Consider the following 144,179-nt stretch of genomic DNA (forward strand, 5'->3'; position numbering starts at 1 on the left):
CTCCCTAATGCAAGAATTAAAGGTGTGTGCCAACACTGCCTGGCCTCTATGTCTAACTCTGTGACTAGCTCTGTCCTCTGATCTTCAGGCAAGCTTTATTTCCTAGATTACAAATAATATATCACCACAAGTTAGATTTTTGATATGTTTATTTTTTCAAAGAATATATATTTGGAAGTGAATCCCTATGTAATTGGCATTTTTATAGAAAAGAAGTAATTGTAACATAGATAAAAATGACTTTCCCAGTCATAGTCTCCACTGTCATGACAAAACATAATGAAGAAAAAAAAACTGATTTTGGAGAAAGGGTTTATTTTGCTTACATATCTGTAGTCACCATCTTTTGAGGAACGACAAGGGCAATCTCAAGATGGAAATCTGGAAGCGGGAGTCAAAGCAGTATCTATGGAGAAACACTACTTTAAAGACTTCTTCCCATGCTTCCTCATGCTGCTCTCTGATATCATTCAGGATCACTTACCCAGGGGTGGCACTGTCCATGGGGAATTGAGCCCTCTCGCCCCCCACATCAATCATTAGTCAGGAAAATGCACCACACACTTGTCTACACACTAATCTTGTAGAGACTTCTGGAGCAGTCCTTAAAATCTGATTGATTGGTGTAAATATAAGAGAAAAGTGTCCCAAAGGGCTCCATCACTGAAATTATCAGGAGGTTAGCTACAGTGAACACATTTTCCTAGAGTCAACATCCTGTGAATAGGCATGGTAACAGTGAGCTGATGTATCAAATACTTATCATTAGGACCTTTGTATATAACAGATTAAGTTTGTGTTCTTAAGTGAAAGGCAATAGTAAAATTTAGCCTAAAAATGTAGGTAAAGGAAGGGACATTAAACTTTAGAATATTTTACAGCACTAAAGTAATATACACGAGATTGCATAATATAATATGAGTGTGTCAAACAAATATGTAACACCTTACATACTCTGGAACTTGAAGCTACCCTCAGTCAAGTACCTTTAGTGTGTATCAGGATAAGTAAATGGTGCTTTTCTAGCTGGCTGTTACACCCGATTAACAAAGGGAGAGAGAGCATTGTACTCAAGTCATGTGTTTGAAATTTTTTTGCAACATGAAACATGAGAAGGACCAGTGAAATGCTAACTTCTTACTTAGCATTTTGCACACGATTTCAAAGAGATATCTCCAAGGGAGATTATTAAAATTTTATCTTTCATGATTATGTGGAAATGATAATTCACCTACCAAGCAGAACATTATACACACAGTTAGTTTAAAATTGAAATGTCACTGCAGATGTTAGCATTTGAGTTTTCATTCACTTATTTCCTTAAAAAAAGATAACAATTTCCAAATTATCACATTACAGTGTTGTAAAGAAAGAACACAAAAGAAAAGAACATCGCCTGAAGTAAAGAAGATGATGTTCAGGAGCCCCTGGAAAGAAAGGATCCTCTAAAACTAAATAAACTGAGGCAATAGACTAATGACATATGGGGAAATAGCCAAGTCCTATTTTGGATATACTCAAACATCTTTCTGGAAGTCCAGTTTAAGAACAGAATGTGCTATTTCAAATGCAAAATTAAATACAGTTCCTACAGAAAGGTTCTTGCCAGTGAAGATCTCTAGGCATAGGTAAGATAGTCTAGCTTCACAATACAGATGTAAACATATGCCCGGAGCTTACCACTGATTCCTAGATTGTCATCCAAGGAACTTGAGTTATTTTTCTGCATTAGTGGGAAAAAATAAGAAAAGAAACAATACAAACAACCACCAAAAATACATGGAGGAGAACAAGAAAGGAACAGAGGAAAAAGAAAAGAAACCCAAGTAAATAGCATGTTTGTTAGCAGCAATCAATCAGGAAAACCATATAACCATGAAAATGTGAATTTGATTCAGAGGAGAAAAGAAAAACACAAAACAAAACATAAACCCAGAAAGTATTAAGAAGTACCGAAATGTAAAACTGGTGTTCACATTAACAGTTATGTAAATCATCTGACTGTAGTCTAGTAGATAGTGGGAAAAGTTCACTCAAAAACTGGACTCTACTGCTCTTTTCAACGGACTGTCAAAGGAAACACAATTTCTGAAAGATGTCTGCTGCAGGTGATTGTTTTTTCTAGTACATGATGATAGGAAATTGTTAAAACTGGGGTGGACCTGGGCCCTCTCAAGAGGTGTTAGATTTGGGATTTTGTTTATTATTAAAGTAAAACTTGAGCTAAAGGTAAAGGGCAAAGATGACTTTATTGGAGACTACTGAATTAAAAGAGAGACATCGAACAAAAGACTCCGAGGTTTGAAAGTGCTGAGGCGCCGGGCGATAGCGGCTCACGCCTTTAATCCCAGCACTTGGGAGGCAGAGGCAGGTGGATCTTTGTGAGTTCGAGGCCAGCCTGGTCTACAGAGCGAGCTCCAGGAAAGGCGCAAAGCTACACAGAGAAACCCTGTCTCGAAAAACCGAAAAACAAAGGAAAGTGCTGAGGCGATCCATCCAAAGAGGATGGAGAAGGCTGACCCACAGGTTGTACAATGCTCAGGGAGGTTTTCCTGTGATTATATAACCTACTAAGGTAATCTGTGTCCTTCAAAGTCCAATGTTGGCTTTCTCACTCTTGGATGCAGAGATAGGAACAACTTCTAATGTTTCCACTTCAGAGTGATGATTCCCAGGATCTTGATAAAGACAACATTCCCTGTGTGGCAAAACTCAGAAACGGCTGGGGGGAAATTTGTATACTTCTATATGAGGTCAGCAGAACTTTTAAAACTATTTTCTCTCAATTAGTTAATAAATAAAACATTCAATGACATCAGCATGTGTTGATGACATATCAAATGTTTGCTACAGTTGCCACATCTGCCTCTAATGTAACATATATGAGAAGCGTTGTGTATTTATGTTTTATAACTATATGAATATATATAATGACTATATATTTCATAATAAAATTTTACATTATTTGTAATGCTCAGTTAGATGACTATCTTGTGATCATCATACTCTTTTTCTCATTTTCTATTTTCTACCATTTGGAGGGATTTAGTAAGTATGATGGATGTTAAGAATCTCTTTGTATAAATGGATATGTATTCACACATGAACATTGCTTTTCTCTTACTGTAATAAAATACCACAACCAAGGGAACTTATAGAAGGAAGCATTTATTTGGGCTTATGATTCCAGAGGGATAACAGTCCCCAGTGGGAAGCATGGTAGCAAGCAGCAGGCATGGTGGCTGTAACAGGAAACTGAGAGCTTAGGTCTTCAAACACAAGCACAAAGCAGAAAGGGTGAACTAGAGGTATGATGAGGTTATATAATCTCAAAGCCTATCCACAGTGACACACCTCCTCCAGCAAAGTTGTACCCCTTAAACCTCCCAAACAACACCATCAACTGATGATTAAGTGTTCAAATAGCTGAGCCTGTGTGTGTGTGTGTGGGGGGGGCATTCTCATTCAAACCACTATATTATGTCACTTGAGAAAGTTGTCTCCCCACTCTTATAAGAATATACACCCCCAAACACATCCCTCCTAGTATTGCTCTCTCCATCCTTGAATGAGAGAAGTGACCCCGTATTGTACACAGAACTCAAAATTACCTTCCTTAAAGAGAATGCTAGGCAAGACAATACAGATGTCCCTTGGTGCCTACTAATTGTAATCTGTAGACCTTTAAGGAGATTAAGAATGGCCCTAGTAGTGAGGTCTGTGAGGGGCACTACATTATTAAAAAAAATTAATGAACTTTTCATTTCATTCAAGTAGAGGTCAAGGGAATGCTCATGAGAATGGATCTTAAAGGTGTAGGATTGTGGTAGAAGGAACATAAAACTGGATCAGGCTGAGATTATTGATATAGACCCTCTTTGTGGTGATTATGGGATTAATATGGAAGTTTTCATAGTTAAAAAAGAGTACCAAGGGTTTATATGATTGGTAGGCAGATGTGGTTCTCAAATGATATTCTACTTAGAGGGATCTGGATATGCCTGCTGTATCTTAGCCTATTGTTGATGATAAGACTCTAGGATTTGGAATGTTGGAGTAGATAATCTGTGTAAAATCTATTCCTTCCCTGGAATAAGGCCAAGAATACATGCCTTTCACTACAGGAAAAGGTGAGTGGCTGACATGGAAAATGTCAAAGGTAAGACAAGACTAGGTATTGGAATGGGCAGCACAGACAAAGCAATGAGTGTAAAGGTCTGACCCATAGGAACCTTTGGTACTGGCTAATGAAACATGATGCTTCTAGGAACAAAACTGATAGAAGTCTGTTAAGTGTTTGTTTCATCTATGGAAGTGGAAAAACTCTAGAACAAATACAAGAAAGGATAAATTGGGTTGTCGCAATAAGGTGTCTCTGCCTGTCAATTTCTAGACTTGAACCAGTTAGAAAAACTAGAACTCCTTGAATGAAGGGAAGGTCAGGATCCCCTGAATTAGGATTGTGTTAGCATATTGAAGAGTTTTATTGTTAATCTTTCTCCTGCCCTTTTATAGAAGGACCTATGGCATTTTACTAGAGTAACTATGCATTGAGGAAAAATAAACAATCAGTTTTGCATAGCCTATTGGATAATTGTTTTTAATTGACATAGATTCTAGGAAACTCATAAAGGTAAGCTGCTTGATAAGAGTGGAAGAAATAAAAAAAAAGATAGTAGAGAAATATAGTTATAAATATTGGCCAATATTCAGTTGCAGAAATAATAGTAATTGATATGAATTTCTGTCTTATGCAAAGAATATGTTTGCATGTATACACTGATATTTGCAATCTCTTCCCTCTATTTTTTTTAATCATGTATTGTAACATCAATTGAGATAATATCATTGGTTAAGTGTTGTAAATCTTTGTTATCATATTTAAGTTGAAAGACACAAAAGACTAAGCATTCTTCAAGGGACTTTGCTAACTATTCTAAAATAGATAATACATTTATAGTTGTACATGGGACAGTTATAGAATGTTAGGTGTAATTATGACCTGATTATTGCTTTCATTTGGAAATTAAGCATTACTTAAGGAAATGTGGCTGTACGTCATGCTGACAAGGGATGGATTTGTAATGCCTAATTTTGGTGTTTTCTTGATGGTATCTGGAGTCAACTGATTGGCAAGCTTCAGGACATTCCTATGAGTGATTTTCTAAATCAGGGAATTTGAAACTGGAAGACCCATCCTAAATGTGTGATGCACCTTATCGTAGTAGCTCATATGAAAGGACATGGAAGAAGGAAATTTTGCATTTTACCTGAGTGGCCTAATTCTTGCAGGTAAGTTCATCTATCCTGTTGATGTGACATCCCTTCCCTAGTATTAGAACCTACTTCTTTGGGATTTCAAAGTAGACTCAAGGCCAGAAGCTCTGTAGGATTTCTCCAGGCTTCCTCAGCTGAGTAGGAATGCTGAGCCTTCCAGCCTTGTATATTGAACAACATCTATATTCTAGGCCTCTCTAGTGTGAGGCAGCCATTATTGAACTGCTAATATAGAACCTCTAAGTCACTCAAACAGATTCCTTTCTAATATATGTATTCATTTTATCTCTTCCTTTAAAGAATGCTAATACATATTTGTATGCATTTTTAGATCTGATGTTGGACTTCTCTTTATTCTTTGGCAGTGTAGAAGGATTGTAAATAATGCTTTACATTCAGTACATTTAGGTAAATCCTCTTTCATCCTACATACTCTCCTTTGCAAACAAGTTTATAAAGAGAACTGGTGCCATTGAGCACAGTATAGACAACCAGGCTATGAAATTTCACTAACTATTGATTTTGTTGTCTTCTTCAGCAATATGTAGATTGTCCTACTTATTAGGCATTAGGATAATTGTGTCACTTAATAATTATCCAAGAAATTATCAGATTGACAAGAATTTAATTACTTCACTTTTAAATTATCCCATCTTTATAATCTTCAGCATACTATTTTTCAAAAATTAGAATATATAACAATGATAGTTTTTAAAGAAATGAGACTTATTGCTTCAGTCTGTATAAATCAAAATTTGAACTCTAACCCACTAAAAATTACACTTTGCAATATATAAATAACTGATCAAAATAATGTTTTAACTGCCTGGATTAGCTACACTTATTCTTTTATAATTTAAGACTTACTAATTATTTGTCATATTTTGAGACATGAACCAAAACATTCACCTAAATAACATGACAGCTATATGACTTGTTTTAATGCCATAGTAACAATTCTTCATGTATTAACCCTAGAGAGGACTGATGTGATGTGGAATTTAGATTCACATACATTTATTTCATGAACAATTTTTAAAAAATTATTTGTTTCACTTGTGAATCTATTAAAAGTACAACATCCAAGAATTCCTATACACTGATTTCTGCTGTCCACCCCACACCACAGCGTGGAGGCAAAGGATTCTCCTTTAGGAGTCCTGTGTTTTCTTTGGCCGTGGAATTCTTGGATGGGACCTGCTTCATATGAAAAGTCATATTCAGGAAATGATGCCGGAAGCATGGTTTCTTATGCATGATAGCAAGTTGGTTTGATTTTCAACAGTACATGAAATTCCAGAGTTTGTGCTAGTCATATCTTACTTCATTGTAACCTTTCCCAGATACCATGACTCTTATTTTTATATTCTCCCTTGGCTCTCTCTATATGAGTAGCCAATTTTTCACTAGATTTGTAAATAAATTATAGAAAACACTAATATAAACTATAACACCAGTGTTTCAAATTCTGATTCCATTTTTTAAGATACTTTTATATATGTGGTTTATACAATACAGGAGTGAATAAAAACAGAGTGTGTACCTTTTAGGTAAAAACAGTAATGTTATTCAGGAAAGTAAGATCAAAGCAGCATGTTGTATTAATATAGACCTAATTAATTCTCAAAGTTTATATTCTGAAAATTAATAAAACAACTTCTAGTGACTCGGCTCTGAAACATTAGGTAAAATACTGAGTGAAAGATGTGAGGAATCAATATTCTCCTCTGGCATTCTCCTTTGGTTGTATAATAGCATTCTTGGTATACGCGAAGAGAGCTACTGGTATTTTTGCTTTCATCTACAGGAAAATGGACATTCCAGAAAGGGTGAATCTATTAATTAGAGACCCATACAACTCTCTTTCTTGCTAGTGTAATCGTTAAATTGATTTCTCCAGTCCATCATGTAATTGCTCCAGCGATGCAATCCTGCTTTCCACTCTTGTTCTGTTTCATCAATATTTCCTGTAAAACATGGAATACATTGCATTAATCTAAAGTTTAATCTCTGTTTATATTACTTGAAAAATTATTCTAATTATAGATGACATTTTCTGCAAGTGCGCAGCATAGCAAGGCTTTATTTTTCATTATGTATTATCAACTTCTATAACTGCTGGAAAAGCTTTTAATAAACTTTTATAGAGTATATTAAATAATACAACTAAAATGTGTATAAAGTGAAAATATAAAATGTATTGTGTCAATTTATATTGTATGTTCTTTCATTATTTTCTCAGAAGACATGCAGATATTACTTCTATTCATGAACACTTTAAGCACTACAAAAACTTCATAATACAAAACTTACCCACACACAGACACTAGGGTATTATCTTCAGATGAAGTAATTATATATGTAAATATTTACTGATATATAAAGAGAATTTTGTAATTATCATTCCATAGAGATTTTTACACTCATTAAAATACATTTTCATTCCATATGATGTTTACACTGTTGTCTATGAGAAGGCAGTTTAATATTTCCTTTGTAAAACGGAAAGATAACTAAGAAGATATGGACCTTTAAGTAGTTTGTGAGTCATATGTAGTTTCATCTGATGATTATACCATTAATCATTTTTCCACATGTATATATTTATTTGTGTGAAAGAAAAAAGTAACTTTAAAAAACAGAGTGTCTAAGAGGATACATTACAAACATTTAGAAAAATGAAGAAGAAAATATAAGATTGGTACTAAATTTATAGTAAAATATTGATAAGTATTAAATATTGAGGTAACATTTTCATCAGTGTATAAGGATATATCTATGGATATCTTCCATTTGTTGTTAGAATTTTAACTTACAGAGAGAATTATAAATAAGAATTAAATTTCTTCATTTTCTTGTTACAGTGACAATACTTTATGATTTACACATTGTGATATGAAGGAGCATCATATTATATTATGGAATGTTTACCTTTTATGAAGAGGTATAAGTCTATTTAAGAGCCATCCCTAGAATTATGTGTAAAGAGTATTTGTATGTATACCCTCTACTGATGCTCTACAGTGTTCACTAAATAGAAATATTTTTAGAAAAATAAACTTGCTTCATTTGTGACATGAAGCACGGTATAACAAAGAGTGTTCATCCATTGTCTTCAGTTTGTCTCTTTCAATAATATATGCCAAATAAAGAAACACTGAAAAGTGAAAAACCTACACAAATATGCAACATAAATTAAATAAAAATGTTATAAATATGAATAACGACCAGAGAAGTAATCAGGGACAAGCACTATGCTGAAGTTCATTAAGAATAAGATAAAAACATCAATATCCATAAAATTAACAGTTCTCATGATTTTTCCCAGAAAAGATCATATTGAAATATATGAAATAAAATTATTTTATAATTATCAATCATATTAAGAGGAAAGATCGACTGCAGAATTTTAGGCATCTGTATACTATTTCTTGAATTAAAAAATACCAGTCAGAGGCAAACTTAACATTAAATATTTTCATACTAGAGAAAAGCATATTTGGAATACTTTTAAAAAACAGAAATGAAATATATTAATGTCCAAATAAAATGAAAATAGCAAAGCTAGCATGTTCTTGATAGGAACAGGCAAACAAAAGCAGCACTGCCTGGGGAATGAAATGACTGTGGGGATGTGTGTCATAATGCAAAGCAGGAGAGCCTTGCATGCAGCGAAAGCTAATACATCCAGGAATCAACAACCAAGACCTGTCAGACCTCCACTTGAAATTACTAAGCAGCTGTGCTTAAGATAGAATTTAAATTCCTTAGCATGGTGCACAGGACACTTCGTCCCGGGTCCTTGGTTATTTGGCTCCCCTCTCTAGAATGCCTTCCTATTAAGATTCAGTGCAGGTGTCTTCTCTTAATAGCTTTCCACGATCCTGGATCGTGTCTCTGCCAATTCACTGTGAGTGAGCATGCATCATTCTTATGAGGGCTTCACGGATAGCTCAGTCCCTTCCTAGGGCTAGGGAACAGAGCATATATTCTATAAACAGTTATCATATTAATGGATGAAAATGAAAAGAAGGGAAATCATATTTCTATGCAGTAGCTGGTTATACTACCCAAAATAGTGCAAGAATTTATTAAATGCAAACCATATAGGGATAGCAATCTACTTAAATCTACCAGTTATTCAGAAATTATTTATCTCTTTCCAACACTTAATATTTTGTGGATAATTGATAACTTTTTTGTTTTGAATGTAAGTATTTTATATACTTTGTATTAACCAGTATCATAAAATCCTATTTCTTTTTGAAAATTATTTTTAGTTTTTAAAGTTATTATATAGTTACACAGTTTCATTATTCCTTTTGCTTCCTCCAAACACTCCCAAATGCCCCTCTGTGCTAGTTTTTAAATTCATGGCCCCTTTTGTTCATTAGTATTATATACATGTATTTGTATCCTGCTAGCTGCCACCCAGCTACCCACCAAATAAAGCATCCTATGTTGTTTTTAGCAAGAATGGTAATTGATATTCTGAAAGAGTGTTACATCGGTCTTATTCATACCAATATACAATTTTACAACATATATCTTCAAATGGATAGAAAAAAATTTAAACTAAACAAAACAGAAAAATTTTAAAATTTTTATAAAAAGCCAATGATTTATGAATAAAATTGAATCTAATGAAGTTAAAACTTCTTATGCAATGACAAATAACCAATAATTCTGTCTTTATTTTCCAGACAATAACTGCTTAATACTACCATGCCAATGCGCAGAACACTTGAATATTTGTAATAGAATTTCCATAAGTCAATTCAACTTAAATGATAGTTTTGACCTGAGTATTTCCTAAAAGCAGAAAAGTTCTTCATAAATAAGTTAGCAATTTCCATCTGATTTTTTTTTTTTTTTTTTTTTTTTTTTTTTTTTGGTTTTTCGAGACAGGGTTTCTCTGTGTAGCTTTGCGCCTTTCCTGGAACTCACTTGGTAGCCCAGGCTGGCCTCGAACTTACAGAGATCCGCCTGGCTCTGCCTCCCGAGTGCTGGGATTAAAGGCGTGCGCCACCAACGCCCGGCTTTCCATCTGATTTTTTAAAAGTATATTAATGGAACATAAATATAATTTGACTTTACAGATATGAATAAGCTTAATTGTTTATGCATCTTGATATATAACCTATTAATTTGCTACCTAGTACTAAGACACTTAGATTAAATGTATTTATTTTAATTTTTTCTAATTATGGGCATTGTTTGTTGGTCTTTGTTGGGGTTTGTGCATGTGAGTGGAGTGCAAGTAGTGAATAGAAGCCAGCTTCCAGTCTCCTGGAGCTGGAGTTCCAGGCAATTGTGAATTGCCCAACATGAGTGCTGGAAACTGCACAGGGTCCTCTGCAAGAACAGCACACTCTCTTAACTGCAGGGCCCTCTCCAGTCCTTAAACTTAATTTTCATATAATTTGTTTCTATGAGTGATTTGGCTACTTTGAAATTGCTTCAAATGACACAAACTATTTTTCTAGATATAAAACAGGAATGGCTTGCTTTATTTGTGTGTGTTTGGGGCCTGTGGATGGGTTGAAGAATAAAAACAATTTTGCTTGTTTATTTGATATTTCATTGCAGTGAGGAGGGAAAAAACCCATGTGGACTGTCATGGGAGGCTGTACAGAAATTAACTTTTTCAGTTCACTTTTTGTTATCATTGTTTCTTTCCACATTTGTGTCTTATCTGAAAATAAGAGGTTCTCTTTTCTATTAAGCTGATCACTATTCTTTGATTTAGGAAGAAAAAAAGTGAGCCCATTTCAAGAAAAACTGAAATTCTTTTGTATAGACAGAGGAAAGGGGGGATATTTTAGGTCCCCTGGGGTACAGTACAACAGTACACTTAATACAATTGAAACTTATATCTGGTATTCCTGAGGATAAAAATCAAAGCTTAGTTCACCATAACTTTTGTGAGGATCTTGTTCCTAGCTCATAAGTGACAGCCTCATTATTGTGTCCTTATACAACCAGGAATTGGGAAGCTATCTCAGGTTTTTATTTTATTTTATTATTTTATTCTCAGTTTATTTTATATTATTTAATAAGAACACTCACTAATCCCACAGATGAAGGCCCCACTCTCTCAATCTCATCTCAAAGTTGTAGATGTGTTAGGTATGTTTTCTAGGTTAAATAGATATACAGAATATGACATTTATAAAATGTTTTGTTAATTTCAAGTTTTTCATGACAGTGAGACACATCTGCTCCTTGCAGCATCAGTTTACTTCAGAGAAGATAATTGGCACTGAAGAAACTCCTTATGGAGTTTGCTTTTATTGTGGCAAGGTTAGACACTGGGCAATGGCACTTTTCTTGCCTTTGACTATTGACAACGTACTGTGCAGACTGGACAGGCAGACACATAGGACAAAGACTATTGAACTTTGCCCAAACAAGGCAGGACAGTCTTTCAATTTCCCTGCTTCACAGAAGAGTCTGTCAAATATTCTGCAGGACGCAGAGAAAAGCAACTGATGAATTTTGCAAATACAAGGCAGGACAGTCCTTCAAATTTCCTGCTTCAATGAGAAGTCTGCTTGATACTCTAGGCCTGTGGGCTAAAGATGAATGCCCCAAGGTTGCAGAAGGAACTTTGGGTGACTGTCCAGACAGTCAGATATCTCTGTCATTTCTAGAGTTTTGGCAGTTGTTTGCAATGCACTTTTTGTTTACTCAAATAATATTATCCTTCTGGAGTCTTTGATGGAATTGAAGACAAGGTAGTTGTAGTTGCAGTTTTCCTTGCTTATAATAGAGAGTAAATTAAGTATAAAACCTTAGATTCATTAAGATAGGATAGACAATGGAGTATTTTCTTTTAATTTGCCAGACATAAATAAACTAGACTTCATCACATTGTGACTGTAATTTTTACTTCATAATTATTCTTATCATGTAGAGTCTTATTATGTTAAAGTTAAAACCTTTCATTTTTTGTTTAGACAAAAAGGGGAAGATATTGGAGAATATTGTTCTAAGGTGTGTTACTTTTTTTAATGTTGCATTTCTTTAATTCAGTGAAGCTGTGTTACTGTGCCTGTCTAAAACACCTGATGGTCTAATAAAGAGCTGAATGGCCAATAGTGAGGCAGGAGAGAGAAATAGGCAGGGCTTGTAGGCAGAGAGGATAAATAGAAGGAGAAATCTGGGAGGAAAGAAGATGTCCTCAGAGAAGGAGGAAGACTCTAGGGGCCAGCCACCCAGCTACACAGCAAGCCACACAGTAAGAGTAAGATTTACAGAAGTAAGAGAATGAGAAAAGCCCAGAGGCAAAAGATAGACAAGATAATTTTAAGTTAAGAAAAGCTGGCAAGAAACAAGCCAAAATAAGGCTGGGCATTCATAAGTAATAATAAGCCTCTGTGCGTCATTTATTTGGGAGCTGAGTGGCAGATCCCCCAAAGATTAAAAAAGAAACAACATAATGTATTTTTTCTATTAATTTTCATGTTATAGTTTTAATGAAAGAATATTTCTATTACTTTTGAGGATGAGTGGATTACTTCTGTCTCCTTTTAAAAATTAAGTATGAGGTATTATATTATAATATTCTCAGAGAAAATATGAATGTGAAAATATTTGGCACAAACACTGAACATTTTATTTCTTGCAGATTCATGCCATAATGGCCAGGCATGGACTGAAGTGTAATCTAGAAGTGAAGTGCTGGAATTTATGTGTTTAAACAAGTCTTAGGAATCATTGAATTTGAGAACATTTATTGCTGTAATGTAAACGATGGCTGAAGTGGTGCTTAGAAAGCTTATTGCTTTTCTAAGTGAAGTGGAGTTTCTTGTTTCAAGAAAGCATTTCTTGTTTCAAGAAAGGCAGCCAGTAGCAATTCTTTGATATTTTCTTTTGTTTATAGATCTACTTTTGAAAAAAAACTTCATCCCAAGTCTTATAATATAATATCTGAAACATTAAAGACAAAAACATTCACATTTTAATACCTGAAAATGTAAGGTATAGCTTGGATATATATTCTTACATTTGTAATCTTCCTTACATTACCTATTTATGAATCTCAAAGACTATAACCTAAAACTTGTTTAAATAAGACAATATTAAATCAATACATTATCCCCAGAATGATAAAATTTATTTGTCTTAAACTTTAAAATATGTATGTAGATATATTATTAATTTCTCTCTCTGTCTCTCTCTCTCTGTCTCTGTTTCTCTCTTTCTCGTGTGTGTGTGTGTGTGTGTGTGTGTGTGTGTGTGTGTGTGTGTGTGTGTTTGTGTGTGAACTGGAATGGGTACATAGCTATGGCTGATAATTTAGGTATGAGTAGAAGTAGGTCACAAATTGATGTGGGAGTGTTTTCCTTAATCCCTCAATCACTTCCATCATATGTATATATATACACATGTAACTCAGAATCTCTCATTGAAGTACGAGCTTGTCATTTTAGATAGGCTGGGTGGTTAGAAAATCCCCCATCCTTCATCTATTTGTCTTTGTCCCCATTGCCCAGTGTAGCATTGGAAGCTACCACATTCAGCTTTTCAGACCCCTGAGCTTTGCCTTCCCTTGTTTCATAGTCTGTTTTATTTCAAGTTAATTATATATATATATATTTCTTTTATTGAGGGGTGATGGGGGTTTAGTTAGTACTGAGAATCCAAACTCAGGTCTCCATGCTCATGCAGTGAGTACTTTACCCAATGAGTCATCCCCTGAGCCTCCTAAAAAATATATTCAATTTGAAGACATCTGGATGGATATTCAGAATACACCAGAAATTTGATATTTAAATATAAAATTATATCTCAAGATGCACTAAATCTAACCCAAAGCAAATTAGGATGTTCTACAAACTTTTGCTTAAGTTATAGAGATGCCTGCTACTTTCAGACACAGCCTCAGTTGAGCCAAACTGAAGTTTTGTGACAGGAAAGTTTTTCATGTAGAGATTTTTGCATCCTACTTTCAAAATTGCTGGTATTTCAACCATGGCACATCAATAAGTAAATTATCATAGATTCCTTGTGCTTGAACAATACCTCTGTTGCTTTGTAAGAAGCACACCATTTACATTCACCTCCTCACTCTCTCATCATTTTTTCTTCAAAGTAGACCCCAACCCTCTTGTTTAAGCTGATCTCTTGTAGAGCTTAGAATATGTGGTTTGTGGTATGATCAATGGGATCTGTTTGGGTTTTTTGGCAAATTAAGTGAGTTAGCTCATTGTTACTCACACCCAGAGGACACAAGGACAGCACTGTTGCTCTGCCAAGGGACACAGAGACTCATCTCTAGATATATATTATGTCACAGAACATTTAGTCAGACTCAGAGCACAGATATATCATTAACCTCTTTCAAACGGATGAAAGACACAATTACAAGTTTGGTAATCAATGTCTGATGATCAAAGAGCATATTAACATCCTAACAACATCTTTGAGATGCTTAATTCTTTTTAAACTAACCCAAATTCTCTGAAAAAGAAATCAGCATTATTCATTTTTTTATATCTAACACAGATTTGACAATCAGGTTTGTAAAAATGGCCTGCCATGTGATGGCTAGTTAAAATCACTGTTTTTATTAATAAAAAGTATCCTCTATTGTAATGTAAATAAAACATTTAAATTATGAACAAATACTACATGATTATTAAAGTAACATTAACCTATGATTCCATACATTTTCAAGTTTTATCATAAATATAAATTACTTTTCATCCAAGTCTACAATTTCTTTCTCTCTCTCTATTTAGAAAACTATCACTTAAATCACATTTTACATTTGAGCTAAAATCAAGTAAAGACTATCTCAGGATTCAATAATCCATTTTTCCCTAATTTTTCACAACCCACAATCTATTAAGTAAGCAAATGTAAAAAGCACATACCTGTCATTTCCAAGACTTTAGGAAAAAATAGTTTCCAAAACTGGCATTCAGGAGCACGGAGCTTAGAGTTTATTCTTGGCTTCTCTGTGTTCAAGGTTAGATATTTTTGTTCAGTACTTGTGAAGACAGGCCACATTGTGCTATTGCTGTGGGTTCCATTGGGATCTCTAGATATTTAAAAAGACATTATGGTTTTTATGAAATTATTGTTGGATAGAAATATTTTTCTCTGAAATTGATAATCAATTTCAAACAATAACTAAAAAAATCTGTGGCCATATTTTGATGATGGCAAGAATAACTGACCTTGCCTTTAAGATTTCAAGAATGAATGAATATCATTTTAGTTTCTTCAACCACAATATTAATGAAATCTATAGGAACTGAAATTCAGTGCATGCATTTATGTGTAACATAAAAATATTTTAATTTTTGCAAAATGTTTCTTTTTTACAACATAATATTTTTATTGATTAGTTAGGAACTTCATACAATGCACCCAGATCAAACTCACTGCCCATTCCTCTCAGGTCCACTCCCCCACACTTATGGACCCCTCAAAATAAAAAAAAATACACCAAATCCAATTTGTGTTGGCAAAATAATTCTTGATTCTCACTTAAACACACTCAAAAAAGACAACGTTACTTTTATCCCATTATCTTTACCTATCTCAGACTTAAGCTTTTATAGTCATATTAACAGCACTGTCTCAATCTGTATTACCTCAAAGATATTCTGCTAATTCTTAACAATACTCCTTGAATTTGGTACTATGCATGTCCTTATTACGCAATGATCTTACTCTCCCAGGAAAGTGGCATGCATCATTTTAAAAGCCTCTTATTTCTCCTTTGTTTCACTCTTTAAAAATTCTCTATAAGAGCCAACAAGATGTGTCAGCATGTAAAGACACCTTCCCCCAAATCTGATTACCTCAGTATGATCCCTGGGACCAACATAGTTCCAGCAGAGAATTGATTCCTGAAAGCTCTTCTTTGACTTACACATTAATTAGGCATGGAACACACACACATATACATGTACACATGCACACATGCATTCATGAACACATGCTCACACAAAAACACTATGTAAATAAATAAGTAAATTTGTAATAAACACTTCAATAATTCCAACTTGAGTCCAGATCAAAGTTAAAGAACATGGTATAAGCATATTTCTTTTTTTTTTTTTTTTTTGGTTTTTCGAGACAGGGTTTCTCTGTGTAGCTTTGCTCCTTTCCTGGAACTCACTTGGTAGCCCAGGCTGGCCTCGAACTCACAGAGATCCGCCTGGCTCTGCCTCCCGAGTGCTGGGATTAAAGGCGTGCGCCACCACCGCCCGGCTAAGCATATTTCTTAATATTTTTAATTATTCTATTAGTATTATATTAATAATAATTAATAAATATTCTATTAATATTCAGTAGGAGTTAGAACTATTCTCTTTAGAACCCATCTGTATTTCTTTAAAAATATTAGTGAGTAAGAACAACTATGGAATAAAGAGCCAGTGTTGAAAGCTATTCTAAAACTAATAATGAGAAGAATAATCACACTTGAAAGGAAATCACCCAAAGCATGAGATTTTGGGTAAATTAAGGAGAGGAAAGAATGAGGGGAAAATAACCTAAGCCAGAAAGATTATGTAGGAAAGCCAGAGAGGGTATAGAGTTAGTATAGAAGTGAACATTGAATCTGTTACTTAGTCCAAAAAAAAAAAAAGAAAAGAAGAAGAAGATAAACAGTGTCTTCAAAGATAAGAGCCAAGAAGCTAGTTTAGAGTTAGAGTTAGGACATTAATGTTGTTATGTTTATATATGGCAACCTTAGAAAACAGGGAGTTTCCACTTATAGAAATTAATTGTTCTTCAAGGGATGTGGGGACTCTTTTTGATGTGGTAATTAGAATACTATGTAAGCCTAGGTAGTACATGTATTTCTATAATAAAGAAAGGACTGAAGTGATAGAAATAAGAAATCCATTTAATAAGAAGTTTTTTTTCCTTATATAAAATTACAGAAGAAAATTTCTAGTTGAACTTTCTACAAACAGTACAAAAGACTTCAGCATTCATTTAGGATCTATAGATGGTCATTCCATAGAAATTTGCAAGCAAAGTTAGGCAATACAAAACTTTGAGATTGAGAGGAAACACTGAAATGAAGAAAGTTTGGAAGAAAAGCTGGTGTTCATCCAAAGCAGTTATCTAGAGGCACATTGTGCCAAGAGCTTGTGTTAAATAAGCACCATGAATGCACATTTCATCCCAGGCACAGGCATACTCAAGCATGAATTTAGGAGCTTTAGCAAGAAATAACTTCCCGATGGACTAGTTGATTTTATGTTGAAATTGGATGATTTAGAAAGGATTATTAATAACCAGAGTTATTTAAGCTAAACCAATATCATTCTAGAATTGAAACCTCCAGCTTGAGGGTATCATTTGAAGGAGGTCAAGAGGAAAATGTGGCCTGATCACAGATGGCGCACAGCTTGGGAGAATCATGGAGTCCTTTACCTTTTTCTGAAAGCTATAGAAACCAACAGGTCCAGCTGCTGGAGGCTGGCTGTTAAATGAGAAGAACCACTGGTGCGATTCTGAATGGCAATTTTGTGTTACTAAACTGTTCACTTTCCCTCTAAGTCCTCTCTAATTAACTTATGGCAATGTGTTAACTGCACATCCATTCCTGGTTTATGCAATTGGTGGCTGAGACAGAACTGACTTTTTCTTGTGTTTGGAAGCAGGACACTTATGGCACCATCAGTGTTCATTAGCAAAAGCTTGTCCTTTGAAATGACTTATGATGTCCCATGTTATAACTTGGAGGTAATAAATTTCCTCTGCTCATGTATGCAGAAATGGTTTTCAAAAACATGATTGAAGCAGCTATTCAAGCAATAGAACTTTTTATGCTGTAATTTGAAGAAATCTCCTAAGAATTGAAACTTGAAAAGAGATATAATTCTCTTCCTGTCTGTATCAATTAAAAACTTGTGAAATGCAGTGTATTTCCCAGACATACGATTCTGAAACAGGATGTAATTCGGATCTCACTTATGAAATGCTTTTCAACATCTTGAGTCTGCTACTTCTATAAAACATTTTCTGCCTTTGTCACGAAATAAAGAATTGAAAGGGAGTATAGCATAAAACATTTCAAGAAGCGGTAGGCTATCCTTTATTTTTATTGCCAGGTCCTTTTCACTTTGAGATACACAAAATGTACTAAAGCTCATTTATTATAATCTCTCTCTTATGTAGGTGTGAAAGGTTATGAGACATAGCCCATTTAACCAAACAAAGAGGTTATTTTTTAATCCTTTTGTACAGAAAGATACCCTGCCTGTTATAATTATATGGGCAGATATTTCATAACTTCTTTATGAAATAGATTAAGAAAAAACATGCATTAATTTAGGGTATCCTGGTAAAAAAGAGTGGGCAATGAGTTTTATCTTGCAGCTTTCTTGCAAAATACAGTCCTAATCTTTCGTATGTTAACAGAAGAATTACAATATATAACTTATGGTGTATGGAAATGGATCTCAGCGAAGTGCTTGTTGCACAGACACAATACTGTCTGTGAAAAGCCAGTTGTGGCAGCTCTTCTGTAACTTCCAGTGCTGAAAGGAAGGAGACCGGAACCTGGAGCTTGCTGTCCAGAAAGTCTAGCTGAATCAGCTAACTTCAGGTTCAGTAAGTGATCTGTGTCAAAATAATGTGGAAAGTGACGGCAGAAGATAACTAAGCCACGTGAGTGTGTGCATGCACACACTCACTCACACACACACACACACACACACACACACACTCATGTGCACCCACAAACACATACACATACATCACACACACAAAAGAATACTACTTAAGAACATATTTAAAATTATGTTAAGTAGCTAATTTTTAGTGAAAATACTAGAATGTGCATTAAGATCTAGTAAAATATAATCATGGTCATTATTATGAATTGAAGAGTCACTTGAAATATTTAGTTAGATATTTGGTTAAATATTTGGAAGACAGAAATACCGTGAATAATGTCTTAAATATTCAAATATTTATGTCTTCATATTTCAAAGATATAAATAAGTACAATTCTATGTTAAGAACTAGAGGGTCTATTAGAGAGTTTGAATCCATTGAAACATTCATTCAATTAGTTCATTAATTCTAATCATTCACTATGTCAAATATTACTTTAATCATTGGATATTGAACAGACAAAATAAGAATTTTGACATAACTGTTCTATAAGAAACTGAGGCAATGAGATAAATATTAAAAGTGCATGGTGTATTAGACATGTATTAGATATGACAATAAATGGAGACAGAAAAGTAGAAAAAGAGGAACGAGTCTCAGTTTTAGAATAGTAGAAGATAATGTAAAATAGTGAGCTATTTATTCCAGGTTTAAACTGATATAGATATGTAAATCTGTTCATATTAAGGAGGCGTCATGTAATTCTTTGATACATTTATACACTGCATACATAACCATTTCTTCAAATACTTATCATTTATATAGTTAAAATTCTTCTAGCTACTTGAAATACACAGTCCATAACTTTATTGTAATTAACTTACATTTTTGGGTTCTCACACTATATCTGTTACTTTGTACCATAAGGTATTATCATCATGTCCATGTGATAGTTTTGGTTCAAAAGGTGACTCTAAATGGGGCTAGCCATACTGATAATTGGAGACTTGGGATTGTTTGGATCTGTGAAAAAGGCCAGTCATTCATTTAGAGAGCTGAGACTTCCACTCATGTGACTGCCTGATTCTTTTGGAAGGGAGTGGGCTCTGCCACCTGAGTAATGACACCACCAACAATGCATATAACAGTAAAAGGAACGTAACAGTATGGTCAACAAGCTTAAGTAAGATTCCTAGGCTGTTAGTATCCCTTGTCCAGATTTGAATAATCGATAAGAATAATGAATCTCTGAAGAAAATTTGGCCTGTTGATATGTCTGTGTGGTTTGTGTTGATTATCTTATTGATGTGGGAGGATCTAGCTGAAAGTGAGCCGCATCATTTTCTAGCTGGGCCCTGGACAGTATGAGAATAGGCAAAAGTAGTTGGATACTAAGCATGCATGTGTTTTTCTCTCAATATTTTTAACCCTGGACGTGATGGTACCAGCTGTGTCAGGCTTCTACCACTGTAACTTCCCCTTGAATGGGAAGGTAAAATGAACCCTTTATTCCCTGAGTTTCTTTTTGTCAGAATATTTTGTCACAACAACTGAAATTAAACTAACACGTTTAGACATGGAATCAATACACATTCTCATTTATAGAAGAATGGATAAAACAAATAATATATGTATGTATATGCAAAGGAATGATATTTTACCATTAAACTAAAGAAAGATATGCTATAAATTGTCAAAAATGGAGGGGGATGGCAGATAAGTAAGTAAGTAAGTAAGTATAGTAAGTAAGATATATAGTAAGTAAGTAAGTAAGTAAGATAACTCAGACACAGGAAGATACATGTGTTATATTCTCTCTTGCTTGGGCATTCTAAAATATTGTGATATGAACATAGAGTTACCGTCACTAAGGGCTGGGATGAGTTGTAGAATGTCACTAGAGGAAGGTTAGAGAATAAGAATGTGGAAGAGCAAGTGTGAGCACTAAGCCTCGCTGTTCTACAGTAAGGCAAGATAACCATTGCTCTCATACTGCAGATGGTACTGACCTATAAGAAAGGGTTTCCAGGATTCCACATACAGTACAATGCAAAGGAGATACCATGTTGAATTCTGTAACTGATTGTACATGTGTATTGAACTATCACACTGCCTCTCTTATTACCTTTAAGTTTAAAAGTCAGAATGAAAGTGGCCATTATTTAATCATTATTTTATGCATTTTTCAAAATATTATATGATATTCCCCAAAATACATAAATCAAATGATAATAAATTAAAAAATAGAAAATAGAAGCAAAGATTTACAAGCTATGGTCACTTGTTCATGAGTTAATTCCACATTAAATTTAAGATTCAAATGGAGATGTTATATATGTAGTTAAATTTTAGTGATTTATCTTTATTTACTGACAGAACCTTTACATACCAAAAGATTCACACTGTACTTAATATAGCTTTTTCCTAGAAGCACCCAAGATGCAATTCAATGTGTTAATTTGAGCAAGAACACTGTGTTTAGAAATGCAAATTTTGCAGTTTGCACAGTATCTGTTTTCCTCAGGTCATTATTCAAGCCCTTCCATCTCACATCCTCAGGGAGTACTTCCCTAATAATCACACGGGAGCAGCCACCTTTATCATTTCATATTGTTTTATCCTATGCTCCCCCCCTCCATCCTCTACTGTCTCCCTGCTTTCACCCCCACACTGTCTCTCCCTTTAAGTCTTTTTTCTCCCTCCCTGTCTTCCTGTTTCTCTTTTTTCTTTCTCCTCAAAGCCTAAGACCCATGAAAGGCATCATTTTATTTTCTTATTTCCACAATGAAGCCTTGCCTGAATCACAGTGAAGGGAGATTACTTATGAATAAAAAGCATCACAACAGTTATTTTTTAATTAACCTCTTTTAACAGTTAAAATGTGAATGATCTCACATGAAAACTACAAGCAGAAATGTAAATTCCCAAGATGACAATTTCTCCACTTTTAGAAAGGTTCTGGTTCAAACAACCAAGAATTCTGTTTCAAAAAAGTGAGGCTTCTGATAGTACTAAAATATGCCTCAGGTCCTCATTATTTTCCCATGATAATTTCAGACTTAAATAAAAAATAATCAATAACAGAATATAAAGTATGTGTAAACTCTCACCTTTACAAAGTGATATACTGAATTTAGTGCCATCAAGGAATAATTAGAGTCTAATTGAGCAAAGTGAGCGTGAGAAAATAAGGCATTCATTTCTCGACTAGCAGAGTTGCCAGCTAGTGAAAATTTTCACACATTGTTTCTGTTATTTTGACATATTTATATAATGAACAGGCAAAACAATTTTCACATAGTAAACAAACTCATGTTCTGTCTTTACACACATGGGAAAAATAAACACATGGCATAATCCGTTTCAGGAGGAGAGACCCCAGTCCTATTAGTTTTCTGGAGCTGGACCTGGGTAAAAAAACAACTAAAGGAGGAAAGACTTATTTGATTTCATGGTTTTGGAGGGCTCACCTTATGACCAACAATTGGCTCCATTGCTTTGAGACTGTGCAATGGTAGAATACCACTGTGTTGGAACCAGGCAGAGTACATGACGCTGGGTATCTTGAATCAAAAAAGAGTATGGACTAATCACAAGGTATAATCACCCAGAACATATCAACTGGACTATTTCTCAAGTGCATCTCCTTACTATTTCTTCGTTTCATTCACTTTCCACAAATGCAGTTACTTGTCAAGTTATGAATGGATTAATTGACAGATGAAGTCAGAATCCTCCTGATCCAATCCCAACCTGAAAGCCCATCAGTAGAGAAAACTGTAACTTTATGGAGACATTTCTGGTCTAAACAGAAAAGGATAAACTACAGAAAAGAAGAAGTAAAAATAGGATTTCCTCCAAGACCTTCTACGGTGCTTCAATTTGCATAAACAAAACTCCTTAGGTTTAATTTGGTTATCAAGTGCACTTCAAATTCTTTCTAGAAGAATTTTTTTCTTACTGTGATATATTTATAAATTTGACCAAGTTTTATTATTCATTTCATATAATTAATTGTTCTAAAATCTTTCCAATACTTAAAATCTGTCAAAAATGGCTTTTCTCATTTAATGAATTATTACATTTATTCTAAATAATGCTAAACTAAAAAATATTTAACACTACTAAATCTTTTTAGCACACTTATAAAATTAACCCATGCATGAATCATTTATAAAATAACCCATTTTACAATTTAATATTAAAGCATCTAGAATGATTCAAATATTTTTTAAATTTTTGTACATAGACATGTATACCAAGAATTAGCTTGTTCATACTTCACAGCAACATGCTCTAAACTAAATGTCACAAGTCTGAAGCCTGAAAAGACCTAGATCAAGGCAGTGGCAGATACACTGCCCTTCAAGGGCCCACAACCTGGTTCATATTCATTTTCCTGCTCTTTCTCCCATGGTAGATAAGGAGGGGCACTGGTTTTTCTCCAGCACAAAGAAATCAATTCCATTCCTGAGAATTTGGCCTACACTGCCTAGCACTATTCCATGGGCAGTTGGAATCCAACACATGAGTTTAAGAGGTGGAAAAAAACCTTCAGTGTGTAGTAAGTAAAAAACACAATTACACACTATCTTAAACATTTATGGATGTGCCTATTCTGAGTTTGAGTATTAGACACATAAAATATAAAATATTGTGTGAACTTTAATTAATAATTCAATAACAGATAAATGGAGTACAATGTTACAATGATCTTTTAAATCAACAAGAATTATGTTTTGAGTTTCAGAGCAAATCACATCTTATTTATTTGTGTATGCTCAATGCCCGTCACATGCCTAGGCACACAATATCAATCTACCAAAGGCTTTTTGCCATGAGAACTGAGTAAATCAGTTGCAAAACTTTGGCTGTATTTTTAGTACATTCAGCCTCATTCATAAAACATAAAATATTTTTAGAAAATGGAAAGAAAACACCTCTTTATTGTTGGTGTTTGAGGAATGTGTTAGAAATGTTACTATTCTAAAATTAATTGAAGTCTTCAAATAATGTATTGATATCTGCATTATTTATGTGATACAATACATTGTGTCCTATGTCATATGTATGTTTTGATCCACTCTTTTAAATGAATCTTAATGGCATTTATTACTGGTGTGTGTCAAGCCACAGTGTGTGGATATCAGAGGGTAGCTTATTGGAGTCGTGTATTTCCTTCCACCGATTTGGTCCAGGGTTTAAACTCATTCTTGTAAATTTTTCTTCAGGTGCCTTCTTGTCTAAGCCACGACTCAAGTTCTTAACCTTGTTTTTACATGGAAACTTTATTTCAGTTTTCCAATGCCCAATTACATCCACCGTCTTGGCTCACTATATTTTAGAGAAGGATTAATGACTGGAAATATTTCCTTCTTGGTGTAAGAACGGCAAGATGATTAGTAATAAAATAATAACTAGATTGCATAATAATGCACTGGTTCATGGGAATTTTGGCAAGTGAAAAACTGGCAGAATAAATTATAGTTCATAGAAATATGTACATCAAGCTCTGTTATTGGCAACATAGATTATAATTAATAGAATTATCAATCAACACTGAGCTCATTTTAATTATTTTTGCCTTTACATATCCTGGTAGGTCTATTACAAATTTTGGGGATGAGAGAGATAATTATTGAAAAACAATTACCTAAATTCATTACTCTGTTAATTTCTTTCTTAGTTAAACATTACATGTTGTTTTTCTAGTCAACAACCTCATTTCTCAAACGAAAATAATTGTAACGTAAAACCTTACCAACTTGTAATTCTGAAATTCACTAACGGTTACCTTTGGTGTCTAAAAATATTATGAGTAGAGCTCACATTTATATTGTTTATAAAATTTTGTTATTGGGTCCTGTAAGATGGCCCAGCATTTAAGGGTACTCACTGTTAAGCCTCAACCCTGAGTTCCATCTTTAGAACTCATATGGTAGGAGAAGAGGTCCTGCTCCCCAGCTTATCCTCCAACCTACTTATGTATGGTGTGAAACAGATATGCATGCGCGCACACACACATTAATAAAACAGTAAATAAATGTGATGAGATTGTTTTAAATTACTGTTTTATTATTTCTAAAAATGTTTTTAATTTCAAAGAGGAGTTAGAGTGTACTGACTTTTAAAAACAAGAGAAAGAAATGGAGGGGAAACAAGTGGGGAGGGAAGAAAAGGAAGATCCAGAAAAGTTTGAAATATATATCTATATCTATATCTATATAGATATATAGATATATAGATAGATAGATAGATAGATAGATGATAGATAGATAGATAGATAGATAGATAGATAGATATGGAGAGAGAGAGAGATAGATAAAACCATTGTAATCCAGCTAAATAATCTGATCAAAACACAAGGTTCTTCAATGTGTCAAACTTTCTAAGAAAGGGAAATAAAAAAATAACTCTTTCCAATGAGTTTAGTAAAAGAGAACAGATTTCATTAAATTAAATGTGTCCTAGAAAGAATGTATCTTTAGCTGTATATTGCCTTTGAGTCTGAATGTAATTAATAGCTACAGTTACTGAAGACATGCAGAATATTAAATGAAGTTTTATTGCTGACCATAAGCAAATGATTAAGTATTCACCCTCCAAGAGTACAACGTTGTTGATCAACTTCTCTTTGAAGCACTTTACATGACTATAGTCGTGTTTTTTTTTTTTTTTCTAGAACCTACCAGTAAAACTTTTCCAAAACTCTGACCTTCCCCAAGTACTATTTTCATTGTAAATATATAACTGGAAATCATATGCCCACTTTAAAGTACACTTTTCTATATTTTGTGAGAATATATAAACCTTAATTAACATTGAAAGATATTTGTTATGTAATTCACTGTCGGAAATATTCAGCTAAAGGAACTGAGTAGTATCCTGAAAACAAGTTGATTTCTATGGCTCCTTGGTACTCATGTAGATATTGGGATGCATTCAACATTGTGAGTTGATCATCCACTGGAAGGACAAAGGGTTGGCTGCCAGACCCAGATCTCTGAGATCTTTCCTGTACTGTTGCTATGATGGTTACACACAGCCCTTGGTCTGGAAATTATCGTTTTTGTTCTTTCCTCCACAGTGTTTTGACAGAAGGGTTTGTTTTATTAGCTAGGGATTTAAAAAGGAGTGTCAAGCAGTTTAGCCCCCACAAATTCTCCAGATAAATGAATTGGGTTGAATACTAGATCAATTGGAAGATAAGCAAAATCCTTCTTTCCTTTCTTCTCTCCTTCCATCTTTGTGTCCCTCCCCCTTTCCTTCTTTCTTTCCCTTCCTTTCTTTTCCCTCCCCTCCCCTCCCCTCCTCTCCCCTTCCCTTCCAATTTCTCTCCAACATTCAGGTTCTCCTTCACTAATTCCTTCCCTTTTCATTAACTTGGCAAGTGCATCCAGATTTATTAGCTACTTTGGTGTCCACCAAAGTTTTTCAGTGACAGCAAAGCAAAAGTCACCGTTTGGATGCAATCATATGCCTCCAAAGGTACTCCAGCCCAGTGATCTGCAACGTTCTAATGCCCTTTCACTTAATAGAGCAGAGCACTAATTAAATAAAAGGGGCAACTTTGCATGGAATTTAGATAAGAAAACAAGGGCCAGCTTGAAACTGGCTCCTCTTCAGAGTCTGCTGAGTTCTTTCAGCTCTGTTCCCCATGTCTATTTGTTCTAATCTGTGCCATAAAAGTGACTGCGGTGTCAGGAACAAGCTGAGGAAATGCCAAGAAAATGTCCTGGTAACTTTGATCTAGAGTTGGGAGATCTCCATTCTAAAGGGATGCTGGAACAGTCAGAAGTGTTTTGGGAAACTGAATGTTCCCAAGAGAGACCCAAACCAAATTATGCTTTAAATGGTAATTTTGGTATGCTGTATCATTTATTTTGAAACCAAAAAAAATTTGTTGTTTTTGTTTTCTTTTCTTCTCCTTCCTTTCTTCCTTCCTTCCCTCCCTCCCTCTCTTCTTCCTTCCTTCTTTTCTTCCTTTCTTTCTTTACCTTGAGTGTGTGTGTGTATATGTGTGTGTATGTGTTTGTGTGTTGCCTATGTGTATGGTGTGTGTATTTTAATTAGTGAGAGGTCATTATATTTGTCTCAACTTTTCTAGCTGTAAATGGGGCAAAAGCAGCTATTATGTTTTGTTTGCTCCTGTGTCCTAGAACAGTTAATGCTTAATGGAAGTCTGTTTCACACAAATTTTATTGACCAGAGTGCTTGTGTAAGCAAATAAGCCATGAGATTTATTGTTTTGAACAGAACCTCAAAGTCATTGGATTATACTAAATAACATCATGAACCAGCAAGGAGATAAAAGTGTTTGCAACTAAGCCTAAAAACCTGAGTTCCATCACAAAAACATATGGTGAGAAGAGAGAATCTACTTTTGCAAGTTGTCCTCTGACCTCCACATGCTCACAATGGCATGTGCATTAAAGTGTGCATGCATGCACACACACACACACACATGGAATAAATGCAGATAATAATAAAAACACTATAAATTATTTATACATTATAGAAACCTAACATTTACACTCCATTTATGAGAAGGAAAATACTAATTATTTTTCTCTCAAAAACTGACATTTCTGCTGAATAAGATGTACATTGAGGATATGTGAGATCTACATCAAAAGTGTTTAAGTATATAAGAACTGTGTACTTCAACATCTAAATTTGAAATTTTTTATATCTTAGAAATTTGTCCATGGATTTTCATAAAATAATTTATTTTTCATTTTTGAGATTGTAATGTAATGACAGAATCTCTCCCTTTCTTCTTGCCTCCCTTCAAGCCCTCTAAAATACCCCTCTCTCTTCTCCTTCAAGTTCATGGGCTGGACTATTTTTTTCACTGATTGTTATTGCACGAGTGTATGTGGGGTGTGTGTGTGTGTGTGTGTGTGTGTGTGTGTGTGTGTGTGCGCGCGCGCGCATGCTTGTGTTATATTCTGTCCTTAAAATCTTATTCATATGTGTGTTTTCAAGGCTGACCTTTTGGCACTGGACAAACAGCTGGCATACTTATCTCTGGGGAAGACCACCTCTCTCACTCCCAGATTTCCTCAGGTCCTATAGTTCTTTGTGTATGGTTGAGGCTCAAAGACTTTTTCTTATCCATTTTGGCGTGTCCATTAATTTCATCCTTGTTCAGCTCACATTTGTGCAGTCATGTTGGTGAGACTTTATGCATGTAGCTTCTTACATTACTAGGAGACACAATCTCACAGCAAAATCCCTAAATCTCTGCCCCTTCTTCTGCAATGTCCCCTGAACCTTTGGTGTCAGAGTATTTTGTAGATGTATACATGGGGAATGGGCTTCACAACTCTTACTTTTGATTAGTTGTGGTTTTATGTAGAGGTCTTCATTTGTTGCAAAGAGAAGTTTCCTTGATAAGGGTGAAAACTACCTTTGCATGTGGGTACAAGGACAAATGTTTATTGACTGTTGTTAGGAATTATGCTGGTGTAGTAAATTAGTGGCTATAGACTCTCCTCTGATAACCATGAATTGCACTGAGAAGTTATCTAGGTTTCCAGTACCAGGCATAATTTCCCTCTTGTTGAGAGTATCCTAAGTTCAATTAGAGAGCTACTGGTAACCACCAGTTTATGCATGCCAGTATAGCACCCTTAGTGTCTTCATGGCATCCTGGTTATTGATGTGGTTCATAGGTACCAATTTTAGTTTTAGAGAACTTACTGTATGCATTCTTTATAGAATACCATGTCACTTTTAAATTATTTTTTCTATTCTACTGATAATTAACATATTGATTAAGTAATGCTACTTAGTTTACCAAAAATTAATTAGTTTTTATCATATCCTTATGAAACTTTGACATCCCATTTTAGATTTAAATTAGCATATATTCTAAATATTTCAAAAATCAAAAGGCTTGGTGTTTAGATTATTTAACTCTTTCTGACTATAACTTTTTATTTTCTCTTTTTGTGAGATGAATAGTATTTTTGCTTAAAAATAAGTGTTAAACTTTTTCAACACATTAGATATATCCTTGAATTAAGATGACTATATATACTACCCAATGTTTTATTATCTTTGCAATAACATCATACATGTTTCTAGCTTTAGTTAGCTCACTGTCCATAATGAGATGTATATCTGTTGACAGAATGGCTCTAACCATTGCCAAATGCATTCATTGTGTGTTTATACATGTATAGAATTTTATACATTGAAGGTTTGTAGTTTTTTAGTGTTTTTTTGTATTTTTTCCTAACAGCAAATGATATATATATATATATATATATATATATATATATATATATATATATATATATATATATAATTAGGTTCAAACTCCTTCAGTATCTCTCTTCCTTGGGCCCTGAAAAATATGTCCAATTTGTCATTGATGATATAATTGTTACAGATCTACATTCCCAACCCCTACACAAGCAGCACAACCAACTATCTTACATTTAGAAAAAGCTATTCAGTTGTAAGCAATAATCACATGCCTAATAAGAAGAGAACACTGAAAAGATTTCATCTTTGCTACTGACTTTGGCTACAGCTTTCTGACTGCTCAACTGAAACCTGAGAAGATGAACACACTAAACTTGCTTTCTCACGGATGCTAAATACAGCTCAGACAGCCCCTCCCAGGGTCTTTAGATACTGTGTCCAATTGATTTCTGAGTAACTTGCTAATTCAAGTTACCTAATAAAGTCTACCTCACATGTTTATTGTGAAATAAAATTACCACAGTACTTTTTTTCTTTAGTTCAAGACAAATATATCATAGAAATAACTACAAGTATAATTCTTTTATAAAAGTATTATTTGATAACTTACTGATTTAAAGATAGTGTATCTTAAAAACCAGTCATGAATCTTATGCAAAATTATATGGGGAAATGGCAAAGGAAAAAAAACATATTTGCAATTAAATTTTTTATTGTTTTATGATTAAGGCTATATAAATATTGTTGCAACCAGGCAATCTCCAACATATTCTAAACAGAATGATGATACATGAATAAAACATGAGTCATAAAATATAAATAAAGAGTATTTTTTCATTGGAAATCTTAAATTACCTTTTATTCTAAGGAGTGGAAGAGTTTATGATATTGGAGACAGAGCTTTAGAAAATGAATTTCTCCTAACAGCATATGCATCCATTGTTTGTTTCATTCTAATTAAATAAGAGCTAGTATTTTCCTTCTTAAAGAATTATGTATTTTATGTGTATGAATATTTTACTTGCATGTTATGTATGTGTGACATGCTCATGAAAGTCAGAAGAAGGTATTGGCCCCTATAGAACTGGAGTTAGAGATGATTGTGAGTCACTGTGTGAGTGCTAGGAACTGACCTTGGGTCCTCTGCAAGAGCAACATTTCCTGTATTTAGCATCTGTGAGAAAGCAAGTTTAGTGTGTTCATCTTCTCATGTTTCAGTTGAGCAGTCAGAAAGCTGTAGCCAAAGTCAGTAGCAAAGATAAAATCTTTTCAGTGTCCTCTTCTTATTAGGCATGTGATTATTGCTTACACCTGAGTAGCTTTTTCTAAATGTAAACAACCTAGCCATTTCCCCAAGCCCTGGTGTGTTACTTTATGGTACCATAGCTTAGATGCAGTTTTTAACTGAGTTGAAACAGTATTTATTTCAAGTTACATTTATTGTACATATTTTTAAATTTAACTAAATTATCTATTATTCAATAGTTTTATTTATAAAATAAGAGATATTAATGATTTTAGAGCAGTTACAAAGAAGAAATGTATTTGTATTTTATTTGCCAAATATTTAGAGCTGTATATGAACTTCCAAATATTTAATAAATGTGCATTATAATGATGAACATAAAGAAGTGGGAGACCACAGCAGTTTAAATGACCATGACTATCATCCATAACATCTACATACATGGTAACAATTGCTTGCAGAAATTCATTTATATACTCATATCTGCATGCATCCTTAGTGATACCAAGATACATTTTCAGAATTAACATGTGAGGTAGCCTTTATAGGGAAACAGACAAGAGTTTAGTATACTTGGCAAATGTTGTAATCGTGGCTTTTAAAATGAAGTGTTTCTTTGTCTAATTCCATGCTATTCCTGCTTTTTCCGATGGAGTATAATACAATATCAATAAAAATGGAGATGGAAATGGGAGCAAGAAATGCATACATAAATGTGTGCTTAGATCTTCTATACCTAGTGTGAATGATTTCAATACTACTGGGATTAAAAGTTATCAAAATACAAGTATTGCTATGTTGAAAGTTTATTGAGTTATATACATCATTTCAGTTACATTTTATGAAGCTCATTTCTCCACATATGCCTCTACTATTAAATCCTCTCATTTTTTCTGTGCCTTATACAGGAATCCACATGGTAGATTTTAATTAAAATATTAAATATAAATAAATGCTCATTTTTACTGCTTCCATTGTTTTATACCATGTTGTTAATCACTTTGGGTTGTGTAATTAGAAACCCATTTTGGTTATATTTCTACTTCTTATGAAGATGACCATTACTCTAAAGCTATTTCTGTACTTCTGTACAAACAAACAAACAAACAAAAATCAAAAAGAAACAACAATCTAGTTCAGTAGGTAAACAATCTAGGGATCTACTACCTTTGTTACAACAACACCTAATTCTCAGACATTGCCGGGGTCTGACTGAAAAGACTATGCCCAAATAAGGTAAGTACCCCTGACATCTTGTCCAAAACTGATGAAGTGATTTCTGCATTTTGCTCCCTTACTGAACGTATGAAAACCCACTGCACACTCTGCTAGCTGAGTTCTTTGAATCTCTTCTCATGCTGTTTTGCCAAACTGCTGAACTGTTCTCCTTGCAAACCAACCCTGTACACGTGATTTTGATACTGAATAATCTCAATGGAGAAGGACATATGAATGAGAAAGAAGTGGCAACCAACAGCCATACAGCAATTTCTGACTGACAGTTCCGGAATTTTGTATTTATTCACTTACTGTTGTGATAGATACTGAGGAGTAAACCCATTGCAGGCATTTAAAACTGTGTATGATTAGCTGGAGATTTCAAGGAACATAAATGTTATTCAAAGTCACTGTCACATATTCTGTTCCAGGGTGTTCCACAAATAAGACATTGGTGTTTAAGTGTTGTAATGAACAGTCATATCACAATTATTTCTTTTCTTTTATATCCACTCTCTTGAAAAGCTTATCATGTTTGGTTTTAATTATCCCTTAGTGGGACTTCACACGACCTCACAGTATTTCATGTGAAACACTTTGATAGGCTCTAGTCACGAACTTATAGCTATTACATCTAGCTTTTTTCTTCCACACTATTGATATACTCTTACTATTCTGATTACTACGAAACATATGCTAAGACCTTCAATGTTATCTATGCATGCACCCCCTTCTTCATGTCATATTGCCACCTGGGTGTGAGAGACTGTGGGACACACTGTTCAGAATCATAGGCTTTGCAACAAGACTGTTGTTAAAATTGAACTTACATGACTGATTCACCTTCTCAGCACCTACATATTTTAATTTTCACTTAGTGATATAAGGGGCTAAGATGACAGGAATATGATGAACAAAGGAACAAAATGTCCCAAACAAAGTCATATAGAAATTTATTAGTCAGTGAAAATAATTTCAACTTTATTATACACAAAACGAAATGTCACAGGAAAATTATTACATAGGAAGTGATAAGATTCTGTTTATGTTTGAAAATATCACTCCTATAACCATGAGGAGGCTAACCTTCTGAGTGGCAAGAATGAGAAAAGAGAGGGTGACTGACTATTGCAGTGTATCAGACAAAATTCTAGGCTGCCTTAAACCAGGCATGCGACTGTGAACAGAGTGAGGTCTAGATTATTTTGTTATGCATTTTGGAGGCAGACCTGATAACATTTGCTGATATATTATAGGAAAAGATTAAAACACAGCAAATATTTGGTTTTAACCCACTAGTAAATGAGACATATACAAAGCAATGAATAAATTTATGAGTTTACATATGATGTTTTATGACATGGCTATAAAGAAGATTATTTAATAGAGAACACTATAAATGAGCCTGGGAAAGATCTGAAACGGAAGCTCTGAGAAGAGCGAGGAAATCAGAATCTGCCCAATTCTTTATTATATTTCAACAACCACTCTTTGACTACTTATTATAGACACAAGAATTTTATAAGGACTATTAGAGCTATGGACAAGATAAACATTTTGCTTACCTAATGTGAAAGAAAGTGATTATGGAGAAGATGATTAATAACTAACAAGAAAAAGCAAAGAAACAGGAAATATTTTTTTAAAGATTTATCTATGTATGTGTGTGTATGTCAGGGCATGCACACATGTGAAGAGGTGCTTTTAGAGGCTAGAGTAGGGCACTGGATTCCCTGTAGCTAGCATTATAGGCTGTTGGGAACCACACAATGTGTGTGCTAGTAACTGAACTCTAGTCGTCTTCAAGAGCAGCAAATGTCTTAACCTCTAAGCCACCTCCAGGACCTGGGAATGTAAATATTAACAATGTAGAAAGTTAGAGTAAAGTTTTGAAACTTATTGCATTTCTTTCATGCTATATTAAGAAACCCTAATGCTATATTATTAAACAATTCAGCATATATCTCCTAAAATCAGAGCATTATTCCTACTTAGACAGATCGGCAACATTGCCACATCTAATCAACTCTACAATTACCTCTTAAATTTGTGTAACAACCAGGCAGTACTATATGTTATCCAGTGAAAACCACAACTATAAGCATACTGTTTTGGACAGGATTCAGATGAACTGTATTTTGAAAAGTCAGCTGGGCAGAATTTATTGAAAATCTTGCTGTGGAAATAGATAAATTTGATCATCAATGCTCATTCTATTTTTTTTTTTTGCTGTGGTTTTGTTTTGAATTGTTTTAATGTGTGTGTGTGTGTGTGTGTGTGTGTGTGTGTGTGTGTGTGTATGTGCAGCTCAGAAGAAGAAGAAAACTTGCGGTAGTTAGTTATATTATGTCACCCCGTGAATCCCAGATATTGTACTTAGGTCATCAGGCTCGGTGTCTGGAGCCTCTACACAATGAGCCTTCTCGCTGGCCCTTGTTTTGCTTATGCATAAGCCAGGGAAAGAATGGAGTTGCTTCTGAGAATAGGAACTCGGTAAAGAGGTTATTAAAAGTATGTGTTAGATATATAAAGTCTGACATGTTTATTAAAAACGTCTAAGGGAATTTGTGCATTACTCCTAGGGTTTCAGAAAGAAATTTAAGCTGTGGCTGTAACAGTGGATATCATCAGTGCTTACATTAAGAATAGTGAAATGGAATTATATTTCCTAGGAGATAAACATGGAAATAAATAACAAGGAAAATGTCTATGGAATAAACTTGGCTTTGTACATTTTAGAGATGAGAAGAAGGCGAGAATAGTAAAGGAAAAATTTTTAGATACTTCTTTTTATTTTAAAGTGTGTGTGTGTGTGTGTGTGTGTGTGTGTGTACATGTGTGTGTGTCAGAGAGCATGTTTGTACATATCTGAGTGCAGGTTCCCACAGAGTGCAGAAAAAGAAATCAGACCCCCTGGCACTGGAGTTAGAGGTGATTATGTTGTGATACTGAGAATCAAACTCGGGTCCTCTGGAGGAGCAACAAATTCCCTACCCACTGAGCTACCCATCCAGCCTAGTAATGGAAATTTAAACAAAAAGGGAAAGGGAAGCTTGGTGGTTTGGAATGGTCTCTGGACTACTCTGCAGAAAATGATTCAGTAAGTGAGTGAGCCAGGAATGAACACTGGTGATAGCCAAGAAAATGGACAACTAAGGTAACTGAGAACCATCAAATGATTGGCAATGCAGAAATGACCCTGGCACTATGAGAGTGTGTAACATGAAGTGACTGGGTTAGTGGACTAGTTAAAATGCAGAACAAGAAGAGAAATATAGGTAATGGGGAGAGGTATTTAATTTTCAAGTTTTACTGTCAAGAAGAAAAAAGAAATGGGGAACTAGAAAAAATATAAATTTTAATATAAGTCATAGGGGATGGGGCTCCATAGAATCTTACATGAATGTAGATATGGAGGGAAAAGAATAGGTCAGGCAAACATGACACCTGGAGGGATGTAGAGATTTGTGCATCCTTTTTGTTTGTTTTGTTTTGAGACGGGTTTTCCTATAGAATACACTGGCTTCAAATTATCTATGCAGCTGGGGATGATCTCGAACTTCTGCTCTTCCTGCCTTCACCTCCCAAGCTCTAGAATTATAGGTCTGTACACCATGCCTGGTTCTGGATAAAACTGTGGGTTGGTTGATTTGATGAAGTAGTTGATTCTTAGGTGTTTTGTTTGTTAATGTTTGCTTATTGTTTTGTCTTTGAGTAGTCGTGTGTGTGTGTGTGTGTTTGTGTGTGTGTGTGTGTGTGTGTGTGTGTGTGTGTGTGTGTGTGTGTGTGTGAAGTGTATGAGGAGGCCAATAGAGAGCATTGGGACTTGAGTTACAGGTTTGAGCAATCTCACTTAAGTACTGGGATGGAACTCAGGTTCTATTACCAGGAAACAAGCACTCAATCACATCACCATCATTCCAGTCTCTTATGTCTTTAGTAAAAGAAGCATGTTAATTAAAAATGTGACTTGAGGAAGAATGTTTGATCTGTAAAAAGAGGGTACTGATATTCTTTAGAAAAGATAACAAGTTGGATTGAGCAGGAACATTTAATGTGAAAGAAACATTAAAATTTATTGCCCCCCCCCACCATTTCTCTATGTCTGTATCTCCCCCTGCCCTGCATGTGTGTGCATGTGTGTGTATACAAATCAGTGATTACATATTCAGATTTCTTTCTATTGTGATTCTTTGATGAAAAATGATTGAAAAAAACTCAAGCTTTGGATAGTTTATTGCATAAACTCTGAAATAATTTTAAGTTCCTACATGCCTTCAAGATATAGCAGAGAGAAGGATGCTGGATAGTAGCATTCTGCAATTAATATGATGTGGAGAACTCAGTGGTGCAGTCACACAAAGTTAAAGAAAAACAAGGATGATGTTTTAGGAATGGGAATAAGCCTTCAGACATATATCGCCATGACATCATGTACAAGTAAAGGAATAAAGATAGCTAGCAGAAAGTGAAAGAGCCTTCATGAACAGCCAGCTTGGGTAAAACTGAGGAGTAAGAAAATATTTAAAATGTTTAGCTACAGTGAATTTTTCCTGTTACACTGGGAATCTTTCCTAGAAGGAATACATGAAGGTTTTTGAAAGTTTAAAAAATTCTGATTAGTTCAAAATTTAGTATAGATTATTAAGTCAACATGCATATGTTTTCAAGATTTTTTTGATTTTTCTTTATCACATTTCTTGTGGCACATAGGTGATATGAAATTTGTGGATTCATGTACCTATGTGCAAATGGACAGATATTTCTCATCATAGGAGTTGCCAAAATCTAAAATACAGCAAGCCAAATTGGCAACCATGACCTAATCAATGAATCTACAAGTTGTATTTACAGTCTTTACACTGTCAATATTTTAAATTTCTTTTTGAGGAACTTATTTTCATTGCTTTCAAAAATACATGCCTTATTATTATCATTATTACTATTATTATGATGATGATGATGATGATGATGATGATGATGTCACTTTACTTCCTATTCAAGTTGTTCAGTGCTCCAGATTTTCCTAAGTCAGTAAAATACATTGACTTGCTGAATCAGATTCTAAATAACACTCACTGGTCCCCCTTTCCTCTCACTGTCTCCATGGTTACCTAAGGAACACATAAGGCCCACGGACTGCATTCACTGAGGCTCTCCAGACATGCTTGCTTTGCCATTGCACTCTCAGTATACCCTTCACTGTAGACCATTATTGTTGTCTTGGGTCAGGCAACACATCTCCTAGTCACTGCCTCTCTCACTGGTTGTCTTTTCCAGGGCATTCCCTCTTTGGCAGACAAAATGTTTTGTATCTGTTCTACAACTGAAATGTGTCAGCATTTCTTCTTGACAATAACTAATAAAAAAATCGCTTCTAAATGGCACCCTTGATATGAAATTCTAAACTACCAAAACGTATAAATCCATGATCTGCTTTCTTTATAATTCTCCAGGTTAGTTTTCCACATTCCTGCTTTACAGTGTTTTCTTCCTCTATCTTTCAGATCACTTCATGACTTTGTATGTACAGTTTCCTCTTCAGAGGTATTTTCCTTTGGTCTCCTTGATAAAGTTTCCTGCAGCTGCCAGGACTAGGTTGAAGTTGCTTAGTGTTTTCCACACATTTCTGTAGTTATCCACAGAACAATCCTCAGTATACTGGCAAATGCTTATTTACTAATATATTTATGCACACAGCATGCCATGCAGCCAAGTACATGACTTATAACTAATACTACGTAAATATTTGCTAAATTAGTTAAATTATAAAGTACTATGCACATGCGACATAAAATTTAATACAAAGCTGCTTTATGAATGTATTTGTGTTCATGTTGGATAAAACAAAAGGCATTAGAACCAGATGCCCAAATAATGATATAATTGCATCTTTATTATAATAATTATGTAGTTCATTTTAATATGTTTGAATAATAGTCAAAATGGAAGAAATACTGTTCTGATCCTTGTAATTACCAAAATGGGTCCTTTTAACCTTAGAATTGATTGATTAGGCAAAATTCCATCATTTCATTAGGAAGGGAAGAATAACATGGGTAGAACTCTGTAATTTAAAGAAGCAACTATAAATAATGCCACGTGACTGAGTTATGGCAAATAAGTGGAATAAAATCCTCTAATTCTAAAATAACTATTTTCTTTAAAAAGTCATTTTTTTTTACTTTCATTTTCCAGTGATGGAAGAATGGAGACTAGAACTTTGTTAATAATTTTCATTTTTAGTAATTGAACTGCAAGGTAACAAAAGAAAGTAAACACAAGACTGCATAAGGTCATTCGGTTTCAGGTGGTCATTCAAACCATCCAGTATCTGGTATATTTTGTGCATTCATAACAAAGCCTACGCTTCTTGAATTAAACTGTTGCACTACGGTGCCCAATTTTGCACATAGCACACATAATTTTATCCTTCAGTCTCTCATAATAAAAGCCACCTTGGTGTCACAAATAAGTTCCTGAAACTTATTTGTCTAATAAGAAATACATTGGAGTCATCTCTATGTGTAGGACAAAAGTATTTGAATACATTAAAATGAGTTTTAGCTGTTTTAAACCTTGTTGATGGTGCTGGGAAGATGACTCAAGAGTTAAGAACACTTGCTCTTGCAGAGGACCTGGATGTGATCCTCTCCACAGTACAGACTAAAAGTAGCAGTGAAAACTCTGATATCTAGAGTGATAAGATCTCAGTGATGTAGCAGAATCAGGGGAGAAGTAGTTTTCCCGCCATGTCTAGTAATTCAACTTTGACCAAATTAAGGGTGAGTGTGTGTGTATGTATAAACAATATTTTTGAGAAAATTTATTCTGAAATTAAATAGGTAAAGACACTTTGTTCAGAACTAAAAATTTGGTAAGTTCAGCTGGCTTTTCCCCTTCCTCTTTTTCCTTTCTTCCTTTATTGGTCATCTCTAGCACTTCTTTTCAATGTATTCACTTCAATAGTTCAGAGTTTCTGCAGGTGGATTGTGCACACTGTGAACACAGACTTTCAAAAAGAGACAAAGAATTCTATCTTGGGAGAAAAAAATTCTGAATTTAATAAAAATGACTATTTTAGGTCTTTATTTAGTCTCAGAACATTGGTATTTAGTTTGAGATACAATTTCTTCAAAAGCTGTACACATAAAAATAAGAATTCTTATCCTTACAAAAAGATTACATAGATATGAATCAATAAATGAATAAAAACTAGGGCTTAGGAAAATGTCTGCTCATCTTTGTAGTTCTGCTATAAACAAAAGACAAAATTACCTTCGCCCATTGGTACTCTGACACAGTATAAGACATTTTCTCTGTATGATAATTATTCATCACTCATTAGATGAGAGAAAATTCTGTAGCAATTATAACAATCATTGCATATGTTCAAATTAATGGAGAAGTTGATTATTATACATGGCTTATATTGGTGTTTCTGATTTCAATTATAATAGTGTTTATTTCTTTTAAAATTAATCTTTTGTTTTGTTCAAAAATTAACAATTTCAGAAAACTATTGAACTAAGAAAATTAAAGATTTTACATATTTTTGTTAAGTTTCCACCACTATAATTTCTGTCTAGCTAGTTGTCTAACATAAGTTCCCACAATGAAAAGTGTTTAATAAATAATGTATACCAAGAAGCATTGCGTTGCACGCACACATTAAGATTTGCATCTTAAGGCTTCCCCAAACCCAGGGTATGAAATACTTTCCAGTGCATCTTTGCTTAGGGGAGGGCTCCAGCCTCCACACTAGGTTGTTCATGGATGGCTTTACATTCATAGCTTAAAGCACCACTCTGAGGTGCTAAGACTACTTGGAGGAACTACCTCACTGTTGACATGTCTTGAAGGGTTTATTCTGTTTCTCTGGGCCCTCCTCTCTCTGTTCCTTGGCCTGGTTACATTACTTTCTCCCCAGAGTGAGGTGTTTGACTCACCACAGCATAAACAACGGAACCAAGTAACCATAGACTATAGCTTCTGAGAACTGAGCTGGAAGGAAGGCGATCCCCATACAGCAGGGGTTCCCTGACCTCTGATCAGAGGAAGCCACACCCAAACACCTGTTTACACAGACAGATCTTTTATTAAGTGAGGAAGAAAAGTTAAAAATGACTGCTTTCTGACTCAGGCAGAAAAACGGCAGCAAATGACCTCGCAGGTGTAATTTTAAGAGAAAAAGAGGAGGTCTATGTTAGATTAGGCTAGGATGCAGTAGGATATTTTGATTGGGCATGTTAATTAGGTGAAAAAAGGGTGCTTTTGATTGCACCCTTTGGTAGACAGCCTCAGGAGGAGGAAGTGTACAAATAAGGAAGCAGAGCTTGGGAGCTAGCTTCTGAAGAACATTTAATGATTTTTATCAAGGCAAACAAAATTGGGAGACGGGCAAGACCTGCCGGAGCCACATGCTCGCGTGGGCTAGTGTCCCTTCAGAGTTCAAATAAAAATTTCACTTCCTCGGTTGTTTCACACAGCCCCGAGAAGCCACCTATCTCCGTGGGTACCTAACCTAATTAGGTGGGAGTAGGGGAGCAAAAGGCGCCCTTTGGAGCTTGCCTTCTATGAGCTAAACATTATCCACTCAAATGGTTCATGGTCCAGAGCATTTACGCTGGATGAGTTCTTCCAGATTTCTCTATTGTCTGTCACTAATGGAAGTGTTCCTGATGCCATAAAAATGTAATAGGACTTCCACAGCTCTTTAATCCCTGCATTTTTTTTTTTTCGTTTTCAACCACTCCACGAGTGTTCTCAACATCCAGTGTTGTTATAGCTGTTCTAGATTATGGTTTTAAATATCATTCCAAAAATTAAACACGATAAACAAAAGTTAGACTACAGCGAATTAAATAACAGTTTCAAAGTTATACTACATCAGTTCCCTATGGTTGTTTAATGATACCACAAAGTTTGAAAGCAACTTGAATGTATCCATGATAACTTTTTTATGCTGGGTTAATTTTCACAATTTTAGGTATTCAATGGTTAATGCATTGTGTTCCTCATTTTGCTACAATCACATCTTTATTCTGTTTTCTGTTTTTCCACCTGGTTAAGTGAGTACACTCCAGTTTCTAACTAAAATGAGAAAATACATTTTTAATTTTCACTATCTTATTAGTTTTCCTTTATAAATATATGTTTGTATGTTTATTTCTCTAGTATGGTCACTGTGAGAAAATTTCATGCAGCATATCAATAAACTGTAAAGTTATCCCTCTTTTAAAAACAATGGCTACTGAATCTTAGTTACATGGAAAACTTGGTTAAGGATGTATTATGGTCAAGCAATTCGTTCTAGTATTTTGTTTCACTTATTTATATCCAAGTATCTACTGGATGAAAAGTGAAAGAATAAAAAGAATAAAATTTCATTTATTTTTCAAAGCAAATTTATGTTCCTATTGAAAGAAGGAGTAATAAAAGAATTTTATTTTAATATTGGAGAGTTAGTAATTATTTTTAATGTTATTCCATATTCTTGTTACATATATGCTCTCCAGTACATTAAAGGTAGAAAATTAATATAATTAAAGGAAAAAGTAGAAAATAACTAATGATTATCTATGATAAAATTTAAGCAGTTTTAATTTACACATAGTTCATTATAAGCCTAAGGAATTAATAGAGTATTTGAACTCCAAACTGATTAAGAAGACAATATCAAGATCTGTGTAATTTGAAAATTTCCACATTTTTGCAATATGAGATTTTCTTTTTTTTTTTTTTTTTTTGGTTTTTCGAGACAGGGTTTCTCTGTGTAGCTTTGCACCTTTCCTGGAACTCACTTGGTAGTCCAGGCTGGCCTCGAACTCACAGAGATCCGCCTGGCTCTGCCTCCCGAGTGCTGGGATTAAAGGCGTGTGCCACCACCGCCCAGCCAAGATTTCTTTAATGTCTGCAATTATTTCCTTTTAATAAATATATGTGGATCCCTATGCTACAAGGTCTGAATAATTTGTTTTCCAAAAGCTCAAACTTCCTAAGTAAACAGAGCACTGTGGTAGTTATTTTAGGAACTGATTGTTTAAAAATGAAAACCACGCTTGCAAATTCTTGTAGAGGTTAGTCTGAATCATCTGCAAGTACTTTGGTTTCTACTTTCTGTTTTCCATTTTCCTCTCATTCTTTACTTCAGGGTTCAACATCTTTTAAAATAACTCTTACAAGACATTCATTTCCAAGGGATTATCTTTTCTCCAGTAGAAAAGAAAATTCTCAATACAAATAAATTCACAACAATTTGGAGAGCTTAAGAAACTCCAGTTAAAGAATGGGAATCATTCTCTCTTTCATAATGTTAATAGTTCGGATCATTTTGCCCGTCAGTGTTAATCCTTTTTCCCTTTACTCACTAAGACACCTGGGAAATCTGAACTGTTCATGCTGAGACCTCCTGAGCCCCTAGGACAATCTCCTGGAACACACTGAACAGCACTGAGGAATTCTGTCACCTTTCAGTGCCTGTTCTTCAACCTCCGCTGGGGTGCTCCCAGTGTCAGAATCAATTCCCATTGCAGCGTCCTGATATGTATTTCTCTTTTTCTCACCGATCTCTGTACCCTTTGCTAATTTTTCTTTGACTCTTTGCTCAGTTTTACCAAGCCCTCTCTCTTAGGGACTATTTTCTGTTTTCTCTGTGCTATCAGCTTAAAGTTGAGTTCATCAGAGCTGCCAAAACTCCAAAACAAAACAAACATTCAGCTAAATGTGAAGGTCAAGTTTGAGGATGTAGCTGGAGGTCGAATACTTGCCTAACATATATGGTGACCTAAGTTTGACCTTAGCACAGCAAAAAACAAAGAAACAAACTAACAAAAAAAAGAAAGGAGGGTAATTAGTTCTATCATGTGACACAAGCATTTTTTAAATGTATTATCTGTCTATCAGTCCTAGGTCAGTCGATCTATCTATCTATCTATCTATCTATCTATCTATCTATCTATCTATCTATTTTTCTACCTATCTATCATCTATGATTTTGTGGTACAAAGTATTGAATCCACAGACACCAGCATGCTGTGCTAACACTCTACCACTAATGTCCCCCAAAGTAGAAATATTAAATAATTTATTAATATTTAGTAAAGAGCTTTCCAGTCAGAATCTTAATTAATGCTTAGTTTTCAGTTTAAGAATGTTCTGCAAAGAATTATGAGATGTTACTTTATTAACAGTTACTCCTTTTTATTTGTCTTTTTAAGCAGATGTCCTATATTTTATTTGGCAATACCATTTAAACAGAACAATGTTAGGTATTTTATATATAGTTTCTCAAATATCAAAAAGAAAAAAGAAAGAAAGGAGGAACTTAGTCCTCTGGTTTTAGAGAAAAGGACACTAAGGTGAAAATGCATGGTGTCATTGCCTCTTTCTTTTCCCCAAATGATACACAGAACTTCTATTAGAAACAGAGCAAAGTTTGGGGAAGATGTACCTTGGTTTCTCCATTGCACACAGAATTCAGTTTGAAGCACTGGTTTTTACTAAAAGCTGTATAATTTTGAGCAATGTAAGCTTTTAAGACTCACAATCTTACTTCCACCTGCTGATGGTGATGCATGCTGCTGTGATAATGAAATGAAGTACTAAGCAGGAAGCTAGGGTATGTCAGCAGCTAGTACACAGTAATTGTTACCAGTGGGAGGAACAATGCTCTATCTCAAAATGATGGGTCTTTGGTCAGTACTTTCTTGAACTATAATGTGTTCATTATAAGCTAGGTTAGGTTTGCTTTTATGTGAAGTGAAAAGCACCTTCATTAAGGACCAGGCTTAATTGTAATCATAACCATTCTACTTTAAAATATTAATTCTTTAGAAGACATACTATTATCCTGAATGTTCAAGGACTTATTAAAGACTCTATATGGTTTGTGGTTTGGGGGCCAATATCCTCTGCCCACTTTAATAACAGTGTATGTAAGACGGTTTACTTTCCTCCATCTTCATTTTTTTTTTTTTTGGCTTCTTATCTTGCTGTTAGTTTGAGATAATTTAATTCTAGTGTAATGTTATTTATTTTCTGCTTTGGCCTAAACTGAAAACTATTAGTTTGCTCTCTTTCCAGTTATGGGAGGAAGAAACGCAAGAATCTTCTGGACTTATAAGTTCAATACTATCTGTGCATAAGTGATATTCCATCATAAATGAAAAGTGAATAATAAATAGTCACAGGGAAGATCTTAGAATTCAGGACATGTGACAAGTCAATGGGTCAGAAAACATTTTGTTTCCTCTGGAACAAAATATAAAATAAATATGCCTGTCATTTTTTGATGTTTAGATGAGATGTTTGATGTCAGATTAGAATACCTGAGTGCTTTATTTATTTTCTCTTGTGTTTGTCTTGCCTGATTCCTCTGTACTCCATATAATCCAAGTTACTGAGAGCTTCAGTTCTAATTAAATGCCTTGAATTTTATCTATAAGCATCACTTTCTAAATGTAAAGGACTAAATAAAACGAGGCAGTCAGTTATGATAATTACATGAAATTAAATTAATTGCATTAATTATACAATTTCTGCCATACCCTAATGTGCCACTACACTGGTAATAAGCAAATGAAAACAAAGAGAGACTTCCTGTCCGCTTTTGTCCTCTCATCACTTGACTTGACATCTCTGCTCCGACTCAGAAGAAAGCTCGCTGAAGAACTTGACAAAAATTGCAATGTCCTTTTCTCCTTATTCATTTTAGAACCTCACTGCTGCAGTTCCATAAGTGCCATCAAACAACGCAATAGGTGTTTGCTGTTTGCTTTCTCCATTTCATATAGTCACTTCTTCAATTGGTATATTCATTTGCTCATGGGGAAATATCAGTCTATTTTTATTCCTGGAACAGTGTACCTGAAGCCAGCAACCGTATAAGAAAATGCATGTATTTTGCGTATGGCTCTGGAAGTTTTCAGGAAGGAGTGAGCATCAGCTAAGCTCTTCAGAGTTTGCCATCAGGAGGATGCTCTTACCACACAGGGTAAGATTGCTTCTACAGCATCATCTCATGAAAACTTCCTAAGCTTCTCTGAGGACAGGTTGTTGAAGACTGCCTAGCAGGTTCTACCTCTTGAAAATTCAACTAATCCTAAAATTGTCAGAATGAAGATCAAACCTTAAACCTACAAGCCCTCAGAACAACCTTATCAAATCAAAGACAGTGATACCTGGTTCTCCCATGTCCTCTTCCAGCCCTTCTAATTGTTCTATTTTTCTCTATTACTTTATTTGCTTCCCTCTTCCCTTCAAACATACCTGGTCTATCTGCAAATTCAATGAGTGACATAAACCTATGCCATGGCTTATTAGAGACTAGTTTATTTATCCTATCTCTTTTGAAAATTTCAAAATTCTGTGTTTCTATGTTATAGCAATAATTTTAATATTTCCTGCATCTTAAAGTGTCTGAAATGAAACTTTAGTTTGCACCATTTCAACCACATCTGTCCAACATGGTCTCCACTTTATAAAATTATATCTTTCTACTTTGGTAGCTATTTATTTATTTATTTTATATCCTAGATCCATTTCAACAGCAAATCCTGTTGGATATTTCTTTAAAGCGTATCTGGAATCTGACCATTCCATTCCACTTGTACCTAATCCAGGTGATTTCTCACCGAGATTGGCCCTGTGGTCTCCTGGTACCCCTTTATGTCTCACTGGGCTTCATTGGCATTTTAACTAGTCATTAGACCTCTTTATCAATTTTGTATCAAATGATGCCAAGTAACTGTGCAATGTTATCAAGCAACTCAAACTGCACTTTAGACATGCATCTAGGTTTGATTGCTATGCAAAATCTGTGACCATATCTCCTACTGCTTTCTCTTCACCTGCTTCCCACAGCCATACCAGTTTCTTCCACCTGCAGCATTCAACATTGTTTAGCTATAGGTCTCGTCCTTGCTTCTCTTTCTGCTGAGACATGCTTTCATACATGTACACATGATTAGTTCTGTCTTTTGGCTGTATGTAACTTTAGCAGTAGGTTTTCACATTGATTAAGACCTGTGCCCTTAACTGGGTTTAATATATTTTTTTCAGAAAACTTACCATTGTAAGGTATGTTGCAGTGGTCTTCTCTTTATCCATGAGTACATTCTAAGAACCTCAGTTAATGCTTGGGATTATAGGGAATATTGAATTGTGTATATATTTCCCCTACAAATACGTTTTATGATAATGTTTCAATTATAATTAGGTGCAGAGAGACTGGTGAGGTAATTCAATGATATTTTGCTTACCTAGCAATTACAAGGCTCTGAGTTTGATGTCTAACTTCACAGTAAATCAGTGCACAGTAGGAAATTAACAATAATAGCTAATAATGAAGTAATATATTAATATGCTTAAATTGAAAGTATAATTGAGTGGTCTATCTTGAACAAGCATTGTATCTAGTTTTCTTCTTATCTCCATTTGAAAAGAAGGGTGGTAGTCAACTCTGTCACTCTTGCCAGCATTAAGCAATGCCAACTAAGCAGGCATCCTCAGCCCTAGAAGTACTAGTTTTGTGCAATAATTCTGAAAACCAAAAAGGTTAATAAATGACTAACATGGGGAGAGATGTGCAAATATTCTTGGCACATGGAAGAAACATAAATGACGTCTTCAGTGAGACAGAATATCATAAAATTAAGACCTTAAATTTTCAATTAATTAATGTTTTCTTTCTTGAATTTTGCACTTAAGATTCAGGTAATTGCAGGTGACTCATATTGCACAGAGTGAAATCACAGATAAGAACTACACATAATGATTTCCTGTCTTTTGCTCCTGGTTTTAGATTGCAAGCTGAAAGTGAAGAATTGTCTGCTTACTTTCCTCTCTGTGTTCTGGTCTGTTTATTTCTTTTTCTTTTTCCTGTAATCATATTGTTTCAGAAATATTTGATGGACATAGGATTTAAAAAAAGTTGTTGAAGGACTAAATCTAAGGTTGAAAAGACAAATATAATGTGACATGATTGTACAAAAAAAACCTAACCTGATTAGCTATGTTTCTATGAAAAGATGTATTTATGTCAAAAATATTTTCAAAAAATGTGCAATTTTCATGCTTCCATAAACCTTATTTTACTAGTAAAAATATGGCTAATTTTATGAACAAAATGTGAAGTTGTACTATAAAGGAAATTTACAGCAAGCCCATAATAAACATCTACTTAATGGAGAGAAACTCAAAGCAAATATACTAAAATCTAAAACACAAGGTGTCCACTCTCTCCATACTTATTTAATATAGTCCTTAAAGTCTTAGCTAGAACAATAAGACAACTGATCAAGGGATACAAATTGAAAAAGGTGTCAAAGTATCTTTATTTGCAGATAATATCAAAGTAAACATAAGTGACCTGAAGAATTCTACCAGGAAACTTGAAATCCTGATAAATACATTCAGCAATATACCTGGATACAAAATTAACAGTAGCCTTCCTATATACAAATAGCAAACAGTCTAAGAAGGAAATCAGGAAAACAACATCATTCACAAAAGCTTCAAGTAAATGTAAAATATTCTGGAGTATCTCTTACCAAGCAACTGAGATACTTGTGTGATTAAAACTTCAAGTCACTGAAGAAAGAAATTAAATAAGATATCAGAAGAGTGAAAATTTTCCCATGCTCATGCATCTATAGAAATAACATAGCAGCACTGGTTACCTTACAAGAATCAATCTAAAAACCAGGATAGCTAAACACTCCAGAATAATGAAAGAACTGCTTGAAGTATCACTATCCCAAATTTAAAGCTATAGTAATAAAACAGCATGACATTGGCATAAAAACAAACACACTGATCAATCAAATTGAATAGAAGACACAGACACACATTTACACATCTATGGACTGATTTTTTTTTAATAAAGAAGCGAGAAATACACACTAGAAAAAGATACATCTTCAACAAATAGGGCTGGTCAAACTGAGTGGCTGTACGTAGAAGAATCCAAGTAGATCTATATTTAATCACTCTGCAAAAACTCAACTCCAAATGGATTGAGGACCTCAACATAAAAACCAGAAACACTGAACCTGAAAGCAGGAAAAGTAGGGAACAGCCTTGAACACAGGAAAATATTTTCTGAAGAGAGTACCCTTAGCACCAACAATAAGAACAACACTAAATGGAACCTCATGAAACTGAGAACTTCTGTACAGCAAAAACCACCATCATTCACACAAATTCACAGCCTACAGACTGGGGGAAGATTTTTTATCAACTATACATCCAATAAAGGGTTAATATCCAAAATACATAAAGAACTCTAGAAACTAGATATAAAGAAAACATATACAAGTAACCCAACTGAAATATGGAGTGCAGGTCTAACAAAAATTATTAATAGAGTAAACTCAAATGGTTTAGAAACACTTGAAATGGCCAACATCCTTAGCCATCAAGGAAAGGCAAATCAAAACTACTTTGAAATTTTGTCTTATACCTGTCAGAATGGTGTAAGCTAAGATCAACTAAACAAGTGACAGATCATGCTGGCAAGGATATGGAGGAAGAGGAAGATTGATACATTGCTGATATGAGTCCAGACTCACAGCTACTGCAGAAATCAGTGTGGTTCCTTAGGAAGATGGCAACTGATCTACTTTGAAATCTAGCTATAGCACTCTTGAGCTTATTCCCAAAAGATGTTTTATCCTATCAAAGAGACACTTGTTCAATCTTGTTCATCACTGCTCTCTTAATAGCCAGAAATTGGAAACAACCTAGAAGTCCCTCACCAGAAGAATGGATATAGAAAATATACATTTAAACAATGGAGTATTACTCAGCAGTTAAAATAAATCGCATCATAAAATTTGCAGGCAAATGAAGGAAGTAGAGCAAAAAACATCCTGAGTAAGATATCTCAGACCTAGAAATACAAATATTGTATGCATACAATTATATGTGGTTATTAGCTTTTAATCAGTGACAACCAATCTACACTCCATAGAACAATAGAGGCTAGGTGTAAAGAACTAGAGGGGACAGATCTCATTAGGAAAGGCAAAAATGGAATAGATATTTATGGATGAATAGGAATGTCTGGATTGGCAGGATCAAGTGAGGATAGAAAGGAGAGAATGGGTAGTGGGATGAAATATGGTGTATTTGAGTGGTCATATGGAAACCCAGTTCAGTAGAAACTTCCTAAAATATATACATATATGGAGGCAATCTAAATAGACTCACCGAATAATGAGAAAACAGAATCCTAACTGTCTATCTCTTGTCACCTAAGGAAGCATACAGTACAGGTATTGGGTCACATGCAATTGAGTTATTGGCAAAAGGCACTCCACAGGAATCTCTAAACATTCCAGGCCATTACTAAGACTGAGTTTCTCTGCACAAATTGTCAGAAAGGTCTCATTGTTGAAGACAACACCTACACAATTCACTGACAGAGATATCAGTCTGGTGCCTACAGAAAGCCTTCACTTTTGTGTTCCAGGATCTTTGTTACAGGAAGGTATTCTGCAAACTATCAAAAGAGAAATGTAAACACCAAGCCAGCCACAAACCCTTTATCTACAATAGTACACCATCCACAAGATATAACTAGGACAAGATTGGCACAAAGGTCATGGAAATAACCAACCAATAACTGATCTGACTTAAGGTACACCCCATGAGACAGAACCCATACCTGATTGTAGTGGGTAGCCATTCCAACCTTGATCCGGAAGTTCCAACCCCCATTGAGGCTTTGGTAACTGTCACGCCTACAAGACGGGGCCAAGAGAGGACCCTGAAGACCCGAGATCAGATGCACCACCCTCTCTTAGTTCCTGGACCCTTGACACTGGAGGTAGACCGATCAGAGTTCTCCAGAGAACACCGCTGGATTGCGCTGCATCTTTCCCAGATCCTACAACCTACCTATCCCTTCATTTGTAAGTTATGCTACTAAATAAACCTCCCTTTTAATTACGTGGAGTGGCCTAAATAATTTCACCAATACCTGATACTGCTTGTGTGACCAAGAACCTGAGACTAGATAGCCCTGGGATCTGAGGCAAAAACAAATAACAGTGATCTAAAATATGTACTAATAAAATGACTCCTAATGATATTCTGTACCCATAGATCAATACTTTGTTCAACCATCATCAGAGAAGTTTCCTCGGGCAGCAGATGGGAACAAATATAGATACCCACAACCAGATAATATAAAGAAAGTGTGAGACCTTGGAACACTCAGCCCTAAGTGGAATGTCTCTATTCAAATCTCTCTCCTCAGAATTCAGGGAACACTGTGGAGGAGGAAGCAGAAAGAACGTAAAAGCCAGAGTGGACACAGGACACCAAGAAAAGGAGGTTCTCTGAATCAACTGAACGAAGCTCATCTGAATTCACAGAGACTGAAGTATGCACAGGGCTTGTAGAGGTCTGCACAAGGTCCTCTGTGTACATATTATGGCTTCTAGATTAGTGTTTTTATGGGATTCTTGTGCATGCAAGCTGGTGGGTCTCTGATTCTTGTGTCTTTTCTTAGGCTCTTAGCCTTCTCTTGGTCTGTCTTGTTTGACTTTGGTGTGATAGTTTTTGTTTTAACTTATATTTTTATTTTGTTTTTAAAAATGAATGCATGAATGTAAACTTAGCCAATAGAGTAAAGTTTAACAAAAGAACTGATATTTATATCAGTTGGGAGAAGGAAAGATCACTTTTGTTTGATGAAATGACATTAAGTGTATCAACAACTCCAGTGCAGACATCATGTTCATGAGTAGTTAACCAACTAATAATGGACTCCACATGTTTGTTTTATTTTGGGGTGTGTGTGTGTGTGTGTGTGTGTGCTTTTATTTGGTTACAATTTGATGTGTTTTTTCCTTCTTTCTTTCTTTCATTCATTCATTATTTTCTTTTCTTTCCTTAAAATTTGAAGGATGTTGTATTTTGTTTTCTAGGTTTCAGGTATCTGTTGCATTTTAGTTTTTTTTTTTTTTTGTGTGTGTGTGTGTGTGTGTGAGTATTGAATTTTTCCTTTGCTTTTTGAGAAAGAAGATGAGTCGGAAGAACTTGAGGATGGGCAAGAATATGATCAAAATATATTTAAATTTTAAAAAGTAAAAAAAAATATAAAGTTATAACCCCCATTAATATTAACACTTCATTTATAAAAAAAGTCAATAGTTAGTGCCTTCAGGTTAATATAATAGCACCTATTACTATGACATAAAGTAGGAAAGAACCCATGAGATTTGTAGACTTAACAGAGTTTAGAATGCTGATATTAGGTGTTACTGAGTGGAAAAGGACATTGGAGAAGGAAGAATTTCTTGAAACTCATTGGTCTCATTAAACACATATTAGACAGATCTGCTTGTTAGAAATGTGTGATATATTATAGAGTAAAATATTTATAGTAACATTTGGCTACGGTATTATGTTACTATATCATATTCAAAGCTATCACTTTGCATATTCTTGATCTTCTGTAATCCCTTTTTATGTGTATACCTCAAATAATTACTTCTAAAATATGGCATTAATTCTAATATTAAGATAGATATAAGTACAAATGGACTGAATATTATATACTTTCAAAATACAGGCAATATTTGGAGAAGTATAAGAAACAAATCAAATTATTCTAAGTAAATGGATGCAATAAATATTGGGTTCTGGTTTAAAATGCCTTCTTATACTAATATAGTATCTTCCCCTACTGCACAAAAATAGTGTATTCTGAAATATTCATTGAAGCATATTTTATTTTATACCCTTCTTCATGGATCCAGTCTTTGGTGGAGGGGAACATCTCAGTCTCCCCCTTCTTACTCTACTATTATTGATGGTGAAATAATGATTTTCTTTGAAATAGCTCTCTAGTCAATGTGAGCTAAACTTTAAATTGTCCCATAATACAATTTGTCCTTTTCAAATAAGTTCTGTTAATGCATCAGGGTTTTCTTTTTTTTTTTTTTTTTTGCCTACATTTATATTCTGTTATAAGAACTTCCAGGAATGCTGCAGTTAGCATTTATTGTTTCATCCATTTCTAAGTAATTCCTCACCTAATTCCTAGGAGGAGAGCGAGCCAAAATAGTAAAACATCCAAACTGTCAAGGTAGGAACAAAGTATATCCATGGGGATTTCAGACTTGGTCTTTCTGCAAAATCATCAAAATATTCCGTTAAGGTTAATTATGATAATATACCACAAATAATTATAGAATCAGAGGGTAAGGATATTTTTCTTCAGTCTGAAAACCAAATGAGCTATTATCTATCACACAATCTAATTATACGTCTGACAAAAATGGAAATAGACGGCCAGCTGACAGTCCTTCACAAACTTAAACTTCTCTCCACATCTCATGATGTCTAATTTTAGTCTACTCTCTGCCCTTATCTCTGAAACATTAACAAGGATGGCAGTTGCATGCTAACATGTTAAATTACAAGTCTGCAACCAAATGCATTTTCTAAGCCCACTTAATCACTGCTTTTAATAATTCATAGTAAAGGTATAATATAAGAAAGTGAAAGTACTGGTTCATGTCTGTTCTGTCACCTATTAGCACCAATTCCCTCTTCTTCCACAGACTACAATGTTTTAGTCTAAAAGTTAGAAAATTTCACTATTTCATCATTTCTTCATAATAACACATTGTGTACCCTGTCGGGCTGATACCACCATTCAATTTATCTTGAACTAATTAGTTTCTCCTGTATTAAAGATATTAAGCTCCTATTAAGCTTTGGTTTCGATGTTTTGAAAAGAGTTCTAGAACATATATTGTTTAAGCTAAAAACACAATGAAAATCAAGTCAAAAATTAAATGGAAAGCTCACTTATTGCTGAAGGAGTCCATGTGACTGCAGGACCCTCAGTGTGGATGCAAACTAATCCTTCCTCTTGGTTTGATGGCATAGGAGAACTCTTCAGACTTTTTCCCAGCTGTCCCATTGTATGTTAAAATACTGAGTGATTGCATGAAGAAAGTAAAACAGAACAGAAAAAAATGCATTCATTTGCAAAATAAGTGGAAAAACTACCATAGTTCTACCAATTAATTTCTTATATATAAACTAATAAATTAAGAGACAAAAATTATTAAAGTAGTTTCACATGAAAGATTTTAGAAAATACAGTTTTATAGATTTATTCCTCATTGGGTAATAAAGTTATGGTTACAAAAATAAAGACTCCTCTTTGCATGCATGTAGATGTGTGTGTGTAATTTATATATCTATCTATCTATCTATATCTATATATATATATATATATATATATATATATATATATATATATAATTTATTTTTTGTTTTGTTTTGTTTTTCGAGACGGAGTTTTTTCTATGTAGCTTTGGTGACTGTCCTGGATCTCGCTCTGTAGACCAGGCTGGCCTCGAACTCACAGAGATCTACCTGGCTGTGCCTCCCGAGTGCTGGGATTAAAGGCGTGAACCACTGCTGCCCAGCTCAAATCTGTAATTTCTCATATTATATTACTATGTGGATGATTACTGTCATGGTTTTAATGAGAACAGCCCCTACAGGGTTGTGTATTTGATTACTTGGTTCCTCCCTAACTAGTAAAACTATTTGGAAAAGATTAGGAGGTATGTATGGTCTTTTTGGAGGAGGTGTGTCAGTGGGGTTAGGTTTGAAAAGAGCACACCATTTCGTGTTAGTGATCTCTACCTCTTGCTTCTATATCGGACGTAAGCTCTTCGCTAGCTCACTGGCATTGTCCTTGCCTGCCTGCTGCAGTGCTCGCCATCAATGATGGTCATGGACTCTAAACCTCTTAAACTCTAATTCCTAAATAAACTCTTTTTTTCTAAGTTGCCTTCATATTTACTTAATAAAACATGGTTTTAACATTTAATTTAAACTCATCATCTTCACATTAAAAAAAAATCAAGAACTTCCTATATTCATTTTAAATTATTTTCAAAGCCATATAAATGGAATGTTTGTTAAGAAATACATTTTCCTTACATTTAATAAATTATTACTTCCACGATGAACTTCCATATATTAAGACAACACAGAAGGTGAGCAAAATGATATGCTCTGTGACCACCACCAAGTATGTTGTGATAGAATTTAAACATAGTCTGTGAAGTATAATTTTGTTTCCATGATTCCAAAGTAAAAAGCAATGATATGTCAGAACATTAATTTCTAACAAAAAAGATAGGGAAATACTGACCTTTATTTATGAAACAAAGGAGCAAGATAATTTAATCAACTTCATTTTTTTCTTTTTGAATATATAATTGAATAATTAATTAATTCTATGTCAGGAAAGTTAACATTTGTTTATTTGGGGATGACAAAATGTTTAGTATTAGATGACAATAAACTTGTGTATTTTATGCCTAATAGAAAAAACTTGAATTTTTAAATGGAAAAGATAAATCCCAAACCCTTGTTAATAATAAAACACGTTTAATATATCAATGTCGTGTGTATACTGAGATGCCCTTTTTATAGGGAAAAAGTATATAATTTAGAAATAGGGTTAGAAGAAAAACAGGAGTAAGTAAAGCATAAATAACAGTACTTGTGATTGACAAAAGTCTAAATTATATAATCTCTTATTTTGTAATGAATCTTCAACTAAATTTGGCTTGGTATTACTATTTGGTGTTGTATCACAGTAACTAGAATAGCATCTTTTTCAATTCTTTCTTTAAAATAAATAAAATGTAAAGAGTTTTCATAAATATTTGACAAAACTATGTTGAGAATAGGAAAAGACTGGAACACCAGCCCTGTTAAGCAACCCTTCTACCGTGTGAGTCACCCCCTAGTTATGTTAAAATCTTTAGGTGTAACAGAGTGATGTTTGGGTAGCTGAAGGAGATATGTAAGGGTGTGGTATTGGGCTTTACTCATGATTAAAACTTAAAGCTCGATTAGCCTACCTGTAATCAACAGTTATAAAAGTGGACAAGAGAAAAAAAAAAAAAAAAAAAAACAATGATTTTCAGGAATTGAGTTGTAGATAGCCCAAACCCAAGCATTTTGAAAAAAGGAAAACTCTGGGGCAAGTCCATGTTTGCCATAAATTCTTACTGAAAATAATTTACTAAGATGTGGGAAGAATGATCAGCTCAAGTAATAGTATTCCAATGAGATAAAGAGATAGAAACCACAGTTTCAAGTAACTGAAGAAATAGTGTCTGGGTGCAGAATTCCAGAGCAAAAGAAGCAAGACGTGAGACATCCAAGATTTCTTGGAAGGAGCTGGCTGTAGATCTTGGGTGAGTACTGAGTTGAATATATACAAAGTATGAGTGTGAGAGATTAACCAGAGCGACCACACCACAGAAAAGAAAACAGAAACGAGAAATTAAGAACTGGGAAAAAAATTGAGTACAAATAAATGAGTTGTGAAAAATTTGGCTTTATATCATTAATATTCCACCAGTACTCAATATTTAATTAAGTAGAATACTAACAGTAGGAAAAAGGAACACATTGAGGTGTGGTATCTTGTTACCACAAAATACCCTTAAGCCCAGTATCTGTAAAATCCTCCGTGAGTATTGACTTATTAAAATTCTATTTCTGCCAAGTTGATAAACCTGTAATTTTCTTGACTTTATATAGATTCACTATAATAAACCATGCAACAAACATCTGTGGTTTGATAAGTATCTGCCAAAGGAACATGCGTAAAGGCTCTCTTGCTGGCATGTGCCGTGAGGTAGTGCTGCAATCTTTAGAAGCTGGATCCAGTGAAAGGAAGCGGAGCACTAGAAGTATGGGTTACATTTTGCCAGAGCGACAAAATACTTGGCAGAACAACTTGAAAGAAGCAAGGATTGATGATGCTCCTGGTTTCAGGGATCCAGTCTACGGTTTCAGGGCCCCACACAGGTCACTAGAAATTTGGGACACTGAAAATGTGCAGTAGAGGAGAGTGTTCACATAAGACCAGAGAGGAATCAGAAATACAAGAAATGCTGGCACTCCACCCACTTTTATACTGTTTTTAGTTTGTTCTTATAGCCCATGCGATGGCACAACCCACACTTAGGGTCGGTTTTCCTCTTCATTTAATCCTATCTGGAAACAATCTCAAGAACACACCCAGAAGTGTGCCTCTGCAATTCCCTAGGTGATTCTAAATTCAATTAAGTTGAAAATGAACACTAACTGTCAAATCTTCAATTGGGACTTGGTTCTCCAGCTCCCTTTTTCTCTCGTTTCACTTTCTTTCTCTTGTGAGAGGAAACTCTTTGATTTACAACATGTTTCACACCATGATAAAATGTCTTGATATAGTCCCCAAAGCAACAAAGCCAACTCACATCACACAGTCTGAAACTTGTGAGATCATTTACCTAAGCAAGTCTTCTGGGGCGTTTTATCACACTGATAGAAACCTGACTGAGACACAACTGAATACATATTAGGGAAGAAAATGATTTTAAGTGTTGAGCTATATGTTGAGTAAAAATGAATATTCTAGTGAACACACATTTTTCAGATCTTGATGAGAGTTTTTCTGCATATAAGTTAAAATTCTATTCTAAATTTTGAAATACTATGGTGGATGATCCTACACTCACATACATACAGGTAGTACCAAGCAAACTTGGCAACTTGGAGAGAGAGAGGGAGACACCGACAGAAACATAGAGACAGAGACAGAGAGAGAGAGAGAGAGAGAGAGAGAGAGAGAGAGAGAGAGAGAGAGAGAGAGAGAGAGAGAGAGAGAACATGAACTTGGGAGGGAAATGTACATTGTGGAGAGATACTGGAAGATTTAGGATGGAGTTAACAGGGGTTAGGTTTGATTGAAATGCTTAATAAGCTGTCAAACAACAATAATATTAATTTTAAAAACAAGGAAATTACTCAGGGCTGATCATACTTATGTATGTAGGAATATATGACAACAAGTAAAGAAAAAGAAGCCATGAATTTGAGAGAGACCAGGGAGGAGGAGTTAGAGGAAAGTAAATGGAAGGACAGCTATGATGTAATTATATTACAATTTTTAAAACTAAAAACATATTATACATACAAAAAGAAAAAATTACTAAGAAAAAAAATGGGAAAATAGAAACCAGTCCATGATGGCCAAGATATTAGAAGACACAAGAATGTTAAATCAATCATTTAAGATGTTTAAGAAGTAAAGAATATTTAAGTAGCAAGCACAACACTCCTAAAGCAAAACAAGAGTATATAATTCAGAATCAAAACTAACGTTATGTGAAATAATGAAATAACCAGATGAACAAAGGCACAGATAAAGCATAAGACATAGTGTGCTTGCACAGAAATTAATAGCTAACCTGAAGAATATAAATACAAGTGAAGTAAATTCACAGAGCTATGGTGCCACTCCCTATTGACTAACCATTGAAACACTCGAGTCTATGGGGGCCATATCTATTTATTCCAATCCAGGCCCTTCTCACTGGTTTCTATTTGCATGGGAAGTAAGCCTGTATTATATTGTCATCTTTTTATAGGAAAGACCCTTAAAAATTCTTTTGTTTGGCATCAGTATTTTATTTTTGTCTTTTACTTTCCATGGTTCATCTATGTTGCCAAGATATGGATTTATGGATGGTGGGGTCCACTGATATTATTCCCAAACTCATATTTTATGTCCTATTTGAGAAACATTGATGCTGGTATTTCATCAGCTATTCATTGAGCTACTTTCACTCCCATCTCCTTGTAGAAGAGACCTATGGTACCCTTTGAAGCATTATTAACTACACCAGCATATGCACAAATAGTACTCTGTCTCTGTCTCTATGTCTGTCTCTGTCTCCCTCTCACTCTCTCCAAGTTGCCAATTTGAATAGACATGCCCCCCGTAGACTACAGTATTTGGATGGTTGGTCAATAGGGAATGGCACTGTTAGGAGGTGTGGCCTTGTTGGAGTGGGTGTGGCCTTGTTGCAGGAAGTGTGTCATTGTGGGTGAAGGCTTTGGAAACTCATATGCACAAGTTAGACCCAGTGTGTCACACAGTCTGCTTCTCCTGCTTGTGATCAAGATGTAGAATTCTCAGCTTCTTCTCCAGCACCATGTCTGCCTGTACGCTGGATGATTCCCATCATGGACTAACCCTCTGAACCGTAAGCCAGCTGCAGTCAAATCTTTTCCTTTATAAGACTTGCCATGGTCATGGTGTCTCTTCACAGCAGTAAAAACCTTAACTGAGCCAGATCCTCAAACTTATCTAAATAAGTAAATAAAACACAAAGCAAAAATTCGATATCCTCAAAAACATTCCTCAGTGGGAGAGAAACATGGGCAAATTCAAATAAAAGAATTTGGTATACCAGACGAAAATGTACTGGAGCTTTTGAATCTATGTGGAATTATAAAGAAACATTGAAATGGAGCATATGTGAATAAATATAAAGGACTGTTCTTTTTTCCCATTACATATTTACTCATATACAAATAACTATTTAGAACACACAACATTGAAGGATAGTCTTAAATATTCTTGTGAACATGTAAGCAGAATAAAAAAAATAAAGGGGTGAATACATGGCACCCTTTTATAGGCTTTTTGCATTTATGAATTTATGAAAATGAATGGAAATTATTAAGAGGATTTCTTAAAAGGAAGCATTCATTTGAAAGGAAGAAAGTGTTGTTGTGAGTCTGAAATGGAACCAAATTTAAATATAATAAGGCAGTTATCAGAAGCAACTATGTGCCCTAAAACAACTATTGAAAAAAAAAATCTTAGGGCCAATTAAAAAGTCAATATAAAATAAAATGTAATATTAAAAATATTTACTAAATTCAAATAAGCTACAAAGAAATAATTTGAATTGATAATTTATAAAAAGAAGCAGTTGTAGATAAAGTTATATTAATGATTATATTGACTGAAAAATAAATTAGTCACACTATATGAAAGGCTATTTTTAAGTACTGACCTATGCCCTGTGTTATTAAGTATTTATTAATTTTTATTTTTTATGTATACATGTGTGTGCTTACATGCATGTATGTGCACCATATGTGTACCAGTGTCATTGAGAACAGGAGGAGCTGTCATAGCCCTTGGACCTAGAGTTACAGGCAGGTGTGAGCCTCTTGATGTAATTGCTAGGAATTGAACCCGGGTCCTATAAATGAGCTGCAAGAGTTCTCAACTTCTTAGCCATCTCTCCAGCCCCCAAATAAATGCTTTAGAAAATAAAGATAGATTGAAAATTAAATAATGCAGTAAAGTGTGCTATAAAATACATTCAAATAACTTGACAAATCTAAATATTAAACTAAATAGACTCAGAGGACTATTTGATAATGGTAAACAGTCAGTCAGAAATATACAATAATAAATGTTCAATGAACTCAGCACTGATTTATATTCTAAAAGGAAAATTATTAATAAAAACATTGCTTTGTCCTCTGCAATTGCTGTTAATAAATGAATACCATCCCACTGAATTAATACACATACACACAGCAAATCATTTATACACACAAAATAATAATAAATCTAAATATTTGTAGCTACAATGTCACTTACCGGAAAGAATAAATGGTCTTCACATTCACATAGTCATATTTATACAGATTTGGTCATCTGTCTATCAAGGTTAATTAAACAGGCAAAGAAGTACCTAATTTTTTACTATTTTTTAAAAGAAAATGGAGAATCTGAATATGATATGGAAAATAATTAACTTACAATTTTCTGTGCTTTGAACTATTAAGAAATCTACTAAATAACTCAAAATCAAGATATAAGCTAGAAGAAAAAATTAAAACACCCAGACCATATTCCCTAAATCTATGTCAAATAAATCCAACTAACACAGACCCTTGTAGTCTTAAGCTCAGGGCTTAAGAGAATCTGCTGCTCTTATGGAGGAAATGAATTTGTTTCCCAAATTCCATCAGGTGGCTCACAACAACCTGTATATCCAGCTCCAAAAGACGTAATGCCTCTGACCTGCATAGGCACTTGAATCTTGAACTCAAATACATATATACACATATTTTATATGTAAATTGTTACACATAATCATTAGTGCACACAAACACAGAATTAAGTCACCATGAGATTCTGTACAGAACTTAAATTATATATATATATATATATATATATATATATATATATATATATATATATATGCCTGATTATTCCAAATGTCATTGAGGATACAGAGTACTGGGGATGTGACATCCCTGCAGTCCCTGTGCCCCTTATCTCCAAAGGGGGAAATACAGCACAAAGTATTAAACAAAGACATCACACAAATTGTTCATAATATTCCTGAGCAGGAAAATCCTTATAGACAAGTCATCAAAGTGTGGTATGATCTGAGAAACAGAAGCCGGTTGTGTCAGATAAAAAAAAGGGGGGGGGCTGTGGAGTTTGTTCTGTAATTAAAAGCACTTCTTACTCTTCCAAAGGTCCTGAGTTCAGTTCCTAGTACCCACGTGGTGTCTGATAACTGGATATAACTATAATTCCTGGTTTCTGATTCATTCTTTTGGCCTCCAAGATCACCAGGCATGTGTAAGACATATACATGATGATGAAACACTCAACATAAAATAAAATAAATAAATTATTTATAAAAGTAACAACAAATAAATACAACAGAAAAGATGGGCTCTACTTGGTGAGAGGGGACATAAATACAGAAGCAGGAAGGAAGGCAAAATAACACTAAGGGATAGTCATAGGATTCATACTATCACTGAAGCATGAATCTTAAAAGGTCTTACTAATAATAATAATTCTGGACGAGCCAGGTATTGGGGTAAATTCTGAAAGATCAGAGAAACAGAACAAGTCAACTTCACCTCACCAATTCCTCAGCTGATCTTATTTCCTCAAACTGAAAGCTTCTGAGTCCTCACCCAAATGGATCTCAGCTGAACTAGTGCTCAAAATCCTAAAAGCTTAACAGGCTCTAGTTCCTGGTCCTCATGCCTTATATACCTTTTTGCTTCCTGTCATCACTTCCTGGGATTAAGGGCATGTGTCACCATGCCTGGCTGTTTCCGGTGTGGCTTTGAACTCACAGAGATCCAATGGATCTCTGCCTCCCAAGTGATAGGATTAAAGGTGTGTGTGCCACCATTTTCTGGCCTCTCTATGTTTGTCTAGTGGCTGTTCTGTTCTCTGACCCCAGATAACTTTATTAGGGTGCAAAATATATTGAGGGACACAATATCACCACATATCACTATACCTTAAAAACCTATAATACAAGGCTAGAGAAATGGCTAAGTGGTTGAGAACACTGGCTATCCTTCAAGGCTGTCCTTCTTGAGGACCCAGGTTCAATTCCCAACACCTACATGGCAGCTCACAAATGCCTGTACCTCTAGTTCTAGGGGAATCTCATATCAATGCACATAAAATTAAACAACAACAAAAATCAACTATATTACACACACACACACACACACACACACACACACACACACACACACACTAAACTAAAAGTCTTCATTGATACTGACAATACTTCCTCTAAGAGCCAAAGACAGTCTACCAAAAACATCTACACCAGGCATGAGAAGCTCCCTTTTGAGTTGTTAGCCTTATTAAAGGCATATTGGACAGAGCAAAAGTTGTCAGATTTAAGTTTACACTGTGTGTTGAACAGGCATGAGAAATAAATAACAAAAAGCCACACAAAATTAACAGGGTTGCAGGGTGATGAATTATAGATATTAGTCAGAGTTTATCGAACTGTGGATGAAAATTATATCCCAATGAAGCTCATAAGCAACACACATATATTTAACTCACATGTAAGAGTAATTGATTAGAACAGTGGTGGAAACATGAAATTCTATTTCCTAAATGATAATTACAGTTTCAAGTCCTACTCCACATCTCTTTAATATAGGCTAATGCATGGAGTTTAATAGAAAGAAAAGAGCTCAGATCTCCTGACAGAATGGGTGTCAACATTTCAAAGAACCACAGCCGCCTTTTCATTTCTTAAAACCACATTTTGGGACTGTGCAGAAGTACAGGCTATCACATGTCTCCACCTTGGGGCTTCTAACATTTTGAAATAATAAGTGTTTGTTTGGGGAAGTCTCCTAGGCATTATATCATGCTTGTTACCTGCTGTCACCACACCAAAATGGACACAGTGTCCAGTGTCCTCTAAAACCAGCTGGATGGTACATGAGGCAAATTGTCCCTCCTTGAGAGGTTTAGAATTAAAGCATGTCTAACCTAACACTTGGCCCCTTTATTCTGCTGAAGTTCACTTAAGATTACAGTTGTTTTCAATTCATCTGGAAACATTCATGATATATTTTTCCTTTGCCCATCTACAACTATGGACTCAGAGGAAAATGATCTTACCAATTAAATGTATTGTATGGTTATTCCACTTTGTAAGGTTATTTTATCTTTTTATGATTTGTTCTATAGTTTCACATTATAATTAATAAGTCAGCCAATGTTTATTTCCCAGGAAAACACACTCATCAGAGAAATACTTAACTAGGGTTAAACTATCCCATTAAGTGTCAAAGAGTCTCATGTTCGATCTGATGCTATGTCTGATGTTTAATGTCTCATAAATAAGACATTAAACATCTCCTATTAACACTGTTCAATGTGAATAGAGGAAGTATAAATTTCTTGATTTTATTATGAAAATATGAACTGCTTTAAAAAATACAGACATCAGTGTTGTGAAGGACTGTTTCTCTTTAATAATTTATAAGTTGTAGAATTGCAAGAAAAATGAAAAACATATGCAAATAATTCATTGCAGACATAGCCTTTGGAGGGAGAACAGAATGAGACCAAAGTAACTCTAACACAGCTATTAAACAAGTCCTTCTTTCTTTGAGCAAAAATTTGGACTCATATTGAGACACCAGAAAATATAGAATAACTGGCACATATGGAAAAATAAAATTATATTACGAGGTTTCATTAAGCAACTAAACAAATATTTATTGTAATATATATCTTTTAGTACTTTGATGAATAGCCATAGAAACTGACAACTTTTTCAAGAAGCTAATTTATATATATCTTATAATGAATGACCATATATGGACAAGCCCATTACTTCTGTGAGAGTTACAGATGTCTGGAGCAACTGCTCTTGAAAGTGAAAAGAGGCTAGGTGAAGCAGTGTGTTTAGTCTGGACCTTTCAGTAAACAGAACCTGTGTTGTTGAGGTGTTGGGAGACTGCCAGATCACAGCCATAGAGAACAGTGCACTTTCACATTTTAGGCATTCTTAAAATACATGTCGTACAAGCAGCTGAATTCTGTGGGTGAATACACATGGTAAGGAGAATGAAGAACGTGGAAGTCTCTTAAGGCCGAGCAGGAGGGTTTTCATTTTACAAAGAATATATATGAGGCAATAGTGATTGGCATAATTACTAGTAACGGATACTGCAGAATGGGGCACAGCACCGTGGAATGTGAGGAAGTCTAAATTGAGGATAAATATGAGAACTAGAAGTGGGCAAGATGACCCAGGATATAAGGGCTTTGCAGCCAAGCTTGATGATCTCAATTCCATCCCCATGACTCACATGCTGGAAGGAGAGAACTGACTCCTGTAAATTGTTCTGAAAACTCCACAAATGCATACATGGACAAACACACATACACACACACACACACACACACACACACACTCATACTCACAGTCTAAATAAATAAGAATGTAATAAAAAGGAAAAACCAGAAATTAATGCTATTATCAATATTCTCTTAAAGTTTCATTAATGGTATTAACAAATCCATCTGGTTACGACTGATACAGGTACTCATTTCAAAAATATATTGTTATTCCTAATTTTACTATTCATATTAATGCACTCAGTTATTTGGATCTATACATTTCATAACTAAGGTTTTATTTTTACACATTAATACACGTTCAAAAATTTATTCCAGAGCCATGTATGACAGAACACCCCCTGTAAGCCAGCATTTTTGAGATTTAGAAAGAAGGATTTTGAAGTGAAGTTATATAACTTGAGTTATATATGTAAAACTTGTCTTTAAAAAAAAAGGAAAGGTGGATTCCAAGACATTATGCATGCTTCTTGGTTTATGATGGAGTAATCTTCTGATAAATATATTGCAATCAGGGAATACTGAAAATAGACTTAAAGAAAACAGTGTAGCTTAGCAAGGTAGAGCACCAGGAGTGTTGGCTGCTTGCTTTGCTATGCAGTGTGTGGGCTGGAGTTGTGTTCTCACTGCCAGCGATGTCCAGCATCCTCAGGGACTATCAGAGAAAGATAAAGATCCAAAGTATAACCTCTAGCGAACAATATCAACTCCGAAATATCCTACTGAAGAAAAAGCCTCAGTGGAACCATTAGTAATTAGGGAACTGCCTGTATTTTCTTAAAGACTCCAGGCAACATCACAAAGACAAATGAAACCTAGCCACACAACTTTTCCAGTAGAAAAACAATTTAGGTAAACATGAGGGACCTCAAAAGTCAAGTGAAGCAGGTTACCTAAAAGGTCTGATAGACTTCTTAGAGGAAAACAGCAAAATGCTTAGTGTTGTGAGTTTTGAGAACAAAGGGGTAGGGAAACTACCTCATCTTCTTGTCCCATTCATATTCCTAACAGGGACAAGTTTACTGTTTAGGTGGAAGCACTACCAGTGTCCATATATACCCCAAAAGGTTGGGATGTTGGGGATCTCCAGCTTGGGGGCCCATTTCCCCGCCCCCACAGTTCTTCCTCCTCACACTCCAGACCCGACCCCCTCTAAAAGGCTGCAAGCAGCAGCACCTCCCCTCAGAAAGCCCTGCAAGGGTCATCTCCTACCCTGGAGGCTGCTCAAGACTAGGCCTATAGACTACTAGGGACCTGGCTGCCATATTTGCCATGTGATTCCTCCCCTGCATTCCCAAGGGTCACCCTGAAGTTGCTTTGCTCTCTTTATTAAACCTGGATTTATCAATCAGTTTGACTGGGTTACTACATCAGTGGCGGCAGTGATGGGTACCCAATAACTGGGGATTCGAAACTTATCATTTACTGCTGTATCAGATGTCACTGTCCCAGGCTTTAGACAATAGGAAGACATATTCTTCCTCTTTCTTAAACCTGGTAACCTCAATAAACAACAATCGTGTGGGTTGAAAAGTTATTTTCATTGTTGTAATTCTGATACCAGCATTTATTTCCAAACTTTAGTTAACATCATTAAAGTATTTTGCAACACTTTGGAAATGAAATCAGAAAATAGTTTAGAGAAAAATTCTCTGGTAATTTTTCTTAAGCACTGAGAAACAAAGAGCTGAAATTCACCACATAATGAGACACAAAGGCAGCTTAGATACAAAGAGAAAATAGTGGAAATGTTTCTATGCTTTTAATGACGTCTTCAGTAGAGGTCAAGCAAAGCTAAGCAAAACAAAACCAGGTAACAACTACAGAAATCAGCACTTACCCATATTTTGCAAAATTTGCCCAAAATTTTATCATGGATCGACTCAAAATTTCCTCAGCTCTAGTATAATTAGCTCTTCTTTCCAGTGGTAAGCCAAAGACAAGCTCGATTTCATAGCCATGCATAACGCCCATCCATTCAGGCCAAGGAGTTTTGGAAGATCGGTGTTCGAGATAGTAGAAAAAGGCATTATTTTCAAGGTCTGAAAATGTCTTGGCAAACTCCAACGCGGGACATATGATGTTGTAATCTCCAATTACATCATCCAAGGCCTCACGGTAGACTTCCGGTGTCTGGTCACCTAACCAGTCCACATAGTAGAAAAGGATTGCTTCTTTTCCCAAGCTACTCACTCCTGGGAAATACATACTTAAACCTTCTTGAAACTCCCTCCGAGTGATGAGACTGTCATTGTCTTTGCTGAAACCAGGAGCACCATACACTAGAAAAGATGTCCCTTCATCTTTGTTAACACCTACTAAGATCTGAGTTTTTTTCACTTGTCCGAGTTGAAGTAGTGTGTGGGGCATGTCAGTGAGAAAATCACCATCCACCGTTGGACCGAAATTTATCGATAAGAGGGAATCAGAGGGGAGAACGAACCTTTGGTTCAGAAGAATGTCCTCAGGGTCTTTATTTTGAAGGCATTTAATCATCTCTGTCTCATTCTCCTTTGAGCAGCCAGCAAATTCAGCTAAGGCCAAAGTTCGGTTTCTGGCTTCCTCTGGAGGCTTTACTGCCCAGGGGGCGTTAGAAGATCCACTTTCCAGAATGGCTCTGGTAAACAGAGGGTAGCTTTGGGGACAAAGCAAATGTAAGCTCACAGATGCTGATCCTGCACTTTCACCAAAAAGCGTTACACTCTTAGGATTCCCTCCAAAGGCAGCTATGTTTCTTTGGACCCACTGAAGTGCCAACTGTTGATCAAATAAGCCCATGTTCCCTGGAGCCTCAGAATTTCCAGGTAAAGCTAGAAATCCTAGGGCACCTAGCCTATAGTTCATTGAAACGACAATAACTCTTTCAACCCGAGCTAGAAACTTCCCATCATAAACAGGTAGAGAGGAAGTCCCAGTCTGAAAGCCACCACCATAAACCCATACCATGACAGTGGCATTTTTCGGTTTAGGTACTGGAACCCAAACGTTCAGATACAAGCAGTCTTCACTGAGGTTCGTGTTCGGATTCCACATTTCCGACCCCTGGAAACCTGGGAAGGTTTGATCTATGATCTGATAACAAGAACTAGCATATTTGGTGGCATTATGGATGCCAGGCCACTTGTTTAAGGGTTGTGGCTTTTTGAATCTTAGCTTTCCAAGAGGAGGCTGTGCGTAGGGGATTCCGAGAAAAGCAGTCACCGTGCCGCCGAGAACAGGAAGGCTCAGCCCCCGGACTCTTCCGGTCTTGGTTGTGACTATGAAGTCTTCTTCAGTGTATGAATTCCCAAAAAGTATGCCAAGAAGTAGAAAGGACAGGAGGAAGTGGGTCTGTGTGATGGTGGTGCGCTGGGTCTGCATGTTGATTCCTAAGAGAAAAGTAAGCAAAAAGCTTTAACAGCCTTGTAGACGCTGTGTTATTGTCCAATGATGATAACTCACTAAAATACCGTAGTTCCTATTTACCCTAAACGTATAAGACCTGATGAATATGTTACCAACCCAAGGATATGGATAAGTACTAAGAAGAAAGTAGATTTCTCTCCACTTAAAAGAGAAAAACATATGAAGGAAAATATATATAATCTTGCCTTTAAAATACCATTGTTAAAAATCTGAGAAGTTTCAGCACTGTATAAAGGTAGTTTGTCCCAGGTACATATGTTATCATTCACTACACATAGCCATATCAAATATGGAATAGCTAGGGGTGGACATGCCAGGAGTAATTTCTACATGAGTAGAGGAGAAAATACAAGAGGTTTTGGAATAGCATGTCTGGATAACAGATCACAAAACTCTGAAGTCAGTTAAGAACATAGAAAATCATCTACTGTCTTCCTTTGTTCCATGGTTCTTCTCATAGTTCGCCCTTTTTAAAAAGAAAATGCTTCCTCTATACATCTTAGTTTATTCTCAAAAGGGAATTGAGACAATTTATTTGTGGAATGGTAAGTAAAAAATTAAGTTATTGCAATTTAGCTATAAATAGTAACACTAAGAAGCCAGCTTTCTTTCTGGCTATTAAAATACAGGTTGTTGAATGGTGCTACCTGTAGGTTTCAGGGACGTTCTCTGAAATTTATTTAATAAAGATCAGGCTATTCTGCTTGAATCACAATCTCCTTGGTGGGAGACCCAGCTGATATTTATGTGGGAAATGATATTGGCTTAGAAGGAATTTTTACAAGACTAACAACAATTAATTTGTAAACTGATTAAAGCACACGTAAATAGTGAAACATGTTGGTTAGCAGAGTCATGGATACTCATGTTTTTTATAGTGTAGAAATTCATTGAAATCAGAGGACCGATGCTGAGAAATTACTGGGATAAGCAGAAGAGGCTAGAGTAAATTGTAAACTACAACATGAAATGTATTTAATATTATAGTATAGATAATATTTATTTAAGGCCACATGAGTCATCATAGTTTTATTAAAATTTTTAACATAAACATGAGTTTCTTTGAAATAAAACTTTCCAAACTCCATGTGATAAAAAGGAAAATAAAATATAATGTAAATGTCATTTAAAAAGAATCAATGCCTCTTTATATAGTTGTAGAAACACAATTAAAATATTCATTAACAAGCACTGGCTTCTGTCCACATAACAATGGCCAGGACTAACACATGCACAGTCCTTCTGTTACTTTTTCTAATGCTCTAATTTTAAATCCAACCTCCCTGCTCAGGAAGTTAATCCTATCATCACCAACCATTTGCTATGGCTTTCTGTGTGTATAATCAAGTTTATTTTGGTAGGCCATGAGAAAGAAACAGATGTGAGAGCTATGTTCCCCGACCTTGAAGAATATTTTTTTAATTTACTTTTATTTATTGTAATTGTGGGATGTGACACAGGTGTCACAGTATAATTTGAAGATCAGAGGATAACTCAGAATTTCTTTTTTTTTTCCTACCCACCAAGCCATCTTCCCACACTTTATACCTAAAAGATGCTAATTTTAAAACAATATCATTTACCCATGCTCACAGGAAATCTAGTGATCAATTCCCAACAAATATGTAAATAAATCATACCATAATGACATTTGTTTTGAACCCAATACTTAATGCTTACATCTCTGCATAATTTTATCAATATCTGTGTCTATCCAAAATAGCCTTATTTTACGTAAATAAGTCTATGTTTAAGTTGATTGCTATGGTAGTAAGTTCAGGTTTTAAAATCAAGTCATTTGTTTTTCTTATTTTTTAATATCCTCTGTTTTGATACAATTGAGCATGGGCTAAGATCCATTAAATGTATTACTAAAACATATTCTTGTATGTTTCATGGGATGTTTAAGTATTGTATTCACCGTGAGTGTAATTTGTAGGTATGATAACCAAACTACATGGAATAATAATATAAAATGTCTGAGAATCTGACAGTTACTAAGGCAATTTTATATTTTGAACAGGAGGTATGGATTATTTACTGTTCCTCATAGCTTTTTGTACTTTTTTTCCTGTTAACCACAAAGCCCTTTCTCTTAAATAAACAGAAAAGAAAAAGGCATATGGAATTTCTTTTTCTGTTTTTGAAAATCAGCTTTGTCAAGAGAAAATGACAAGCCCCCAGACCTGTCTGCTCTGAGCACATTTCAGCAAGCTCACCTATGACCCCTGGCTGCTTGTCTTTGGGTGTGCAGAGTAGTGCAGGCTCCTTCTCTGTGCACTGAAAAGATGACTTGTGCTGTTTTCTTGGCTTTGTTTAAATATTCTTATAAAAAATAAATTGAATATTAAAATTTTCAATTTCTAGTAATTTTTGATAACTTAAAACTTTTGTTTAGAGCCTGGGGAGGTGCTTCAGTAGGTAAAGGGTTTTCTGAGCAATCAGAACTTGTGTTCAGATTCCCCCAACACCTACATAAAAAAATAAAAATAAATAAAAATAAAACCCAGATGTGGCGGTGCCCCTCTGTGATTTCAGTACAGTCCAGGAGGAGATCCCAGGGGCTTGGTGGCCGGACTATCAAGCTGAAGCTGGGAGACTTGGTTCTGTGAGAGACCCTTTCCAAAAGGAAAGTGGAAAGTGATTAAAGAAGACACTCAACAGCAACCTCTGGCCTCCACAGACCATGTGTGCACACTTGTGCACACACAAACACACTATACATGAACACATACAGATGAACATGTGCACAACTGTACTTACACACAAACATTTCTTCAACAGTTTCTTGTAAGGTCAATATAACTACCTCCATTAACAACTATGATAATTTTATAATGTTCCAGATCAGCTACTATCACACTGAAAAAGATGCAGTGTTTCCACATTAGCTATATTTATATAGCTTTTTCCTTTTGTGATTTAATATCCATTTTCCTCCAATGGATCTTAACTTTCCAGAGCACTGTTTATACGAATTAGAAAGACATTCTCAGTAATGATACCTATGAGCTTTTCTTGTATATAATGTGAAGTATAACATTAGAAACAGCCACCATAAGCGTACGTTTATGTAAGGATGACAATTCAGTTCTTTCTCTCATGTTACCTGCTGAGAAGTTAGACTCTATATTAATAAATCTGCAGTGCTAAATGAAAAGATGCTGAATGCTTCCACATTCAGTACTGTCTACATGTGTTACATTTAAATCAACATTGTTCTATTATTTACACAATCTAACATTTTTTTCCTTGGTACTCTGCACTTCTCTGTTAAAGACATGTTTTAATGTGTATTTATCACATACTCAAACAATCTAATCAGAAATAAAAAGAAATGTCAAAATTAATTCATTAGCTTGTTTTTAATTATATTTTAAAATTCTATAAAATTGCCTCTCTCATATTGTGGTGCAACTGACAACTGCTAAAAAAAAAATAAAAGTTTAAATTCAGGGGAACATGCTTATCATAAAAAATGAGGCAAACTTTCACACTGAATACAGCTATCTTAACGTAGATAAGCTCATTCCTTGAAATAGTAGTTAATATTTCCAAGCGATTAGGAGATTTTTACTCATAAGACCAAAGTAAATAGGTGTTAGAAGTGGAAAAAAAAAAAAAAAACCTTTCAGGATAACGATTTCAAGTTTAACAAATGCTACTTGATATTAAATTTTACCACTAACATTTTACAAATTCTAAACTTTTTAAAACCTTAACTTTTAAAATAAAAAGGTCATAGCACCTCTTAAAAAAAAAAAAAAAAAAAAAAAAAAAAAAAAAAAAAAAAAAAAAAAAAACCTTCCTCCATCAGTTACTGGATGAAGGCTCTATGATGACAGTTAGGGTATTCACCCATCTGACTACTTAGGTAGGCCAGCTCAAGCACCCTTTCCACTATTGCTAATAGTTTAAGCTGGAGTCATCCTTATAGATTCTGGGGAACTTCCCTAGCATCACGTTTCTCCCTATGCCCGTGATGTCTCCCTCTATCAAGATAACTCTTTCATTCTCTCCCAGAGCCTTCATTCAGTAACTGATGGAAGAAGATGCAGAGATCCACAGCCAAGCACCAGGCCAAACTCCAGGAGTCCAGTGGAAGACAGGGAAGAGGGATTCTATGAGCAATGAGTATCAGGATCATGACAGGGAAACCTACAGACGAACCAAGCTAGTAGGAACTCATAAACTTTAGACCAACAGCTGTGGAGCCTGCATGGGACTGGACTAGGCCCTCTGCATAAACAAGACAGTTCTGTAGCTTGGTGTGTTTAAAGGTCCCCCAGGCAGTAGGATCATGATCCATCCCTGGTGCATGAGCTGGCTTTTTGGAGCCCATTACCTATGGTGGGACACCTTGCAGTCTTGATGAAGGGGGAAGGTCTTGGACCTGCCTCAATTCAATGTATCAGCCTTTGCTGAGTCCCCATGGGAGGCCTTACATTTTCCAAGGAGGGAATGGGGGGTTGGCTTGAGGGGGGAAGGCTGGTGGGGGAGTAGGAGGAGAAATGAGAGGGGGATCTGTGGTTGGTATGTAAAATGAATTAAAAAAAATCCTTAGTAAAGAAAAAATAAAAACAATCTTTAAAAAAATAAAAACCTTTTAATTCAAATTTGAAATCTCAATTCCCCAGACAATTTTATGAGAAAATAAATAATGTCATTATACTTTAAGATGTGGACCTGTTAAAATGACAAATATAAAAAAAAACCTATTTATTACCATTTATTTGTAAAAATGATTTGCTTGTCAAATGTTTAAAGTAATGGACCAGCCTGGAAATATGTAAAACAAAAAAAGTTTAAAAGCTCTCAATAGTGTTCTCTAGGTATCATGCTCCTGTTTTAAAAATATTTCTAAAATATGTGGATCTTATTTTGAAATGGTGATTCTTAAAATGTGTTGGGAAAGTGCTATCTAGATAGTACTAGAAGGACTATGATCAGCTTTGAAATTCTGTTTGACCAAAATAGCTCTGTCTCTATACCAACTCAAAAACTGTTTTGTTTCAGGCTAAGTGAAGAGGGTATTGAGGAAATCTATTCATAAATGGACCATATCCTGGTCTTCCACAGAGCTTTGAATGTCTGCTAAGACATCCAAGTAGACAGAAGATGGCAGATGAGTTCTGTAAACTCAAGATACATCCCAGCAGACAGAAGATGGCAGATGAGTTCTGCAAACTCAAGATCTATTCCTGATCAAAGTCACAATGCATATTCACAAGATTATATTAGTAAACTCAATATTAAATTATTAGATTTTTTGGGTTTTCTTTGGCAGTTGCATTCTCTCTGCTTTCTGTCATTTTACTTACATTTCTTTACTGTCTGTGGCTGTGATGGCCTAAAGACATGAACTGTGAAGAGGCACTTGGCTCTCTCCATCTCACTCTCATACTGTCAAAACAATGGAAACCAGAGAAATGGAAATTTTCCCAGGAAATGCAAGCTATAAGAAGAAAAGTACATTCTTGAAAGAGGTTCCATACAATTCCAACAACTTGTGGGACCACCTTGCAGAATGGGACTCAAGCCTAGACAAGGATGTAGGACCACACCTTAACCAGGACTGCTTGGATGGGCACAGTCTTGGGTCACTGTTGAAACTTGAATCTCACTTGAGGGCTGCAAAGATGGACGGTGGGAGGGAAAGCTTTGTCCCTTTTCCTGATGTGGTCACACGGAATATAGCTTCCTTTTCTCCCTTCCACTATTAGTTTAGCTCCTTAAATTGACTTAATAAGGGACCTGTGTGGCCAAACCTGCTTAAGGCAAAGGCTGTGGCCTCCAAATTTGATAACAAAACAGTCAGTCGATTTCTGTAAGAATAAGCAGACTTTGAAAAATATCAAAACAAAGATAATGATGAAATGTAAACTACATTATCACTAGTGACCAAGTAATGAATCAAAGCAAAAGTAAATTTATAGAGAAGAATAGGTTCATAGACCCTATAAGATCTTCTTCACTTATCTTTAGTAAAAATGTAATAAGAAATAGGTTTCAGATTTCTTCTTAAAATTAAAGATGCAGGATATTATATATCAACCAACAACACAGAAATAAGAGAATAAATGTCTTTTAAAATCTCTAAACATTATATTTGTCATCTTAAAGTTATGGCATTTTGCCTAAAAAAAACTCCAGAGTTATGTTTCAAATCATCAAATTATGTGTTAAAAGCCTGCTAACTTCAAACAATATGATTTTATCAAAATGATTTATAGTCGTATTTATCATAAATATTCTATAGTCTATATTAAGGAAAAATTGTGCCTGCTAATTGGAATACATTCTTCAAATATAGAGAACCTGCTTATGAAAAAAATGTATAGCCTGCCCATAGGAATCTGATAAAATGATTTTGTTTGTACTTCAATTTTCTTTTGATCTCATAAATTTTATAGTCAATGACTCAACAGAATCTGATTTCAGAAAAATAATGACATGTTTCCAAGAATCTAGGATGAGCCAAAACTCTATTTGTTTAGTATTCCTATAAAAATAAAATAATGGTAGCATAAGATATTTTAGTCCAGATTAAACACTCAAAAGTGGTCAATAATGGCAGAGGAGTTATTTGTAGATCAAATTAGGAAATAGATTTTCTTGGACATAAAAGGAACTTTTGCTTTCCGCTTGCCAAATGATGTTGTGAAAGTTTCAGGGGAAAAACGCTGAGTGATAAAAGTGCCCTGTTAAGTAATAAAAGAAAATTAATCCATGTCATTGCAAAAGAGATGACATTGGGAAAAAGTCAAGATTGCCCAAACAGTACTTTTGTTGTTAAGAAGAAGTTGATTAACCCTGCACTAAAGGGTAACCATAGCCTAAAATAAGTCTCCTTAGAGAGATAATAAACAATAAGAAAGAGACTCCACAGGTGCTATGTCTCTTCACTCAAAGTTGAACAAATTCAGCATATCCTCGGCAATGAAAGGAAATGAATTTGTGGTTCTGGAATAATAGAAAGCTCTGATGCAGTTCCTCCTAGCCTGTCTCCTCTGTCCCACTTGCTAGCCAGGGACTATTCCCAATGGAGCACCATAAGGGCTCCGCAAACAGTGAAGAAATACCCTTCCTTTCTCCGACCGATCTTCACGGGAACCTTCTCATTAGGGGTGTAAATTCTGCTCAACTCACCCGAATCACTGCAGAAAAGGATGACGAAGTTTGCAAAGTGGCAGTCATACAATACTTCGGGGAAAGGCGGGATGCAGCAGCCGCCCCGCCTGTGAATTGCACAGCTCTGACATTTCAGTCAACTCTTACTGACAAAGCTCGCGAGAGCTGGCAGCAGCAACTTGATCTGGCGCTGGCCCGGCTTCCTTGGCTGACATCTGTTCAGAGGCTAATGGCATGAACGCAGTGGTGACCACGCCTTCGGAGAGTGCTGGGGGGTCTTCCTCTACCATCACAGAGAGGCTTCCTGCAGAGAAGAAAGGGCAGGGAGGCAGGCGTCTGTGTAATAGAAACTGAGCGAGTTACTTGACACCAGTAGGAATTTAAAGTTTTGTGTTTTGCTTTGTTTTCTTTTGTCCATTTAAGAGTTTTACAGCAGTAAACATTGTACACACTGTTCTAAAGAAATGTCACTGAAAGCGGGTGTACCTTTGATCTCTGAAAAATCATGTGGTGATAAAGCCGCATAAAAAGGAAAATGGGAAATAAAATAAGCCATCTAGATATAAACTATGAAAATCAAAGGATTGTTTACCCCTGACTATCCCGCCTTGTACCCTGCACTTCAACATTTGTTTAAGCCCTACAGAATGCACAGTTCCGGACAAGTTCTCCAAAGTCCCTGCTCTTAATATATGTGAGGGAAAGTCACGGTTTATAACACATTTGAAGAGTCAAAGTTCTTCAGCAAATAGTTAAAAAAACATCTCCAGTCAGGCACTGAGAGCGGCTGTGAACATACATTTTTATGTTTCAAGCTTATCATACTTTACATTTGTATTTTGCAAAACAATAAGAAAAAAAACCCTTCAAGGAACACTTTAATGGCTGATTCTCCATACAGTTGCACTTTTAAGTTTTTGTAAATGTCAGCTTTCAATTTTAAATCTCTCAGCTAAGGGCTCACTACAAATTAAACAGAGTAACTGGGTCTGTAGAAAAGCACACTTTTGTCATTAACGGTTGTTGACATTTCAAACATGAACATACAAGAACTGGGACTTTGATTCTGGCCAATGTTGATCTGTGTGACTCAAATTTACATATAATATATCAACCTAATGAGCATGAGTTTAACATGATTATTCAGATTTTTAGGCCATGAAATTTGATCTTTAAAATCTCAAAATCTTGCTATGCTGCTAGTCCTAAGAACCTTTGGAGTTAGAATTTCAAATAAAATATTTTCAATATCATTTTATATCAAATGCTTCTCAAATAACAAACATTTTTATTAGCTGAGATTATCTTTTCTCTGGAAGGTGTTACTTAGGCAATATTGATTACATGCAAACATTACAATCACCAGTTCAAAACATATAATAATACTATGACTTTTGTAACCATGGGACAAAGTCTTAAAAAGAAGTACATTATTCCTTTCTTTAAATGCTGTTACACACATATAAGTATATACATACCTATTTCTAAATACATAAGTACAGTCTGCTTAGTCTGTATAATGTTACTTGTATGTATATTTTCAGGGTTGACCATTTGATAGTGTTGTATAACCAACTGATGTGCTCTTCCTGGGACAGATATTTCTCCCATTCGCAGCAATTCTTTGTTGTCCTTGTTTCTTTGTGTAGGGTTGAAGCCTCATGGACTTTCCTTCATCCACTTTAGCACATATAATCCTGTTCTTGTTCAGATCTTATTTAGGCAGTCATGTTGGTGAGGTTTTATGGGAGCAGCTTCTGAAATCACTAGGAGATGCAGTCTCACACCTAACTCCCTCATCCTCTGACTCTTACAATCTTCCCACTCCCTCTTCTGTAATGATCCCTGAGCTTGGGTTTAGAGTGTTTTGTAGATACAGCCTTTGGGAATGGGCTCTACAAATCTACCTCTTAATTGGTTTTGGGTATGAATTTGAAAAAGAAAAAGGAGGGTTATGTGGGTGGATTGGAGGACTGAAAAGGAAGGGAGAATGAGGTAATTATATCTCTAACAATAAGAAAAAAATTTAAAAGTATACGGTCAATTTACAATGTTTTGAAAGTTATGGTAGCTATATTTAAAGCAGTCCTTTGGGTAGCCCACTGAATAATCCACTAGTTTAGAACGTATCATTTCTTAAGATTACATTTATTTTTATTTGATGTATGTGTATGAATGTTTTGCCTACATGTGTATGCGTATATCTTGTCCTCACAGGCCAGAAGTTGTTGAATTCCCTCGAACTTCAGTTACAGCTTGTTACAGGAATTGAAGGGATACTGAGAAACAAGAGCCACAAGAGTTACTAACTGCTCAACCATCTGTCTAGCCTTGGAATGTGTGATTTTTTTTTTAAAAAAAAAACCCAAATGTCAATACTTCTTCCAACACAACTTTACTGCACTGTTTTCTGTAGTAGCATAAAGTTAGAATTAAGCTCAAGCCCTGATCTTACTGAGTGAATTTATCTCACGATTTTTGCATCCTGTCATGTCTACTCCATATTGTATGTTTTATACAATGTAAATATCTTTTATACAATATGTACACTCCATATATATTTTTCAAAACAGTGATAAAATAAAAAAATCACTTACTAGAAGATTGTAATGTATGTTTAAACTGGCAAGCTACATTAGGTGATTATGAAACTGCTCTTTTTCCTCTGTTAAGCATTTTTCCTTCAGTGAAACACTTGGGCTCCAGAACCACTGGTTCATCTGTGTCTTGGTTTCTCAGCTATGCTACTTGGCTATGCGCTACCTTAGTTCACCCTTAAAGCATTTGTTCTTCCTGTGTTATTGATCTTTGCTTCGTGGCTTGACACACAACAGGTGCTTTGTTGCTGTGCTGTTATCTTTTTTCTCATGCTTCTAGTGAGATGATGTCAATCATGTGTCATGAGCTTGTTGATTCAGGTGGCCAAGTCTCATGCTGTGACCTCACAGCCTTGTATGTTGTCAATACGACTGCCAAGTGTTTTGTGCTAGTTATAAGTGGTTCTGATGGAGTACCCCAGAACTCTTGACTTCTCATTGTTAATGCTTAGGTTAGTCCTGTCAGCTGCCCTCAGTGAACACATTGAGGTAGGCAGTCATAGCACCTTTCAGGTTTAAGGTATTATCGTCATTCAGTTACTGCTGGGTTCATTGTTTCCTTAGCAGTAGCACCGAAAACTTGACAGTGTGTGAATCATTTCGTTGATTAGGAAATGTCATGTACAAAAGTGTTTTGATCTTTACCTTTTATTGATATATTTTGTTGTTCTGTATTTTTAATTACAAGCAATTAGTTCTCTTCATAGCATGTTATGAACCCTTTTTTTTGCTTTTTCTCTCTCTCCCTTTTTTCTTATTCTTCCTTTATCCCTTAGCACCAACAGCCTCATTTCTGCCTTCATGTTATGTGTGACACTTTACTTTCTCCCCTTCTGTTTCTTTTTAACAAGAATAATGTATTTTATGATCAAAGTATTCATTACTAAAAAAAACTCTTAAAGATTTTTGTATTTCACATATCACAGTGCAAGAAAAAATCACCTTCACACTATATAGTTGCATAAGAGTGGTCAAATAGTTTGTGGTAAATTTTCCCACCTCTTGTTCACTTAACAATATTAACAATCTATTGAAATATTTCAATGATTAAATGGTACATTATCTCATGGATGTGCTTAACTATTTTTACCTCTGTAATGATGATAGCAATATGAAGGAATAAGTAGTATTTCCGGGCCAGGATGGAGCTCAGTAATAGAACCCTCACACGGCATGAATAAGGCTTTAGGTTTGAACTTCAACACTGCAAGTCATAAAGGAAAGTAAGTTTTATTTTCAAATACTTTTCTACATGCCATGAATATCCTAATTAATTTAAAACTCATAATAATAAGGAAATAAAGAAAGTAACAATCATCTTTAACTAAGAACTGTCATTAATCTTATTCTCTAGTTGAGGTAAGTATGCCATAAGGGTTTATACGACCTGCCTGAAATCACAAAATATCAATGTTGTTTTCTAATATGCAAGGTGTCAATAACTATAATAGAAAATTATGTATATGGATATTTCATTATATTCAGTATATATGTTTGTTTCTTATCTTTTTGTTTTTTGTTGGTTAATTTTGTTATTTGACAATTTCATACATATGTTTATCATGTATTCTGGGTAGTCTCCCTGCCCTGCCCCTTTATAATACCCACACTCCCATACCTGTCAAGTTCCTCTCTCTCTCTCTCTCTCTCTCTCTTTCTCTCTCTCTCTCTCTCTCTCTCTCTCTCACACACACACACACACACACACACACACACACACACACACACACACACCCTACTGGATATCCTTACAAATTCCTTTCCTAGATTCATGACTTTTAGTTTTGTTTGGTGACTGATTTGTTTTTCTGTGCCTAGGTTATATCACTTGATATGTTTTTCCAATTTTATTTTCCTACAAATTTCATTAATATGTTATCATCATAGATAACTGGGAAAGAATTCCATTGTATGCATATACCACATTTGCTTTACGACTGATCAGTGGATGGACATCTAAGCTGCTTCCATTTCCTAGCTATTGTGACTAGGATAGCAACCAACATACATAGTCAATAATAGTAGTAGGCAATACTACTAGCAAGCAATAGAGTCCTTTAGGTATCTGTGCAGGAATGGTTACAGTGGGGTCATCCTTGTTTATTTTCTCAGAATTTAAATTAATGAATGTGACCTGTACAAAGTAGATTTTCAGAGTTCTCACATCCTCCACAGACTTTGGAATAGGAATTTCCAAAGTTATCATAAACCATACAAATGTTTGCAGTCAGAATAAATATTTTGTGTGTGTGTGTGTGTGTGTGTGTGTGTGTGTGTGTGTGTGTGTATGGTTGAGAATATATTTTCATCCATTTTACAAACCAATCAAAGATCCTCCTCTTCCCTCCTACCCCCCCAGCTTCCCCCTCCCAACCCACCCCCCACTCTCCCCCACATAAGAAGGCAAGGCCTCCCATGGGAAGGCACATCCAGTAGAGGCAAGTCCAAGTCCTTCCCCCTACCTCAAGGCTGCACCTCATGCAGAATAAATCTTAATATGTCTCTGGACCTAATAAAATGGACATTCCTTCTCAAATCCAGCATGTGTTTGAAAATGGGTTTCTTTTTAGCCATTAAATTGGAATTGCTTTGAGAAAACAGGGGCATCTATTGTGGAAATACCTACAGGTGGTGCCTTCAGAGAGGGATAACCCAGGTCGTTTGAGGTTAGGGGAAAAGGAACAATGAAGGAGGTTGTGCTGTTTTATGTGTATGAGTAAAGATAGTTTAAAGGAAGTTCTGGAAATAGATTTGAAGGTATCAGCAACTGATAAAATCTTAGCATACTAACAAGATAACCAGTACCCACAGGAAGCCCCTAAGGATAAGCCATGGCAAGTGTTTTACACAACACAAAAGCATAGGAATCAAAATCTGACAATTAACACTGAAACTTGATTGCTTAGGACCTAAGAAAAAAGAGAAAATATTTTGCTTTGAGTAGACACTGTAAAAGAAGAAAGATACATACATACACACACACACACACACACACACACACACACACACGCACGCACACGCACACGCACACACGCACACACACAGTGGGATAACATATTGTACTGTTTTGGTTATAACTTTCTTTTATTGGTTTAAATTTGCTGAAACACAACATTTCACTTGTCTTGGGATTCCTGTGTCAAAATGTACATTAGTTAGTCATTCAAAGGTCAGAATTCTGCTTTCGTTTTAGTAGATCTGTTCAGAGATTCCCAACTGGCCTCCTGCGATTGATTGGGAGAATTACAGACCCCCCACATGATGCGAAATTTAACCAGGTATATGCCTTATCTGGGATTTACATTCCACTAATTTGTAAGGTTGGCAGGTTGATTCTTCTGTGATCTAATGTCACGTAAGCCATCTTAAGCTTTTTCAAAACACTATCTGTCTCATTTGGGGTTTCTATTGCTGCAATGAAACACCATGACCAAAAAAAAAACAAGTTGAGAAAAAAAGAGTTTATTTGGCTTGCACTTCCACATCACTGTTCATCACTGAAGGAAGTCAGCATAGAAACTCAAACAGGGCAGGAACCTAAAGGCAGGAGTTGATACAGAGCCCACAGATGAGTGCTACTTACTGGCTTGATCTCCAGGCCTCCAGCTTCTGCCGTGCTCCCAGAATTCTTACCTTGCAAGCTCCTGAAAGACCCCCTGATGGCAGTCTTCCCTCAGGAGAGACCCTCGCCCAAGGATCACACCGAAACCACGAATCAGATGCAAACAGCAAGAGGCTTTATTCAGGAACACGGGTACCCGGGGCGACACAGTCTCTCAAGAAGCTCAAGGGACTGGCGCGCCCACGGGCTGGAGCAGAGGGTTTTTATAGGGTCGGGCAGCCGAAGCTCGGGCAAGAAGCCTGGTTACAGGGTTTTGATTGGATGATGCAAATGAGGCCAGTTCTGATTGGATGATTCAAATGAGGCCAGGTTCAAACCCAGGTCAGCTTGTGGTTTCTCCCCGAGCTCGCCACGCCTAGCTCTTGTCTAGGGTACAGGGTGTTTTTCTGACCTTTTAGTTCCTCGCTCTGGGGCCAGGTGGCTAACCACGAATGTTCTGTTTATCCCATGTCCGTTAACTGAACTCCTCAGTACCTCTCAGGCTTTATTCAAAAACAGCTGAGCTAAGCTATGTTAGGCGGGGAGGCTGGGGGTCTTTCACTCCGAAGGAGCTTTCCACTGAGCTGCCAACGCTCAATGGATTTTCTAGCCTGAAGTTCCAAATTTCTTCTCAAAATTTCATCTCAAAACCATGGTCAGATCTCTCACTGCAATACCCTATTATGATGGTACTAATTTGTTTTAGTTATGATTACTGTTATTGTGATGAAATACAATGACCAAAAGCAACTAGAGGAGATGATAACAGTTCATCATCAAAAGCAATGAGGGCAGGAGCTCGAGCAGGGCAGGAATGGTAGGCAGGAGCTGATGCAGAGGCTGCAGAGGGGTGCTGCTTACTGGCTTGCTCAGTCTGTTTTCTTTAGGACCCAGCACTGCCAATTCAGGAACGGCACCAGCCACAATGGGGTGGGCCCTTTATATGAGTCATTAAGAAAATGTCTTACCCCCGGGTCTTATGAAGGTATTTTCTCAATTGATGTTCCTTCTCTCTGATGACTCTAGCTTTTGTCAGGTTGACATAAAACTAGCCAGTCTACTATCAAATATTTTCATGTCATTGTCTGCTTATTAACAGGTTTGATGAATATTGTTTGAATGTAATTGACTCACATAATCTCATAGAGAGTAGCACTGTTAAGAGGTGAGGCTTTGTTAGAATGAGTATGGCCTTGTTGAAGGAAGGGCTTTACTATGGGGTGGACTTGGAAGTTTCCTGTGCTCAGGATACTGTTCAGTGTCTCAACTGACTTCCTATTGCCTGCAAGATATAAGACTCTCCCTTATTACTTCCACACCATGTATGCCTGCATGTCACCATGCTACAGGTCCTGATGATAATGGAATGAACCTCTCAAACTGTAAGCAGACCACTACCTTGTTGTTAGTTTTTTATTCTTTTACTCTTTGGGGGACCTGCCACCCAGCTCCCAAATGAATCACATGGAGGCTTATTCTTTCTTATGAATGCTTGCTCTTAACTTGGCTTGTTTCTAGCCATCTTTTCTTAACTTAAATTATCCTGTCTGTGTTTTGACTCTGAGCTTTTACCTTTGTTTATTTCTGTATAACTTTTCTTTCCTTCTTAGTCCGTGTCTGGCTGTGTAGCTAGGTGGATGGCTCCTTCCTCTCTTCTTATCTGATTTCTCCTCCTATTTATTCTTTCTGTCTGCCAGCCCCACCTATCCTTTCTCCTGTCTTGATATTGTCCAGTCAGCATTTTATTAGAGCAATCAGGTGTTTTAGACAGGCCAAGCAACACAGCTTCACAGCGCTAGACAAATGCAACATAAAAGAATGCAGCACATCTTTGCATCATTAAACGAATGTTCCACAGCATGAACAAATGTAACACACCTTAAAAGAAAATTCCACAATACCACCCCAAATAAATATTTCCTTCATAAGAGTTACTGTGGGTATGGTGTCTCTCCACAGCAATAGAAACCCTAACTAAGACAACATTATAACTCATCTAATGTAGTTCTTTTACAAATCTAGACATTTATCATTGAAATAGTAATATAAATACTAGCATTTCTTTGGAAAAATATTTTTGTTTCAATTTTTCCACTCTTCCTCATTTGATAAAATATAACTTTTAAATCATATTCATTTATGATCAAGCATGTTTTGTCTATTCATTATGATTGAGTATATTGAGATGTCTTTGTAATTTTTATGAAGTTTAAGTACTTGTATAATTTCAAATTTATAAGCATTTTAGGTAATATTTATAAAACTCATGTAGTTGGTATGCATATTAGTCACATGGTAATATTTTAAAATTTTTCTTTATTTTTCTGTCTCTCTGTGTGAAAAATATTTAAGTAACACTCATTGATACTAAAATATTCAAATTTTCAAATAATTTATTTCAAGTGGTAAAATTTTGCATATAGTCTAAAAGCAATTGCCATGACTTTAAATTATCTGTAATTTATTTAAAATGCCTATTACTATACAATATGATTTAAAATAACATGATGATAAAAATGTCTATATACACTCAGTTCAAATTCAACTTTTGAAAGAACAGTATTGATATTTGATGAGTTGAATAAGCAGATGAAGGACAGAGGGCTAACATGTGTGTGTTCTCTCTGTGTATAAAACCATGTGTATATTTTTCTGCATTACTTTAAATTTATTTGCAATATTATGAAGCTTTATTTCTAAAGAAGGAATTTCAGGTTTTGTCTGGCTGAGCTATAGAAAGTTAATTCAATAAACAGTGCAATAAGTAGATTATAAAACAGAATTGTCTTGTTATTGAAAGACAACTCTGATTTTAAAAAGGAAAAAAAATGTAGAGAAAACATGTGTTAGAAACAAGGATTCCCAAACTTGATGAAATATTGACTGAGGAAAGAACTGACAATTGGTAAACTTGACAAGGTGTGTGACTGAGGGAGCTGGTCTGACATTCCTGAGAAACCATGCAGATGTCATTTAGAATTCCATAACTCAACCTGAGCCAATTTCAGAATCACTAGTGTTGGAAATTTTGTAATATAAGGTACACAGTGTCACCACATTTCTCTCATTTCACTAGAATCGTTCATTTATTCACTCTTGAGTTTTAAGACTCAAATTCTACTTTATATGAAAAAATAAGCAAATCACACTTGCAATAAATAATTCATAAAATGAGAGTGTTCCTGCCCAGTTTTCATCAAAATAGTGAAATATTAGTTGAGTGGTTGCTTTGACAAAATATTAAGGACATGATCAAATGGAATATGTGGCTTATTGTCAGAAGTATGGATTTGGAGGTAATTTTGATGGTCAGTTTTTGAAATTTAAATTTTATGAATATTAACTCAGAAAAGAATAATTGAAATTATTTTATTTTAAAAAGCATATCAAGGTTATAAAGTATACCAAAAAATTATAAAGAATATGACCTCATCATGGTATACAGATACACACACACACATATACATACTCACACACACACACACACACACACACACACACACACACACACATTGATAGCAGCAGTGGACTTGGCTATATAGTTAGCACACAGTGACTTAACTGCAAATATTTGCTTCCTTATTTTGCAGCTCTCGGCAATGGAAAGTACTCTTTGTATAGCCATTATTTCTACATATTTCAATAGAAAAAAACATATTTAAATTAAGGGTCTATACTCAGATGACCTAGTAAGTGACATTTGTATTCAAAATTATGAAAATAGTTAAATTTTTATCTAGGACCAGAAAAAGGCAAAGCTGCCTAATTCACACAACTGAAGTGAAGTAAATGTTTAGAAAATCAACTTGAGGACAACAAAAGCAAAGAAAATACGAGTTGAGATGGGCTTACTAATGCTATATAGAGTTGGACACACAAGGGTGAATGGGAAAATGAGGTTTTGGTGTCAGAATGTATATCTTCCCATTGTGGAGCACCCCAAAGATTAGATGTGATGTGTGGCTATGTCTGTACTAAAAACTTTTGAGAAAGTTTGATGGGATGTAAATCTCTGCTAATAATATTCAGATACTCAATACTCATAGAGAAATTTTTCAACAATTGTGGACCAGGTGTGAACGTGGGCTGTGTACACCTGTGAGCATCTCTAGAAGTCTACATGTTTGAGAGACATTGGCTACAAGCCTATTCAGAATTGGACCTGAAACACTGGAAAAAAAAAAACACTGAATTTTATTTAATATAAAATGAAATGGTTAAATGATTATGTTTGGAAACTGAGAACTGAAACATTTTGGAATCCTTATTCATTTTTTTAACTTGAAAAAGTCATAACAACAAACTTAAACAAAAGTAAACTTCCATAATACATTTTGTCATTTGGAGCTCTGCTGTAATTAAAAGTAGCACCTTTTATGTCAGAGACTCAATTGCAAAACTAAGGTAATTTGTCTCTTCAGGTGGCTTTTCTACCTTGTGACAAGATTTCTGTTGTCTATGTCATGGCATCATTACAATATTTCTAGATGGATGACACTTTGTTGCTCATTGATACTTTATTTAATTACCTTAAATTGACTTTACAGATGTCAAATGTATTGTTTTGTGGAAGGGATATGAAGCAAAAGTGTCAAAAGTCAGTGATGTGAGCTGCTTTAGAACTGGAGACCCAAAGATGTTTTTATCATTTGACATGCACAAGCACAACTAAGTATAACCACACAAATGGTAATCCTGTTCAGCTCACAATTTCTTACCATTTGATGACTATAGTCACTGTGTGCCATGACTTTATTGTGCAAAATAGATTTACTCAGGGTATATTTTTTTCAATGTATGCATGCTGCTTTACTGACGTTAAGACAATAGCACAATCAGTTGTTATTTCCAAGTAGTGGTTTTTAGTTTGAGACCTATCTAATGATACCTTAACATTCATTTGAAACTCAAGCACATTCAACTTATGTGTGCACGTGTGAAGGTCTGAGGTCAAATAAGGTGTACTTTACCACTCCCCACCTTAGTTGTTGAGACAAAATCTTTCACTAAACCTGGGGTTCCTTCTTTAGTCTAGTCTGACAGCCCAGGGAGTACCTGAGATCTGGCTTTATTTTCCCCTCACCTCTGGGGTTGCAGACAGTTGCCAGGCCAGGCTTTTGTATGGGAATTGTGGATTGAATTCGACATGTCATCTAATGGGAACAGATGCAAAGACTGACAGCCAAAATACTAAGTGGAGCCAGAGGAACCCTGTAGAAGAGGGAGTGGGGAGGATTTTAGGAGCCAAAGGGGTCAAGGACACCATGAGAATACTGCCCACAGAATCAACTAAGCAGGGCTCATAGGGACTCACAGAGACTGAAGCCACTGTCAGATAGCCTATATGGGTCTGACCTAGGTCTTTTGCACATATATTATAGTTGTGTAGCTGAATGTTCTTGTGAGACTCCTAACATTGAGAGTGAGGTTTGTCTCTGACTCTTTTCCATGTACTTAAGACTCTATTCCTCTTACTGGATTGCCTCTTTCAGCCTTAATATGAGGATGTATGCCTTGTCTTATTGTAACTGTTTATACAGTGTTAGTTTGATGTCCCTGAGAAGCCTGCTATTTCTCTGAAGAGAAAAGAAGAGGCGGGGATGTGGGGTGGAGGAGAGTTCAGGGGAGGACTTGGAAGAATGGAAGGAGGGACACTGTGGTAGGGATATAATACATGAGAGAAGAATAAAAGAAAAAAAAAAGATGTCATGCTTGCATAACAAGCAATTTACTCTCTGAGTCATCTCCCAAAGGGGGATCTCAATTATTATGAAATCAGATCCTTGCCTCTGTTTAAGAGACAAATGTATCATAAAACATACAGATCAGTGTTTCACACTGAAAGATCTTCACAAATACTTTTCTATAATACACATACACATCGAATTTACAGTTGTATTACATTGATAAAGCCATGAGATTTTAGTGTTCATAAATTGGCATCAGTAAACTTGGAAAAGATGTGAGTGGTCAACTGTTTGTGTCAGCTGGTTGTGCTAATGGATACCCTAGTCTGAGAAAACAAGATTTCTGAATGGTCAATAAGGATGTTTCCAGAAGGTTTTAGTATTTGAACCAGAGGCTGAGCAATGAGGATCCCTGCACACTGATGGGAACTGAACTTTCCAGTCCCTTGGGAAACTACTCAAATAAGACAAAAGTGAGAGGGAGGCACCACTGTCCTTTCCTGAGCTGGAACTTTCACTTTCTGACATGACTTCAGATAGCACAGTTCCTGGCTTTTAACTATGGTATTTGCATCATCCCCATTCAGTTCTTCAATCTCCTCTTAGAAATTACCAGATCATTCATTTTCTTTGAATTTTAGGACTTCATATCAGTGTGAATTATGCCACTGTCTTTCTTAGCTCTGACTTGCAGATGTCATGCTGTGTGATTTCTTCATAGCCAGACGAGTGAGTCTCTGATAATAACTTTTTTTCTTAAATCTGTCTTTATATTAATATAGATGTGTGTGTGTGTGTGTGTGTGTGTGTGTGTGTGTGTGTGTGTGTGTATCACTGTTGCTGGATTCTAACAGCTCCCTCGGGGAGGGGTGAGAAGGCAGAATGTCAATGATAGATACCAGGAGTCAGTTGAAGGCAAACAACAGACTTCTTTATTCAATAATTAGGAAGGCCTTATTTACTCTCCTTCCAGCACCCAAGCTGTGTCCCAATCTGGTGGCATTGTGTGGTCATCCTTCATTGGCTGAGCATGATCAGGTGATTAGGAACTCTGACAGTGATCAGGAACTCTGACAGGACCTGTTGGTAGGCCCTAGGGCAGACTCCAGATTGACTCATAAGGAAGTACGTTATGTGCATGCCTTGGCAACTAGTTTAAGCCAATTTCCTCAATGCTATGGGCCTGTCCTACTACACATCACCAAACTATATCTATGTATGTCTCTCTATTTCTTGTGTCCTGTTTCTCTGATGCACCCAGTGCAAATCTCATAGGAAGAATATGCATTTTGTCTTTACTATCTCATTTTATGTTAGGAAAATCATGTGAAGTCATGCAAAGGAAAGTTTGTTATATAGTGGTCATATACTATATGCTATGTATTACTATACACCCCTGCCTTGTTTCTTATCATTGTGCTTGTGCTGTCAGAAATTTGCCATAAAATGTTACTGGTGGTGGAACTCTGGTTTAGGGTTTAGTCTTTTGATGCATAGCTGTATGATACTTTTGTCCTTATACATCAGGCTGCTAATGTTGTTTCCTCCCTGTGTTAGAGGAGTGGGAAGATTTTAATTTATTAACATGATATTTTTAGAGTGGAGACCTGGTACTGTAATGCCTATTAGTTACAATGAAATTGCTTTGATTTTCATGTGGTCAGAAATTGAAATTTCAACTTAAAATAAGCTATGAATTAAACTGAATGTAGTTTCAGTAGAAAATTTCCAGTGTAAGCTATTTTCCCTTGATATGAGAACACACCGAGAGACACACACACACACACGCACACACCAACAAGCAAGTCCACTTGAACCCTAACAAGTAGGAAAATTTATTTATTTACCTTAAACAGAAATAAGGGAGCTTGTGCTAAAAGGGCAGGAGACACCAGAATGTATACTGGTGTCTATGGAATGTAAAAGCTAAGAAATATTTGTGAAACAATCCCTAGACAATGAAATTATAGAGACTCCTGGGAGAAATAGCAAAAAAACCCTCAAAATTTATTTCCTTAGGAGGGCTCATAATCCAGTCTGCAAAGAAATCTCACATAAAGAAAAATCTAATAATAAAAACACCAAGAATTGCTAAAGATATGAGGTCACAGTTACTGAGAAAGCCCAATGTTGGAAGGCCAGCCAAGACAGCAGGTGGGAACTGCAGTTCCAAGTAAAAAACTCAGATGGCAAATATAAGGGCATATAGCACAATGAAATAGAAGAATTATATGATATTTTAAGATGTGTCTGTGGATTTGTATGTACAAGACTGTGCACATCCCATGACCTCACATTCAGACCAGAGAACAACCTTGGATGTTATTCCTTGCTTTCTTCCTTATTTGAGACAGCTCTCCACGGCCTCCCCGCCCCCCACACACACACCATTTTTTTTTTTTTTGTGCTCTTTGTTACAGGATAGCTATCTGAAGAGATTCCAAGAATTCTCCTGTTGCCACTTCTCATTATCAGCATCTCATAGTGGGAGAGCAGGGACCATCCCATCTCACTAATGGACGTTTCAGTTACAGTATTAGCTGTGATTATAGCATCTACCATGTCTAGCTTTAGAGATAGGATCTAGGAATTGAATACTTGCATGGCAAACACTTTACCAAATAAACAATTTCCCCTGCTCCCATATATGCAAATTTTAAAAGAATAAAGAAACTGTACACTCACACACACACACACACACACACACACACACACAGAGGAGGGTAGGGGAGTAGGGAAGGGAAGAAAAGAGAAATGAAGGGCACTATAAAAAATAAAATTCGCCCTTCTGAAGCACAGGTGAGTGCCCTAGCTTGCACCCGACCCCATCCCTGGGCACCAGCCACTCCGGGGAAGACCTGCCCAACTGGGGCCCAGGTTCTGGACCCCGGGCAGGTGCCCTTCTACCCCAACCGGGAAGGATCCCCTTCTCCAAGACCCCTGGCAGACCCTGCAGTCTCCACGCCCTGCCCCCACGCCCATCTGCCTGAGCCCCAAGCCTCTTCCTGAGACTTAGAGGCCGGCCCCCAGCTCCCATCTTGCCCAGGACTTCCCTTCTGAAGCACAGGTGAGTGCCCTAGCTTGCCCCCGACCCCATCCCTGGGCACCAGCCACTCCGGGGAAGACCTGCCCAACTTGGGCCCAGGTTCTGGACCCCGGGCAGGTGCCCTTCTACCCCAACCGGGAAGGATCCCCTTCTCCAAGACCCCTGGCAGACCCTGAAGTCTCCACGCCCTGCCCCCACGCCCATCTGCCTGAGCCCCAAGCCTCTTCCTGAGACTTAGAGGCCAGCCCCCAGCTCCCATCTTCCCCCGGACTTCCCTTCTGAAGCACAGGTGAGTGCCCTAGCTTGCCCCCGACCCCATCCCTGGGCACCAACCACTCCGGGGAAGACCTGCCCAACTTGGGCCCAGGTTCTGGACCCCGGGCAGGTGCCCTTCTACCCCAACCGGGAAGGATCCCCTTCTCCAAGACCCCTGGCAGACCCTGCAGTCTCCACGCCCTGCCCCCACGCCCATCTGCCTGAGCCCCAAGCCTCTTCCTGAGACTTAGAGGCCGGCCCCCAGCTCCCATCTTGCCCAGGACTTCCCTTCTGAAGCACAGGTGAGTGCCCTAGCTTGCCCCCGACCCCATCCCTGGGCACCAGCCACTCCGGGGAAGACCTGCCCAACTTGGGCCCAGGTTCTGGACCCTGGGCAGGTGCCCTTCTACCCCAACCGGGAAGGATCCCCTTCTCCAAGACCCTTGGCAGACCCTGCAGTCTCCACGCCCTGCCCCCACGCCCATCTGCCTGAGCCCCAAGCCTCTTCCTGAGACTTAGAGGCCGGCCCCCAGCTCCCATCTTGCCCAGGACTTCCCTTCTGAAGCACAGGTGAGTGCCCTAGCTTGCCCCCGACCCCATCCCTGGGCACCAGCCACTCCGGGGAAGACCTGCCCAACTTGGGCCCAGGTTCTGGACCCCGGGCAGGTGCCCTTCTACCCCAACCGGGAAGGATCCCCTTCTCCAAGACCCCTGGCAGACCCTGCAGTCTCCACGCCCTGCCCCCACGCCCATCTGCCTGAGCCCCAAGCCTCTTCCTGAGACTTAGAGGCCGGCCCCCAGCTCCCATCTTGCCCAGGACTTCCCTTCTGAAGCACAGGTGAGTGCCCTAGCTTGCCCCCGACCCCATCCCTGGGCACCAACCACTCCGGGGAAGACCTGCCCAACTTGGGCCCAGGTTCTGGACCCCGGGCAGGTGCCCTTCTACCCCAACCGGGAAGGATCCCCTTCTCCAAGACCCCTGGCAGACCCTGCAGTCTCCACGCCCTGCCCCCACGCCCATCTGCCTGAGCCCCAAGCCTCTTCCTGAGACTTAGAGGCCGGCCCCCAGCTCCCATCTTGCCCAGGACTTCCCTTCTGAAGCACAGGTGAGTGCCCTAGCTTGCCCCCGACCCCATCCCTGGGCACCAGCCACTCCGGGGAAGACCTGCCCAACTTGGGCCCAGGTTCTGGACCCTGGGCAGGTGCCCTTCTACCCCAACCGGGAAGGATCCCCTTCTCCAAGACCCTTGGCAGACCCTGCAGTCTCCACGCCCTGCCCCCACGCCCATCTGCCTGAGCCCCAAGCCTCTTCCTGAGACTTAGAGGCCGGCCCCCAGCTCCCATCTTGCCCAGGACTTCCCTTCTGAAGCACAGGTGAGTGCCCTAGCTTGCCCCCGACCCCATCCCTGGGCACCAGCCACTCCGGGGAAGACCTGCCCAACTTGGGCCCAGGTTCTGGACCCCGGGCAGGTGCCCTTCTACCCCAACCGGGAAGGATCCCCTTCTCCAAGACCCCTGGCAGACCCTGCAGTCTCCACGCCCTGCCCCCACGCCCATCTGCCTGAGCCCCAAGCCTCTTCCTGAGACTTAGAGGCCGGCCCCCAGCTCCCATCTTGCCCAGGACTTCCCTTCTGAAGCACAGGTGAGTGCCCTAGCTTGCCCCCGACCCCATCCCTGGGCACCAGCCACTCCGGGGAAGACCTGCCCAACTTGGGCCCAGGTTCTGGACCCCGGGCAGGTGCCCTTCTACCCCAACCGGGAAGGATCCCCTTCTCCAAGACCCCTGGCAGACCCTGCAGTCTCCACGCCCTGCCCCCACGCCCATCTGCCTGAGCCCCAAGCCTCTTCCTGAGACTTAGAGGCCAGCCCCCAGCTCCCATCTTCCCCCGGACTTCCCTTCTGAAGCACAGGTGAGTGCCCTAGCTTGCCCCCGACCCCATCCCTGGGCACCAGCCACTCCAGGGAAGACCTGCCCAACTTGGGCCCAGGTTCTGCTCCCCGGGCAGGTGCCCTTCTAGCCCCACCGGGAAGGATCTCCTTCTCCAAGACCCCTGGCAGACCCTGCAGTCTCCACGCCCTGCCCCCACGCCCATCCGCCTGAGCCCCAAGCCTCTGCCTGAGACTTAGAGGCCAGGCCCCCCAGCTCCCATCTTGCCCAGGACTTCCCTTCTGAAGCACAGGTGAGTGCCCTAGCTTGCCCCCTACCCCATCCCTGGGCACCAGCCACTCCGGGGAAGACCTGCCCAACTTGGCCCCAGGTTCTGCTCCCCGGGCAGGTGCCCTTCTAGCCCCACCGGGAAGGATCTCCTTCTCCAAGACCCCTGGCAGACCCTGCAGTCTCCACGCCCTGCCCCCACGCCCATCCGCCTGAGCCCCAAGCCTCTTCTTGAGACTTAGAGGCTGGCCCCCAGCTCCCATCTTGCCGTGGATTTCCCATCTGGAGGAGAGAGACAGAGAGAGAGAGAGAGAGAGAGAGAGAGAGAGAGAAGAGCACCCATCCTCCCCCGGACTTCCCTTCTGAACAAGAGCTTCCATCCTGCCCCGGACTTCCAATTTGGACAAGAGAGCTCCCATCTGGACAAGAGAGAGAGACTTCCTGAATCTGTCAGCTCTGAACCAAGTGTGCGGATAAGGCCAGGAACGAACCACAAGGAGATGGGCAGACGTCAAGGCAGAAACACATACAACAAAATGAATAGTAATACACCATCACCAGGCCCTAGCCCTCCTCCAACACCTAGACCTGAACATCAGAAATTGGAAGAAGCAGAAGAAAATAGCCTTATGAATGTCATCATGAAGAAGCTAGAGGCTCGTGTAGAGGAAAAGACAAAAAAATGTGAAGAACGCTGTAAACAACTAGAGGAAAGGGCAAACAAATTAGAAGAAATCAATAAAGTCCTGGAAGAGAACAATAAAATACTGAAAGAAAATCAAGAAAAATCAATGAAACAAATGAAGGAAACAGTCCAAGACCTGAAAAAGGAAATAGAAAAAATGAAGAAGACACAAACAGAGGGAATGCTGGAAATAGAAAATCTGAGAAAACGATTGGGAACTTCAGATGCAAGTATAATCAACAGAATGCAAGAGATGGAAGAGAGGATCTCTAGCGTTGAAGATACAATAGAAGAAATAGATTCATCAGTCAAAGAAAACACTAAAGTCAACAAAGTCATGAACCAAAGTGTCCAAGAAATTTGGGACACCATGAAAAGACCAAACCTACGAATAATAGGGGTAGAAGAAGGAGAAGAATACCAACTCAAGGGCACAGAAAATATATTCAACAAGATCATAGAAGAAAACTTTCCCAACTTAAAGAAGGAAATGCCTATGAAGATACAGGAAGCCTATAGAACACCAAACAGACTAGACCCCCAGAAAAAGTCCCCTCGCCACATAATAATTAAACAATTAAACGTACAGAATAAAGAAAGAATATTAAGAGCAGCAAAGGAAAAAGGCCAAGTGACATATAAAGGCAAACCTATCAGAATAACACCCGATTTCTCAATGGAGACTTTGAAAGCCAGAAGGTCCTGGACAGATGTAATGCAGACATTAAGAGACCATGGATGTCAGCCTAGACTAATATACCCAGCAAAACTTTCAATCGTCATAGATGGAGTGAACAAGACATTCCATGACAAAGCCAGATTTAAACAATATTTATCCACAAACCCAGCCCTACAGAAAGCACTAGAAGGAAAATTCCAACCTAAGGAAGTCAGATACAACCTCGAAAACACAGGCAATAGATAAAGCCACAGCAGTAGACCCCAACGAAGAAAAGTACACACACATCACCACCAAAAAATAACAGGAATGAACAATCACTGGACATTAATATCCCTCAATATCAATGGACTTAATTCACCTATAAAAAGACATAGGCTTACAGAATGGATACGAAAGCAGGACCCATCTTTCTGCTGCATACAAGAAACACATCTCAAATTCAAAGATAGACACTACCTAAAAATAAAAGGCTGGGAAAAGACTTTCCAATCAAACGGTCTTAAGAAACAAGCGGGTGTAGCCATCCTGATATCCAGCAAAATAGACTTCAAACTAAAATCAATCAAAAGAGATCAAGAAGGGCATTACATACTCATCACAGGAAAGATCCACCAAGATGAAGTCTCAATTCTGAACATTTATGCCCCAAACACAAGGGCACCCACATATGTAAAAGAAACATTATTAAAGCTTAAATCACATATAAAACCCCACACATTAATAGTGGGAGACCTCAACACTCCACTTTCACCACTGGACAGATCCCCCAAATCGAAACTTAACAGAGAAATAAAGGACTTAATTGATGTCATGACTCAAATGGACTTAATCGACATCTACAGAACATTCCATCCTAACAAAAAAGAATATACCTTCTTCTCAGCACCCCATGGAACCTTCTCTAAAATTGACCACATACTTGGTCACAAAGCAAATCTAAACAGATACAAAACAATTAGAATAACCTCCTGTGTTCTATCAGACCACCATGGTCTAAAGTTGGATTTCAACAACAACAAAAACTACAGAAAACCTACAATCTCATGGAAACTGAACAATACCCACCTGAATCACCAATGGGTTAAGGAAGAAATAAAGAAAGAAATTAAAGACTTCCTAGAGATCAACGAAAATGAAGACACCACATATCCAAACCTATGGGACACTATGAAAGCAGTACTAAGAGGGAAATTCATAGCACTAAACGCCCACATAAATAAGCTGGAGAAATCTCACACTAGTGACTTAACAGCACACCTGAAAGTTCTAGAACAGGAAGAAGCAAAGTCTCCCAGGAAAAATAGATGCCAGGAAATTATCAAAGTGAGAGCTGAAATCAATAAAATAGAAACAAAGAGAACAATACAAAAAATTAATGAAACAAAGAGTTGGTTCTTTGAGAAAATCAACAAGATAGACAAGCCCTTATCCAAACTAACCAAAAGACAGAGAGAGAGCATCCAAATCAACAAAATCAGAAATGAAAAGGGGGACATAACAACAGACATTGAGGAAATCCAGAGAATCATCAGGTCATACTTCAAAAACCTCTATTCTACAAAACTGGAAAACCTAAAAGAAATGGATAATTTTCTGGATAGGTACCACATACCTAAATTAAATCAAGACCAGATAAACTATTTAAATAGTCCAATAACCCCTAACGAAATAGAAACAGTCATTAAAAGTCTCCCAACCAAAAAAAGCCCAGGACCAGATGGTTTCAGTGCAGAATTCTACCAGATCTTCAAAGAAGAGTTAATACCAATACTCTCTAAATTGTTCCATACAATAGAAACAGAAGGAACATTACCAAACTCCTTCTATGAGGCTACAATTACCCTGATTCCCAAACCAAACAAGGATACAACAAAGAAAGAGAACTACAGACCGATCTCCCTCATGAACATTGATGCAAAAATACTCAATAAAATACTGGCAAACAGACTCCAAGACCACATCAAAACAATTATCCACCATGATCAAGTAGGATTCATTCCAGGGATGCAAGGATGGTTCAACATACGAAAGTCTGTCAATGTGATACACCATATAAACAAACTCAAAGAAAAAAACCACATGATCATCTCACTAGATGCTGAAAAGGCATTTGACAAAATCCAACACCCCTTCATGATAAAGGTCTTGGAGCGATCAGGAATACAGGGAACATACCTAAACATAATAAAGGCAATTTACAGCAAGCCAACAGCCAACATCAAATTAAATGGAGAGAAACTCAAAGCAATTCCACTAAAATCAGGAACGAGGCAAGGCTGTCCGCTCTCCCCATACTTATTCAATATAGTACTTGAAGTTCTAGCCAGAGCAATAAGACAACATAAGGAGATTAAGGGGATACAAATTGGAAAGGAAGAAGTCAAGCTTTCCCTATTTGCAGATGACATGATAGTATACTTGAGCAACCCCAAAGATTCCACCAAGGAACTGATACAGCTTATAAACACCTTCAGCAACATAGCAGGATACAAGATCAACTCCAAAAAATCAGTAGCCCTCCTATATACAATGGACAAAAAAGCGGAGAAGGAAATCAGAGATACATCACCCTTTACTATAGCCACAAATGACATAAAATACCTTGGGGTAATACTAACCAAGCAAGTGAAGGACCTATATGACAAGAACTTTAAGTCCCTGAAAAAAGAAATTGAAGAAGATGTCAGAAAATGGAAAGATCTCCCATGCTCATGGATAGGCAGAACTAACATAGTAAAAATGGCAATCTTACCAAAAGCAATCTACAGATTCAATGCAATCCCCATCAAAATACCAACACAATTCTTCACAGACCTGGAAAGAATAATACTCAACTTCATATGGAAAAACAAAAAACCCAGGATAGCCAAAAGAATCCTGTACAATAAAACAACCTCTGGAGGCATCACGATCCCTGACTTCAAGCTGTACTATAGAGCTACAGTAATAAAAACAGCTTGGTACTGGCATAAAAACCGACATGTGGACCAATGGAATCGAATTGAAGACCCTGATATTAATCCGCACACCTATGAACAAATAATTTTTGACAAAGAAGCCAAAAGTGCACAATGGAAAAAAGAAAGCATCTTCAACAAATGGTGCTGGCAAAACTGGATATCAACATGTAGAAGGCTGCAAATAGATCCATATCTATCACCGTGCACAAAACTTAAGTCCAAGTGGATCAAGGACCTCAACATAAATCCAGCTACTCTGAACCTGCTAGAAGAGAAAGTAGGAAGTAGTCTTGAACACATTGGCATAGGAGACCACTTTCTAAATAGAACACCAGTAGCACAGACACTGAGAGAAACAATCAATCAGTGGGACCTCTTGAAACTGAGAAGCTTTTGTAGGGCAAAGGAAACGGTCAACAAAGCAAAACGACAGCCTACAGAATGGAAAAAGATCTTCACCAATCCCACATCTGACAGAGGACTGATATCCAGAATATATAAGGAACTCAAGAAATTAGACATCAAAATGCCCAACAGTCCAATTAAGAAATGGGCTATAGAACTAAACAGAGAATTCTCAACAGAGGAAACTCAAATGGCTGAAAGACATTTAAGGAATTGCTCAACATCCCTAATCATCAGGGAAATGCAAATCAAAACAACTCTGAGATACCACCTTACGCCTGTCAGAATGGCTAAGATCAAAAACACTGAAGACACCTTATGCTGGAGAGGATGTGGAGCTAGGGGAACTCTCCTCCACTGCTGGTGGGAATGCAAGCTTGTACAACCACTTTGGAAATCAATATGGCGATTTCTTAGAAAATTGGGAATCCATCTCCCCCAAGATCCAGCTATACCACTCTTGGGCATATACCCAAGGAATGCTCAACCACACCACAAGAGCACTTGTTCAGCTATGTTCATATCAGCGTTGTTTGTAATAGCCAGAACATGGAAACAACCTAGATGCCCTTCAACTGAAGAATGGATAAACAAAATGTGGTACATATACACAATGGAATACTACTCAGCAGAGAAAAACAATGACATCATGAGGTTTGCAGACAAATGGATGGATCTAGAAAAAATCATCCTGAGTGAGGTATCCCAGACTCAGAAAGACAAACATGGTATGTACTCACTCATAACAGGATACTAGATGTGGAACAAGGATGACTGGACTGCTACTCACATCACCAGGCAGGCTACCTGGAAAACAGGACCCCAAGAAAGACACAGGGATCACCCAACGACAGAGAAATGGAATGAGATCTACATGAACAGCCTGGACAGGAGTGGGGGTAGTGAAGGGCGAGGGTCGAGGGAAAGAGAGCTTGGGTGAGTGGGAGATCCCAGCTGGATCAAAAACAGAGAGGGAGAACAAGGAATAGGAGACCATGGTAAATGAAGACCACATGAGAATAGGAAGAAACAAAGTGCTAGAGAGGCCCACAGAAATCCACAAAGATACCCCCACAACAGACTGCTGGCAATGGTCGAGCGACAATCCGAACTGACCTACTCTGGTGATGGGATGGCCAAACACCCTAATTGTCGTGCTAGAAACCTCATCCAACTACTGATGGACCTGGAGGCAGAGATCCATGACTAGGCCCCAGGTGGATCTCTGGGAGTCCAATTAGCGAGAATGAGGAGGGTTTATATGAGAGAGAATTGTTGAGACCAAGGTCGGATAAAGCACAGAGACAAATAGCCAAACAAACGGAAACACATGAAATATGAACCAATGGCTGAGGGGTCACCAACTGGATCAGGCCCTCTGAGTGGGTGAGACAGTTGATTGGCCTGATCTGTTTGGGAGGCATCCAGGCAGTGGGACCGGGTCCTGTGCTCATTGCATGAGTTGGCTGTTTGAAACCTGGGGCCTATGCAGGGTCCCTAGGCTCAGCATGGGAGGAGGGGACTGGACCTACCTGGACTGAGTCCACCAGGTTGATCTCAGTCTGTGGGGAAGGCTTTGCCCTGGAGGAGATTGGAATGGGGGGCGGGCTGGGGGGAAGGTGAGGGGGGGCGGGAGGGGGGAGAACAAGGGAATCTGTGGCTGATATGTAGAACTGAATTGTATTGCAAAATAAAAATTAAAAAAAAAAAAAATAAAATAAAATAAAATTCAAAGTGGTGGAACAGCAAATAAAATACAAGAAGATGATTACTAAGATGAAATCTGTAAGAAAGGGTAGAAAATGAAATGTGGATGTATACATGTTAAATATTGGGAATTGAGGTATCTTTGAAAGAGATTAAGAATGTTTAAACCATAAATCAAAATTACAATATAATCTCACAAGGTTTTCAGAAGGAAAATTTGAACAGGAAACTAAAAGTAAAATTCAATATTCAAAAAGAATGGAAAAAATAAATTAATACTTATTTTGAAAAAGAAAATGCTAGGTACAAAAAGAAGATAATAAAGCAGAACATTTTTATGCACAAGCAAGAAATAATGCAACTGATAGTGCAATTACCAGAAAAAGAGATAAAATAATCATGGGTTCAAATTATAGGTGGTAACGATTTAAACTTCTACACTCACATAAATTTTAAGAATGATATATTATGATAATATTAAGAAAATATTCTGTCTTGTATTTTCAACCTTGAAAATAGGAAATGTAGATACATTAAAAAATTAAATTTAGTTATTATAAACACCAAACGTGCTTAGACCTGGATGGGTAATAATGGAAGCAATCATTGTCTACCACTTTATTTGATGCTAAAGATAAGAAAACTTTCTAAACCACATTTCACTATCAGACAAGTTTATAATTTTGATTTATAATGGCACTATAGAAAGAAAAATGTGATATCAAGAGATATATGGGGGACTGTGGGACCCTGTGAGCCCTGTGACCTGTAACTCCAGGGAGAGAATCCCAGAGCTAGTCTGCCACATTACCTAGAAAGCCTCAGGACTGGATGGTATATGGGTTTTCTTATGCCAGACAGGTACCATGAGTCTGGCCTCACCCACCTAAACCCGAGGAAGGTGTGCCATGTTACCCCCTATCTCCACAAAATACTGCCCACTCACACTCTGACTAATGTATATGGTACTTACCAACCTCTCGTTGGACCTGATGAGCCTTGCACAGAGTTCTGAAGCTAGGCAACATGAATCTTCTAAGGTTGCCAAAGGTTTGCTTCTAGGCTCAGAAGTTGCAAATATCCCTATCTGATTTGCAACCGCTTATGAAATCCTCTCCTGTCAAAAATCAATTTACAGAATCAATGCAATCCCCATCAAAATCTAATGCAAGTCTTCACAGAAACTGCAATAAAATAAAATTTCATAGGAAAAACATGCATGTGTGCATGAACACACACACACACACAAAACAAACAACAACAAAAAATGGGACAGTTAAAACAATTCTGTACAATAAAAAATTACTAGAACTATTACAATCTCTGATTTTTGGTTATGAGATAAAGATCTAGTTATTTTTTAAAAAAGAAACATCATAGAACCTACATCCAGTAACTTTGAGGGAAGCAAATGCAGAGACCCACAGCAAAGCAGTGGGTTGAACTCCTGGAGTTCAGCTGAAGAGAGGGAGGATGGATTAAAGAGCAAGGGGGGGTCAAGATCATGATGGGGAAAATCATAGAGACAGCTGACCTGAGCTAGTGGAAGCCCATGGACTCTAGGCTGACAGCTGGGGAACCTGCATAGGACCCAACTAGGCCCTCTGAATGTGGGTAATAGTTGTGTGGCTTGATCTGTTTGTGGGGCCCCTGGCAATGGGACCAGGACTTATCCCCAGTGCGTGAACTGGCTTATTAGAGCCCATTCCCTATGGTGGGCTCAGCCCTGATGCAAGGGGTAGGGACTTGGTCCTGCCCCAACTTGGTATGCCAGCCTGTGTTGACTCCTCAAGGGAGGCCTTACCCTCTATGAGTAGTAGATGAGGGGTGGGGTGGGGGTAAGGGGACAGGAGCAGAAGAAGGGGAGGGAGAGGGAACTGTAGTTGGTGTGTAAAATAAAAAAAATAGATAAACAAACAAATAAGTAAATGAATAAATAAAAGAAGCATGGTACTAGCATAAAAACAAATACATAAATCAATGGAATATAACTAATATCCTGTGTGTGTCATTACCTTGTTACAGCTACTGATTTTTGATGAAGAGGCAAAAAAAAACCTGCTACACATTGAAGAAATATTAGGTTCTTCAACCAATGGTGGTGGTCAAAATGAATAGCTATGGATAGAAGAAAGAAATTAGGTACTTATGTTTCATCTCTCACAAATGTTGGTCTTCACATCTACAGAGAAGTGTGGTTCTTACTCTCATGAGGGAAAAGTCTCTTCGGAACAGATGAGACTATAACAGAAATCACAACCAATCAAAATGCAGAGTCCTGGCACCAGTCTTGATGGATTCGTCTACAAAACACTCAACACCTAAGACTCAGCAAATATTGTAGGAAAGAGACTGAAAGACTGCAGGACCCAGAGAGTCAGGGAGTTTGCTCTGAGACTGTCTCCTAGTAACATCAGAAACTACAAGTTTCACCTATAAAGTTATGGTTGCTTAAGAATGAGCTGAACAAGGACAGCTGTAATAAATACACCAAAGGGAGAAAAACCTTGAGGCTTCTACTACAAGCCACTAAAAAATTCTCAGAGTGGGAAATATGTTGCTGAAGATATAGTGTTTCTTGAGTAAGAGTGCATCAATTGGTTATCCAACACAAAGTGGTCAGCCCTGAAAACATACATACAAGTAACGTTATACAGAATGATCAGGTTATATTTATGGATATATATGTTTACATATATAAACATATGCATATAATATCAGTAAATAGACAATGAATTTAAAAGGAGAGCAAGGAGGAGTATATTGGAAGGTTTGGAGGGAGAAGAGGTAAGGTAAAAAATATTATATTATAACTGCAAACATAAGAAAAAAGTGAAAAAAAAGAAAGAAAAGCTCAATTCCAAATGAAATAAGAATGATAACATCAGACCTGATATCCTGAATCTGAGAGGGAAGAAAGTTGGAAATGCACTTTAACTTACAGGTGTTAGAGAGCACTTTCTGAACAGCATCTCTCAACACAGGCATTAAGACCAAAAATTGATACATGGGACCAATGAAGCTAAAAAGCTTCTATACAGTAAAGAACACCATCATTCAAAGAAAGAGACAGCCTACAGAATGGGAAAAAATCTTTTTTTTTTTTTTTTTTTTTTGGTTTTTTAAGACAGGGTTTCTCTGTGTAGCTTTGTGCCTTTCTTGGAACTCGCTTTGTAGCATAGGCTGGCCTCAAACTCACAGAGATACATCTACCTCTGCCTCCCAAGTGCTGGGATTAAAGATATGTGCCACCACTGCCCGGCCTGAAAAAATATCTTTTCTAGTTATACATTGGATGCAGGATTACTATTTAGAATATACAAAGAATATTCAATGTAAGAAAGTAAACAGTTTTACATCAAGCAAACAACTCAATTACAAAATGGAGAATGGTCAATGGATACATCTACAGCATAGCTCCTGCATCTACACCTCAGGGTAGTGTTGGTAGAAAGAGTGTAAGGTCCAAAGTACCAGAAAGTCTGATGTGAAGCAGTCTTCAGAGAAATGGCTTCATGAACAAGATCTGAACAATGGCAATATCAACAGCCATTCTAATGAGGAAGGGATTCTTTTCTTCATGGGATCCACCTCTAGACAAAAGAGCTACAGATGATTGATGACTTCTGCAAGATGTTAAGAGTTAACAACTTCCAGAGATGAGCCCATAATTGATTGTCCAACACAAAGAGGTTAGCCCTCAAACCATATACACACACATAGGAAAAAAATGAACTCAACAGACTATATGTATATATTTGGAGACACAGCATTAATAATCAGAGAAGAAGAGGCTATCAATTTTAGAGTTGTGGGGAGTGTAGCAGGTGTAAGGGGGTTGGGGTGACTTGGAAGGTGCTGGAGGGAGGAAAGGCAAAGGGGAAAGAGACTGAAGCAATCTCTCCTTGCTAGCTTACATAGTGCTTGATGATGTCATGCATGCTACTGCAGGAGAAAAATAATCATTAATCTTACCCAGCCATGAACCCTGTGAGCTATAATAACTCTCCTGATAAGACATACTCACTGGTGCAATAGTGGAATTCATAGGAGGGGAGAGTAAAGAAGGCAAGGTGGAGATTGATAACTAACATTAAAAGCCTTTTGAAAGAGTCATGTGGAAACTTATTGTAGAAGCTTCCTAAAATGTGTACATATATAAATATTTTCAATAGAGTTCATCTAGAAGAGGGGGATAATTCTCTACCTAGACACCACACTACATTCTATCAAATAATACCTGTGGTACTAGGAATGGATTACCTCTTTTTGGGTTGTTAGCCAATGGAGTCCCATAGACCACTAATATCGCAGGCTATTGCTTTGTTCTTTTTTACCCTCTAGAACTTGAGAATACAACCCTGTTGCTAAAGATATCACACATTTGAGACACAAATACGTGAAAAATCAAGGGCATACTGACCTAGAAGTTTTATAGTGGCTAGCTATCATAGTGCTGGATGATGTGATACGTGCTACTGGAGGAGAAAAAAATAATCATTAATCCTACCCATCTGTGAACCCTGTGAGCTATAATAACTCTCCTGATAAGATTTGACCAACGATGCAATAGTGGAATTAATATTCTAAGAATAACTTGATTGGATTTTTAAGGCCCACTCTGTGAGATGGAACCCATGTTTGGTATGATCATATGGGCCAAAAACTTATGGTTAAATAGGCCATAAACCCTTAAAAAGAACCTAATATGGTTATTCTGCTAAATGAATATAGTATGAAGACAACTCCCAGTGACCTATCATTACACCAGTAGATAATTCATCTCTCAACCCTCATCAGAGAAGCTGGTATCTGCAGTAGATTTTTCTTAACACAGAGACCCACAGCTGGAAAAAGCACAGAGATAAGGAACTGCAGAGGACTAAAAGGGCCATTTATGTCATAGCCCTCCTTCCAAAGTTCAGGAATTGTGGTGAAAGAGGGGGGCAGAAAGACTGTAAGAGCCAGAGGTAGAGGAGGAATTCTATATACCACAGCACAGATGCACATATGAACTCACAGAAATCATGACTTGTATGCATGCATACAAACTGTGCAAGCTCAAACCAGGCAACATCCTGTCGTGGAGTGGGAAAAGTGGGCATGAAGTCAGTCCCACAGCTGAGGAGCTAGCAGTAATTGATAGTTGCTGGGAGAGGGAGGTTCAGTTTGCTTTAAGGGTCTGAGTCCTAGTAATTAAATCACTCTCCAGTGTACGCACACAGCCAAGATTATTTAAGCCACACAAAATACAGTTAATAGATTTTCTCAAGGGAGGGAGGGAAAGAGTGAGAGAAAGAGAGAGAAAATGAGAGAGAGAGAGAGAGAGAGAGAGAGAGAGAGAGAGAGAGAGAGAGAGATGTTGGATGGGTAGGGGTGTGGGAGTGGATCTGAGAGGGATTGAGAAAAAGAAGTAAATATGATAAAAGTGCATTGTATGAAATTCTCACAGTAATAATAACATTTTAAAAGGAGGTTTTGCACATCCAGGAGCTAAAGAAACAAAAACAAGTCAAATTCCATATTAGTAGGTAGAAGGAAAGAGAAAGAAAATACTGCTGTATCAGGTCCTTCCTCCTTAACTCCATTATGTCTGGATTGAGCATGCTCACACATACCATTGCATTTGTGGTCCCTGCTTTGGAAACCTTCATTTTGATCTGCTGCCACAGAGATGGGAACAAATCAGAACAGGAGCCTGGTCATTATTATCACAAACTGGCAATGTGTGCTTCAGAGAATCCTATGGCTGGTAATTCTGCTCACTTATATTTATAAACTATTAAGATATGTTACATGGATATAGCAATAGACAAGATGAAAGACTGAAGCACTGACAGAAAATTAGGTGATTATATAATTACTCATGTTTCTGTTTTTCATATGTTTCAACAAAGTCACTTAAAGTCAGCATTGCAAGTGAAACTTGTCCAAGGTTCTTGCCTTTAAATTATGTGATTAAGGGTGAGACAGTTGATTGGCTTGATCTGTTTGGGAGGCATGCAGGCAGTGGGACCGGGTCCTGTGCTCATTGCATGAGTCAGCTGTTTGAAACCTGGGGCCTATGCAGGATCGCTTGGCTCGGCCTGGGAGGAGGGGACTGGACCTACCTGGACTGAGTCTACCAGGTTGATCTCAGTCTGCGGGGGAGGCTTTGCCCTGGAGGAGGTGGGAATGGGGAGTGGGCTGGGGGGAAGGTGAGGGGGGCGGGAGGGGGGAGAACAAGGGAATCCGTGGCTGATATGTAGAACTGAATTGTATTGCAAAATAAAAATAAAAAAATTAAAAAAAAATATGTGATTAAGGGATGGGGAGTAGCTGGAGAACAGAGAGAAGGACATGCAGCTTAACGAAAGCTTGGGTTTCTTATGCTACTCTCCATGTTAGACTAGAAAGAAGACCATGCTGATGTTTATCTTTTCATTTTTAGCACTGTGCAAGTGTCTTGGAACTTGTTAGATAAATAATAGAAAAATCTGGAAGCATCTTGCAAGATTAATGAATGCATAAAACATGTCAAACATTTTCCTTCAAAGTGTTAAATATGTAGGGCCCCCCTTCCTCTTACAGTTTTTGTGGTTGTTAAAGGAGGAAATGAACAGTTCAGAAGTGTTTCTCATAGCTGGAGATGTCTTTTTAAGCTATTCATCTGCTGTAGCTAGTCACCTACCATGGGGGTTTGTCAGCACCTTTCTCCATTGGGCCCTCTAAACCACTTTTATTCCAACTGCATACTCTCAGAACAATTCATTTGAAGGGTAGACATAAACCTTTTGTCTCAGGAAAGCAATAACAGACCTGGGATAATGAATTCAGAAAGATAGTATTGAACTCATCACATATGTCTTTAAGGTAGGTTATGCTGATTGTGGCTGTCAGGAGCAGAGTAGTAATACTTTGTGGACTAGTCTGGCACACATTCATCGGTCATTATAACTGCAGAGAGTACCTTAATTTCTTTTGGTTTGAACAAATTTTTGTAAAATTCACCGCATTCCAGAAGAGGAGATTGTTTATAGTATTTTGAAATCTAAGTATCTGTAATGTTCTGAAAATTATTTTGGTAAGATTTGGTTTTCATTGAATGCTATATTTCATGTGGTACAAACTATATTTCTTTATGACACCCCTAATTTCCTAGACATAATTATTAATCACACTGGATTTTCCTCTAAAGAATATAGTGATAAAATATTTAGGCCTATACTGATAGGTGCGTGTGAATTAAGGAGAAATATATGCAGTACCAGAGAAAAGAGGAGCAAATGTGAACTTAAAATTTTCAGTAAGTTTTTTGATACAATGATATAGGCATTAGTGACACATTTATGTTCATCAACATGAAACGTAGTCTTCCTGCTAAACTCATTGTGTAGCTAACAGTGTTTTCAAAATTCATTGAAATAAATCATTTTCACCATTTTACAGTGAGTTGCCTGGCTGTTGCATCACTTATCAAGATGAAGCAGTTCATGGGACTGGTCTGGCAGAGGAAGGACCTATTGACTGTGTAGTCAGAACTGTTATACGGTGATGAACACGAACCTTGCCACTTGCCACTCTCCCTTCGTCTCACAGCATTGCAGCTGTGCTTGGCAACAGCATGCCAGATGGCACGGAGACATCAATTGATTACTGCTCAAGAGCAATGTCACCTACCAGAGTGAACTACAGACAAATTGACAAAAACAATGAAATGTTTGCAGGCCTGCATAAGCAAACCTACAAGTAGATTAATGGCTGCATTTTGAAACTATGTGAAGTTCAGAAACTTTGGTAGAAGAATAAGTCTGCAAAGTTGACTATGGAACCATGTGTTTTGCTGGATTATCTTTACCATTTGATATTTCTTTTCTTGTCTGTACACCTCTAGGTATACTATTTTTCTTTATCGCATGTCGTTGTCAATTCCAAGCTCTCTAGTTCTGCTTTGAATTGTATCTTTGACAATCTTATGGTGATGATTAGTTAACATTATAAACTTGGCCCAGAAATAAAGGCAGCAGGCCCAGAAATAAAGGCATCAGAAAAAGAGCCTAGAGAATTCTGGAACTCACAAGCTGTCGTTGTGAGTTATCTGTCCACAAAGAATGTCTTTTATGAGTAAGTCTTGTTTTTATAGAAGGCATTTATTATCACATTTGGTATCCTTTTTTCTGTAGCATATCTTGGATTGTTTGCACTCAAACTTTGGCTGTGTGCTGTATCTGATGGCCTGGAATGGGTGCCAGTGCTGGAAAATCACACATGCCTTGTTACTCAGCTGAACTTCTGTAAATAAGTCTTATTGGCTTTTGTAAAATATTCTCTGGAACTTCTTGAGTGTGTTAGTTTCTTTTCAGATTTATTTCAAGGCATTCTAGAATGAGAACAAAAAATCTATTTTAAAAAACATAGCATAAGGCTGCTCTTATGCAGTACATAAATTGCTTAGAACTATTGTTTTTGATAAATAGTGTGCGTTTATGTAAGGACAAATACAAAATTGCTTTGGATAGAAAATTGATCCTCTCATTCAAGCTGTTACCAAAGAGGGTTTTGCTTGGAAAACACCAGCTTATTGGGAAAGACAGTTTAAAGACCCAGACTTCTTCTGTATTTAGTTTCATATTTTAACTTTGGTCATTTAAATTTATTATTATAATTGACTTCATTGTCTCATAAGAACACATTTCTCTTGGTGGTATGAGAAGAATGGTCCTTATATTTCCTAATCTTCTAATTTCTTTTCTTATAGAAAGATAATGTCTTTCCCTTACAAACTCTATAACAATATTATCAGGACATTGTCTTCAAGTAGTCTCTTCTCGACATGACATTTGAAAGTTTACTCCTGGTCCCTAGCCAAGTTTCCATGTGTTTTAGAACACAGCCATTCACGCTCTTGTGTGCTAAGGGATTAGCTCAAGCACTTGGTCCTGAACTGGTGTTTGCCAAGCTCCCCTTGCTCGCAGCTGATTTTCGACTCTCGGGCAGCACTCAGTATCCCTATGTGGCCCCACGTGGATCAGATCACAAGACTGTTGGATTCTGCAGCTTTCTCACTCCAGCACTGGGGACTTTGTAGGCCACAGGTTTTCTTGGTATAAGCACATATTCAAAGAGGCAGCATGGTGCTTGTGGGCCTCCTGCTTGTCTCACACTGGCTCTGAGCTCCCAGCAGCATACTTCTACCACTCCTTCAATCTACAAGCCAAGCTGCTGTTTCTGGTCTTCTGTGGTTACAGTGAATCAGGGAACAGAACTTTTTCTTACTCTTGCTCCTTCCCTACCTTCATTTTTATTTTTCCTTTCGTTGTTTCCAGCTGGGGTCCCTTATCAGAAAATTTCCCCACATCATAGTTCTATTCTGTGAATTTACATTCCTCTCACTGCTTAAAGCTTTAATTCTTAAGAATGAATGGGAAGGTATCTAATGTGATATATATCCTTTCTGTAGTTTTTAAGGTAAAAAGCTCATTTAAAAAATAGTTTCATCTTGGTATTTGAAAAGAACCTTCAAACTTTCAGAAAATATATGGCACTGTTATATCCACACAGACTAAAACATATCCACTTTGAAACTTAAAATTAATCTGTAAATCCTTAATCTGAGTTGCCTTTTATTTGTCTCTGATACAGTTTGTGCCATATCAAAGATTATGGCTGTTACTTTAATCTGAAAAATGTCATATTTTCAACCTACCCTCATAATATTGTTCTCTATGGAAAAGACACTCTCATGTAAGAGTGAGTGCCACTTAATCCTATAAGTTGAAAACTGAATATTGCAACATTTAATTTTTTTTGTCACTGGCCAATTATTACTCTAATTTGACTATGTAAAATCTGGAAACTACTAGTTATTCCCACATGTGACCACGAGAGGGCAATATGATTTACAAAGAATAATCATTGTCAAAGCACTTGTGTGCTTGGAATTACCAGGCGAAGAGATTCCTGGTTTCTTTCCCCAAAGTACTCTAATTCAGTGACTCTGAGTTTCACTCCACAGCTTTCACTTCCTGGAATAATACCTTTCTACTAGCCTAGGCTAAGCTTTCTCTGAGCACTAACAAATCATTTTCCAGTTGTGATTTGCACAATTGAATCTGGTTCCAGATAGTACATGTGTCTTCATATCCTAAATAATGGTAAGACATCATCTGGCATGCTTCTTTAGCTTCCTAAGGCATCTCTGAAGGGATGTGATATCCACATTTCCAGCTGTAAATTTCCTTTCTGGCCTAAAAATGTCCAGTATTTTCTTACAAATTCTGGACTTTTAACTATTTCCAGAGCACAATATTTGGAGAATGAGCTGTGGAAATATGTATTAATACTATACCTAAAAAGTGGTTGGATATATTACAAATTCAGAGTCCAAGGGGTATTTAAATATTGTATTCTTTGTTCTCATTCCCTTTATCTTCATACATATCTCCAATAATCTCCTTTTGCTTTAGGTTGTTTGTGTGTGTGTGTGTGTGTGTGTGTGTGTGTGTGTGTGTGTGTTCCTATAGACTTGTTGCTTTGGGTTTAAATAACTAGGACTTATATTAGGGATGGGTAATAACTCTATGGTATGGATATAAATCCTCACTAGTAACAGGTCTGTCATGAACATCCACTCTGAGACACTGAAGTATTTGCTGTAGGTACTAATCTAGCCTCACAAGTATTCGTGTGTTACACAGAAGACTTACAAAATTTGTGCAAGAAAACACTGAAGTGTCACATCAGCAATTTGGAATTGTGATTAGAACAATCTCACAGCAAAAGTGAGAATCGAGTCTATGGGACGATCTCTTAATAACTTTTTGGAAAGTGGTTTGCTTTGTCCCTTGCCGGGCAATATTGAGAAGTATAACCTTCATGCCTCTTGAGGCACCATGGATGAAGCCTATGCTCAGGTGGGAGATGGTGTGGACACTTACCATGGATCCCAAGCAGAACTGTAAATTTCTTGGTCCAATGCAAGCCAGGTTTAAATATGACGTTGCTTCTTTTTGCTGACACACCTCAGCCATGACTTTATATCTTATTCCAGTGTCCTCTAACTTGTGTTTCAGACCAAGTGAGGGTCCAACTTCCAGAACCTAGGCACGGGTCAGCTTCCACAATTATTTCAAATCTTGTAGTGTGAACTGAAGGCCTGCTGTGTTCTATTTCTTCCTCTTTGCTTTTGGAGAATTTTTCATTCTCTTCAAAGAGTTCAACTTTGACTAATCAAAGACTTTAATCTTAAAATCAACCACCAACAGGTTAATATTAGTTTAAAAATGTTTTCTGTTTCTCTATACTAAATTTAAATTTTTTTATTTATTTGTTTTCCTTCATTTGTAACAAAATTTTATTTTATATGCTGAGCTGTACTGGAATACACACTGTCACCCCAGGTACATCCTTTCCAAGCGTTGGGATGTAGCTGGGAAGTTTCTCTGGTCCTGCTCAGCCCCATGGTCAGAGGAACCTCTTTCACCAGCATCCCAGCAACTGCTTGGTCCCAAGTGAACACACAGAAGCTTATATTACTTATAAACTTTATGGCCTATGGGTCAGGCTTCTTGCTAGCTAGCTCTTATAACTTAACTCAACCCATTTCTGTTAATCTATATGTTGACATGTGGCTGTGGTATAACTGGTCTGGAGGCATCTTGTTGCTCCTACGGCAGTGAGTTGGCATCTCCTGGACTCAGCCCTTCTTCTTTCTGGATTTCCCTCTTGGCTGTAAGCTTCCTTGCAATAGGCCAAAATAGCTTTATTTATTACCCAATGAGAACCACACATATTCACAGCATATAGAAAGATATCCCACAGTATTAGGATTGTTCAAACATGGGTGGACCTTTCCTTTAGGCCAGTTACAGTAGCCTGAGTCAGGCCATGTCTCCCTGAAGCTGTATCCATGATCTTATATACACACACATTAGACTGAACTAAATCACGTATGTGAAGTTTTCCGTCACCACTAAAAGGTTAGAAAACTCAGACTTGTCTTTGTTTTAGAGATTCATTGAGATTCCTAAGAGGTACTGCCTGAGTGGTTATATAATATGTGCTATTTGAGGAGGCTCCTCTGGCCTCTCCCCACAACCTCCTGCTCTCCCAGTTATCACTGTTACTGTGGGATGGTCTTTCTGTACGCTGTGAATATGTGCTACTACTATTGGTTAATGAAGAAGCTGTTTTGGCCTGTGGTGAGGCAGGATAAGAACCAGGCAGGAAATCCAAGAGAAATACAGGGAGAAGAGGGCAGAGTCAGAGCAGACACCAGCCTGATGCCCAAGGAGCAACATGTCAAAGGACCCCTAATGCTATGGCCATGTGGCAAAACATAGATTAATAGAAATTGGTTAATAAGATGAAAAAAAAAACTAGCTAGCAAGAATCCTGAGCCATAGACCAAACAGTTTGCAATTAATATTAAGGCTCTGACTGGTTATTGGGTACCAGCAGGTAGGAAAGATTTATCCGGCTACGCTCTGCAGCATGTTTCTCTCTCTCTGTCTCTTTTTGTCTCTGTCTCTTTCTGTCTCTGTGTCTCTGTCTCTGTCTCTCTCTCTTCTCTGTCCTTCTCATTCTTTTTTTTTTTTTTTTTTTTTTTTTTTTAATTTTTAATATTTGGAATTCAAAAAGGAGAAAGTCTGAAGGGAAATGCATCTGAAGAGATGCTGGAAATGAAAAATTAAATGTAAACTCAGTTAACACCCTCACTAATAGGACGGACCGCAAGGAGGGTAGAGCAGTGAGGGCTTGAAGACAATGCAGAAGAATTGTTACATTCTGTTGAGGACTGATAATTTTTTTATGTGGATTTTTTAAAAAATCAATTCAAGGTCTTTGGGATGCCGTGGAAAGACTAAATCTTTAGATAATGAGTAAAAATGGAGAAGAATTTTATGGTGAAGTCATAGACAATATTTCAGTACAATCATAGCGAAAAATCCTGTATTAGTCAGGGTTCTCTAGACCTGCAGTTCTCAACCTGTTGGTCACAATCCCCTTTGGCAAACCTCTATTTTCCAAAATATTTATAATTTATCACAGTAGCAAAATTACAGTTATGAAGTAGCAACAAAAATAATTTTTTTTTTTTTAATTTTTTTTTTTTAATTTTTATTTTGCAATACAATTCAGTTCTACATATCAGCCACAGATTCCCTTGTTCTCCCCCCTCCCGCCCCCCTCACCTTCCCCCCAGCCCGCCCCCCATTCCAATCTCCTCCAGGGCAAAGCCTTCCCCACAGACTGAGATCAACCTGGTGGACTCAGTCCAGGTAGGTCCAGTCCCCTCCTCCCATGCTGAGCCAAGGGACCCTGCATAGGCCCCAGGTTTCAAACAGCCAACTCATGCAATGAGCACAGGACCCGGTCCCACTGCCTGGATGCCTCCCAAACAGATCAGGCCAATCAACTGTCTCACCCACTCAGAGGGCCTGATCCAGTTGGTGACCCCTCAGCCATTGGTTCATATTTCATGTGTTTCCGTTTGTTTGGCTATTTGTCTCTGTGCTTTATCCGACCTTGGTCTCAACAATTCTCTCTCATATAAACCCTCCTCATTCTCGCTAATTGGACTCCCAGAGATCCACCTGGGGCCTAGTCATGGATCTCTGCCTCCAGATCCATCAGTAGTTGGACGAGGTTTCTAGCACGACAATTAGGGTGTTTGGCCATCCCATCACCAGAGTAGGTCAGTTCGGATTGTCTCTCGACCATTGCCAGCAGTCTGTTGTGGGGGTATCTTTGTGGATTTCTGTGGGCCTCTCTAGCACTTTGTTTCTTCCTATTCTCATGTGGTCTTCATTTACCATGGTCTCCTATTCCTTGTTCTCCCTCTCTGTTTTTGATCCAGCTGGGATCTCCCACTCACCCAAGCTCTCTTTCCCTCGACCCTCGCCCTTCACTACCCCCACTCATGTCCAGGCTGTTCATGTAGATCTCATTCCATTTCTCTGTCGTTGGGCGATCCCTGTGTCTTTCTTGGGGTCCTGTTTTCCAGGTAGCCTGCCTGGTGATGTGAGTAGCAGTCCAGTCATCCTTGTTCCACATCTAGTATCCTGTTATGAGTGAGTACATACCATGTTTGTCTTTCTGAGTCTGGGATACCTCACTCAGGATGATTTTTTCTAGATCCATCCATTTGTCTGCAAACCTCATGATGTCATTGTTTTTCTCTGCTGAGTAGTATTCCATTGTGTATATGTACCACATTTTGTTTATCCATTCTTCAGTTGAAGGGCATCTAGGTTGTTTCCATGTTCTGGCTATTACAAACAACGCTGATATGAACATAGCTGAACAAGTGCTCTTGTGGTGTGGTTGAGCATTCCTTGGGTATATGCCCAAGAGTGGTATAGCTGGATCTTGGGGGAGATGGATTCCCAATTTTCTAAGAAATCGCCATATTGATTTCCAAAGTGGTTGTACAAGCTTGCATTCCCACCAGCAGTGGAGGAGAGTTCCCCTAGCTCCACATCCTCTCCAGCATAAGGTGTCTTCAGTGTTTTTGATCTTAGCCATTCTGACAGGCGTAAGGTGGTATCTCAGAGTTGTTTTGATTTGCATTTCCCTGATGATTAGGGATGTTGAGCAATTCCTTAAATGTCTTTCAGCCATTTGAGTTTCCTCTGTTGAGAATTCTCTGTTTAGTTCTATAGCCCATTTCTTAATTGGACTGTTGGGCATTTTGATGTCTAATTTCTTGAGTTCCTTATATATTCTGGATATCAGTCCTCTGTCAGATGTGGGATTGGTGAAGATCTTTTCCCATTCTGTAGGCTGTCGCTTTGCTTTGTTGACCGTATCCTTTGCCCTACAAAAGCTTCTCAGTTTCAAGAGGTCCCATTGATTGATTGTTTCTCTCAGTGTCTGTGCTACTGGTGTTCTATTTAGAAAGTGGTCTCCTATGCCAATGTGTTCAAGACTACTTCCTACTTTCTCTTCTAGCAGGTTCAGAGTAGCTGGATTTATGTTGAGGTCCTTGATCCACTTGGACTTAAGTTTTGTGCACGGTGATAGATATGGATCTATTTGCAGCCTTCTACATGTTGATATCCAGTTTTGCCAGCACCATTTGTTGAAGATGCTTTCTTTTTTCCATTGTGCACTTTTGGCTTCTTTGTCAAAAATTATTTGTTCATAGGTGTGCGGATTAATATCAGGGTCTTCAATTCGATTCCATTGGTCCACATGTCGGTTTTTAGGCCAGTACCAAGCTGTTTTTATTACTGTAGCTCTATAGTACAGCTTGAAGTCAGGGATCGTGATGCCTCCAGAGGTTGTTTTATTGTACAGGATTCTTTTGGCTATCCTGGGTTTTTTGTTTTTCCATATGAAGTTGAGTATTATTCTTTCCAGGTCTGTGAAGAATTGTGTTGGTATTTTGATGGGGATTGCATTGAATCTGTAGATTGCTTTTGGTAAGATTGCCATTTTTACTATGTTAGTTCTGCCTATCCATGAGCATGGGAGATCTTTCCATTTTCTGACATCTTCTTCAATTTCTTTTTTCAGGGACTTAAAGTTCTTGTCATATAGGTCCTTCACTTGCTTGGTTAGTATTACCCCAAGGTATTTTATGTCATTTGTGGCTATAGTAAAGGGTGATGTATCTCTGATTTCCTTCTCCGCTTTTTTGTCCATTGTATATAGGAGGGCTACTGATTTTTTGGAGTTGATCTTGTATCCTGCTATGTTGCTGAATGTGTTTATAAGCTGTATCAGTTCCTTGGTGGAATCTTTGGGGTTGCTCAAGTATACTATCATGTCATCTGCAAATAGGGAAAGCTTGACTTCTTCCTTTCCAATTTGTATCCCCTTAATCTCCTTATGTTGTCTTATTGCTCTGGCTAGAACTTCAAGTACTATATTGAATAAGTATGGGGAGAGCGGACAGCCTTGCCTCGTTCCTGATTTTAGTGGAATTGCTTTGAGTTTCTCTCCATTTAATTTGATGTTGGCTGTTGGCTTGCTGTAAATTGCCTTTATTATGTTTAGGTATGTTCCCTGTATTCCTGATCGCTCCAAGACCTTTATCATGAAGGGGTGTTGGATTTTGTCAAATGCCTTTTCAGCATCTAGTGAGATGATCATGTGGTTTTTTTCTTTGAGTTTGTTTATATGGTGTATCACATTGACAGACTTTTGTATGTTGAACCATCCTTGCATCCCTGGAATGAATCCTACTTGATCATGGTGGATAATTGTTTTGATGTGGTCTTGGAGTCTGTTTGCCAGTATTTTATTGAGTATTTTTGCATCAATGTTCATGAGGGAGATCGGTCTGTAGTTCTCTTTCTTTGTTGTATCCTTGTTTGGTTTGGGAATCAGGGTAATTGTAGCCTCATAGAAGGAGTTTGGTAATGTTCCTTCTGTTTCTATTGTATGGAACAATTTAGAGAGTATTGGTATTAACTCTTCTTTGAAGATCTGGTAGAATTCTGCACTGAAACCATCTGGTCCTGGGCTTTTTTTGGTTGGGAGACTTTTAATGACTGTTTCTATTTCGTTAGGGGTTATTGGACTATTTAAATAGTTTATCTGGTCTTGATTTAATTTAGGTATGTGGTACCTATCCAGAAAATTATCCATTTCTTTTAGGTTTTCCAGTTTTGTGGAATAGAGGTTTTTGAAGTATGACCTGATGATTCTCTGGATTTCCTCAATGTCTGTTGTTATGTCCCCCTTTTCATTTCTGATTTTGTTGATTTGGATGCTCTCTCTCTGTCTTTTGGTTAGTTTGGATAAGGGCTTGTCTATCTTGTTGATTTTCTCAAAGAACCAACTCTTTGTTTCATTAATTTTTTGTATTGTTCTCTTTGTTTCTATTTTATTGATTTCAGCTCTCACTTTGATAATTTCCTGGCATCTATTTTTCCTGGGAGACTTTGCTTCTTCCTGTTCTAGAACTTTCAGGTGTGCTGTTAAGTCACTAGTGTGAGATTTCTCCAGCTTATTTATGTGGGCGTTTAGTGCTATGAATTTCCCTCTTAGTACTGCTTTCATAGTGTCCCATAGGTTTGGATATGTGGTGTCTTCATTTTCGTTGATCTCTAGGAAGTCTTTAATTTCTTTCTTTATTTCTTCCTTAACCCATTGGTGATTCAGGTGGGTATTGTTCAGTTTCCATGAGATTGTAGGTTTTCTGTAGTTTTTGTTGTTGTTGAAATCCAACTTTAGACCATGGTGGTCTGATAGAACACAGGAGGTTATTCTAATTGTTTTGTATCTGTTTAGATTTGCTTTGTGACCAAGTATGTGGTCGATTTTAGAGAAGGTTCCATGGGGTGCTGAGAAGAAGGTATATTCTTTTTTGTTAGGATGGAATGTTCTGTAGATGTCGATTAAGTCCATTTGAGTCATGACATCAATTAAGTCCTTTATTTCTCTGTTAAGTTTCGATTTGGGGGATCTGTCCAGTGGTGAAAGTGGGGTGTTGAGGTCTCCCACTATTAATGTGTGGGGTTTTATATGTGATTTAAGCTTTAATAATGTTTCTTTTACATATGTGGGTGCCCTTGTGTTTGGGGCATAAATGTTCAGAATTGAGACTTCATCTTGGTGGATCTTTCCTGTGATGAGTATGTAATGCCCTTCTTGATCTATTTTGATTGATTTTAGTTTGAAGTCTATTTTGCTGGATATCAGGATGGCTACACCCGCTTGTTTCTTAAGACCGTTTGATTGGAAAGTCTTTTCCCAGCCTTTTATTTTTAGGTAGTGTCTATCTTTGAATTTGAGATGTGTTTCTTGTATGCAGCAGAAAGATGGGTCCTGCTTTCGTATCCATTCTGTAAGCCTATGTCTTTTTATAGGTGAATTAAGTCCATTGATATTGAGGGATATTAATGTCCAGTGATTGTTCATTCCTGTTATTTTTTGGTGGTGATGTGTGTGTACTTTTCTTCGTTGGGGTCTACTGCTGTGGCTTTATCTATTGCCTGTGTTTTCGAGGTTGTATCTGACTTCCTTAGGTTGGAATTTTCCTTCTAGTGCTTTCTGTAGGGCTGGGTTTGTGGATAAATATTGTTTAAATCTGGCTTTGTCATGGAATGTCTTGTTCACTCCATCTATGACGATTGAAAGTTTTGCTGGGTATATTAGTCTAGGCTGACATCCATGGTCTCTTAATGTCTGCATTACATCTGTCCAGGACCTTCTGGCTTTCAAAGTCTCCATTGAGAAATCGGGTGTTATTCTGATAGGTTTGCCTTTATATGTCACTTGGCCTTTTTCCTTTGCTGCTCTTAATATTCTTTCTTTATTCTGTACGTTTAATTGTTTAATTATTATGTGGCGAGGGGACTTTTTTTGGGGGTCTAGTCTGTTTGGTGTTCTATAGGCTTCCTGTATCTTCATAGGCATTTCCTTCTTTAAGTTGGGAAAGTTTTCTTCTATGATCTTGTTGAATATATTTTCTGTGCCCTTGAGTTGGTATTCTTCTCCTTCTTCTACCCCTATTATTCGTAGGTTTGGTCTTTTCATGGTGTCCCAAATTTCTTGGACATTTTGGTTCATGACTTTGTTGACTTTAGTGTTTTCTTTGACTGATGAATCCATTTCTTCTATTGTATCTTCAACGCTAGAGATCCTCTCTTCCATCTCTTGCATTCTGTTGATTATACTTGCATCTGAAGTTCCCAATCGTTTTCTCAGATTTTCTATTTCCAGCATTCCCTCTGTTTGTGTCTTCTTCATTTTTTCTATTTCCCTTTTCAGGTCTTGGACTGTTTCCTTCATTTGTTTCATTGATTTTTCTTGATTTTCTTTCAGTATTTTATTGTTCTCTTCCAGGACTTTATTGATTTCTTCTAATTTGTTTGCCCTTTCCTCTAGTTGTTTACAGCGTTCTTCACATTTTTTTGTCTTTTCCTCTACACGAGCCTCTAGCTTCTTCATGATGACATTCATAAGGCTATTTTCTTCTGCTTCTTCTAATTTCTGATGTTCAGGTCTAGGTGTTGGAGGAGGGCTAGGGCCTGGTGATGGTGTATTACTATTCATTTTGTTGTATGTGTTTCTGCCTTGACGTCTGCCCATCTCCTTGTGGTTCGTTCCTGGCCTTATTCGCACACTTGGTTCAGCGCTGACAGATTCAGGAAGTCTCTCTCTCTTGTCCAGATGGGAGCTCTCTTGTCCAAATTGGAAGTCCGGGGCAGGATGGAAGCTCTTGTTCAGAAGGGAAGTCCGGGGGAGGATGGGTGCTCTCCTCTCTCTCTCTCTCTCTCTCTCTCTCTCTCTCTCTCTCTCTCTCTCTCTCCTCCAGATGGGAAATCCACGGCAAGATGGGAGCTGGGGGCCAGCCTCTAAGTCTCAAGAAGAGGCTTGGGGCTCAGGCAGATGGGCGTGGGGGCAGGGCGTGGAGACTGCAGGGTCTGCCAGGGGTCTTGGAGGAGGAGATCCTTCCCGGTGGGGCTAGAAGGGCACCTGCCCAGGGACCAGAACCTGGGGCCAAGTTGGGCAGGTCTTCCCTGGAGTTGCTGGTGCCCAGGGATGGGGTCCGGGGCAAGCTAGGGCACTCACCTGTGCTTCAGAAGGGAAGTCCTGGGCAAGATGGGAGCTGGGGGGCCTGGCCTCTAAGTCTCAGGAAGAGGCTTGGGGCTCAGGCGGATGGGCGTGGGGGCAGGGCGTGGAGACTGCAGGGTTTGCCAAGGGTCTTGGAGAAGGGGATCCTTCCCGGTTGTGGTAGAAGGGCACCTGCCCGGGGACCAGAACCTGGGGCCAAGTTGGGCAGGTCTTCCCCGGAGTGGCTGGTGCCCAGGGATGGGGTCGGGGGCAAGCTAGGGCACTCACCTGTGCTTCAGAAGGGAAGTCCTGGGCAAGATGGGAGCTGGGGGCCGGCCTCTAAGTCTCAGGAAGAGGCTTGGGGCTCAGGCAGATGGGCTTGGGGGCAGGGCGTGGAGACTGCAGGGTCTGCCAGGGGTCTTGGAGAAGGGGATCTTTCCCGGTTGGGGAAGAAGGGCACCTGCCCGGGGACCAGAACCTGGGCCCAAGTTGGGCAGGTCTTCCCCGGAGTGGCTGGTGCCCAGGGATGGGGTCTGGGGCAAGCTAGGGCACTCACCTGTGCTTCAGAAGGGAAGTCCTGGGCAAGATGGGAGCTGGGGGGCCTGGCCTCTCTCTGTCCTTCTCATTCTTAATGAAGCTCCTGTCTGGGGTCTAAAGAAAGACCCTCCTCTTTAAAATCCCATCACGTTTAATGTTGAAAACTCCACATAGTGTACTGATTCTGTCAAATGCTCTCCGTCTCAGCTTCTAGGCCCAGTCAAGACCTCAAGGCCCTCTAATTCTGATAAATATCATTCAAGAGAGTTATGTTTAAGCTTCCTCTGCTTCCTTTCCTAACTCAGAACAGTAGACAAGCTCCACAGCTCCAGGCAAAGGCTTCTCCTTATATAGAAGCAGCTAGAAGCCTCTTCTGCATTGAGGGCTTCTGGGAAGGAAAGCAGATGATCTCTTTAAGGGGATAATAATTCTTCCCATCTCCATGCAGGCTAGATGGGAATATAAAGTTTCCACTCAGAGCTAGGGGTGGTTTTACAGTAGGAGAAATAAATAAATAAGTAAATGGAAATAACTCCTGGTCAAGAGAAGGAGTCCTTGATCTGGCTGGAGACCTAATATTGTAGTTGGGACTGGAGTGACCGTGCCTAAGAAGGTGGGCTCACCTTAAGCCACTCTAAAGATAGGTGGAATAGTTAAACCTTTAATGAGATGCTGTATTTGTTCTTCTGAGACTTTTCGCCCCTAGTGTAGCTTACTGGGCCCTAGCCACGCAACTATGGGACTTGTAGGTCTGCTTTGTTGTTCTTGTTTTGAGTTATTGAGAAAAGTTCACATTCCCTTTCTTTTTTTGTCTATCTTTAATTTAAGCCCCATTCTTTTTTTATTTTATAGTTTAATTTAATTTTACATATCAGCCACGGATTCCCTTGTTCTCCCCCCTCCCGCCCCCCCCACATTCCCCCCATCCCACCCCCCATTCCCATCTCCTCCAGGGCAAAGACTCCCCTGAGGATTGAGTGCAACCTGGTAGATTCAGTCCAGGCAGGTTCAGTCCCCCCCATCCCAGGCTGAGCTAAGTGTCCCTGTATAAGCCCCAGGTTTCAAACAGCCAACTCATGCACTGAGTACAGGACCTGGTCCCACTAGCTGGACACCTCCCAAACAGATCAAGCCAATCAACTGTCTCACTTATCTAGAGGGCCTGATTCAGTTGGGGGCTCCTCAGCTATTGGTTCATAGTTCATGTGTTGTAGATGTAACCAACCTTCTTATTAAATAAGAAACACAGAGCCGATTCAGAGAAGAAAGCCAAGAGGTCAGAACTAAGAGCCTTATCCTTCCTGCTTCAGAGATCCTGCTTCAGCCAAGAGAGCTCTTCGAAAAGGGGGACTACTTCCTGTGTGTATGTCTTTATATAGTCTAGCTGTTCTGCCTTCTCATTGGTTGTAAACCTAAACACGTGACTGCCTTGTCACTGCCTGTATGTACCGCCCTCCAGGTCCTTAAAGGCGTGCGCCACCACCGCCACGCACTTGCTATGGCTCTAAAACTCTGACCCCCAGGCAACTTTATTTATTAACATACAATTAAAATCACATTTCAGTACAAGTAAAATACCACCACAATGTGTTTCCATTTGTTTGGCTATTTTCCCCTGTGCTTTATCCAACCTTGGTCTCAACAATTCTCACTCATAAAAACCCTTCTCTTTCTCGCCAACTGGACTCCTGGAGCTCCACCTGGAGCCTGGCCGTGGATCTCTGCATCCAGTTCCCTCAGTCATTGGACGGTGTTTCTAGCATGACAATTAGGGTGTTTATCCATCCTATCACCAGAGTAGGTCAGTTCCAGCTGGGGTATCTTTGTGGATTTCTGTGGGCCTCTCTAGCACTTTGCTTCTTCCTATTCTCATGTGGTCTTCATTTACCATGGTTGCCTATTCTTTGTTCTCCCTCTCTGTTCTTGATCCAGTTGGGATCTCCTGCTTCCCTAAGCTCTCTTTCCCTCAATCCTTGCCCTTCATTACCCCCACTCACGTCCATGTTGTTCATGTAGATCTCATCCATTTCTCTGTCATTGGGTGATCCCTGTGTCTTTCTTGGGGTCCTGTTTTCTAGGTAGCCTCCCTGGAGTTGTGAGTAGCAGTCTAGTCATCTTTGTTTTACATCTAGTATTCTCCTATGAGTGAGTACATACCATGTTTCTCTTTCTGAGTCTGGGTTACCTCACTCAGGATGATTTTTCTAGATCCATCCATTTGCCTGCAAACCTCATGATGTCATTGTTTTTCTCTGCTGAGTAGTATTCCATTGTGTATATGTACCACATTTTATTTATCCATTCTTCAGTTGAAGGGCATCTAGGTTGTTTCCAGGTTCTGGCTATTACAAACAATTTAAGCCCCATTCTTTACACTTAAGGTTTCTATCAAGTTTTAAACTTCCCTCTCTGTCACAGCCCTACTTCTCTACCCATGCCTGACCTTCATAGCACTGTCAATGATGTGGTTGTAGTTTTATTTCTTCTTCCATTCTCCTGTTGAGGTTTATGGCTTGACTACCACGAGCACTTTTTCTTTTAAACTCCAGTGAAATTGTCCTTGAGTAGTTTTTTTAGTCCATTCTTGAATTATTCTCTTAATAAGACTAAGAACTCCAAGGGGGCTCCCTTTCCCCTTTGGCAGAGGAACTTAGCAGGAAGCCTAAAAACCTTCACTGTTCATATGGTAATTTGAATTCCAGGGAAGGATGACAAGCTCATTTTTACATGTTAGTATTGCCAGGAAAAGAATATCATCTGAAGCTCAAAACCACCACACCAGGCTTAAACTTCAAAATTCTCTGGCAGCAAATATACCTTAAGAAGAGCAACTCAAATAAACAAAGCCTGATACTCATTGTTCTTATTGGAAAGAAAAGGCAGCTGAGGGACAACATCCTATGTGAAAAGTAGTATTACATAAATAATGCTTTGTGTTGGATTTTTCAAATAGAAAGAAGGCAAAAAAAGACAGTAGTCTGACTTCAGCAGACTGATCTGTTTATTTTAAACAGAGAAGGACAGAAACTCCCCCATGGGAAAGGAGATGGGTTTTGGGGGAAAAGGTGGCTGTGACCCTTTTAGGGATAGGGTGAGGGGCTACTGTTTGCAGCCATGAGACTAGGAGTGGAGTGAGTCTATTGCTTATTCTGCAGTCTGTTTCCTTGAATTGTCTGCTTCAAAGAAGACAGATTACTTTGGGAGATAGGTTATCTCTGCAAGTATTCCTTTCTGGGCTGACTGGGCAAGACTATTTGTGATTTTGTAGGAATCCTGCTTTATAGGTGAAACACTCTATTACCTTGAGTCAGAAATGTCATAAAGTGATGAACTCCTAACCTCCTGTTGTGTTTAGAACTGTGCGATAGCTTCAGGACAATGTGTTCTTCTGAGACTGACACGGGGTTTTTTTGAAACTTTAGCCCTAATACTTAGCACAATAATTTAAATATTAAAATTCCTAATATAGATACGCACATGTCAGGGGTAGCAGAATGTGGTCTTCTTAGCCAAACTGTTGCCGTCTTTATGAAATCAACCACGCCTTCTTGCAAGTGTCCACCCTAAATGTTGACTGTTAGCATTTCCTTCTAAAAGGAGGATGGGGAGGGACACTGGATCCTCACTTGAGTGTACAGCCCCTACTCCCAGCCATTTGTATAAATTTACCCTTAGTACTTGGATGCTCAGTGGTTTCAGGAAGAGACTAGAGTATACCAGCTGGGGAAGGTTATTGGAGAGGGGTTCCATCTGAGTGGCCATAGGGAGCCATATGTCCAGGCGGAGTGTAGACCTTCCAGAAGGACCGCTTGAAGGTCATTCATACTCTTGCTCCCAGTCCCTCATCCATGTAAAGTAAGTGAGCCCAATAAACCCCTTGGTTCCCCAAGTCGGACTTTACTAGAATCATACTTTGGTTTGTCATAGGGACATTATAGGGAGGCAGGTAGACATTATTTACATCTCTCCTAGGGAGAAATCTTTACACCATTAGAAAGATACCATAATCAAATATTCTTAATTATGTTTTCCTTTTTTTAGATTAGCAGCAGAAGGAAATATAAAGTTTACGGAAGCCTGGTCACTAAGTTTTAAAACTTACATAGAAAAGTGGCAATTATCTAAAACATTAGAATATAATAAGGCATAATGTTAAAAGTTTTGGAATTTTGGACTCTGAACACTCACAAAGGATTGAGAATACAACTCCTTTGTGTGTGATTTGGGCTTATTATTATTTGTACTAATATAAAAAATAGATAAATAAAAAATATTTTTATTCATTTTAAACCCATTTTGAAATTCTATGTTATTAACATGTATTTAATATAAAATAGCATTTTAGACAGAAAAAGAGGAAAAATTTTCTGTTTGTAAATTCTTTTCTAATTTCTGTGGCAGTCACCTGGTATCTCCATGTCAACTTTTGAGGGTTTTTTGCTAAATCCTGCACCTTTAGAAATTCAGATAGACTTTGTGAGGTGATGACAGTAGAAAGGAAGACAAGAAGTAGCTAGATGCTCAGGGCACAAGTCCAGTGACCCTTCCATCCCCTCCTTCTGTAGGAGAGTGTCAACAGTCAACAATCGTTACTGTGATGTGAACTGGGGAGATGACCTGGTCAGGAAAGTGCTGGCGTCCCAAACAGGAAGACCCCAGTTATGTCCCCAGGACTGGTGTAAAGAACCTGATGCACTGCTGCATAGTTGTAATGCTAAAAGTGGAGAGCTCCATGCACAAGAACACCTAGGGCTTGAAGTCTGTCCAGAGTATCCCATTTAACAAGTTAAAGAAAAAGTTTCAAACCAAGTAAAATGAAACAAGGTAGCTAGCTCCTAAAGAAAATCCTTTGAAATGGATTTTTGGTCTCCTCACACCTGGGCATATGTTACCCAAGCTATGCACACCCCAAGGAAAACGAGGTTTCAATGTTAGGGAAAGCATTGACTTTGTTCAGTCCCTGAAAACATCTCAGAAAAATCCAATGGTTCCTCACTATGCAATTAAAATCATTGGGGAGACTGTCAAGGATGGCTTTGTGTTTCCTTAAAACCACTGAACACAGATCTTTTGCATAAGAATAATCTATCAAAGGAAATATCAGCTAAATCAAAAAACTATAGGAGAGAATTGCTTTTCTCGCCATCCCTTTTTAACTCATTCCCTCATAATTTTATGAATATTTTAAAAATATTTTTGAAGAAAATATTTTTACTTTAAAGTACCAATTGTGTGTGTGTGTGTGTGTGTGTGTGTGTGTGTGTGTGTGTATCCCACAACTTTTAAATTGTCCAGTAAATTTTTATTACAACAACTTTCCTAACACAAAAGTAACAATAGTGTGCCTTAGAAGAAACAAAATATTGTGAAATTTGAACATTCCAATTTTATTTACTTTTGCTGGTGTATTTGGTTTGACTTCATCACTCTTTGCTGTGAAGTGACACCATGAGCAAGGCGACTCACAAACACAAGCATTGAACTGGGAAGTTACAGTTTCAGAGGCTTAGTGACTTATCATCATGGCAGGGAACATGGTACCAGGCATGGCGCAGGTGAAACAGATGAGAGGTTTACATCCCCATCCATAGGCAGGCAGGGAGTGAGATAGACACCAGGCCTGGCATGGGGTTTTGAAACCAAACCCCCCATAGACATACCTCCTCCATCAAGAATCCACCTTTTCCACAGAGGCCATGCTTTAGAATGCTTCCAAGCAACTCACCAACTAGGGATCACGCATGCGAAGGTATGAGCCTATGGGAGCCATTCTCATTCAAAGTACCATACTGTTTTTATGGTTGCCTTTTGTTTGTTTGTTGTTGTTGTTGTTCTTTAAATTAAGTAATTAATTGATTCTTCTGCCATATATTACATCCTTACCCTAGTTTCCTGTCCCTGCCCTCCTCCCACCCCACCCCCCACCTCCTCTCTCTCCCAGATCCACACATCCTTTTCCATTCAGAAAAGAACAGGAAGGCCTCCCAAGGATATTAACCAAGCATGGCAAAACAAGTCACAATAAGACTAGGCACAATCCCTCATTTTAAGGCAGAATGAGGCAATCCAGTAAGAGGAAAAGAGTCCTAAGTGTAGGCAAAAGAGTCAGCAACAAACCCCATTCACAATGTTAGTATTCATACAAGAACACCAAGCTGCATAACCATAACATATATGCAGAGGGCCCAGGCCAGATACATACAGCCTCCCTGATTGTGGCTCCAGTCTTTGTGAACACCTATGAGCCCTGCTTAGTTTATTCCTTATGCTGTGTTCCTGTGGTGTCTTTGACCCCTCTGGCTCCTACAATCCTTCCTCTCTCCTTCTTTGGGATTCCCAGAGCTCTGCCTACTGTTTGGCTGTGTGTCTCTGTATCTGCTTCTATCAGTTGCTGGATGATGCCTCTCTGATGATGATTATTATGCTAGGCTCTGGTCTACTAGTATATCAGAATATCATTAAGAATCACTTCACTGACTTTGTTTGTTTGTTTGTTTGTTTGTTTTTGCCAGTTGTGTTTGGTTCTATCCTAGGTCCCTGGACTGTCTTGTCTCTAGTTCCTGGCCCTCCAGGCAGTATCAGGAGTGAACTCCCTCTTGTGGCATGAGTCTCAAGCTGGACTAGTCATTGGTTGGCCACTGCCACAAATTCTGTGGCACATTTACCCTACCATTTCTTGCAGGCAGGACAAATTTGTAGGTTGAAGGTTTTGTGGCTGGGTTGGTGTCCCAGTCCCTCTCTCTACTGGAGGCCTTATCTGGTTATAGAAGACAATCATTTAGGCTTCATATCCCCTATTACTAGCAGTCATCAGTCAGGTCACCCTCATAGATTCCAGGGAGTTTCTTTTGCACTAGGTTTCTATCTCACCCCTGAAATGCTGCCCCTCCCCACCAATTGCAATTGTCTTTTCCAGTACTTTTTCCTCTCACCCCAATCCCACCCATTCCCTCCTGTTCACTTTCCCACCTTTGCCCAGTCCAACCACAAGTTCTATTCTATTTTTCCTTCCCAGGGAGATAGCTATACAGCCTTTTGGCTAAGATCAAGTGTAAGATTTATTCTTATCAGCTGTTGTTTTTTTTTAATGTATGTGTGTGGTATGTGTGTGCATGTGTGCTTCATGTTCTATTATTTCTTTCATCTATTATGAAAGTGAAACCAAGGGCATGGAGGTGGGTGATGGGTAGGGAGGGAGGATCTGGGAGCAGCTTGGGGGAGGAAAATGGGTGATCAGAATATATATTTTAAAAGGTGTGTTGTGTGGATAGTAGTGGCCAAGACTTAAAGACTATGGACCAAGTGTAAGTCTAAACATTTGGAATGTGTTACAAGCTTTAAGCTCTCCATATGTTAACCAAAGAATCTCAATGTCTGCATTCAGACTTAAGATTTATATATTTTTAGTGTTAAAGCACCAGAAACTCATCTTGACCAGTGCCTCTGCCAGTTATTTTTATTCATATTATGTCAAGTGATTTATCTTCCTTGGGAACCATCCCTCAACATTCTAAGTCACTAGCTCCCTGTTTGTATTATCTCAAAGTCCTTTACATATCAATTCTGATTAGCCTTGTGCCTACGCATAAAAGCTCTCTGTTCTGAATGGCCCATTTTATCTGTTAATCTGTAACCTATATTTCATGGAGAGTTGATGTAGCTACAAAATTCATAAATCTTGATATTAGCATTTGTTTTACAATTGAAACAATATTTCCTTCACATAAAAAGATAAAGTATTTCTTTTTCTGATAGGCTAGAGTGGTTTGCAGTTGAAAATCAAAATTGTGTTGAAATCTGGAAAGCTATGTTTTGTTTACCTTTAAGCACACAGTATGTTTAGCTCTTTTTATTAAAATGCATAAACTCTCAATTAATCAGTTCAACCAAGTTTTCTCTGAGTATTGTTTTACCTTTAAGTATTGGAAACACTAAATACAGCGCATATATTCACTAGGGAATATTTCACCCTTGAACAAAAGCAGCATGACTAAATGTGACTAAGAAAGACTTGCCATTTAACTGTCTTTCCTAACAGAAGGCTCTGTCATCCTCTGAATGTACAAGTGCTGTGTGATCATGAACATCCCATCATAGGCATCTGTGCAAAGTTTCCACGTTCATACCATGACTTCTGCGTGCTGGATAATTTATCACAGTACCATCTGCTTAAAAACCTTAGTTGCCAGCCTGGATGGATTTTCAGGCAAATAAATTATTTTATGTCTTTATGTAAATGTGTTTGCTGACACTTGCATGACAATATTTTATAGATTGCTAGCTTTTAAAAGCAAAATAATATTGCAAAGATAGAATAACTATTTAAAAGAAATAGAATACCAACTGAAAAAAATAACTCTTAACCAGATGATAATCAATTATGAGTTTTCATGGTCAACCCATGATTTAAAAACACATAAAAAGGGATTTTAATAAATTTCCAGGTGGAAAGGATTGTATGTGTGAGTGCCCTCAGTCATTCAGGAACGTATCATAAAGATATCAATTAGGTTCTTTAGAAACAAAGGGTATGCATGTAGATATTTAATATGGGTAATAATCTTCATATTTTCAATTTGAATAACATTAAATGTCATTTAGCATGCATAAAAGATTAAAATACAAGTGGTCAAGCATGGAAACATAATGCAGCCATCTCAAAGTTTCTACTTTATGGTGCTTTCATGATACGCCATAAAAATTATAGTTCACATGCTTGGAGAGATGAGATAGCTCTGTTGGTAAAAGTGCTTATTATGCAAACATGAGAACACAAGTTTGTACCTCTTAAAAACCTGGGTGTGGTTGCCTGCAGATGTAACCCCAGCACAGTGGAAGACAACTTTGGCTTGCTAGTCCCAAACTAGCTGCAGGTTTAATGAGAAATCTGTGAAAATTAGGAGAGCAATAGAGAGGAACATCTGATATCCTTCTCTGGCCTCCACATAGACACTTGTGTACATACACACACACACACACACACACACACACACACACACACACACACACTATAATTCACAGAAAATCTGGCTGTAAGGTATTCATGAAACCACTCATCCACTTTTTTGTATTATGGGCAGGGAATTGTTATCCCTCTTACATGAGTTGTTCACAATGACATAGCTAATCATATTAGCAAGAGCTCACCAGAGGAAAAACTACTCTGTGTGTGTGTGTGTGTGTGTGTGTGTGTGTGTGTGTGTGTGTGCATGTGTGTATGTGTGTGTGTAATAACAATGTACATGCGCAGCATGACACAGGGATTCCAAGGAACTGGGTCTCCTGAAAAGTGAAAACTTCAAGGACTGCAAGTTGTAGGTTGTAGGCTGGAGAGCTGGGAATGCTTTGAGAGGAGTCTAAAGGCAACCTGCTAGCATAGTTCCTTCTTACTTGCAGGAGACAAGATATTCTTCCATAAAGTTTCCAACTGCTACATTTTGAAGGCTCTCTGCTTTATACAGCCTCCAGCCATGTAAATGTAATCCTAACAACAAAATCTTTACAGAAACACTTCAAAGAACATTTTATTGAATATCTGGTCACCATGTCCCAACTGCTCATGCTTCACTTCTATTGATTTCTTCTCAGTACTTGATGTCTCTAGGAATTTATATATCCTTTTTCTTTCTTATATATCACTATGTCTATGAGGAATCCTATATAAATTGCCAACATAGTGGAGCACAAATATTTATAGCGATTGTGTCCAGCACTCTCATGAATATAAAAACATTTAGGATCTCAAACTCTTAGAGAAAATAGCTACTTTCCTATAGCCAATATGATTGGCTGGTGCTGTTAAACCAAGTTTACATGTTCATAAGAGTTAGAGCAATGAAAATGCTGTATAAATAATGATGCAAAACTGTTTGGAGACTAAGAACAACGAAAGGAGGATAAACACTCAGTACTAATATGTTAGTTTTGTTAAAAGTTTCCATCCATGGTTGACTGGATAAATTGACACAAACCCTGCCATTTTAGACAATGACTATGCATTTCTAAAAACATAAGCAGTGCATGACTTCTCTGGAACTGTTCTGAGATAGCACTTTGAATTAAGTAACCAAGTTTCAGAACGTTGATCAGTGCTAAATAAAAAATATGTATGTAGATTTTCTTATACTGGATGTGAAATTAAAATGACATCATAACTTTAGTACTTTTTTGAAAGCAAAAGTGCATTAGTTGATTGAAGTGAAAATAACTGATAAAAATATTGCAACACAGTGATGAAGGAGTACTTGAATAGACTCAGTGCTGAAGCACACACATACATGCACATACACACACAGATATGATGTGTAGTTGCATGTGTATGTTTATGTATACATACATGTATGTGTGTATATATGTACACGTGTATATGTGCATATATGTATAGACAATGTATAAATGCATAGATATATAGATGCATATATGTATATATGTGTATATGTAAGTATATATGTATATATGTATGTATATATGATCACTTCACCCATCATTATTTTTTACTTCTGCACCTTTAATAGTGCTTCTTTGGTTTTCATGACTTGTTCAAGCCCCAAACATAACTGACCCACCATCTATTTTTCCAATTAATTTCTAGAAGCCCTCAGCACAACCTGAATTTCAACACTATTATGCCAGTAAATTAATCTGTAAGTTTAAATGAATCACTATTACTTTCTACAACCAAGTTTTAATGCATTTCTCGAAACAGATCTTTGTATTATCAAAGTCCTGAGTCAACAGTTTCAGGAGCTATGAGACTAAATATCTTTTTATAGAGCAGACTGATCTTTGGCAATTATACCAAATGAAATTTAATTCAGTTTTCTAAAGATGTCTGGTTATGTTTTGAATGCTAGTTTCCCTATGACAAGTAGCATGTGGATATTTGTGAATGTTTCTTCTTTATTTAAAAAGACAATGCTTGTCCCAGGATTATAAATTCTACTATAATATCAAATTTTCATACTGGGGAGATAGTTCTATAAGTAAAATTTATTGTTTTCTTGCTTTGCAAGCTTGAGGACCTGAGTTTGAACCCTAAGTACATAAATAAAACTTTAGGCATGGTCACACCCATGCACGTAACTCCATCACTGGGAGTATGTAGTGAGGAGTGTGGAGACATGAGGCTCTCCGAGACTGGCTGTTTGTAAGCTTAGCATGAGGTTCAGTGAGAGACCCCACCTCAAGGAAATAAGAAGGGGGGTGATAAAGTAGACTCCCAATAACCTCTGCTGGCCCCTACACACATATGCGCAATCATGAGCACCTGTATACACACATGCAAAGGACATTACTCTTTCTCACTCACATGTATACAGATATTTTTTTCAAGAGAGTTAAAACACGTGCATACAAATGACAACATTAATTTTAATTAAGGCTAACTCAAATACTTATATTGTCTCTTCCTACATGTGAAATATGTCTTGAACTTCATTTAAGTCTTTACCTATAACATATGTCATCATCTATAGTAGATACTAATATTATTTTAAAATCAATAAATAGGATTGGGAACATTGCTCAGTGGTAGATGCTGATCTATCATGGGTGTGACCCTGGCTTCAGTCCCTAGTTCTGTAAAACAAATTCATACAATGAAATGCATAAGGTAGAGTAGGTGGCTGCCATTACTGAAATCTAATTTTGGTCTTCTGTCAAGGCATACCACAGTAAATTAACACAATCATTTTTCTGTAACTTTAATATTAATTTTGTATACATCATCCTCTAGTAGTATACTTTTATGTTTCACCGATTTTAAAGAGCTATTGCTATCATTGCTTCTTTTTGTAGGAAATGATTTTGACTTAAAAGTTCTCAGTAGATTATTTAATACTGTAGAAGTAAAGAGTAATAAATATCCTTTCACTTATCTCACTAGACTGTAAGCATAATTGTAAAGACAATGACATGGGTACTGCATTATTCTATACTTAGATATTTAGGTATCTTTTGTTTTTAAAATCATAATAACTATAGTGAAATATTAATAAACTAGATTATTGCTAGAGTTTTCCTGATTGGCCCACAGTCAGGACAAATCTCTCTCACCTGCCAGTCCCACAACCGCTCAGACCCAACCAAGTAAGCACAGAGACTTATATTGGTTACAAACTGTATGGCCGTGGCAGGCTTCTTGATAACTGTTCTTACAGCTTAAATTAATCCATTTCCATAAATCTATACCTTGCCACATGGCTCGTGGCTTACCAGGATCTTCACATGCTGTTTCTCATCATGGAGGCTGGCAGTGTCTCTCTGACTCAGCCTTCCACTTTCCAGCTTTATTCTCCTCCTTGTCCCGCCTACACTTCCTGCCTAGCCAATGGCCAATCAGTGTTTTATTTATTGACTAATTAGCAACACATTTGCCATACAGAACATCCCACAGCACTAGATACTTCTTAGCCTCAACTTTATAAAGGAAATCTAGTAGGCCTGGCTCAGTTTCACAGCAGAATCACAAATTCACAGCCTCTCTTAGATCAAAAAGTCACTGTAGCAAATCCTATGATATAGTCTGGGATACAGAAAAAAAAAAAAAAAAAACTGGTCTCATGTGGTAAACAATCAGGGATGCCTGTCAGCTACAGCTTTTGCTAGGACTCAAAGGCATGAGTCTACTTCAGTTGTTTTACAGACCCCAGTTAACTGCCTTTTCTACATGTGGATTTCAGTGCAGATTGTAATCAATGGCAATCCACTTCTCACAGCAGAGTGGACTACTTAGAGAGTAAGTATTGTCAATCAACAGCCTATTTCTTCACCTGCCCATTCCAGAGGGAGTAGGAACTCTCTTCCCCTTTCCTTAGTCTTGGAAGTCCCCTCCCCTAGCTTCCAGGGCCAAGTTATAAATATACCTTCGGGCCCTAATATATATCTGTTTTGAAACCTGGGACAAAAGGCTGAGGTGCCTACTCAGCCTGTCAATGCTGGACATGGCTGCCAGTTTCTTCTAGCATCTCAAGGTCCCTGTCTGTTACAGGGTATGGCTCCCACACCTGGCCCTAAATTTTAAATGGATTTGTGTCATTCCTCTTTTCTATGGATCCTTTGAGGCTGCATGCCCTCAAGTCCAGACTCATCTTTGGAGCATATGGAATGATTCTGATTTCTTTAGGGATTTACAGACCATATGTGGTCAAATTACTGATTAAGTCATGCTAAGTTAACAATATCTCTCACCTTCCATGGTGGTGCAAAGATTTATAAATTTCTTGGATTCTTTTGTGACATTAAAAAAAAACTTTTGGTCATTCATTATTAATTTCGACATTATTATAGCTATTGTGCTCATATTCTCATCCTTCTCCCAGTCATCCTCCCATGACTGATAAGCCCACTTAGGTCTCTTTGCCATGATTTCCAAATGTCTAAATTAAAAAAATAAAAAAGGAGGAGATGATGTGGATCAAATGGTGACTGTTACTGCTTGACAAGGTTCCAGCCTTTCGACATTGCACACCACACTTCTCCGGCACCTTTTTACATTTTTAATGATTCTCAATATGTGTTATGGGAGTTAATCCCTGAGGCCTCAAGGCCAATGCTCTTTGGCAGATTGAGGTCACCCGTATACCCCAATTTGGAAGACAAAAATATATTTTTATTACAATAGACACTTACTCCCACTTCATATGGACCACTGCCCAAACTGGAGAAAGCTCTAGGAAACTTATATCATACATGCTCTTTATTCAGCATTAAGGGCCTGCTATAACAAACTCAAACTGATAATGTCCCCACATTCACCAGCATCCACTTTAAAACCTCCTCTACATGGGAAATTACTCACCATACAGGGAATCTCTTACAATCCCCAGGGACAAGCTATAATTGAAAGGGCACTCAAAACTCAGCTAAAAAGGCAAGACACAATCTCTTACCCTCCTAATGTTCAGTTGGTGGTGGTCCTAACAACACTAAACATTCTTAATATATATAAAAACACAAAATATCCCCCATTGTTCTCTATTGACATAAACTACAATTGACCCTCCCCTTGTTGGTAAGATAGTGAGACCCCCTAGATGAAATCTGGAAGGGGACCTGACCCTTTTCTCACAATAGGAAGGGCCTTTGCTTGTGTATTCCCATAGGATCTGTCTTGGCCTATGTGAGTACCAGCAAGAAAAGTCTGACACCTCCTCACATGCAAAGAAGATGGCCTGCCTATCATTTTTCTGGAAGGGATGGAGGAGACACAAAAGGAGACAGAGGAACCAGATCATCTGGAACGACATTCATGACCATTCAACGCCACAGAATACATGTTCCCTCCTCAAGCCTCTCTCTCTGCTATTTTAATGGCAGTCTTTATTATATTACAAGCCTATTCCATCACTGCTTAAACCCCTAACTCTTTCCCTAACATCCACCACTGCAGGTTTTCTATTCGGGAACCTATGATGGCAAGAACCAGGAAATCAGGTCCTCCATAGTCAGTCCTCCCAACCAAAGATGCCACAGCTCTATTCCTGTTCCTGTCTATCCTAACTCCACCTCTGTGACCCCCAAACCCCTACTAACAAAGGGTCACAAAGGGGAAGTGGGCTGCCTCACGAACCAGGTTTATTACAGCAGCTGCCGTAACTGGTCCTGCAAAATGGAACTCAGTTCCGACAGAAATAGCCTGTTTTAAAACCTAAATAACCATCTCACCATTATTATAGATGAACTGTGGGGTGAAAGATGGAGAGCAAGAGCTGTGGAAAAACTACATCCCACCAGTCATGCTACACAACCCTCTACTAAAATTCATATTTCTCAACAGCTGGTACAGGCTTCCCAATCCAAGCTAACACATAAACATATTCTTGAACAGGAAACATAACTGAGAAGAAATGCTCATTCACCTTGTCTTGGTTACGATATGTCCAATATGCCACTGACCTGCTAAGCCTTACATCTTAATGCCTCTCAATATTTATTTTGTGCCTCTTTTCCGCATCCCCTCTTAGCCACGGTACCTGCTAACACTACCTTGCATGTTCCCTCCTCAGACTCAGGTCTTTCCTTGAATCAGTCTTTACAAGGGATCCCCTTCTTCGAGGGCCCCCCTACCTCTATGCCTTGTGGGTAGCATGGGGACATCCCATGTAATCCCCTGTTCCTCTGGTATGTGTGTATGTGGCGGAGGGGGGGTGCGGGGGGGGGGGGGGACTATAAGATCCTGCATCAACTTAACAATTAAAGAGTTTTGTATTCCTATTTATAATTATTCCCCAGGCATATCTATATGAAGAAGATGAGGCAGCACACCTACCCCACAACTCCACAAAACAAAAAAGAATTTTTCATTCCTCTGCTAATCAGACTGGGGCTTACCATCTTGCTGGAAGCAATGGGGACAGCTAGAGGGGCATTTGGTACCTGCCACCTAGCTGGGTAGCTGGGCACACCAGAGACAAACTAGATGAAGCCATGGCAGCTACCATGGATATAGCCTGAGTGCCCTCCATTGACAAATGACCACCCTTGCTGGAGATATACTACAAAATAGAAGGGCTCTAGACTCCTTCTCCTTCTCCTTCTCCTTCCCCTTCTCCTTCTCCTTCTCCTTCTCCTTCTTCTCCTTCTCCTTTTCCTTCCCGTTCCCCTTCTCCTTCTCCTTCTCCTCCTCCTCCTCCTCCTCCTTCTTTTTTTGTTTCTTTGTTTGTTTTTTGAGACAAGACTTCTCTGTGTAGATTTGGTTCCTATCCTGGATCTTGCTCTACCTCCCGAAGTGCTGGGATTAAAGGTATGTGCCACCTCTTTGGCAGCGGAATTAGGAGGATGGACTTGTGTCACTCTAGGAAGGAAGGTTATTTTTATTTAAATGAATCTCGATTGGTTGAACAAAATATTAAGGCCCTCCTCGACCTCCACAACAATTTGAGGTCTCAATACACCCTCAATGACCCTGCCTCCTGGTACGGCAACCCTTCATTGTGTGACTCTTCCTGCCCCTGATTCGCCTAATGGCAGCTATCTGAGCACCCTTCCGTTCTGCCTCATGCTTGAACAGTTTCTCAAAAAACAAGTTACTAAAGTCACTGCCAAGCAGGTTTTGGTATGATATCAAACTATTCTCACAGACTATACTGACACTTTTGGTGGCATGCCCGCCCCCCCCCCCAAAAAAAAAAAGGAGCAGATGTGGGCCCCTAGGGCAGATGAAGGTTGGTAGAGCATTGACCATACCCCAGACAACACTCAGAGCAAGGAATAAGGAGTACTGCTCCCTACCCACATCAGGCCTGGGCTCACTCAACTCCACAGAAACAAAGTCAGTTAAGCTTCCATCTCCCTGCCAGAAAACTGGCTCCTCAGACCCACAGTCTGCAAACTGATAAGCCTGGAAAGAGTCTGCCTTGGCTCCCTGTCTCCCTCCCTTATGCTATGGTGTTTGAATTGGTGAATTGTTAAGGTTTTCCTGCCCTCCATAGGGTCCACACATGCAAATTAGGTGCATTCCCTGTTCTTTTGTCTCTTACCCTCTCCCCACCTGTGACTAGAGCTATGTAAGCTAGTCCTTAATATGTAAGCTAGCACATTATTTCAATAAATAAGCTGTCTTCTGACAGTCTCCCAGGTCTTTTCTGTCCTTCTTGCTCACTTCTGCCCAAGACAATGTTTGCCCAGTTTCTCTGCATCTTGAGACATCCAGGGAGCAAGGGCCGATCATAGGCTGGGGACTCACATCTGGGGAACTACAGATCCCAATATGGCTATTAATAGCATGACAACATTCTTTAAGATTTTTCTGTTACAGGTGGTGTTTGATTGATTGGTTGATTTTGTTTGGTTTGAATCTGATTCTATCTTTTTTCCTCCCAATAGAGATATTTAGGCATTTGTTCTTTGTTGGTTTATAACTTTTTACCACAAACTTGAGGCTTAAAACAACCAAACTTTGTTATCTCCAAATACTCCTGGATCAGGAGTCTGGATCTCAACTTAGCTATTAGTCACTTGGGATGTAAGGCTACAGAAGAGTCACCTGGGGATACATTTTCACCCAGAGGACTCAGAAAAACATCTGCTCTCAGGTGAGCCTTGGCTTTGGGAAGAATTCATTTCCTGGCATCTGTTGAACAGAGTGCCCTAGTTTCTGGCTAGCCAGGGACAGAGGTCACTCTAGGCAGCTGAGGCTTTCCAGGTTCCTCCAGGTGTTTCTTTTTTCCTGATGCTGGCTTTCCTAGGTGTCTGCGTACCTTACCAGCCAGCAAGGAATTATTCAAAATCAAGTGAGCAAGCAAGGTGGAGTCTTACACAGCATAACCTAAACCTGGAAGCGATGTCCCATCACCCAGCTATACAAACTCTCTGATTAAAACCCAGCTCCAGTTATCTATTAACAAAGGGAGAGATTTCCATATATATCAAGGACCCAAAGAGGTTGGGATGGCCGCAAGGGTGTGGCAAGGTTTCAGAGTCTGTTAGCTGAAGCTGGCAAAAACATTGTTGAATCGCATGACAAATGGCAGGAGAATCTCTCAAATCTTAACACAACTGGCAAATGACACTGAGATTTAAAAATAGATCTTTCCTGCTTCCAGAATGACAGCCTTGCTTTGATGAAAGGTTCAAATCTAGTTACTTTTTCTTGGCTCCTTGACTTCCATAGCACACAGGAGCCAGTGGGGACCTGGAAGCCATCCCTTCCTGGCTTCATTCCTGGCTCCTATTCAGTGATCACCACTGCACCTTTTGGCAGATGGTACATTTTAATACTGTACTCCACACCTGCTCTGGAAATGTAACATACAGAGAAGGAAAGCATGGGAACCAGACCCATAGGACATGAAGCTGATGTGCCTCAAGGCATGCAATTTAGAAGTCAGAGGACAGAACACAGAAAATAAGATAATAAAATAGGAATAAGGGACATTTCTCTCCCTTATGTTCTGTCTTCTGCATATCAAACCTGGAAGACACCTTTTTGTTTTAATTTCAAACCTGGTTATAAGTTCTAAATTGTAGACGGTAAGTTGTTACACAAAAGGATGAAGATTTTAAGGTTTCAAATGTACAGTGAGCTGTTGTCTGCTCTTCCTTTTTAGAAAGATGACAGAGTTGTTTCTGGGTGGATGGTTAGAAATGATGTAATGTATACCCTTTGTTGGAAAAGACAAGTAGTCCAACTATAACCCAGTGTAACCACTAACATTAAGGGACCAGAACCTGAGGTAAAATCTTCAGGAACAGAGCCAGGGTCGACCACCAATAACTCCAGTTTCAGGGGACCAACAGACACACATATAGTAAAAATGCATTTAAATATAGACAAAGCATTAATATACGTAAAGGAAAAATTTAAAAAAAATTTATAAAGAAATCCTGAATTTCCTATGCTTCAGTCATGTAGTATATACCTGTCCCATTCATTGATCAGACTCACAAATCAATGAAAGAGATGAAAATACTTCCTTTGATGGAGATTAAATTGGAAGACTCAGACATCAACACAACACTTATGAACATCATAGAATGATAGGTGATAAATATCATAGGAAACAAATCACAGAAGGCTCAAGAGATCACTCAATGAGTAATGTGTTTGTTGTTTATGTGTGAGGAACTGAGTTCTGATTCCCAGGAGAAAAAATAGTTGCATCCAGTAGTGTAAAAGTGTTGTCTCAGAAGGCCAAACAGGAAATGGGAGATGGAGAAAGGAGAGTCTCTACAAACCGTTAGGCTGGCTAACTGGGTCTAATTTCTGTGAAACAAAGGGACTCTGTCCAAAATAAGATGTTAAGTGAGGACTGAAAAATTAATACGGTCCTCTGAATTCTGTATTTGAGCCATGGGGCACTCATGGCTCCCACCTCTCTCTCTTCAGATACACACACCACACACACACACACACACACACACAAGTAAACATACCACACACATTTGAAGAAAGAAAAGAATCATAGACGATTGGATCTATTATTATTCAACACTGAGAGAGTGGCCTGAGGAGTGGTGTCTAGGAACTGACAGTGACCTTTGACTGACAGTTGTCAAGGAGATGACCATCTACATCCATCAGAAAAAGGAGCTAGATTCTGCCAACACTGTACTCAAGAGCAGATTCTTTCTGCCCCTCCTCTTAAGCCCAAGAGACAGCTCAGTTCAGCCAACATTCTGACTTTGGCTCTGTGTGAGTCTACATGGCGAGCCTAGCCAAGACTGCCACATTCTCATACACAGAACCTTGAGATAATGGGAACTGATGTAAAAAACAGATTTCAAAAGAAAATGAGGGTTGTAGATACAGATTTATTTAGGTGGAACCAAACATACTGTTCCTAACGAAGAGCAAACAGGCAAGTGTTTCTGGGACAGACTGAATGAGAAGTAAGTAGCTGTACAGAAAGTAAAAGTAAGGGCTCCCTTTGTTGGATCATGTAGATCAATAATGGAGCTTTTGCTTTTAGTTGAATGAAAAGATGTCATTGGAGAACTTAGGCCAGTAACTGAGAGCTGAAATCTGAGTAGTATGCTGTATATACTAGTATATTTTAGGTGCTGTTTTCTATGACTGACTCCTGTTCCTGGTTACCTACCCCCAATAACAACAATCCTATTACAATAAACCAAGTCCCTTGGTCTTGTATTTGGCCTTAATTCTAGAAACATAACCATTGGTTTTCTTTTTTAGAAATGTTTCATTTTGTTTATTGATTTTGTGTGTGTGTATGAGTATTTATGGGGTGGTATACATGTCAAGGTCAAAGAACAAGTTTTGGGAATCGATTCCTTCTTCCCACCACCAGCATTTATTTTAATACAACTTTTGAAATAGCATACAGGGTTTGGCATCAAAATGTAACAATTATTATGACATTATTTGGTTTCCATGTTGGTGTTTGATTGTGGAACATTGAACAACTCTTGTCTGAAGTTTGCATAAGACTCTTCTGCTATACAAAACAAAACCACCCTTATCTATGTACATGTGTCACATGCTTTTCAGGACTTTGACCAGTGACATCTTCAAATCCCATCAAGACCAGTAGTATTTACAGGCTATATATTTTTTTCTTTTTTTATTGGTTGTTTTACAGGGAGCAAACTACTTCTCCATTTCTGATTTTAACATTTCCTAAATGCTCACTCTTTATCAGTTTATAAGATGGGTTATTTAATTATTATTGTGTGTATGATGTGTGTGGTGGGGCACATGTGCCATAGTATGTATACGGAGTTTAGAAGATAACTTTGTGAAGACAGTCTTCTCCTTCCATCTTTCCATTTCAGAGTGCAAACTCAGGTTGCCAAGCTTGTCTGGCAAGCACATTTATCTACAGAGCCATCTCACCAGCCCTCACATTGTATTCAGACAGGTGCAAGTATTCACCCAGTTGCCAGGCTGTTGGAGAACATTCCTCTATTTCACAGAAGGGCATAAGATATGGAGAATTTTGTCTCTTGTTCCATTGTGATCTCAAAGTTCAAGACAGGAAACAGTAATAGAATTTGCTCCACAGTCTTCAGTTCACCCCGAGAACTATTCCCAATCCATTCACAGGTCAGGAGTAATAAGTCCATTTGCTTTCATTTAAACTATAGCCACCAAGGTTAGATTTGTGAAACTGACATTTTGACCTTTTTTTTTTTTTTCCCTTTTTGCCTTTTTCTCAATCTTTTTAGGAAGGTTGGTGAGGTAACTAACGTATAGAATTTTTCTTTACAACCTAAATGCTCTATATTGATTAAATAAGGAACTATTCTCAAAATACAAGATATTTGAAGCGATGAAAAAAACATTACTTTTCCATTTTTTATGTATGTGTTTAAATTTTCCCTTTCAATCCTGTTCTTGTAATTGTTTTGATCTACAACCATATAACAGGGGTAGCCACCTCATCAAGTCTCCTGGTTTAATCCATTTTAGTTGAGGAAAAAAAATTGGAACATATCTCTGTCAACAACAACAATAACCCATGTAGAGCTCTACTTTAAAACATATATCAAATCTTACCATGGATCAATGAGTGTTTTAAAAGAAAATTTAGTCTCTCAGCAAATTTATATATAACATCAGTTTTACAGCTAAAAAACTATTGATCAATGTGAGAACCATAAATTCAAGATACAATCAAGATAGAAACACCTCCATGACCTAAGTATACTTTATGTAACTTTGCAAATGGTTCCTGTAGGGCTATGAGTGGAGATAACCCATATCAAGAAAGATATTGTATATCTAGGCTTGAGAATACTGCGTACAATATCCCACCATACAAATTCTGTGAGAAAGTGATTTAGGTCCCTTAGGTGTTACTTGTGGGAATGCGGGGGGGGGGGGGGGGGGGGGGCAAGTGAAAACACCACATAGAAAAAAATGAGTTGAAACTTCAGAATAGTCAAATGCAGCCACTAAAAAACAATGTAACTATTTGATCATTTCTCACTCAGTGCACCCTGATTAAACATGAATCTTAAACCTTCAGCCACAAGTGATTTGAAGGCAATACATTTTCTATTTTAGGTAGAGTTTGCCTTATTGGTAGATCATGCTAAAACATAATGAACACACACACACACACACACATACACACACACACACACACACACACACCAGCAGTAGACTTTAGATCCTTAGTCATCTCTTGGGACACAGCAGGATAATCAAGAGCTATGTACTCAGGTCCTCTCTTAGGGAGCATCTAGGAGCCTTGAAAGGTCTTATTGTTATAAGACAGGAAATATAAATTTAAATTCACACTTTATAAAAAATGTTTGCCTTTCCTGAACATCCCAGATGAATTTTTTTCAGGTAGATATAGCTTAATATTTTGGGGGAATCTTCAAATAATTTAGCTATCTGAAACATTTAAAAAATGAAAATTGTTATTGAAAAAAAAGCTCTAAAGACTTTTAGGTCTCAGAAAAACAAAACAGTACACTGCAAGCTCAAATAAAACATAAGAAGAAATCAAGTTTTAAATAATATCAAAGTTTATCTCAGTGACTGTGCTACTGTTGTTATATTTAGGAAGTGATCTCCTATGCCAATGCGTTCAAGACTACTTCCTACTTTCTCTTCTATCAGATTTGGATTTATGTAATTGGATTTATGTTGAGGTCTTTGATCCACTTGGATTTAAGTTTTGTGCACAGTGATAGATATGGATTTATTTGCAGCCTTCTACATGTTGATATCCAGTTATGTCAGTACCATTTGTTGAAGATGCTTTCTTTTTTCCATTGTACAGTTTTGGCTTCTTTGTCAAAAATTCTATGTTCATATGTGTGCGGATTTATGTCAGAGTCTTCAACTTGATTCCATTGGTCCACATGTTGGTTTTTATGCCAGTAACAAGCTGTTATTATTACTGTAGCTCTATAGTATAGCTTGAGGTCAGGGATCGTGATGCCTCCAGAGGTTATTTTATTGTACAGGATTCTTTTGGCTATCCTGGGTTTTTTTTCGTTTTTCCATATGAAGTTGAGTATTACTCTTTCCAGGTCTGTGAAGAATTGTGTTGGTATTTTGATAGGGATTGCATTGAATCTGCAGATTGCTTTTGGTAACATTGCCATTTTTACTATGCTAATCTTGCCTATCTATGATCCTGGGAGATCTTTCCGTTTTCTGACATCTTCTTCAATTTCTTTTTTCCAGGGACTTAAAGTTCTTGTCATATAGGTCCTTCACTTGCTTAGTTAGAGTTACCCCAAGGTATTTTATGTCATTTGTGGCTATAGTAAAGGGTGATGTATCTCTGATTTCCTTCTCCGCTTTTTTGTCCATTGTATATAGGAGGGCTACTGATTTTTTTGAGTTGATCTTGTATCCTGCTATGTTGCTGAAGGTGTTTATAAGTTGTATCAGTTCCTTGGTGGAATCTTTGGGGTTGCTCAAGTATACTATCATGTCATCTGCAAATAGGGAAAGCTTGACTTCTTCCTTTCCAATTTGTATCCCCTTAATCTCCTTATGTTGTCTTATTGCTCTGGCTAGAACTTCAAGTACTATATTGAATAAGTATGGGGAGAGAGGACAGCCTTGTCTTGTTCCTGATTTTAGTGGAATCACTTTGAGTTTCTCTCCATTTAATTTCATGTTGGCTGTTGGCTTGCTATAAATTGCCTTTATTATGTTTAGGTATGTTCCCTGTATTCCTGATTGCTCCAAGACCTTTATCATGAAGGGATGTTGGATTTTGTCAAATGCCTTTTCTGCATCTAGTGAAATGATCATGTGGTTTTTTTCTTTGAGTTTGTTTATATGGTGCATTATATTGACGGACTTTCATATGTTGAACCACCCTTGCATCCCTGGGATGAAGCCTACTTGATCATGTTGGATAATTATTTTGATGTGTTCTTGGAGTCCGTTTGCCAGTATTTTATTGAGTATTTTTGCATCAATGTTCATGAGGGAAATCCGTCTGTAGCTCTCTTTCTTTGTTGCATCCTTGTTTGGTTTAGGAATCAGGGTAATTGTAGCCTCATAGAAGGAGCTTGGTAATGTTCCTTCTGTTTCTATTGTGTGGAACAATTTAAAGAGTATTGGTATTAACTCTTCTTTGAAGATCTGGTCAAATTCTGCACTAAAACCATCTGGTCCTGGGCTTTTTTTGGTTGGGAGACTTTTAATGACTGATTCTATTTTCTAATGGGTTATTGGACTATTTAAATAGTTTATCTGGTCTTGATTTAACTTAGGTATGTGGTACCTATCCAGAAAATTATCCATTTCTTTTAGATTTTCCAGTTTTGTGGAGTAGAGGTTTTTGAAGTATGACCTGATGGTTCTCTGGATTTCCTCAATGTCTGTTGTTATGTTCCCCTTTTCATTTCTGATTTTGTTAATTTGGATCTTCTCTCTCTGCCTTTTGGTTAGTTTGGATAAAGGCTTTTCTATCTTGTCTATTTTCTCAAAGAACCATCTCTTTGTTTCATTAATTTTTTTGTATTGTTCTCTTTGTTTCTATTTTATTGATTTCAGCTCTCAACTTGATTATTTCCTGGCATCTATTCTTCCTGGGTGACTTTGCTTCTTCTTGTTCTAGAGCTTTCAGGTGTGCTATTAAGTCACTAGTGTGAGATTTGTCCAACTTCTTTATGTGGGCATTTAGTACTATGAATTTCCCTCTTAGCACTGCTTTCATAGTGTCACATAAGTTTGGGTTCGTGGTATATTCATTTTCATTGATCTCTAGGAAGTCTTTAATTTCTTTCTTTATTTCTTCCTTAACCCATAGGTGATTCAGTTGAGCATTATTCAGTTTCCATGAGATTGTAGGCTTTCTGTAGTTTTTGTTGTTGTTGAAATCTAACTTTAAGCCATGGTGGTCTGATAGAACACAGGAGGTTATTCCAATTGTTTTGTATCTGTTGAGATTTGCTTTGAGGCCAAGTATGTGGTTGATTTTAGAGAAGGTTCCATGGGGTTCTGAGAAGAAGGTATATTCTTTTTTGTTAGAATAGAATGTTCTGTACATATCGATTAAGTCCATTTGAGTCATAACATCAGTTAAGTCCTTTATTTCTCTGTTAAGTTTCGATTTGGCAGATCTGTCCAGTGGTGAAAGTGGGGTGTTGAAGTCTCCCACTATTAATGTGTGGGGTTTTATATGTGATTTAAGCTTCAGTAATGTTTTTTTTACAAATGTGGGTGCCCTTGTGTTTGGGGCATAAATGTTCAGCATTGAAACTTCATCTTGGTGGATTTTTCCTGTAATGAGTATATAATGCCCTTCTTGATCTCTTTTGATTGATTTTAGTTTGAAGTCTATTTTGCCAGATATTAGGATGGCTACACCTGCTAGCTTCTTAAGACTATTTGATTGGAAAGTCTTTTCCCAGCCTTTTATCAATGGGATCTCTTGAAACTGAGAAGCTTTTGTAGAGCAAAGGACAAGGTCAACCAGACAAAGTGACAGCCTACAGAATGGGAAAAGATCTTCACAAACCCCACATCTGACAGAGGGCTGATATCTAGAATATATAAAGAACTCAAGAAATTAGACATCAAAATGCCTAACATTCCAATTAAGAAATGGGCTATAGAGCTAAACGGAGAATTCACAACAGAGGAAGCTCAAATGGCTGAAAGACATTTAAGGAATTGCTCAACATCCCTAATCATCAGGGAAATGCAAAGAAAAATGACTCTGTGATACCACCTTACACCTGTTAGAATGGCTAAGATCAAAAACACTGAAGACAGCTTATGCTGGAGAGGATGTGGAGCAAGGGGAACTCTCCTCCACTGTTGGTGGGAATGCAAGCTTGTACAGCCACTTTGGAAAACAATATTGTGCTTTCTTAGAAAATTGGGAATCAATCTCCCCCAAGACCCAGCTATACCACTCTTGGGCATATACCCAAGGAATACTCAATCATACAACAAGGGCACATGCTCAGCTATGTTCATAGCAGCATTGTTTGTAATAGCCAGAACATGGAAACAACCTATATGCCCTTCAACTGAAGAATGGATAAATAAAATATGGTACATATACACAATGGAGTACTACTCAGCAGAGAAAAACAATGACATCATGAGGTTTGCAGGCAAATGGATGGATCTAGAAAAAAATCATCCTGAGTGAGGTAACCCAGACTCAGAAAGACAAACATGGTATGCACTCACTCATAGGAGGATACTAGAGGTAAAACAAAGGATGACTAGACTGCTACTCACAACTACAGGGAGGCTACCTAAAAAACAGGACCCTAAGAAAGACACAGGGATAACCCAATGACAGAGAAATGGATGAGATCTACGTGAGCAAACCGGACGTGAGTGGGGGTAATGAAGGGCAAGGGACCAGGGAAAGAGAGCTTAGGGGAGCAGGAGATCCCAGCTGGATCAAGAACAGAGAGGGAGAACAAGGAAAAAAAGACCATGATAAATGAAGACCCCATGGGAATAGGAAGAAGCAAAGTGCTAGAGAGGTCCCCAGAAATCCACAAAGGTACCTCCACAATAGACTACTAGCAATGGTCGAGAGACAGCCTGAACTGACCTACTCTGGTGATAGGATGCCCAAATACCCTAACTGTGGTGCTAGAAACCCCATCCAATGACTGATGGAAGCCGATGCAGAGATCTACGGCCAGGCCTCAGGTGGAGCTCCAGGAATCCAATAATTGAGAAAGAGGAGGGATTGTATGAGTGAGAATTGTTGAGACCATGATTGGAAAAAGCACAGGGACAAAAAGCCAAACTAGTGGAAACACATGAACTATGAACCAATAGCTGAGGAGCCCCCAACTAGATCAGGCCCTCTGGATAAGTGAGACAGTTGATCAGCTTGAACTGTTTGGGAGGCCCCCAAGCAATGGCACCAGGACCTGTCCTTAGTGCATGAGCTGGCTGTTTGGAGCCTGGGGCCTATGCAGGGACACTTTACTCAGCCTGGGAGGAGGGGACTGGACCTGCCTGGACTGAATCTACCAGGTTGAGCAGAATTCCCAGGGGAATCGTTGCCACAGAGGAGATGGGAAAAGGGGGTGGCCTGGGGGGATACCGGGGTGGAGATAGGGGTTCGAGAGTGGGGGGGGTGCAGGAGGAGAGAGGACAGGGGAATCAATGGCTAATATGTAAAATTAAATCAAATTATAAAATAAAAATAAATAATATCAAAGTTTAAATGAATTTTAAGTGGTATATTATAAAAAGAAATAATAAGCAGTAAGAAAATCTTTTAAGTATACTTATGAAACGCTCACCATGTCTGTTCTTCGATGATGATGATGATGATGATGATGATGATGATGAAAG

General features: G+C 37.7%; 1 protein-coding gene across 1 annotated transcript; it reads right to left on the minus strand.

Moving 5' to 3' along the window:
* Positions 1–5,601: 5,601 nt before the first annotated feature.
* Positions 5,602–73,894, minus strand: Bche (butyrylcholinesterase). Its single transcript, XM_059265483.1, has 4 exons — positions 73,677–73,894; positions 64,963–66,490; positions 15,159–15,325; positions 5,602–7,244 (listed from the first exon to the last, which is right to left on the minus strand). Exons 2-4 carry the CDS (start codon positions 66,480–66,482, stop codon positions 7,120–7,122), a joined length of 1,812 nt encoding a protein of 603 aa, XP_059121466.1. The 5' UTR covers positions 66,483–66,490; positions 73,677–73,894; the 3' UTR covers positions 5,602–7,119.
* Positions 73,895–144,179: the final 70,285 nt, after the last annotated feature.

The sequence above is a fragment of the Peromyscus eremicus genome, chromosome 6, assembly GCF_949786415.1.
Source record: "Peromyscus eremicus chromosome 6, PerEre_H2_v1, whole genome shotgun sequence".
Classification (NCBI taxonomy): Eukaryota; Metazoa; Chordata; class Mammalia; order Rodentia; family Cricetidae; genus Peromyscus; species Peromyscus eremicus.

Bases quoted from the DNA above. Each gene is read 5' to 3' on its own strand.
- Bche (XM_059265483.1), bottom strand. From the start codon at position 66,482: ATGCAGACCCAGCGCACCACCATCACACAGACCCACTTCCTCCTGTCC. The intron at 15,326-64,962 runs GTAAGTGCTGAT...TTAAATATCTAG, and splicing joins GCAAATTTTGCAAAATATGG to AGATCCCAATGGAACCCACA. The intron at 7,245-15,158 runs GTATGTGCTTTT...CATGTTTTACAG, and splicing joins TAAAGTCTTGGAAATGACAG to GAAATATTGATGAAACAGAA.